The sequence below is a fragment of the Actinia tenebrosa genome, unplaced genomic scaffold, assembly GCF_029948245.1.
Source record: "Actinia tenebrosa isolate PJP-AT-01 unplaced genomic scaffold, QUT_ActTen_1.0 PGA_scaffold10__47_contigs__length_13832649, whole genome shotgun sequence".
Classification (NCBI taxonomy): domain Eukaryota; kingdom Metazoa; phylum Cnidaria; class Anthozoa; order Actiniaria; family Actiniidae; genus Actinia; species Actinia tenebrosa.
Genome location: NW_028292570.1, coordinates 5,189,104 through 5,306,691, shown reverse-complemented (window position 1 = coordinate 5,306,691; position 117,588 = coordinate 5,189,104). Strand labels below are relative to the sequence as shown.

Below are 117,588 nucleotides of genomic sequence, written 5' to 3'. Positions count from 1 at the left end.
CAATTACCTAGTAATAAAAAATGTACTGTAATTTTATCTTTATCGAGCAATGAAGCAACGGAATATTAAATGTAAGATTACGGATGAAACGCGTAGATTTTTTGAGGACATATCAGTACACGCTTCACACATTTCCGTTATCACTCTGATGAAGGCAATTCATTTTCTCAAAAAATTTGAACGTGAAAGCCTTAAAGATACTAATGAAACAACAACCTCTGGGCTGATCAAAGCCAGAGCAGCGCTAATAGATCAAACACTGAAACGAACTCTGGACTGATCCAAGTCAGGGTACGGCTGAACCCACAGATAGAACCTATAATAATAATAATAACAACTTTATTTAATGAGGGTGGCACTAAATAGTGTACTACACTAATAAACTTGTGGCCCTCAAAAACAAAAAACCTTGAAACAATCTGAAACAAAAATTGTCAGTTTTCTCAAACTTTATATTTGACTTTATTTTTTCTTCTTCTAGGATTTTAAACACAAGAACAAATCCATGCTCTGGAGATTTCCAATATGACTGATTTACAGCTTCCAGTACCTCTTTATTCATAGTACCCAAATGATACGATGTCAAATGAGATAATTTAAAGTTTATCTCATACATTATTCGTCTTGTGCAATATTCTCAACTGATTTTCGTTCGGCAAGACTAGCAGATGGAGTTTAGATCTCGAAAACTGCGAGTTTTTTTTTAAAGAAATAGTAATTTTTGTTCAACCATGCATGAACTCCTGATTGTTCACTAAACCTCATAGATCAATGAGCTTTAACGTGTATTTTCATGAAAAGAGAAGAATGATTACCATAGATGGAAAGAGCACGTTAAAATATCAATGCTACAGTGAAGTTTGAAAGAAAGAAGTTCAAACTCACGAGGATATTAATTTTGAAGAATCGAAATTTTCTATGAAAACACTCGTTGGGACCATAGTTAACTACGGTTGGAGGCGTCATCTCTCGCCTCAAAATAATATCTGAACTTACTTGCTTCAAACTTTACCTTTTTACTAATCTCTAATGATAATTATTCTTCTCCTATTCTATTCGCATCATATCATATGACTAAGAATATTGATCCCTGGAAGCCTTTTGACATTATACAAAACAATACTGGGACAGATAATTTGAAATACATTTTGGGCTGTTTTTGCTGTCTATCAAACTTAGAAATTCAGCCATATTGACAAAAGCATCGTTACTTCGCATAAGCACGCAGAGTATTATTTGCAGCAAATCGATTTTGCATCGTAATGCGCATGAGCAGAATAATACTTATAGTTATATATATTATATATTTATAGTTAGATAGATAGATAGTTATTTGCAGTTGTCTCAGCCAATCTAAATGACAGTCAAAAATAATTTGACATATGATAAACATAAATGCCTCCTCATACGTCACGGTCATTATCATGTGGCATGGAAAGAACCATTGTATAACTTCAAGAAGCCGCGCTCAAACTATAACTTTTTTGGAGTCAGTCAACAGCTGACCCCATGTAGAATCAACACTATCAACACTAAGGTTATACTTTAAGCAGGCATTTAGTTCTACCCCAGGTCCTACCCGGCAGTATTATATTCTAAGACACTTATATACATTTTAACATCCAGTATAAGAATAAGAAAATAGATAAAAAAAGAAGTGGGGTAAACTATAGCCTATTATCAAGAGAAAATGAACTAAGAGAAGGAATCCCCGTGCCCCATCATGTGCACACTTTGATGCTATTTTTAGAATCATTGATGCTATTTTAAACTCGTTACCATGCCCGCGCGATAATCATGCTTCCTTTAATGCCTCGTTTTAGGACACGAAAAGCGACAAAACGCAGGCTTTTGTTTACTGCAAGACTAGAAGCCGCCTACAATCAAAAAATTAACTAATCAGGTTCTTCGCTCAAATTATCTCCAAGCTAAAAATAGCATCAAACTGTGCACATGATGGTTACAAGGCTATATAGGTAGGATTCCTTCTCTTAGTTCATATTCTCTTGCTATTATTCTTTAGAATTTGACTACAGTCCGCAGTAATGAAAGAAATTTACACATCAACGAACAATTGAAACACTTAAAGATTTTACAGGTTGTAGGCAATTTCTAAAGAATATATTACACGCTGACGAGGCTGAGGTTGAGCCGCGGGATCTGTGAAATGGTCTATTACCAAAGGAAGACCACTGTTTCACAAAGTGTGTTTTTTTTTTTAATTGTGCTTATTGGGCTTGTTTATTGGTTTGAATTCGTGTAAAAGTCATAAAAAACGAATGAAAGTTCAGTGCTCGAAAGGAAAAATGTTGCTCAAGGAAGTTCAAAGGTTGCTCGAAAGTGCAAAAGTCGCTCGTAATTTGAACTTGTCCAAAATTCTCCGAGCAACTTGTGGACAGCTCTAACCACGTGCACACTTCTGATGTTGAGGTGGGTGCCTGCTATAGAACAAATGCGTGAATACGTGGTGGGTGGGTTGATGGGTTGGTGGGTTGGTGTGTGGGTTGGTGGGTGGGTTGGTGGGTGGGTTGGTGGGTGGGTTGGTGGGTGGGTTGGTGGGTGGGTTGGTGGGTGGGTGGGTGGGTGGGTGGGTGGGTTGGTGGGTTGGTGGGTTGGTGGGTGGGTTGGTTGGTGGGTGGGTGGGTGGGTGGGTGGGTGGGTGGGTGAGTGGGTTGGTGGGTGAGTTGGTGGGTGAGTTGGTGGGTGGGTTGGTGGGTGAGTTGGTGGGTGGGTTGGTGGTTGGGTGGGTTGGTGGGTGGGTTGGTGGGTGGGTTGATTGGTTGATTGGTTATATAGAGATCCAAGTGCAGTAAATGCTCTTGTCAGCAAACTTTTCCAGGAAAGATAGGACAGAATAGCTCTACTTTTCGCGGATAGATATTGCTTATATGACTGATAACGTCTGATCGAACTTATACAGACTTACCGTAAATCCTCTATTTAGCCCCCCCTCTCTAATAAACCCCCCCCCCCTTTTTTAAAGGAAGAAATTTGTTAAGCCACCCCTCTCTTTTTAGCCCCTCCCCCTTTCACAACTAAAGAATCATGTGTGCTGATTAAAGGTGATTTATTAAAGTCTTGGTTGTTCAGAACATTTCTTTTTAGCTTCACAATAATCGTAAATTATACTTGAGAGACTAACACAGGTGAATCAAATAATAAAAATGCCATGTACATCACTACAGATTATGCGAGACGGTCAATAGTAATGCTTCCGTTTAATCCTGAGTTACAATCATATTGCATACTGCGTTTCGACTAAATCAATAAGCCCCCCCTCTCAATTAAGCCCCCTTTCTCCAATAAGCCCTCCCTCAAACGTGCCTGAAATAAATAAGCCCCCCGGGGGGCTAAATAGAGGATTTACGGTATAAGCAACCGACTGGGAATAAATCTTTTTTTGCTAAAAAGATTGTCCTATTAATATTGTTGAAGATTTAAATCTAAAGAAAAATGGATAAAAAATAATAATAAAAATCATATGTGAATAAGATAGGATTCGAACTCACCAAAAGAAATTAAAAAGAAATGCGATTCTAATGTGCCATACCCCCGAGACATCCGCAGAGCTGAGGCGGCGTATGGACTTCGGACCTGACGGCGATTAAATCCTTCTGCCCTTGGGTGTACGAATTGTGCAAGAAAATGTTCTAGCCAAAGCATCAGGGGAGAGACCAGCCGGCCCCCAGACCATATCGGCTGATCCCTTGCATCTCTGCCACGCACGGAATCGGTTGAAAACATAATGTTAAAAAGTCTTGTCTATCCGGTGCATTGTTTGCACGGCTATTGTTATGCTGATTCATCTGGAACCATGGTCCAGTGGATAAATCGTTGTATCGTTCAAGATACTGAGTCAAGCTCGTCTGAGGAGGGTTAGCACTTGGATGGGTGACCTAAACATTATACCTACTCACGCTTTTGTTCCTTTTGATCCCTTTTTCTTTTTTTAACTTGATTTTTAAAATAATATAATACTGTATAGAATAATCAAACTCTTCTATTTTTGAGTAACCTATTCCTTTCTTCCCACATCCGTCGAACTGAAATCTAGCAGAGGAAAAACCCTGGGGAAGAAAATCAAACTGCCGGCCATTTAGTATTTTCACATGTAAAACAAACCAAACTCATAACTCAAACAAACCTTTTTATGCTTTCTATAATCGTTTATAGTACTAGCATTATTGAATCTGTAATAAAAATTTGCCCAAGTAGAAATGACTTAAAGCAAGGTGAAGGCGATCTACCACGGGGAGTTGAAGTTCGCCAACTTTATTAATTAAACATGGATTTGTTCACTCAAGGGAGAATTTGAAATCTTATTTTCCTAGTTTAAGTTAAAGCTAATAGTCAAAAACTCTTGCTGTATAGAGTACTGCTTTGAGAAGCTAAATTAAAATTTTGAGTAGAAAAATAAAAGAGACGTCTTTTCACGGCACCTTGAACTTTTTTGGTCAGTTTGTACACCCGAGTAATTCCTAGTCCTGCATTTAGCCTTGAATTTCAGCAACTAACGAAAAAAGAATATGCGCGTAGACATTAATTTCCGACAAGTGATTCGAAGCCCCACCCTCAATCAATCACTTTGATAAATTAGACATTGATTGGCAACTGTCATTTGAATATAAATCAGACATTACGGTATATGGCATTTTCTGACGCAGGAAAACACGGAGCGTCCATGCATATTTGGACTGGGCTGCCACAGGCAACCCAGTAATCAGGTCCTGTATATTGTGATTTGACTTGGATGTTTTGGTAATACCACATTATAACAAATGTCGCTTGCCATATTGTTTTTAGAGACTTCAACATTCCTAAGTCAAACGAAAAAAAGGAAAACTTATAGGCCAAATTCAAAACTCGCACCGATGTGAGGCTTAAGTTGTGAACAAAGGGTTCTGGCATGATCACGCCAGATTGCGTTGAATCACGCCAGATCACTTTGTTTACAACTTATAAGCCTCACATCGGTGCGAGTATTGAATTTGGTCTATAAAATGAAATAACAACGAATAAAATTTGTGCAAAAATATGGGATCCCTGTGTTTGCAAAAGAGAGAAAGGTCTGGGTCACTCGTTGTTCCCGACATTACGTCATCCTATGGTCACGTGACTGGAATTTCGAAAGACGTTGGAGTTTTGAAGGCAGACGTTTTTATTGCATTCAACTCATCTTGTCTTGACTCAATCACTTTGACAGCCAAAAAATAACTATTATTTCAGACCTTCAGACCCAAAACCCCTCCAAAATGGTCGTCAGTGGTTCGGAGTGTGTCAAACCAGGGATTTCTCGAGCAAAGCAGCTTGCAGAGAGCGATGACATCGCGAGTAGTTTGATTGTCGATAATGTTCTTGGATTTACGACTCACAAAATGGCTGCGCGGTTTAGACCCGTAAAGATCGATCCAAGCATCGTTAAACGAGCTCTACTCAGGTTAAAAGGAGATGGGGACTCAGAACGGGTTTATAATGATATTATCGACAACACTGGCGAATGGAAAATGTTTTATTTCCTGAATAAATCTCGGAGCCAAGTCGCTGCTTTTAAACAACATGTGAGTAGTACCTGTCTTGACAAGACGCTCTTGGATCTAAAATTTTAATAAGAATTAGAACAATTGCTTTTTAAAATCCAAACTTAAAATATCTCTCCATTGCTTTATCTACTTTCTTAACTACTTGTTTCATTATATTCTGTTGTCCGATAAAGGAATCTTTCACTTTTGAAGACCAGTTTCCATAAACTTATCGGTTTGAATTTTTACAAAATTCTTGGAAGCTGTGTTTTTTTTAACTGATTATAAATTTTTCAGCAGTAAAATCTATTGTTTAGATTTGTCTTTGCTCAGAGGAACTGTAGGCCCGAAGACAAGGAAGTAAATATATTTTTTTCGTCTATCAGTTTGCATATCGTAGGCGGTAACGTCCAGTGCCCCAAAGAGGAAGTAAAACCACTTCCGGTTTGAACTGAAATTTAACTTCCTGTTTGACGATAAATTGCGTTTACATTTTGAAAATTAGCATGAAGATCCTTAAAATATGTTATATTTGAATGTTGCATGTTTATAATGCATTAATTTATATAAAAAATAAAAAACATTTTCCTTAGATAAGCTTACCTATTTTTTTTTTTTTTTTTTGCCTGTGTAGAACCTGGACAAATTTGGTATGATTCTTAACTTCTTAACACTTAATCTCTGAAGAATTACTAAGTTTACTTTGCACTCTTAAAGTTTATTTTAATGGTAGTTCAGTTGTTTTTTAACAAAATGCTGGGATAGATGAATAAAAACGTCATAGCATTCCAATACACACACACATATAATCAAACTCTTCTAATATGTTGAACCTGTGTATGTGATCATACTCATATGTTATTGTTATACACCAACTATCAAAGTCCATTTTCCTCATACTCTGATTGAGTGAGAGAATATCACATGAACGTTAACAAGTTTCGATGTTTCCCTGTCAGCAGCTTTCAGCGGGTAACAATATGTTGTTGACCGGTAAGAGCAACACCAGAAGTGATTTTCTCAGAAATGTATGTTTTTCTAAGTTTTTCAAAATCAAATAAACAAAAAATCAAATAACTGTATTTTTTTCTTTGACACTTGCTATATAACAAAATGCTTATTGACTTGAACCTCAGAAAAGCAGTGTGTTTTTTGTCCCTCGATGTCAATGTTTACCTTCATGAAACATTGCTGTCTTGGGCCAGAAAACACAATGTTTCCCTCGGTTAAAGTTAATAAGTGTTCAATGTTGCACAATATGAGCAGTGAAATTATTATTATAATTATAAGATTATTAATATGCTCATTCCCTTTCCTGATGGCCCTGACGACGCCCTTACTAACTTTTTAAACATACGACTCCGCCATAATATTCTAAGTATTTGTATTTATTGCTTGGGTTTCAGATGTCACGGTACATTGGGATATTCCATGCTGAAGCTGGCTTTCAGATTGTACCTTGTAACAGATACTCCAAAGAACAAAATGGTGCGAAAGTAATTGCCACAGACAACTGGTAAATAGATAATATTTAATCATTATGTTTAACAAATAAAACAGCTTTTTCTGTGCTCTGTTCAGTAATGAAGTATCCAGGAATTAGCCTAAGCATGAAAGATTTGTGAGTGCTTACGGCACTTCCCAAGTGCTTTATTACTGAATGGAGCATGGAAAAAGCTGTTTTATTCGTTATGTTATATAATCACTAATTTTATTTCAGTATTGAATTTATTTACTCAAAAAGAAAAACTTTTGCAGGATCTAGCAGCTCTTTGCACTTGTGGATGACATCAGCACTGTGCTCCATTCACTAATAAAGCACAGTTTTTGACCAATCAGCGCACATACTATCCTAACAATATAAAAATGATTTAGATGGCATTGCATTGATCACTGTCTTGATAATAATAATGATTTAATCACTTACTGTGCGCGCATTCCATACAATGATCATGCGCGCATTACAATAATATATATATAACTATATAACTTTATAACTTATAATATAACTATATAACTTTAACTGTCTTCAGTGGTGTGTGCTGAAAGAGGCAACTGGTTTGGAAGGAGCATTAACTCTATCCCCCTTCTCTAGTAATAATGTTCTTCGTGTTCTTTTTGCTCATGCATATTAACTTAAGTGCCATGACATGATAGAGACCCCTTGTAGCACTTCAGAATGCAGCATTATTTGGAGGACTTAAAAAAAAGGTTTCCAGTTCTCATGAGTTTAAAATTCTTTAATTTTGTCATCCAAATTGTGTTGAAGAAATAAAAACTCCTCAATTTGGTTTTATAGACTCTAATCAGGTTTTAAGACTCAAACTCCAAAGAATTGCCCTAATTCACTATGACGTCACTGCTTGTTTATGTGGGGAATAGAATCACCAAATCAAATAGAAAATTCAACAAAATTTGCTCCTTAAGCGAAACAGTTTAATCTAAAATGGCCTGGTTTTCAGATGTAATATGTGTTAATATGTAAAAAAAAAAATATTCTGAGAGTTTGCTGGCTATTCTACTTCTCTTCATGGATTGATACAGGTTTTAGAACAGGTTTCAGTGAATTTGTATTGATTTGACCCCCTCCGCAACCATGATCCTTTGCATTCAAACAATAGAAGATTGTTTTGATGTGACGTCATAGTGAAATAGGGCAATTCCAACGTTGCGCTCGACTCACAAGCAAACTCTCACTCTCTCTCCCAAAATATTTTCTAACATCTTGGACAAAGGAAGCCTTAAGTTCAAAGTCCTAAAATCAAAAATCTTTTAACAACATGCAAGGTGTCTATTGAGTATACAGCAACAATATATTACAAATCCAATAAGTGTTTGTAAGCCGAGTTAAGATTCATGATAGATAGTTATGATTCATCAGCTTTTTAATTATAAATCAAGCCAAGCTTTCGAGCATCTTGCTCTTCATCAGGGCAAATGGTTGTGACAATTTTACAAGAAAACACGCAACATAACAATGTGCGCGTGCTAAAGTTAAATGTATCAGTTGCTAGGAGCGCGCGTGTTCAAAGGGAGAATTAATTGCGCGCGCAATTTTTTTTTTTTTTTTTTTTTGTCTATTAAGATACGCTATATGATCTTAATTGCCTATCAAGCTACGATAGCTATCAGGCAATGTTCTTCCACTGTCTCTATTAAAGAGAGCATGTGATTCATTAACAATCTTCCATGCCTCCAGCCATTTCCTCTGGTGCCATCGTTCTTCTTTATAAACTACAGAGCTACCAAGCCAGTTAATGCTGTGGCCAGTCTTCATGGCGTGCTCTGCTAGCAACTGATACATTTAACTTAAGCACGCGCACATTGTTATGTTGCGTGTTTTCTTGTAAAATTGTCACAACCATTTGCCCTGATGAAGAGCAAGATGCTCGAAAGCTTGGCTTGATTTATAATTAAAAAGCTGATGAATCATAACTATCATGAATATATTACAATTTTCATGTGTATTGTTTTCATTATTCATTGATTAGGTATAAAGGAGACAAGCTACCATATCTGTGTGGATGTATTGCCGAGATGACAGAGGAAGAAGAGAAGAGTATCTTGAGACCAGGAGAGAATGACTTCAGTATTATGTTTTCTATCAGGAAGAACATGTCTCAACTTTGGTTGGGTCCTGCGGCATATATCAACCATGGTATGTACTACTGAAATCACTCAACTGTTAGCACTGCCAAATTATTGATTGATTACATTTTGAATTTCAGTTAATTCATGTAAAATATGGTCCAAACTGTCACGTGAGTTAACTATGTTGCAAGGCCAAGGCCATATTGCCAGACCATGTGTACACATTGAAAAGTTATTAGAAATTCTTGTCACAGGAAAAAAAAACAGATTCCCAAATTGGGAATTTGTTGGGAATTTCCTTGAATTCCCAACGAATTCCCATCCAATTCCCAGAGAGAACGAAATTGGGACCGTGGCACTGATTTCCAATGTTGGTTTGTTGGGAATTTCGTTTTTCTATTGGGTATTAGAGGGAAATTCCCAACAATAAATCCCAACGTTGGTGTTGGAATTGGGAATTCAAGGAAATTCCCAACAATTCCCAATTTGGGAACCCGGTTTTTCCCCCTGTGTGTTTGAGTGGGGAGGGAAAAGAGGTAAAGTGGTAATACCAGGGAGATCAATCGAAATGACTTGGCGTATATTTAAAGAGAAGAATGATTGATTTTATGGATTTTTATTGAAAAAAAAAATCCATAGAAATGTATGATAATTCTTAATGTAAAGCTACTGTTCTGGTATCATGGACCGTCAAGTTCCTTAAATTTGGATGCACGCCCAACCTTGAGAAAATGGTCTGTTGCAGTCTAGTTCATAGTGCAGTGGTGTAGCTAGATTACTGATGTTTTGTTGTTCTGTGTTTCAGATTGCCGGCCAAACTGTAAGGTAATAAAGCGTAAAGGATTTTTTCATTACTGTTTATTGAAATTTAGACACTTCTTTATTGAAGAAATATTTCATGTTCTGAGCCAGCACCTTAGCACTGATGAAAATATATCCTCAAAAATATTTGTGCCCCTACCACGGTCTGCATTTATTTTCTTACCACCCTCCCCTTTGGAAATTCCAGGCCAAAATGCTCTCCCTCTCCTACAGAATTATTGATCCAACCCCTCCCCCCCCCCTCTTTTTCAGATCTCTGAAATGCTGCTAGGGGTAGGGGTACTGTATGAATATGTTCTTAAACTGCCCATTAAGAATATATTCAAGGGATGCATCTATTTTCTTACCACCCTCCCCTTTGGAAATTTCAGACCAAGATGCTCTCCCTCTCCTACGGAATTCTTGATCCAAATTCCCCTCCCTCTCCTTTGAATTTCCAGAATAGCAAATGTGGTAGGTTTATGAATATTTTAGAATATTTTCAAGGGATGCAAAATTTGATGCCTGTTTTATTGAACAAATGTTTTTTCATTGTTTCAGTTTGTGCCGACAGGGCGTGATACTGCATGTGTTAAAGTCTTAAGGGATCTCGAACCAGGAGATGAAATAACTTGTTTTTATGGAGAAAACTTTTTTGGGGATAACAATTGCAAATGTGAATGTCTGACTTGTGAAAGGTTAGTCATAGTTTTTTTTTTCAGCAGGAATTTGTGGATAAATTGAATCACTGCAAAAAAACTTTGTGAAACTGACGTTTCAGGCGTTAGTCCTTCGTTGGAGTAAGTGACTGACTTACTCCAACGAAGGACTTATGTCTGAAACATCAGTTTCACAAAGCTTTTACGGTGATTCAATTTATCCACAAGTTCCTGCTGTTTTATTCAGAAACACCAACGCAGTCCACGCTTGTTATCACCACTTTGTTTGTTTTTTTCAGTGGATTATTAATTAGCCTGCATCACATCCGGAATTTTCTTTGTAAATACCAGGTATTTAGGAAGAAAATTCCGGATGTGACGCAGGCTAATTATCAATTAATAGTTATTGATGAGTGTATGCAGGCTTAGCCTTGAATCCAGGAATGCTTGTTTTGTCATTTTAATTTCTGCTTTTGTTTACTGATGTCAGAAGTAAGGCTAAGCCCACATACAGTATGCTGGAGTTTTAAGAGTCATCAGTTTATTATATGATGTTAAAAATGATATTGTAAATTATCAGGACTAGGGCAGTGTTATCTGCCAATTTGCCAATATTAATAAGAAAAATTTAAAATCTGTCATGACCATGAATGAACTTGACATGATAAATGTATTATCTGATGAAAAAACCTACAGATAATACATTTATCATAATAATAATAATAATATAATTTATTTATATAGCGCTCATCTCCAAAATTGTCCAAGGCGCTTCACAAAAAATTACAATAGAATATTTACAATAGTTACAAAATGCTTACCTATTGATTATGAATAAAATGTAAATATTTAAAAGATAAAACTAATTAATAATTGCAATATATAAAACAAATCTAAGTCACGTAGTCTTAAATATACTCCTTATTATTAAGAAAAAGAGAAAATAAATGTGTCTTAAGTCTATTTTTAAAACTAGCAACTGTTGAACTTAAACGAATCTCTAAGGGAAGCCTATTCCACAGTCTTGGAGCAGAAAAGGAGAAAGATCTGAAACCATAAGTATTAAGCCTAGCTTTAGGCTCAACGAGGAGTTTATTAGAGACAGAGCGTAGAGAATAACTGGAGGAGCGATAGGTCAAAAGATCAGACAAATATGAAGGAGCAAGGCCATTCAAGGCCTTGTAAGTTAAATTTTAAATCATTATCATGGATTTGGGCAATCAGGGGCAAAACTATAGTGAATAAAATGTAGAACAAATATAATATCCTAATGTAATCAGGGAGAAGAGGATACTCCCATGTAAAATGGCCAGGGATAATTCACCTTTTCGGCGCAAGCCCTCACGGGGTATAAATTGTTTTAGATTGTTTTACAGTCACCAAAAAGTTCAGACATTGCTCACGGATTTCCGTACAAATGTACTGACTCTAAATGAACTAAGTAAATAATCATTTTTCTAGCTTGATTGAATTTTTTCTTACAACAGCTTTTGAGATAGCTAACTAAAGAAATCTACCTAAATTTTCTCTTTAAAGTCAGTGAATTTGTATGGAAATCCGAGAACGATGTCCAAACTTTTTGTTGACCGTAACACAATCCAAGCTAGCGCCGAAAAGGTGAATTGTCAACAAAAATAAAATTTAACCCCTAGAAGAGAGATTTTGGGCGTGGCCCTGGTTTTATTTTAGCCCCAAAAGATACCACTTTTTCAACTTTGAAAAAAAAAGATAAATGAAAACTCACTCTAGGACCAATGTGGTGAAGTTAATCTCTCAATCTCATTTGTGTTCAAATTTGCAGGAGAAAGGAAGGTGCCTTCAAGTCAGAGCAGGTTGAAAATAGCCGTAAACAAAAGTATTCCTTCCGGGAGACAGACAAGCGGTTAAGACGGCTGAATTCTGTCAAAGGTATTTTCAACTTTACAATAAAGTTATTTCTTTTCGTCTCCTTTGTTTTATTTCTTCCTATCATAATTATTTTCATATTGATTTTGTATTTTTATACAAACAATATTTTTACAATAACTTATAAATTTCTTGCACACTTTCTTGGCCATGCCTCGTGGATCCAAATTACTTAAACAATTTGACGAGGCAATGTGTCGAGCCAACACAGAATAGTATGGCCACATTTAATTTATTCACATACTTCTATGCACATGCTTTTTCCTGCCAAATGAGTGTTTGCACGCCTTATTTGGCAAAAATACAGCTTTGCATAGAACCCGTGCATAGAAGTATGAGAATACATTAAAAGGGGTGATACCCTCTTGTGTTGGGCTGTAAGCCCGCCTCAAAAATTTCGTTTTAAATAAATTATTTTGCCTTTTAAAGTGGTGTCTTTTAGGGTTAACATTAACTAAACCAAGACCAGCCCAAACTCTCTATTTCAAGGGTTAAATTATTTATTTTGACAAATCTCCACACCTTTTTTTACATTGGAGTTTCCCGCCCTTCCCCCCCCCCCTCCCCCTCCCTTCCCCCCCCTCCCCCCAATGCGACACAATAGATAAGGCAACAAACTGATTACTGCTAACGAACTTGCCATCCCCACTTCTACACAGCCATCATAATATGTTTCTTTTTAACCTCTCCTAGTTGAAGATAACAGTAAATCTGTACTGTCGCCAAATCCAGAAGATGCTTGTTTCAATAATGCGTTACATGGCATGGGTAAGCTGTTCATTTTGGGCACTGACCATCAATTAACTACGGAGTATGGCACGCAGATCACTGCAAGCCTGATGGTCAAAAAATCTAAACCAAGACGACACTCGTCCGGCAATGAAAACCATTCATTGTCTAGATTGGGCGGGGAGGCAGGACAAATAAAGCGGAGAAAAAGGAGAATAAGGTTGTCAATGCAGCCAAAGAGAAGAAGGCGGTCAACTCCTGTACCAGCATCAGAACATATAGTAACAACAGAACAAAGCGAGTTCATTGAACCAGAGATACCAATAGAAATATCGTCTGATGAACTAGACAACGAGATCAGCGAAATGGACAGCGAAATCTCTACCGGGGATGATAACCTCGATATTAAATCGCCTTCTACTAATCCTTCTCCATCGGCATTCAAACCTTCAGAAATTCATATTCCAATCAGGGACTTTTTAAAGGCTGGCTTCAACACAACGAACACTGTGATAACAGACAACCTATCTTGTCATCATGTGAGTGGAATTTCTTCTTGAACTTTATTTATCTGCACTGAATAATGGGAGCACGTCTTCTGGCTCAAATATTGAAATCTTTCTAATTTCTTGATTACGCTAGTGAATTTTGTAAATATAATAGCCTAGGACCAGTTACAGCGCTTTCTAACCACATGCTCGAAATCGTGCAATTGAGCCCTTGAAGTCCGTCAGAATGCAGCTTAATTTGAAGGACATCACTGACATAACAATAGGTTTCCAATTCTGAGGAGATCGAATTTTTTTTGCTTTGTCCTCCAATTGAGGTGCTTAGACGTCACGTGCAAGGAGTCTATTAAGCTGCTTTGACGTCACATGCAAGGGGTATATTGAGCTGCTTTGACATCACATGCAAGGGGTCTATAAGCCTTTTCATAGTTTAAGAATCGATTCCACTGCGCATGCCTTCTTTTGTTCTTAATTAAACAAAAGAAGGTGAGAAATTCGGGATAAAATCGCATGCGCAGTGGAATCGATTCTTAAATTATGAAAAGGCTTATTGAGGTGCTTTGACATCACATGCAAGGGGTCTATTGAGCTGCTTTGACATCACATACAAGGGGTCTATTGAGCTGCTTTGACATCACATACAAGGGGTCTATTGAGCTGCTTAGACGTCACGTGCAAGGGGTCTATTTGCCGTCCTGATAAACTAGTGGACGGTTTTAGTTAACGTTCTTACGATTCTATACTCGTAAAAACTGATGGAATTACCACTCTTTCGCTGCTACGCGCTGAACGAGAAAACAGTCGCAACAGGGAATTTAGCAATACACAGACGCCCATCAGAGAATATAAAGGTAACGACCAATTTATTTGATTGGCGTCAGTGTATTGCCCAATTTCCCTGTTGCGACTGTTGTCTCGATCAGCACGTAGCAAGGAAAAGAGTGGTAACCCTTCTCAAAGCTATCTTGAATGTTAGCCGAACATGGAAATGCTAAAGAAATGCCACAAATTCCACCAGAAAAAGTGTGATCTCTACTGTGTGTCCATGTTAGCCTTGAATTCAAGATAAATTTCTAGAAGGTTCCATCTTGCACAAATTCTGTTTTCATCTTCTGAAAAGAAGAGACAAAAAAAATTTTTTCACTTCTCTCCGTGGTATAATGAGGGCTTAGGTATTATCTTAAGCTAACAGAAATGAATGCAAAATAGCCCCTAAATTATCGGAGTATATAACTTTTTAGTCGGTATAGTTAATAACTAAGAATAGGTCTTTGACGTTATAGCTTCGTACCGTACCAGAATAGCTCACTTCCGAGATAGAGCAGTTTCCGTATGACTGTGAAAAGCTCAAGACACGAGCACGGTCGTGACACGGCATATACCAGAATTTACTCTCCATCCAATCGAAATACCCGAAACACGGTATGAATACGACACGGGCACGGTTAAGCCAAGGTCACGGCACTGCCAGACCAATCACAGAAAAATAAGATAGAAAATCCCCCAATCAAAATATTAGAAAAAATGACGGCCGCGGCAAGGCACGCATACGGCACCAACTTTTCCCCAGTCATGCAAAAATTGCTCTATGCTTCGCTTGTCACGCAAAAAAGTTTCTGTCACGAATTACTCAGCATTATGCACGAAGCCTCACACTGAAACCTGTGTGTGACAAGTGAAGGGTTCAAGGATATTTCGGAAGTGGGGTATTCTTTTAAAAAAAAGGGATCGATGTTTGAATATCATAATTTTGACAGGTAATATCTACCTTGGTGTAGACATCTTATTGCCTCGTCTCAAAAAGGCAACTAAAAAGTCCCAACCAATGGCATGGGCTGAGAGGACCTTTTATCACACGGCGGCCATACTTATTCTAATAAGAATAAAAACTTTTGTTTCACGCTTATAAATTTATTTTCTGCACTTGAATGCGAGGCTACACGTAATGGAATCTATTGTTCAAACCAACACGGCTGCCGCGTGAAAGGGCCCATCTTTGAAAATAAGAACTTTAATTGTAAATAGTAAATACGAATTTCTTCAATGTTATTCTAATTTATAAATGTCCTGTGCTAATAGTCTTACTGCACGTCAGGTGGTCCTTGTGAAGGCGAACATGTTGCATTGTGGTCTAGCTTGGGTGCAAACATCCTTGGTTCATCATGCTGTATATGGTGTTTGTACTGAAGTTAAATCACAACTTAGAAAGGCTTCCGTCGAATATGACATTGCTAGGGGAAAACACAGGAAGCCCAAACAAGCTTCCTGTGCATGGTATCAATAGTGATATAGATCTTAAATAAAGCGTATCACTGAGCAATTTGCTGTAAAACGTTGATTCGTTGATTGGAAGAGGTTCAACCTTGTCCAGTCTCCAGGTAAATTTGAGGCCCACAGGCAGTCCAAGCCATGTATTTGTGGTGTGTATGATAGCATTTACAGTAAATGTATGGGACGAAAAGCCTACCTTGCTTTCTCTTGCTCCTGTGTTGTTGATAATGGTATTTAATTAACGAACCACTCAGAATGAAGTAAGACAAATAGAAGCAAGGTAGTTCCAATAAGCCTGAAGCGAGATGACGTTTTACCCTCGACTCTAGACCATAATCCTTTTCACAGTGCTTTTGTTCTTTAATTATGACTATTGTTCCTGTATTCTCTAAGGAATCAAAAATTTTAATATAAAAGAATTTTAAAAACTATTATGGTCTAGAGACGGGGGTAAAACGTCATCTCGCTTCAGGCTTATTTATCTTGAAAAAATTACAGTTTTTGTTACTCCCATACGTTTACTGTAAATGACACCACAAATGCAATCAGGGTTCCCAGGGGTCAGGGAAAATACAGTCAGAGAAAAGTCGTAGACTTTTATTAAAAGTCAAGACTAGCCGTAGATCTGCATTTTGGGCATGCTTCTTCTCATGCGCAACAGTTAAACAAAGAAATGATACTCAAGGGAATGGTAAGTAGAATGGAATACATTACGCACAAGCTGAAAGGATCTACATGGAGGTCACGTGACAATAAAAAGGTAATATCAGGTGACCATTTGGAACTCTTCACTAAATGGTCGCGTGAGTTAACCGAAATAGATGGTTTTCTCAATGTTGCGTGCGCATCCAACTTGACGGGCCACAAAATTGAAAAACGCAAATTCAGTAAAATTGAGAAAACAGTTTTATATTTAAAGAGAAGAATAATCTGATTTTTGAATTCTTATCTAAAAAAAAATTTCATACCAATGCATGATAATACTGTTGTTCTGATATGTTCTGATATATAAGTTCCTTAAATTTGGATGCGCACGCAACCTTGAGTAAACGGTGTATTCGAACACAATCGTTCACTATTTTGGCGCGGTGCTAACAGTTGAGTGATTCGGCCGGTGGGATGAAGGTCGTCCACATTCTATAAATAGTAGAACAGGCTTTACTTTTTACAAGAAATACTTATATATATATACCGTTTCAAAGGAAATGAACGTCGTTTCCTAAAGAATTATTGATGTTCCCGATTGGAGGAGTGCTAATCCCATTTCCCACCCAAATGTTTTTTAAACATCCCACCTCCCATCATTCAAATTCCAAAGGCTTTTTCTTTCATTATTTTCCTATTCCTCATCGGCCTATTTTTTCCCAACACCAGAAACCTAAGTCCCATTTTCCCCAGGGAAAACAAGGTAAATCCTAGCAGCAATGTTTCCAGAGGCCGGTAAGGCTTGTATTTCAACAGAATTCAATCTTCATCTAATTTTTTTCAAGGGAAGCCGGGGACCTCAGAGGCCACCGCAGTCTAAAGCGGATGATGTCTTTCAAACGTTGTGACTGACGTCCACCAAAACCCTATTTTCGCGACAGAAACTTATGTGATTTCCCGCGGTGATTGGGAAGCACAGTAAAATAAAGCTAAAGAAAGAAAATAAAAATTGAATAATATGAACTTTGATTCGATTTTATCTTTAATTTATCTGAAATGGGCTTCCTGTGATTTAGCTGTACCACAGGGATCCCAGTAATAACGGGAGCAACGCCTGCCGATAATTTCCTTCCGTCCAGACGATTGAGTTCAAAAGAACTCGAGCTAAATTGTAACTTTAATCTTATAGTATATAGCAATGGATCGCATCGTAGAAATAGCAAAGTATTCTCTAGTAGATATAGAGGATCCTGTAAACCTCGTTCCTGTTGTCTTGATATCATTGTGTGTGTTTTGGTCAGGTCGTCCCGTCGGTCTTGCATGGTGGGCGATGTTCAATGGATGCCTTATTCACATCTACATGGATGGGTTAGTAGTCCAGAATACTCTTTAATCTGTCGTTAAATGATAAGCATATGATATGGCAGTTATTCACGACTAGAAACAGACTCTTTGGTAGAATGCAAAGTGCACTTAATTTGTTTTGGACTTCGTCTTTTTCTAGCTGACATGTACCTTGAGAAGTTGTTGATACTTCGCCATTCTCTGCTGAGATCAACTTCAAGAAGTTGTTGATCCTTCGCCATTCTCTGCTGAGATCAACTTCAAGAAGTTGTTGATCCTTTGTAATTATGATATTTATCAATAATCATACGGAACTCAAGCTAAAAGGCAAAATAAAGCTCTCCCCCCTCCCCCCAGGCTCTGCCAATCCCTGTAGATTAGGGAATAAAAGATAGAAAGTATTGTGTCAAATTTATTCTTTTCAATCTCATTTAAACAAATAAATATCAAAAGAATAATTTGCCACAAAATGCAGAAAATAAGGCATGGTGGGGTTTGTTAAAGTGTATATGACACGAAAAAATTTTAATGTTAAGAATGTGTATTTTATTGGCATTAATAAGAATATCACGGTTAAATTTGTTCCAAAAACGCATTTCTCTAGAAATTCAAAAAATTTTAGCACGAGTTGTGACGTCATTTTGTTTACAAGTCTCCAGATTTAGTTGCAAATACATGAAATATGTTTGAATATAGAATCTTAATTTCAAGTAGTACACTTTTCAGTTTCCCAACATTGGAAGAGTACTACGTAAGCTATCAAATGAAGCTGACTAAAATATGTCTTTTGTTGTTAATTCATATGAATTACAATTTATATTTAGTATATTACTACTGAATCTAGAGTACGTGTCAACAAAATGACGTCACAAATTGGGATTAACTTTCGCAAATATCTCAAGAAATAAGCTTTTGAAACAAATTTTGTTACGATATATTTATTATTACTAACAAACTATACATTTTAAATGATGGAATGTTTTCGTGTCATATACACTTTAAAAAGGTCTTACATGTAGATAGGGTTAAAATTTACAATGTTGTGGCTCGATTAACAGGGCATATTTTTTCAAGGTATTCTTGTCTTTATAGATAGGGTCGCGGTTTTTGGATCCCAGCACCACATCCCTAGTCCCCCAACCCCCTCCCCCCCAGCCTAGCAACCTGCTACATGTTATTTAAAAGGTTAGCGAAGTGCACCATCTCCATCCCCAATTCTAGATCTCTTTAACTTATTTGCTCCATACAACGGCATGATAAACATACTTTTATTGATATATAGAATTGTAGGAATATTTGGCAGAGGTCCAAAGTGGCTTGTCGAACAATATGGTAAACTTGATGTACGTTATTGGCAAACACAAGACCCAATGGTGATGACAATATCTGCTGTTGAAATGGTTATAATGACACCTCTCTGCATTATATGGTAAGATGTCAGAGCAGGGTGGAATTATTAGTTAGTTGGTTCAGATTGAAAATTTATCGCAAAGTATTTGATATGATACCTCTGTAGGCAAAACTACATGTAGGCAAAACGATCATAGTGAAGTGTTGGTAGAAAGACGGTCAAGTGTTGGGCAAGTGTTGGTTGACAGTCAGGCGACTGTCGACCAACAGTTGGGCAATAGTCGACTGACACATGTCGGCTGGTCATGAAGTACTTGATTACCATGTCTATGTTATGGATTTAAATTATGAGGTAACATTTGAAAACCCCAATTAAGTAGTGTTGGGTGCAGCTGAATTGACTTTCAGAACAATCTCAAGGTCAACCAATCAGAACTGAGGATTCCACATCATATTTTGATTAGCATTTTCCATGATTCTGCCAAGGGAATCTATTAAATATGAATAGGCCATTTCAAGGATCCCGTTACTCAACCTCTCAGCCTCGTCAGCATAGAATTTGCCTACAGTCCGCAATAATGAAAGGAATTTACACATCAACGAACAATTGAAACACTTAAAAATTTCACAGGTTGTAGGCAATTTCTAAAGAATATGTTACACGCTGACGAGGCTGAGGTTGAGCCGCGGGATCTGTGAAATGGTCTATTCTTTATTCTTTAAATTGATTGTAAATGACACTAATTGAACTCATGGTGGGATTCTAGTTCAATAAACACAATACATCATGAGAAGAGATAACTAGCTAAAAACTAGTGTGAGCTGCGTGGGTGTTTCTAATGAAACAGTAATGATGAACAGGTAAATTATACACCGTGAAAAGATTTTAAAAATTACTGACGTTTCCTGTTGCTAGTCCTTCCTATTTTGCTCTCCATTGTGCGATTGCCACCGACTGATAGAGAACAATTAATTATGCATGTTTATTTACTCGTTATCCTTTTAGATGTAGGCTCGTAGGGATGATTCGATCAACAACAACGTTTAGTCAAAGGACTGTATACCCTAGTTCTACTAGTTATCACCACTTATATGTGTGCATGTTTTACAGGTATCATTCAATTGTCCAGAAGAGATGGTACTGTCATGCCATAGCTATCATGACATCAACTTTCCAGCTAATGGGCTGTATAATGTATGTAGGTGCTGAAATTCTAGATGGCTTTAAACACCTTCCATCAGTAAGTATACAGTAGCAAATCTTTTTATCGCATTAAGAAAAAGGTTTTTGTTTCGTTATTCCTTTGTCAAAGTAAAAATTATATATATAATTATACGATGTGTATAATTTTTTTTCTCTGATGAAAAACTTTTGTATCAGTTTTACTGTGATAACTTATTGTCCAAAACTTCAATATAATTTACAAACTTTTTTACCAGTGAATTTAAGTTTCCATGTTATTTACTCGTGTTATTCAACAAACCAATGCAGTGCCAACCATGCAGTAACCACTAGTCTTTATTTCTCAATTGACACGATTTTTCTTTGTTATTCACAAGGCTTTATTTTTGTTATGACCCTCATTATAAATGCGAGGTCAGTATACAGTTATTAGAAGAGAGTTTTAGATTGACTTTTTTTCTCCCCGCAAACGGCAAGGGTTACCACGTTTTCATTGTTTTCCTTTATTTTACTTTACCTTTTACAAACCTTCTCACCAAGCGCAAATACTCTTTTGTTTTTCTACTACTTAGACTTTTTTGCGATTCTTTTCAGTAATCTAAAAGAATTTTTTACTGGTCAACTTTGCCATGAACGTAAATCTAAAACTCTCTAATAACTATATTTGACCTTGCATTTATTATGAGCAATTCAGTTCAATTCATCAGCCCAGCTCTCTGCAGGTTATTTGTTTAAATCTTTTTTTAATTTTTTAATTTTTGTTATTTTTAAGTCAAATATATAAACATTTGATAGAAAACCTTCTCATTAAATGACAAATAAAATACTTAATTACTGAGAACATAGGCAGTAAGCCTATACTTCCCTCATGTTATTGCCTCTGTTCTCAGTACCTAGCTCATATTTTGGTCACACCATGTTCATCAGCAGTGACTCCCCCATTGACTACCGACAATTTGTTTTAGCTATTTTGCAGCATTGTGTAATTTCAAAAAATATCCATCCCCACATCATGGAGGGAATTTGTAAAAGGTCCCCTATACCCCTAGGAACTTCCAATATTTTTTCCAAACAAATTATTTTTGTTCTTTCTTTGACCTTCCTTCCCTCCAGAATTTCCAGTTGCCTCCATGTTTGGGGTAAGGATATTTTCTGGAACTACACATTTTGTTAATTCTGATACATAGGGTAGTTATTTCCATTCAATCAACCAACCAACTTACCCACACATCTATCCACTCTCCATTCACACTCATCCATCATTTCATGCACTAGCTCACTTCAACCTTTCATAAATCCACTAAAATCTACCCGAACCCCAACCCTCCCATCCATCCAATATTTCATCTTTTTTAGGCTTCTTCTATCTTATTCTCGGTTTCACTTCTTGCTTCCATTTTTTTTCTTTTTTTTTTTTTTTTGTAATATTTGATTTTTTCTTTTAGAACTGGCCTCCAAGGTTTGACAATTTTAATGACCTTTTTTATTTCTGGTTTGTGTTTGTCTGTCTCAATGGAGTTTGGGTTGTCGTACCAGTAAGCATAATAGTCAAATCACTCTATGAAATGCATCACATATGTAGCCAATTACCGCCAATCAAGAAGAAGACATCAAAAAGAGATTAAATGTATAGAATACTATTGTTACCCTGTACTCTTTAAGGCAACTTCATGTAGTTATAGAACTTGTGTCAGTCCTGAGGAAAAAACGACTTCGGGGTCGAAAACGAAAAGCTGTTCAATAAAGATCTTTCTAACCTTTTTTTCCATGACAGAATTTGTTGTCCAAAGTTCTTATTGTTTCAGGGTGTCCCAAAAAAAATTGGGCATGCTAATTGTGGATTCGATAAAAAAAATATATTTTTGCTATTTTTCCACACTCCTTACCTTACCACCTTCCGATAATTATAATAATACCATGGCACTGAGAAGTATTAGTGATTAAATGTTCATGAAGCCAAGGGAAGGTTAATGGAAGTCCCAGGACCTTTACTCACCTTCCTCAGGCTGAGAGACATGGTTTGTAATACAATGATCACTGAGGAAAACGTCAAAAAAGGCTCGAGTTGATTCCTGCCAGACAGAAAAAATTGCACTGTTTTGTGAAAGAGTATTGATTAGACTGTATCATTTTAGTCTTGGATAGGGTTAACGATTCGGTCATTCCCCCCCCCCCCCCCCCCCCCCCCCCCCGTCTTTTATTCTGGAATAGGGTGTACAATTCTTAGTTTTAGTCTGGGGTAGGGTATGCAAAATCAAAATTTTGGGTCTGGGATAGGGTCAGGGTTCTGAGGTCCTGGCGGCACAGCCCTACCCAAGTTGGGGTGGTGTAAGCGAAAGAAAGAGGGTAAAAACCCACTTATTTTGCTGAAGGCTGATCAGACAATGTTGACAATACCTTGTTTGGTATCCAAAGATAAAATTAAGAAGTAAAAAACATGAAAAGATAGAAGCTTGAAGACGTTTAAGGTAAATTTTAAACATTTTTTTGTAAGTCAATACATTTTCTGTAAGACCAAAACTCTATGATCTGTACACGCAAAAATAACTTGGAATAAACTAATAATCAGTATTGTACAGATATAGTATAGGTACAGGTATAGTATAAATTCAATTAAGAAACCTTTCAATTTGGGACAGTTTTTTGATTGGTAACCCACCCCCCCCCCCCCCCCCTCCACCCAAACGCAAGGCATTATGGGGATGTGAAAGTCGAGAATACTGAATAGTGCATTCCAAGATCGAAGTGCAGTGTGGGTCATAGTGACATTATCTAAGCTGGGATTTTTTTTTTTTTTTTTTTTTTTAAATTCTTTTATTTATTTATTTTTTTTCTTTCCCCCATTTGAAACAATATACTAACCACATGCAGAGAGTTAATTGCTGTATATTTACTTTTTATTTCAAATTAACGAGACCAACAATGCCCTTTGGTCTTGGAGTGCACTATTCAGTATGCAGTATTCAATATTCAACCTTTTTTGAAATAGCTGTATTTATATCTTTTCCTCATTGTAATCTATGGTATGAATAAAGCATTCATGAATGATGGATTTTCGTCATTAAGCGTCCCTCTTGAAACAAAGGATTTCAAGGTGATCATGGTATTACTAATAAAAAAGGTCCCTTATTATATGCACTTGTGAAGGCAACTCTCGTTGAAAAATAAATATAAAAATAACTGAATTATGCATTTTTAGCTTTCAATAGTTATTTCTGAAAGTCGTTGCCCTTAAATATAATATTAAATTCATAATTTCTTTTTTTTTTTTTCACAAGGGACCGGTCATAAAGTAAAAAAAGCTGAGTGGGGGAGTGGGTCGCACAACTTTGAACTTCTTAAAAGAGGCCCTCTTAAGAAGTCCAAAGTTGTGCGACCCACTCCCCCACTAGGCTTCCTTTACTTTATGACCGGTCCCTTGTGGAAAAAAATATAAAGAAATTATGAATTTAATATTAAATTTAAGGGGCTGTCTATAAAACTGTACATTAGGGTTGCGTCATTTTTCATTTCCTGCATGGAAACTTGTGGGGTGGGGGCATCATTTTTTCGACCTTATTTTAAGCTGGGCCAGCAAAAGGAAACCTGCTTCAAATCCCCTCCCCCCTTTAACTTTATGACCAGTCCCTAAGAACATAAAATATTCAGGGTATTTAATAAAGCTGTTTGCTAGTATAGTATATATCTTATATAAAACAAACAAATTTTTTCCTGAAAGTACCACATGCAGTTTTCCATAGTTTAGCCATTGCCTTGTTTTTCATTCAAAATATTAAGTAACAAACGTACTTACTTATTTAGTGTTTGCTTTGTCTTTCATTCAAATATTATTTAGTACTCTGATCGATCTAAACACGTGGGATGCAGACAGAGCATAACGAGAGAAACAAGGAACCACTCTGCTTCGCGTCATGGTTTCTTACGCTTCTCTCGTGCTTTTCTCGGCATCCCCAGTGTTTAGATCAGGATTTATAAAATAAATTAAATAGTACGCACGCTGTGATTGGTTGATAGCCATGTTTGCATGAGGATATGTAAACACAGTTGTGACGTCACAACTTTTGTGTTTTCCCGGTACAAGTTCAAAAATTAAAAATTTACAGTTTCTTTCGAGGGAAAAAACGCCCCCAAAAATGTATTTTGAAGACGAAGTTCCAAATTTTGACTTGTGTCAGGGCCACAGGCATAACCCTATGGTCTCATGCAGGTCTTTCTGATCGTAATATCATGACAATCTCTCGTTGGTCACCGCAAAGAGAATTCCCTCAGGAGCTACAACACACGTCCTCCGTCAGAACTGCTGCGGTTGTTCAGCGACGTGCTTTCTCATGATTTAAATGCACCGCTCGATAAAGAATACAAGTATTTCAAGGAAACAGTCAGCAGCTTCAAACTTTTTCCAGCGATAGCTCTTCAGCTCCACAAAATATCTTCTCGAGGCAAGACGAAACAATCAACTTCGCTGCCATGTTTTCTGGCTGTCAAATTGAGCAAAACCACGTTTCTTTCAACCGAGAATTCCATTCACAGTGACACTTGTTATCCACTTTTGATCATTTTCGTAAAGATAATCAATTCTGAAATCTTTTATTAAGATTTCTATTCAATCTTTGGACATTTCTTTGTATTTGTTTTAAACTTTTAGAATGATAAATGTTTAAAATAGCTAGCGATTTTTTCTTGCTTCACATTTGCCTCCTTGGCGTTTATTACACAAAATTTGATTGGCTAACGATCGAAGTTCGTGATGTATGGAGAATTTGTATTTTGATATGAGAATCAAATTCAAATAAAGATTTATTTTCTTGCAAGTGGTAATGTTTTCCCTTAGTATTTATTTTATAAAAGCAATAGAAAACTTTTTTCTCTGTGTTTACATAGCCTGATAGCAACACTCGGGGGGTTGGGAGAATTCTCGACAGTTATGCAAACCCTCGACTACGTCTCGGGTTTGTATAACTGTCTCGAATTCTCCCAACCTCCCCTCGTGTTGCTATCAGGCTATGTAAACACGGAAAAAGTTTTCTATTGCTTAAATCTAAAACGGAAAACTGTTTTATATTTCTTAATTTCGATTTCATGTTTCTTAAGATTGATGAAAACGTTTTTATTCATTATGATTTTAAACACGTGGCCCAAGCATGATTTGCTCAGAAGTAAAATCTAGTTAAACTGTGTTTTTATCACTTATTTACAATAACTATAGTCAGAAGAAGCGGTGAAAAGAAAGTTAAAAAGTACATTAGTTCTGTCTCTAAAATAAAGTTAAAACGTAAGCTTACGTCAGCTTGAATCTACGGTAGAAGTATGCTTGAACTCGTTCGAGTTCTGTTTAAGTTCCTTGCAGTTTTGTACTTTTTTATGGCAACACATTTCGTGTACGATTTCCATTGAGCCTTTTATTCCAGGCGTAATTATATCTCGACAGGAGCTGGTTTTCTTCCTCTTCTGCTCTCCTTTTGCTATCGGTTGACTTGGCGCGAACCCAGAGCTCGTAACCATTCTCCAGTGCTTTATTAATAAGCCTATCCTTATGGGATCCTGTTAGACAGTACTCTTTTATCCTGTCTTCGATTGCCCCAGGTTTCGATCTGCATGTACTTCCTACATACACGACTACTCGAGAAGGCTGCCATTCCCTAGTGCCTCTTGCCTGCCATTCATAAATACCACAATCGTACTCATCGAAGGCTCTATCTATGTTGACACACCAATATCCAGGCCGCTTCGAGGAACGGTCTCTAAAGTAATGCTGATTATGTTGAGGAATAAAGGGAACCATGGCTCTTTTCCATCCTGACCAACCTTCAGTAGGAAGTGCCGAGTTTTCTCTATTTACACGGCTCATGGAGGTAGGATTTATATTGTTGAAACAGCAGTGATTCTTTTCTCCCTTGATTTGAGTTTCAAAGCAGATCAACCAGTGAAATTTCGAACACAATTAGATTTTTGCGCCAATTTTGACCCATGACATCAAAGTAACCAATCGGAGATCGAGATTTAACATAATGAAACTCTTAGAATTAGGGACTTTCCCTTGTTTGTTTTTGTCTGATTTTTGCTTTCATGACGAAAAAATTATCTAATATTTTAGAATTTGTATAAGCATTTCAAAAAAGGATGTCAGACGGAATGGCAAATGTCAAACGGCGAATTGGAAAGAAACGATTAATACGCTTATCAAATATGCAAATCTCGAACTACAACATGGATACACTGAAGTACACTGTGTGCACATTTGTTTCTGTCAAATATCGAAAAAGGTTTTTGGTCGTGCAATCGCCGTTCGATGTTAAAAGTTCTCAGTTCACTCCGACAATTTGTTTTGACTGATGATACGTTGTTGATAATGCTGTAGATATGTAAGGGGCCTTGGGGGAGAACGTCTGCGTAGGAGTCCAAAACTATGATTCTAACTCATTATTTTGTGGATAATGTAATGCATGACTAACTTAATACAGGAATAATTGGGTAATACACCTTTTGCCGTTCGTTAACAGAAAATGTACATTCATTTGTGCCAATAGTTGTATCAATAACGTGTAATGTACTTTCATCAACACCACAAGTAACATCATTAGCGCGGATCAACTTTCAATAACAATAATTGAATATGCGTGTACATTCATAGGCATCAATGGACAATCAATAGCGCGTTTGTACATTCATATGCGCGGAATGTATTTTCTTGTGCGCGAAATTCAACTTCAATAACACCAAAAGATAAACAATTGCATTTATGGACAATCATTTACCCAAAAGTGAAAATTCATTAGTGCTATTAGCATAATCATTGACAATCTATAACGCGCTTGGACAATCATGAGGGTCAACGTTATATTCTATAGCGTGGTTCGACAAACATTTGCATGATTCGAATGAACAATAAGAGAAATAAAACAATCATTAGCGATTTTTAAAAAAAACTATTTTAGCCTTCAATTTCTTCGCCATTTATACATCGTGGTAAATACGTTTGCATATATCTGAACCACTGATCACATTTAGCGATAGTGTTGGTTGCCACATTTCTCTGGAACCCTTCCATTAGCAACTGCTTTCTGTAGTGACCTAGAGCAATCCCTTGTCGTCTTGCCTTAGCCCGATAGTTCGTATGTTGTTGGATCTCTGGACGGCTGATGTCGGCTTTAATTGCTGCTTTAAGTGAGCTAATTGCTATTCTCCTACGCAGCCTCCATCCTGAGTTTTTTATATGTTTTAAAGTGATAAAAAAAAAATCGCTAATGATTGTTTTATTTCTCTTATTGTTCATTCGAATCTTGCAAATGTTTGTCGAACCACGCTATAGAATATAACGTTGACCCTCATGATTGTCCAAGCGCGTTATAGATTGTCAATGATCATGCTAATAGCACTAATGAATTTTCACTTTTGAGTAAATGATTGTCCATAAATGCAATTGTTTGTCATTTTGGTTTAATTGAAGTTGAATTTCGCGCACAAGAAAATACAATTCGCGCATATGAATTAATTATTTCTAGCGGGGTGAGCTCTTTAGGTACACCTCACTTTAAAAAACTTGGAGCCTTTTAGAAGAAAAAGGCGAAAATGTGATTTTTAGCAAAGCTCTCATTTTTGAGGTTTACAACGACAATTAGTAAAAAAACATTTATTCAATGAGTTTTTAAGATTTGATACTGATTTTTCGTAAGGCTCATCCGCGATACTTGGAAATAGATATGTGAAAACGTCAAGGCAATCCATTCAATGGTAATGTTTCTGCAGCGCGATGTTCATATGCTTCAAATTTTGGATCGAATTGTCAAGCGGCGTCATAACTTTTTTTCTGCCCAAGACTTTCCATCCAAATTTATACACAGGCTGTAATAGTACTAGATGATAAGATTCTGAAAATTTCAGAAAAATCGTACCTGGGGATGAGGAGAAAAAAGCCAAAAACTAATAAATGGCACAGTTTGATTTTCGGCCGTAATTGGCTAAACATTTAAAAAATCTTAAAATAAAATACACTGTTAGAATCTAGGATAATCCAAGCACATTATATGAAAAATACAGTTAAATTGACACATTTGTTTTGCGAAGGGAGCGAGAATAAAATTGTCCAAAATTCGCTCTGAATTAGTTTGGTTCCACCTTCGGTTGTTTGTTGGTTCTCTCCTGTGCTTCGAGGGTTTTCTGGGTTCTCCGGATTTCCTCCCTCCAAAAAAAAAAACAACAAATTACTAAATTCTAATTCGATCCTAGGAGATGTTCACGATATGGCCAACCTCAAGATCTTCTTTCGCACTTCCTGATGCGATTAAATTAGTGTTTTAGTGTAGTACTTGAAATTAAAAGAAATATACAGTTCAAGAAAGGTTGGTGAAGGTTTTATTGCATGCTGTATCTTGTCTCTCGTTTTTTCACTTGACTCTGAAAATGACTTCCGCTCAGGTTGTCGAAACGTAAGTCACCACCACCAACTGTTTTTCTCAAGACTACACTCATCCAGACAATCACACGTCACAACAAACTTCAAACCTGAGTTCAAACCATTTACTCTTATACATATCTATACAAAGGGTAAATTGTAGCGCTTACGAAACCCAACGATGATGTGAATTTTGGCACTTCCTAAAAGCGGAGCTCCAATTGTTTTAGCCCAATTTAGATAAAAGGTGAAAGATGAAAAATCGGGGGGAAAAATAAACTATTTTTGCTATTTGTTTGACGGTATGTACTGCATATAGACATTGCTTATGCAATATTCTAGATCTGCTTAAAATTTAGAAGCAAAATGTGAAGATCGACGTTGGAGCCTAGAAGCACTGTGGAAGATTTTAATTGATCAGAAAAGAGTTTTTTACATTTTCTATGAATTTTTTTATATAAAGGATATTTAGTGTATTTGGCAAGTAAATAAACGTCGAACGGTATTCTTTTATCCTCGTTTCGTTATTTAAAAAAAAGTTTTATACTACCGTGATACATTCACTCTACCTTGATTAAGTTTTACACTACCGTAATACTTTCACTCTACCTTGATTATGTTTTATACTACCGTGATACATAATTCAGTTTCATACTACCGTAATACTTTTATATTTACTCTACCTTGATTATGTCACGGTAGAAAGACTGACACCAGTACGGAAGTTGATGCATGGGGGAAAATTTTGAAATGATACACAAACACAGACTCCGTTTTCGACTGCCACACCAAAACGATGTGTATCCGTTTTCATTTGGCTCCACTTTGAACAGCGTTTTCAAATCGATTCGTTTTCGATGGATACGCTCATCGTTTTCGATCGTTGTAGTGTGGACGGAAGGTCAAAACGCATCAAAATGTCTGCGTTTTCAAACAAAAACGCATTAGTGTGTATTGAGTCTCAATGTCGCGACCTACTGAGGCGCATCCAAACAAGCATGATCCTTTGTTTTTCCTTGTCTCAAGAGAATAAAAGAATTACCCCTCGCTGGCGCCAATAATGACACCTTGTCCTAGTGAATTCCCTTGTCTCTTCTGTTTGCTTTTAAAGAAGCAAACAAAAAAGCAGCTTTTACAAATCATGGCACCTAATTTGGGTCAGTCAGGGAAGGTCAGACTTCCGATAACCAACCTCTCAACGTATACAGATAAAGTTTACTAAACTATATACAAAATTATTCTATAATTAAAGTAATAATGCACATACTAACTGATCTAGACAGCTGGTGTTTTTCTAAAAATATACTATTTTTGACTTTACAAATTATATCTCGTTAAAATTTCTTAACAAAGTCTTTTGGCTGAAATTTATACGATGTAAAGTCTTTGTCAACTAATCAACTAAAAGATCGAAAAAGCTGTGTAATAGGGTCATCCTGTAAAACAGCTATTGTACAATTTATATATAGCCTTGGGTTCCCCATTGTAACCATGAAACAACTCTCTCCTACACAAATATTGTTAAACAATAAGCTTCAGTAATCTAATGAAATTTGTGACTATTGTTGTAACTCACTTGGTGCACAGTATAAAATGATAATTTCTTTCTCAACTCAACTGAAACTGATGAACGAGTTTGTTAGGGGAGCGGTTCGATAGCTTGATTATCTGCTGATTGAGCTTCTTCGTATGATGGAGGGTTTACGTTAGTTATTGGCAGATTTTGCTGGATTGGAGGTGTGATCTGAGAAGGATTTATAGAACTTCGAGATGTGTGAACTTCGGGGTATACGGGAGAAGGTGGTTGGTCCATGGCCGCGTGGCCATAATCCTCGTAATTGGAGAGAAGAGGTTCCGCTGTAGTTTCCTCGTATGGAGGAGGCTCCTGAGCGCAGTTGTTGTGTAAGTTGTGGAGTATATTTTCTTCGCTTAGGAAAGGTGGCTCGTCATCTGGAGGACGGTTCTCACGACTAATGTGGTCTTCTTCTCGAGTCATTGCTAGAATGACCATTCTACTCGGTTCCTCATTTTGTTGCGCGACTAAGTTTGTTCGGCTGGTGTTCATCGCTGATGGAGGTTGCACATTACAGTTTTGCCTAAAATGATTTCGGCTCGGCCTGTTTTGAAGCAATCGGCAACCAATGATGAAAATGCTTGAGACGAGAAAAACCATACCAGCACTAGCACCTCCTGTCCAGCGTGAAGAATTGTCGGTGGAATCATAATCATTATAAGAAAACGTCGGCTCATCGATATTTGGCACAGTGAACTCATTGAAGTCGGGAAAATTGAACTTGTCGTAATCAGGATCAGTAAACTTTGGATAGGTAGTAGCCAGCTTGGTGTTATTATTTCCATAGTAGTGGCACAGCACTTTATCCATACATCTTGGTAGGAACATTTTATGGCAGCATTTTCGTCTAACATGTGGTTCAGTTTGAGTATGACAATCCCTGTTCCTCTGACATCCAAGAACAGCCAAGTGATGTAACACTCCGATGCATACCACATATAAAACTTTTTCAAAGGACTTTCCAATCATTTTTACGGCTAAAAAATAGAGGTGTTTCACGGCGAACTCAAATCCGCAAACTCACCCAGTTATCCGCAATTGTCTGTTAGTGGTCCAGAATGACGTCATATCATGCTGCTGTTTCCAGGTTTTGTAACGACAAAAATTCTTTGACCAAACGACAGGGAGCCCAAGCTTGGTTTTTGTGGCAATATACTACAGTAAATGAAAGTGGCTAACAATAAATTTAATTTTTTGAAAATAATTTGGAAAATTGGAGAACTTTTTAATTATCTTCCTTTATTTCTTCTTTTTTTAAGCTAGGACTAGTTTTAGCGGAATTGAAGCTTTTGAACGTAAATATCGAGGAATTTTAAAAGTAATACAATGACGTGACTACCCTGTCACCAAACCAAGTTATTGACATACACACGAAAACAATTTGTTTGTGGATATCAACAAAAACAGGAGAAAGGAAATGTCATTTTCTTCGTAAACTAATGCAAAACCGTCTTGCCAACGAAGAAAATTCCACACGCAGAGAAAAGCGCTTTTGACAGTCAACTCGACCTTTTTGTGCTTATATTGACAGAGGGAAAAAATTGTATTATTCTGATTGGTTGATTAAACAATTATATAAAGAATATAATAATCTTTAGCTGTTGTATCACAGCTTGGGACAATCATAACAGAGCTAAGCTCCAACCACAGGGAGCCCAAAGATCGACTTGGAATTTAAAAGTTGATTTTTAGGCCGGAGCCAAACCGGAGAACCCGGAGAAAACCCCTCGATGCACAGGAGAGAACCAACAAACAACTCTATTCACATACGAAACCGAGACTGGCAGGACTCGAACCCGGTTCGCATTGGTGAGAGACTACGCATTAGCGTAAGCGTCGCCACCCTTGCTTTCCGTGATAATGGAGAGAACCTTGCATTACATTATTTGCGTTAGTTATATACTGAACGTTTTAAATACTTTGTTACAGTTAAATTCCAAGATCTCTACCTGGATTAACCCTATTAATATCACCATTTGCTTTAGTATTGTTATACAGTAGTATGAATCATATGTTAATAGTCCCCTGCACAGTTCCTTGCGCCATCCTGAAAGGTAGCCGTGCCTTTGCATCGAAGCGAGACGAACAGTGAGCTTGCAATGATAGAGACATGTGAATAATTATCCAATGTGTTAAAAAGAGGTGTCTATCATTGCAAGCTCACCGGCTACCTGTGAGCTGTGGGAACTGTGAAGGGGACTATTGGTTACTACTTATATATTATATATGTATATATTTATTTGTTTATTTATTTATTTATAAGCGCATCAACCTGTAATTCAGTTTTTAAACTTTTTCGGAACGGTTCGGTCCGCGAACTTTATGAAAGATCAATTTACGAGCGAAACATTTTGAGTGAACCGTTTTATCGAGAATCATGCTATACTTAAATCAAACATAGCTATGAGCTATGTTATGTTGAATGATCAAAGCATCATCATCGTGTATATAGACGTCATCGTGAACCAAGTAGAATACCAGTACGAACTCTGAAGCGTCTGAGAAACAAGAGCAGAAATTAGCTAAAGGAGTTTGACTGCAAACGTATTCGTCCAGGTATACCGAAGTCCTCCGAGCTGCATTGTTATGTGAAGATTAGAAAACTTACCAAAAATGAATGTAAGGTTATAAAAAAGAGAATGAGCTTGAATAAAATCACGTTACATGAAAAGAAACTTTTGCTCTAAGAGGATTTATCAAGGGAAATTAAAGTTAAAATATAATAATGCGTTTCAGTTGACTTTATACAGTTATTTGAAGTCAGCAATTAAAGATATATATTTGTGTCTCTTGGTTTAAAGTTCTTAGTCCCTACTTGATACGACCACTAAAACAATCTAATGCTTCACAGAAACTTTCAAATATAATATTTCAAGGTAGTAAATGGGTAAATCTTTTGATTTTAAGTCCAACTTCCATGAACTTCCATCATTTCAGAGAAAATTTAAAACTTTTATTACACCATTGTTTTATTTTGGTATTTTTTCGGTTTTACTTCGTATGTTCAAAACCATTTCCACTTGAGAAAAATGTGGCATATAAATCCTCCCGTTTTAAATTTTCCTTATTTTTTTATGGAAAATGAGTTATCTTGAAGGTTGAAGTAAATTGACTACTTCTCACCATATTTATTTTTAAAAATGTTACTATCATGAGAGGATGCCAATTTTTGTTCATTATAAGACAACATGAAAAAGAAACATTGCAATACTAAAAATTGTGAACTTTCATTATTCTATGTTCTTAAAAATAAAAACTTCTCTTTTCGTCAGTTCTTTAAACATAGTCATAGGTTTCCACATGTACAAGCCCGAGTTCACGCAGTTGTGCGTCTAGTTAACTATGAATATCACGCTCACCATCTACTTCGCAGCTTCACAACTGCAGTGAAGTCCTTTCTGAAGCTCTACATGGGAGTGAAAGCCGACAAAGCATACTACCCAGACAAAATGTACAAGAAGCTTTCCATTGCTAAGTCATTGTACGATGATAAACTTGAACATCGTCAACAACAACAAAGACAGCCACTGTGTTTTTCATTGATTTTCTTGGCATTACTAAGATATATCAACATTTGAAATGTACTCCTTACAGTTGAAAATCACTTTCTCCGTAGTTTTGGACGTTTTTGGTTCACTTGTAAGCTACATTTTTGCCACTATTTTAGTCATAACAGTCTTCAGTGTAAAGCTGCCATTTTCAAAACGACTGTTTTTCTGTTTTTGGCGCCTTTGTGCTTTTCATTCACGCAAGGTGCGTAAGGAGAATTTTGGGCATGATCAACAAATAAAGTCAATGTTTCGTATTCATTTCTTGTTTGTTGACTTGACTATATTATAAAAGTTCGCGTCGTGCAACTTTTACGCTTTTCTTCGTGCTTAGCAACCTCCCGCGTGCATCCATAACTCGATGGATGTACGCTACTTATGATCCATTCCTTAATTTTAAAATGAAAACCATTCTCTTTCCACTCAGTCATTATATACCATATTATGCAGCATGTGGACACGTGATCGACTAGCCTGCGTAGCGGCGCATGGGACGGACAAAACAGTTAAAACGCAGTTATGAAGATAATATGTTTACTGTGCTTAGGGCAAGAGTCAAATACCTATATCAGAGTGGCTTTTTATAAACCCGTGAAATACACATTAGCTTGTTACAATCTAATTCTTTTGTTTTCTATTGTGTTTATCCGACTACGTACTACACTTTAATTAGCATACTTTGTTCATGGGTTTATGAAAACCACTGCAAGAGGAAGTCAGAGAGCTTAGGAAACCCAATATTTAACGATAATATGGTATGGTGCTCCTCCCTTCCCTTCTTAAAATTGTCTTGAATAACGAGAAGCTAGCATAAAGATACGAAAGAAATGCCAAAAATTCCATCGAAAAAAAAAAACTAATTTGTTTGTGTTTCAATGTAATGCCTCGTCCACACGTATCCCGAGAATTTTAAATCCGCAACTTTTTTGTACGGGCTTTACGGCGTACGTTAAACCTACACATTTCGATGCGTAGCTAGCTGGTTTTACCAAATAAAGCGCGTAAAAGCTCGTTTGGTAGCCAAAAGCCCATGCATAAAAGTATGAGAATACAATAAATTCGGTCATACATTAGCACGCTGCGATGTTAATATAATTTTGGGAAAGAAAGCACAGGTAACCCAACATAAGAACTTTCTAAAACTTTAATGAAGCCTTAGCAAGACTGAGACCGGTACGAAAGTTGATGGGAAAGAATTGTGAAATCATAAACAACACCAATGGGGAACGTGTCAAGGTCGACCAGTTGAGGCAAATCAAAACAAAATATGAACAAAACCAAAGAATTACCCCTCGCAGGGTCCGGTCTCAATACCTTCTAATGAAATATTAAATCTCAAATTGCGTTGGTTCTTTTGTTTCGTATAGAAGCAAAGGAAAAGGGACTTTCAAAAAGCATGGGATAAAACAGAGGCAATGTCCAACCAACCTCTCGTTCTTATTGCACTAAAGCGTTCCTATGTAAATCCATAAAGTTTACTGAGTCATTAATAATGCGCATACTAAGTGATCGAGGCAGCGGGTGTTTTTTCTAAAAATATGCTATCTTTGTCTTGCAAAATATAATTAAAAGCTTTAAAAAACAAAGTCTTCTGGCTGAAATTTCTACGATTTAAAGTCTTTGTCAACTAATCCACTTTAATATCGAATAAGCTGTGTAATATTGTCATCCTGTAAAACAGCTATTGTACAACTTATATATAATCCTGGGTTCCTCATTGTTACCATGAAACAGCTCTCTCCCTCACAAATAATGTTAAAGCACTTAATCTTCAGTAATCTGTTGAAATTCGTGACTTTTGCTGTAACTCACTTTATGAAATGATATTTGTCATTCTGTCGAATTCAACTGAAAGAGTTTGTTAGGGGAACGAGTCGTTAGTTTGATAAGCTGATGCTTGAGCTTCTTCGTATGATGGAGGGTTTACGTTAGGTATTGGTAGATTCTGCTGGATTAGAGGTATCATCTGAGAAGGATTTATAGAACTTCGGCATGTTGTGTGAACGTCGGGGCATACGGGAGAAGATGGTTGTTCCATGGCCACGTTTACTAAATTCTCGTAGCTGAGGAGATGAGATCTTGCTGTCGTTTCCTCGTAGGGAGGAGGCTCCTGAGCGCAGTTGTTGTGCAAGTTGTTGAGTATATCTTCTTCGCTTAGGAAAGGTGGTTCGCCATCTGGAGGACGGTTATGACGCCTAACGTGGTCTTCATCTCGAGTTGCGGCTATCATGATTATTCTACTCGGTTGCTCATCTTCTTGCGCAACTAAGCTTGTTTGGCTGGCGTTAGTCGCTGATGGAGGTTGCACATTGCAGTTTTGCTGAGAATTATCTCGGCTCGGGCTGCTTCGAACTAATAATCGGCAAACAATAATTAAAATGCTTAGGATGACTAAAGCCAGTATAACAAGAGCAGTAGGAATAGTTCCTGTCGAATGTGAAGGAGTGCTGGTTGAATAATCATCATTGTTATCATTATAAGAAAACTTCGGCACATCGATATGTGGCACAGTGAACTCTTTGAAGTCGGGAAGAGTGAACTTGTTGTAATCAGGATCAGTAAATTTGTCATTATCAGGATCAGTAAATCTGTTGTAGTCAGGATCAGTAAATCTGTTGTAGTCAGTATCAGTAACTCTGGGATATAAGGTAGTAGTCAGCTTGGTGTTATCATTTCCATAGTAGTAGCACATCGCTAAATCCATACATCTTGGTGGGATGGTATATGGGCAGCATTGTGGTTTAGTTTGAGTATGACAATCGCTGTACGTCTGACATCCAAGAACAGCCAAGAGCTGTAACACTCCGATGCCTACTACATATAAAACTTTTTCAAATGACTTTCCAATCATTTTTACGGCTAAATAATCGGGGTTTTTCACAGCGAACTCAAATTTGCAAGCTTGCACTTTGGCAATCGTCTGGCAATGGTTCAGAATGACGTCATATAATGCTGCTGTTTAAAGGTTTCCTAAGGGATAAATTTCTTCGACCAAAACACAGGGAGCCCACGCTTGGTTTTTGCGACGCTCAATTAATAACGACAACAACAACAACATACATGAAAGATTACTCAATTCTGATTGGCTGAGAGCAGTGTTGTTAAAGCGTAAAACAGTACAAAAAAAGTGTAATTCAATGCAAAAAGTGTAATTCAGTGCAGAAAAGTGTAATACAGTGCAAATTACAACCGAATTCTCGCTTTTGACTGGATAATAGAATATGATTTTAGCCAATAAGGTGACAGATTTTTATGACGACAAATTTAAGAAAATTTTGAAGCAAATAGAGGGGGGAAATGCATGGCAGTCATTTTATCTTAGGTGAAAGTAAGCAAAGATTTTACGGATTTTACTATCAAACAATGAAACAACAGTTCAAAAAAAAGTAAAAGTACATCGTTAATGCTGAATACATGGAAGAAATAGTGAGAAGAAAACAAAATATGACATGAATTAAGGGAAATGAGCAACCCGATCTAAAGAAAATACTCGAGCGAGCGATTCTTTGCCGAAGTAAAGCAAAATCTAAAACAGAAACGAAAAAATTTCAGCAAGACCATTAAACACGATGTGGTAAATGCTTACAAAATATTTTGGTCTAAAGATCCCAAAACTGAGCTGCAGAGTTTTCTGAACACGTTCAACAATTGTGAGGTATATATTGTTTCAATATACGTTCAGTACTGATATTTTTCATAAAAATAAAGAAAAATAATTGATCAAGTTTAATGCTTAATAGTGAAACAATAACCCTTGATCAAGTTGATTCCATCAATCTTTTTTAGACCATGTAAGGAATGATAGTCCAACTGAGAATAAATAAATATTAATGTTTTTATTACATCAAACTCTGCTCACTATTTTACAGCGCAAGGTCGAAAAGTATGACCACATTTAATGTATTCGCATACTTCTATGCACGGGCTTTCGTACGTTAAACCGACAAATTTCGATGCGTAGCAAGCTGGTTTTACCAAATAAAGCGCGTAAAAGCTCGTTTGGTAGCCAAAAGCCCATGCATAAAAGTATGAGAATACAATAAATTCGTTCATATTTTTGCACGCTGCGATGTTAATATAATTTTGCGAAAGAAAGCACAGGTAACCCAACATCAAAACTTTATAAAACTTTAAGTTACGAGCTAAACTTCAACTATTGAAGCCGAAGCAAGATTTCAGAGACCACCGGTAATGACGTTGATGGGAGGGAATTTTGAAATAATAAAGAAGACCGATGACGAACGTGTCAATGTCGACCAGTTGAGGAACATCAAAACAAAAAACAAAGTCTTTTTATTTCCCAGTTTCTAAAGAAAACCAAAGAATTAAAACTCGAATTGCGTTGTTTTCTTTCGTTTGCTTGAATAGAAACAAAGAAAAAAAAGGAACTTTCAAAAAGCATGGACTAAAACGGAGTCAGGCAATGTCCAACCAACCTCTCAGTGCCTCCCATTGCACTAAAGCGTGCCTATGTAAATCCATGTAAGTTTACTAAACTATAGAACTATAAAGTCATTAATAATGCACATACTAACTGATCGAAGCAGCTGGTGTTTTTCTAAAAATATACTATCTTTGACTTTGCAAAATATAACTCTAGAAGTTTTGAAAAACTTAAAACAAAGTCTTCTTGCTGAAATTTCTTCCATATTGAAAAGTCTTTATCACTTGCCAAATATGAAATTGAAGAGCCTTGTGCTAGTGTCATCCTGTAAAACAGCTGTTGTACAACGGATATATAGTTCTGGGTTCCTCATTGTTTCCAGCTCTCTCCTTCAAGAATATTGTTAGAGGACTTAATCTTCAGTAATCTTTTGAAATTCGTGACTTTTGATGCAACTCACTTTATGAAATGATATTTGTCATTCTGTCAAATTCAACTGAAAGAGTTTGTTAGGGGAACGGGTCGTTAGTTTGATAAGCTGATGCTTGAGCTTCTTCGTATGATGGAGGGTTTACGTTAGTTATTGGTAGATTCTGCTGGATTGGAGATGTGATCTGAGAAGGATTTATAGAACCTCGAGATGTTGTGTGAACTTCGGGGTAGACCGAATGATATGGTTGTTCCGTTTCCTCGTATGGAGGAGGCTCCTGAGCGCAGCTGTTGTGTAAGTTTTGGAGTAAGTCTTCTTCGCTTAAGAAAGGTGGTTCTCCATCTAGAGGACGGTCCTGACGCCTGACGTGGTCTTCATCTCGAATCACGGCTATTACGAATATTCTACTCGGTTCCTCATTTTGTTGCGCAACTAAGTTTGTTCGGCTGGTGTTAGTCGTTGATGGAGGTTGCACATTACAATTTTGGTGAAAATGATCTCGGCTTGGGCTGCTCCAAACTAATCGGCAACCAATAAAGCAAATGCTTAGGAGGACTAAAGCCAAAATAACAAGAGCAATAGGAGTGGTTCTTGTAGAATTTGAAGGAATGTTGGTTGAATAATCATTACTGTTGTCATTATAAGGAAACGTCGGCACATCGATATGTGACACAGTGAACTCTTTGAAGTCGGGAAGTGTGAATTTGTTGTAATCAGGATCAGTAAATTTGTCATTATCAGGATCAGTTACCCTGGGATAAAAGGTAGTAGCCAGCTTGGTGTTATCATTTACGTAAGTGTAGCACATCACCAAATCCATACATCCTGGTGGGAAAATTTTACGGCAGCAGCGTTGTTTAACCTGTGGTTCAGTTTGATTATGACAATCGCCGTCAGTCTGACATCCAAGAACAGCCAAGTGATGTAACACTCCGATGCCTACTACATATAAAACTTTTTCAAATGACTTTCCAATCATTTTTACGGCTAAAAAATAGAGGTGTTTCACGGCGAACTCAAATCTGCAAGCTTGCACTTTGGCAATCGTCTGGCAATGGTTCAGAATGACGTCATATAATGCTGCTGTTTAAAGGTTTCCTAAGGGATAAATTTCTTCGACCAAAACACAGGGAGCCCACGCTTGGTTTTTGTGACACTAAATTAATAATAATTATAATAACAACAACAACAATAACATACATGAAAAGTTACTCAATTCTGATTGCCTGAGAGCAGTGTTGTTAAAGCGTAAAACAGTGCAAAAAAGTGTAATTCAGTGCAAAACAGTGTAATTCAGTGCAGAAAAGTGTAATACAGTGCAAATTACAACCGAATTCTCGCTTTTGATTGGATAATAAACAATAGAATATAATTTTAGCCAATAAGGTGACAGATTTTTATGACGACAAATTTAAGAAAATTTTGAAGCAAATAGAGGGGGGAAATGCATGGCAGTCATTTTATCTTAGGTGAAAGTAAGCAAAGATTTTACGGATTTTACTATCAAACAATGAAACAACAGTTCAAAAAAAAGTAAAAGTACATCGTTAATGCTGAATACATGGAAGAAATAGTGAGAAGAAAACAAAATATGACATGAATTAAGGGAAATGAGCAACCCGATCTAAAGAAAATACTCGAGCGAGCGATTCTTTGCCGAAGTAAAGCAAAATTTAAAACAGAAACGAAAAAACTATCAGCAAGACCATTAAACACGATGTGGTAAATGCTTACAAAATATTTTGGTCTAAAGATCCCAAAACTGAGCTGCAGAGTTTTCTGAACACGTTCAACAATTGTGAGGTATATATTGTTTCAATTTACGTTCAGTACTGATATTTTTCACAAATAAAGAAAAACACTTGATCAAGTTTAATGCTTAATAGTGAAACAATAACCCTTGATCAAGTTGATTCCATCAATCTTTTTTAGACCATGTAAGGAATGATAGTCCAACTGAGAATAAATAAATATTAATGTTTTTATTACATCAAACTCTGCTCACTATTTTACAGCGCAAGGTCGAAAAGTATGACCACATTTAATGTATTCGCATACTTCTATGCACGGGCTTTCGTACGTTAAACCGACAAATTTCGATGCGTAGCAAGCTGGTTTTACCAAATAAAGCGCGTAAAAGCTCGTTTGGTAGCCAAAAGCCCATGCATAAAAGTATGAGAATACAATAAATTCGTTCATATTTTTGCACGCTGCGATGTTAATATAATTTTGCGAAAGAAAGCACAGGTAACCCAACATCAAAACTTTATAAAACTTTAAGTTATAAGCTAAACTTCAACTATTGAAGCCTAAGCAAGATTTCAGAGACCACCGGTAATGACGTTGATGGGAGAGAATTTTGAAATAATAAAGAAGACCGATGACGAACGTGTCAATGTCGACCAGTTGAGGAACATCAAAACAAAAAACAAAGTCTTTTTGTTTCCCAGTTTCTAAAGAAAACCAAAGAATTAAAACTCGAATTGCGTTGTTTCCTTTCGTTTGCTTGAATAGAAACAAAGAAAAAAAAGGAACTTTCAAAAAGCATGGACTAAAACGGAGTCATGCAATGTCCAACCAACCTCTTAGTGCCTCCCATTGCACTAAAGCGTGCCTATGTAAATCCATAAAGTTTACTGAACTATAGAATTAAAGTCATTAATATTGCACAAGTACTAACTGATCGAAGCAGCTGGTGTTTTTCTAAAAATATACTATCTTTGACTTGCAAAATATAACTCTAGAAGCTTCAAAAAAAACTTAAAACAAAGTCTTCTTGCTGAAATTTCTACCATATTGAAAAGTCTTTATCACTTGTCAAATATAAAATTGAAGAGCTTTGTGCTAGTGTCATCCTGTAAAACAGCTATTGTACAACGGATATATAGTCCTGGGTTCCTCATTGTAACCAGCTCTCTCCTTCACAAATATTGTTGGAGGACTTAATCTTTTGATGCAACTCACTTTATGAAATGATATTTGTCATTCTGTCGAATTCAACTGAAAGAGTTTGTTAGGGGAACGGGTCGTTAGTTTGATAAGCTGATGCTTGAGCTTCTTCGTATGATGGAGGGTTTACATTAGGTATTGGTAGATTCTGTTGGATTAGAGGTATCATCTGAGAAGGATTTATAGAACTTCGGCATGTTGTGTGAACTTCGGGGTAGACCGAATGAGATGGTTGTTCCATGGCCACGTTTACTAAATTCTCGTAGCTGAGGAGATGAGATCTTGCTGTCGTTTCCTCGTATGGAGGAGGCTCCTGAGCGCAGCTGTGGTGTAAGTTTTGGAGTAAGTCTTCTTCGCTTAGGAAAGGTGCTTGGCCATCTAGAGGACGGTTATGACGCCTAACGTGGTCTTCTTCTCGAGTCACGGCTATTACGATTATTCTACTCGGTTCCTCGTTTTGTTGCGCAAGTAAGTTTGTTCGGCTGGTGTTAGTCGTTGATGAAGGTTGCACATTTGGACAGTTTTGGTGAAAATTATCTCGGCTTGGGCTGCTCCAAATTAATCGGCAACCAATAAAGCAAATGCTTAGGAGGACTAAAACCAAAATAACAAGAGCGATAGAGGTAGAAATAGTTCCTGTTGATTGTGAAGGAATGTTGGTTGAATAATCATCACTGTTGTCATTATAAGAAAACTTCGGCACATCGATATGTGGCACAGTGAACTCTTTGAAGTCGGGAAGAGTGAACTTGTTGTAATCAGGATCAGTAAATTTGTCATTATCAGGATCAGTTACCCTGGGATAAAAGGTAGTAGCCAGCTTGGTGTTATCATTTACGTAAGTGTAGCACATCACCAAATCCATACATCTTGGTGGGAAAATTTTACGGCAGCAGCGTTGTTTAACCTGTGGTTCAGTTTGATTATGACAATCGCCGTCAGTCTGACATCCAAGAACAGCCAAGTGATGTAACACTGCGATGCCTACCACATATAAAACTTTTTCAAAGGACTTTCTAATCATTTTTACGGTTAATCTGGGTGTTTAACGGCGAACTGAAACCCGCAAACTCGTCTTTCAATAAACGTCTGTCAGTGGTCCAGAATGACGTCATATAATGCTGCTGTTTCCAGGTTTCATAACGAGAAAATGTCTTCGACCAAAACACAGGGAGCCCAAGCTTGGTTTTTGTGACACTAAATTAGTATAGGAAATCGCACGATCTCGAGTACAATTTGGAAATTAATAGACACGAGTAATGTTTTGAAAGTTCTCGTAATTGCACGAGCCTTTAGGCGAGTACAATTAAAGAACTTTCAAAACATTACGAGTGTCTATTAATTCCAAATTGTACGAGAAGATCGTGCGATTTTTTGTTTATAGTTCACTCAACAAAATTTCAGTAAAAAATGCGAAGCGACGCTCGCCATCTTTGTCTATTTGGCGGCCGATTTCCAGTCCATCGTGCAACTGAAATACATAAAAAAGATTAGTTCTTACGGCTTTAAAATTTTATTTATACTTTTTAAGTACAAAATGATAGAAAATAATTATTTTGACATTGTTTTGGCCGTGTTGCCATAGCGACTTAATTCGGTACTCCTACGGAGTACAATTAACGCTATAATTGTACTCCTCTCGACCAATCAGAGTCGAGAAATTTTGTCGAGTGTACTATAAATAATAATAATAATAATAATAATGATAATAATAATAATGATAATAATAATAATGATAATAATAATAATAATTATAGAAATAGAAACAGAAATAGAAATAAAAAAATGTGGGGTATGGAAACAAAAACTATACCGAAATTTTGCACCTTATTTTTACTTCTGCTTTAGATTCTTCGAGACTCTGATGCTAGTAAACCATCCCATAGCTTTAAAAACTAGCAATAAAACCTTAAAATTATTCGCGCTTGGACTGGTAGCCAATGTAAATCCTATAGCACAGGCATAATGTGAGAATACTTCTCAGTATCCATAACTAGTCTAGCCGCAGCAATTTGTAATTTAGCTATTTGTTCTTTGGGAAGACCATATAAAAGGCCATTGCAATAATCTAGTCTACTAGTGATAAACGTATGTACTAAATTAGTAAACAGTTTTTAGATAAAAACTTCTTAATATCGTCCAATATTGTGTAGATAGAAAAAAATAAGCAGCTTTGCATACATTCGTAATGTGGGTCGAGTCCAGCCGGCAGCCAATATTTTGAACATTAGAACTAGGATTGATATTTTTAATTGCTTACCGAGATATTCAATGATTGCAGTTTACATAATTGCTTCCAATTTTCAATTAAAATAAATTCAGTCTTCTCATCGTTTTTAAAAAGATTATAGTGGATCATCCAACAGCTGATCTTCTCAGTGCAACTCTCTGTTAAGTATACTGACAGGCCGTGTATGCCTCCCGACTGTCGCGCCTTTAGAGACGTGTTCAGTGGACAATAAAGAGAATCGTTTTGCCATTCACTTGTAGTTTCACTCGTTTTCTGGGAACCTATATTATTGTCTTTCTAACAAGACACTCTCCATCGCACGCACAGCTTCTCTTTGTGATGCAGTACTGTTGGGCTTGAAGCTTAGATACAGCTGCGTTTCATCTGCGTAACAGTGCGCCTCTGAAAGTTGATCTTCAATCACTTTGAACAGTTTGGAAGCGTATATAATGAATAAAAGTGGGCCTAAACATTGGCACGTAAGGACGCCGAAGTTTAAATCAAAGCGTTAGACATTGCTCCTTCTATAGAAACTCGCTGACCTCTGTTGTTCAGGTACGACATCAACCAGTCAAGACTCACTGATGCCAGTCTCCTCATAGAGGTGGTTAATTATAGCGCCATGATTAACAGTGTCGAAAGCAGATTAAATCAAGCATAATCAACAATATAACTTCTTCGCGCCATTCGTAAAGTTTCTACTATTGATCGTACCACCGCTCTCACTCCTCACACTCGTCCCTCTAATGACCGCATTCCTTTCACTCTTACGTATCATCCTATTAACATTTCCATTAAACCCATTGTTAACCGCAACTTTTCTCTGCTTGACTCTGATACTCGCACTTCTGCTATTTTCAACAACCGCCCTCTCTTTTCCTATAAACGTGATCGTAATCTCCGTTCTTTCTTGGTCAAGGGAGTTCTTCCCTCTAACAAAGAACCTGGTACTTTTCGCTGTTCTCGTAAACGTTGTTATACTTGTCCTCACATAGTCTCTCACACTTCTGTTGTCGGTCCTAAATCAACTGTTAAAATCACTGACCATTTTGTTTGTACCACTTCTAATGTTGTATATTGTATTAAATGTACCCGCTGTAATCTTTTGTATGTGGGCGAGACTGGCCGCCGTCTTGGTGATCGCATTTGCAATCATCTTTATGATATTCGCAATAACGATCCCACCAAACCAGTTTCCCGCCATTTTAATCTAGCTAACCATTCTCTTTCTGACTTCATTGTTTTCGGTCTTTCTTTGCTTAACGGCAACAATGATTGTCGCAAGACCAAAGAAATGCGGCTTATTCACCTATTGGGCACTCTTAGTCCCAACGGGATTAATGAACGCTTTATTTTCAACTAACCTTTTCTTTTGTCTTTTGATTGTTTGTTTTTGTTTCCTTGCCTACCTTGCTCTCATTGGTTTCTTTTGTCTTATTCTATCATGTATACACTCCTTTCTACCACTTCTTTCTCTTTTACTCCGACGAAGGACTAGCGTCCGAAACGTCAGTAAGTTTTTTCATCTATTCACGGTGTATAATTTACCTTTTCATCATTAATATAACTTCTTGTGAATTCATCTTCATTAAGATGTCGTTCATGACCTTGAGAAGCGCCGTTTCGGTACTATGAAACTTTCTTTAGGGATGACTGTAACTCAGGATATATAGAATTTGCCATCATTTGCTTTCTCAGACATTTTAGAGACAAATTGTAAGCTATTTACAGGTCTTGTCAGGGAGACAAAGTTGTTTTTCATATTAGAAACTAATACCATAGGAGCAGAGATACCATAGCGGGGGACGGACCAAGGAGAAACGGCTTAAAAATACAGGGAGGAAGGAAAAACAATAGAAATATAAAGAAATAATAAAAAGGCACCATAAGGAGGGGAAAAACTTATCATTATCAAATTCAATTAATATTTTATTACAGTCAAACAAGCTCGCGCGTTGACTAGAGTCGATTAATGATTTGAATTTTCGAATTTTGATTTCATTATTCAGTTGAAATTTACAACGTCGAAAAGGAAGATATGAAAATTCCAATCAACTTTAAATTCAATATACGACATTTTGATTGGTTAATCAGTGCTAACACAGCCGGAAGACCAAGAAAACATGTCGGCCAGAAATAGTCTTGTGTGCCGGGAAAGCTTTTACCTGATATTATTTTGAGGGCCACAAGTTTGTAAGCTTTTGCTTTTGGGTGTTACCCTCTTTAAATAAAGTATATTATTATTATTATTATTATTATTATTATTATTATTATTATTAGTATTATTATTAGTATTATTATTATTATTATTATTATTATTCGACAGGAAATTGTTCATCTCAGCAATAGCGGATTGTCCAATAAAGCAATTTCGTGACAACTGAAAATTTCTAGTTGGGGAGTCCAGAAAATACTTCAACATTATCGACGACATGGAACTGTGTCTCCATTTCGCTCAAGGCGGGAGCGTTCCCTACAAAATTACTGATGATGTCTTCCAAGTAATTGAGGCATGGAAATTACAAAACCTAGTGTGTGTGCTTATGAAATAAGATAGCGACCTCTGCTTGAAGGTATCTGTAATTTAGATGATTTACCTTCTTCATCACGAGTCGAATAATGAACTGAATTTTCATTTGAATATTGCAATATTGCATTATTCCAGTTCGTACGTATAAAAGGAATAATTGACTAATGATTTCATTAATCGAATCTAGGGGTCAACGCGTGAGCTTGTTTGACTGTAAGCCTTTTTTTGTTTACTGACGTAGAAGGGGCTGAAAACATTGGGAGAGGGTAAATGGCATGGAAAATAGGTAGGAAGAGTATTTAAATGCTTGTTTCTCTCTGCTCGTACCAAAATATTTACTCTTGAATAGCATATTCCCAATATAAATCAAAGCAAATTCTCACAGTTTAACGAACATAAAGCCACAGGGTTCCCACTAGAACACACATTTATTTCACAGTCTGGTATTGCATGTGTTACTGAAAGCTTACAAAAATCATACTGCTGTTTTCATCTAGCTGACTTATATCTCGGTGATCACGAAAAGTGTTGCAGGGTTAGGATATCGCGACAGTCCTCCTTTAGCCAATGTAACCCTCCCATTCTCGTCTGAAGCCAGATAGAGATCGTTTTTGCCACCGACTCCTGAACAGCGGAATCGAGTAAAGGCGTAGAACACCTCAGGTTCAAACTTGGTACCTGACGTATTAGGCGGTGAGGAAGCATCCACTTTCTAAACAACAATTAATTCAGTTAAGAATGTGAATTTGAAATAAGTTTCCCGTAACGATAACTTTAAGAAATTAAGGTACTAGGACTGGCTCAGAGTGAGAAAAACAAATCTTCAAATTTTTGTCAATCGGAATAGTTATTATATAGTTGTTATCGGAATAGTTTAATACGTTTTTCATGGATTTATGTTCATACTTCAGCGCAATACGAAATAAAAAAGCCAAAAAAACTTTGTATATATGGAAGCCATTTTGATTGAAATTTGAGAGAAATTATTACGACTTGACCTTTCCGAGTATGAATGTTGACAAACACGACTAGCGTTCTCGGAGATCACGCGACACGAATTACATGTGCTTTTTGTGAAAGAGAAAGAGGTGGTTGAAAGGAGTGTTTATATACTGAGAACAAGACAAAAGAAACCAATGAGAACAAGGTGGGCAAGAAAACAAAAGAAACAATCAAAATACAAAAGCGGGGGTTCCTCTTATACTACGACGAATGACTAGCGTCCGAAACGTCAGTAAGTTCTTTCATCTTTTCACGGTGTATAATTTACCCTTTTATCATTACTCTTTCATTAGGAACACCGACGTAGCTCATACTAGTTTTTAGCTAGTTATTTCTCCTTTTGTCTTTTGATTGTTTCTTTCGTTTCCTTGCTCGTTTCCTCTTTATATTTTTCATCAGGTCGGAGTAAGGTGTTCTTTTCTGGCCATTTTCATAGACAGTTCCAAAATGCTCACCTTAACGTTAATATCCTGGTTTTCTCCTATTCCAGTGATAACGTAAATGTTTGAAGGGGTATTGGGAACTTGTAACTCAAGACGAAATAGCCGATGAGTTGGAGCACTGACGTCTTTTACTTTGATATTATCAACTGTATTCGTGCAAATAAAACAAAGAAACTCCTTTAGTTTCAAATATTCCATCTCCTATTTTCTCCTCCTCAGTCCCCTTCTCGGACACACACGCACACTCACACTTTTTCCACACCTCACTTGAACCTAAGCTAATTGAGAATGAAATGGTTACCGTAAAATCCGGGTCATAAGCCCTGGGCTCACTCTTTCGTAATTTGTTTTTAATGGGCTTATAACTGGGCTTAATTATATTTGGGGTGGGGGGTGGGGGAGGGGGGTAGGGGTAGAGATACCAAGAGGTGGACTTATGACCGGGGGGACTTATGCTTGGGATTTTACGGTATGTATCATCCTCCAAGTGGCTCTATTATACAGTACTTACGAAGTACCCCTTGATTCGATGCTACACTTCCATCGCATTTTATCGTCCTATCGTTTTTATTTCTAAGGAGACAGTTCTTTCTGCTGACTAGCGACCAAATACGGTAGGTTGTGTCATGGTAGAGACTGTGAGGAGGAATCGCTATTCTCTGTCGAAATAGTAATTTTATTTAGATACTAAAAATATTTAACTGGGTCCTGGTTGTTTGGGACAACAAGAGAACCAGAAAAACGATACAGCCACCCAATAGACCCCTTGCATGTGATGTCAAAGCAGCTCAATAGACCCCTTGCATATGATGTCAAAGCAGCTCAATAGACCCCTTGCATGTGACGTCAGAGCAGCTCAATAGACCCCTTGCATGCGATGTCAAAACAGCTCAATCGGGAGGACAAAACAAAATGATTTCAATCACCTAAGAATTGGGACCAATTGTTTTGTCCCCCAGATTGAGCTGCATTCCAAAGTGCTGCATTTGGTCTTTAAAACACGTTTTAAAAATTATATGTATGACTCCAGGGGTAGTTCCCTGGGTGATGAAGGAGCTGAGTAGCAGCCCTCTCTTTTGGAATGGCAAAAATATTTCAGTAAAACTAGATTGTGTAAGCATTGTAAGCCAGTGTGCCAAACACTTATTTTATCAATCGAAAGAAGGAAACATTGGGGGAATTAATAAGAATACCATTTGATAATTATAATGAGTCTAAAGAATGATGTTGACGAAAGAAGGGTACCCCAACAAATGTATTGAGCCGTGCATCTATATCAGAACCCAAATGAAAAATATATATGCTAAAGAATAAAAAGTAAAAATATATACTGACGAATAAAGCAACATTGCCGCCCATATGTAGTATGAGAAGGATGATGTCCTCGTCACTGTTTTAACATTCTGAGGTGCCGAATACTTAATTCAGTAATATGCTTAGAAGCCATTCCCCAACCCTTACTCCTTGTAAAATCTTGGATCCGCCTTTGGATTCTATCACATTTCGTTGAGCAAATGATTAAGGTGTCAAAAATCGTTTTTTATCATATCTAAAAACAAAGCTTCAAAGTTTCTCATCGTTAGCCATGTCAACCCACTCGTGAAAGCGAGGGTCATATTTCTGGAAACGTAAGCTAGTTGACTAGACGTCAGGCGAAATGACGTCATCAAACAACTTCGTGAAAGTTTTTCTCAAGGAATCCAGTGTGTCCTCTCGCAAGGTCAGTTTTCGATTGTTGCATTGATACATAGCCAAAACTTCAATTGAAGACATTCCCCTGAAATGAAAGAATAATAATAATAATAAAAATAATAACAATAATAATAATAATGAAAATCGGTTATGCTGCTAAGTGTTGTATTCCTTCTATTGATGATAATGGTTATGAAGACGATATGATGAGGTTGATGATGGTATTGCAATACCATCCTCATATATGGTGGATATGATGGTGGTGAAGACGATGATAATGATGATGGCAATGATGAAGTGGACGATTCACGTTTTGATGATGATGATAGTGCATTATGATGGTCGAAGATAATGATGATAATGGCAAAGGTGATCATGGTGGTGATGATCATGGTTTTCCAAATGTCAATCGATCATGGTTTTTCACTATAAAAAAAATATGGTACGCATTGGCACCTTAGTGCGAATCGATCTGTTCTAGAAAAATGTCATTGCCTTTACACTTTAGTTCGAAAAAGGCGGTGTTTCTAGTACTAAATAGGGCATTTTGGATAAAATGGAAGGCTGAAAAATGGAACAAACTTGGTAAAGGCCCAATGCAAAAATGAAATTGATGATCCCGATGCTTTTAAGAGGCGAGAATCGCCGGATAGCCACGAAAAATTGAATTTCTTCTTATTTCACCAACCAAACCCCTTTGCTGAACTGTTTCAAAAATTGTATTGAAACTTCCCGCAAATTTTTATTTCCTTCGAAATGCCCTAAATTTATTGACAATTAGACAGTCATTGTGACTTAGCAAAAACCTTGCACTTTTGTAGCGATCGTTCAATCAATCAATCAATCAATAAACTTTACTTAAAGAGGTTGAGTAATAAGCCAGTGAGTTATCTAACATACGGCCCTTAAAAACCACACAAAAACCAAAAGAGGGACTGCATTGACATCGGTCCAAGAGCAACTTTGTAATTTCGTCTTTCTAAAGCATGAAAAATAGCACCGATATTTGGGTTTTACTATTTTTTAAGAACCCATTACCGGATGCTGTGGAAGCGTTGCGGCGAAATTTCAAATTTTACCTTTATTAAAGTTTTGCAAAAGAGTTTTTGCACCATCACGTGCGGGCGCCATAATCCGGCTTGGACTGCCTGTGGTTAGATGGCAGAACAATAAAATCCCTTAGCTCTCTGAATTTGAATTCTCATGTAAAACGATTGTATTGTTCCTTTCATCTAACATGGCTGGCGTCACGTGATGGTGCAAACCCTCTTTTCAGCTGGTACAAAGCGTTTTAGCCTTAAACCTCGATTTCCTGAAAAAGCAACTCTTTCTAAATTAACGAGTAACAATAATGGAAGTGCAGCGCTGTGAGCCTTTTTTTCGCCAAGAAGGGACACAGTCATTCTTTATATAACTAACTAAATCAGTAATTAAGAGAATCAAAAATGCTATAAACCTAAGACATTGTTGTCTTTGGCAATTTTTTTGCCATTGTTGGTATCGGCGGGCGTCTTTGCTCGATCTTTGTACCAGCCATTGATATGTGGCTAAGGCTACTTATATTTTCTCCTGGTATACAAAAACTTTCATTTCGGGTTGTCCTTGGCCGTAAAAGCTACTTGATATTTCTTCTGAATTGAGCCGGACTCTGGTGGAAACAAGCCAGTGTAGGAGATATGAATGCAACTTTTTGGGATACCGAAAAAATTTGCAAAGTTTCAAGAGTAAACATGATGCAAGGAAGACTCGGAGAATTCGGTTTTACGAGTGATTGTTAAGATGAAAACTGACAATTAGATTTGGATTAGTCATTCTGTAAGATGCTTTTTGCCATACCTTTGAATGTCTTGCGTTATCTCATTTTTGTCTACCATACATCTGAATTTCCCTTTTGTTAAGTGTACTCGGCATAGTCCACTCAGCAGAATTCCACATAAAAACCAACTACGAAGAAAGAAAAATCGGCCAAGAAACTGAAACATCTTGAAACCTATTGCATCAAGAATAAGATTATCAGTGGAATGACCATGAGTCGAAACTGCAGCGCTATGTAGTAATCTCTTTGATGGACACGTAATGTTAGCAGGTGAACGAATTACGTAGTTACACATTACCCATTAATGGAAAACGTTATGATATCCAACAAACGAGAAAATTAAATGGTGAATGAAAATAATTTACAAGTGGATAAAATATTACGGTAGGATTTTTGACGAAATATCACAGAAAGAATGTATTAGAATGCGAAACGAAATTTCTGTTTTGATAATTCCCGTTCACAAACAAGCCATTATGTAGCCGTAGACATGTTTTTTTTTATTTATCTGCTTGTGTTTTATGTGACTCGAAAATAGGACAAAGGATGGCAGTAATTTTGGTTGGAAATCAAGATTATATCTTTTGTTCAAGTCTACCAACATTTGCCCGGGAGAGGGTACCCCATATTTAGCTTATACTGGGATCTTCCGCTGGATAGGATTTGGGTTTTCATAGACAGGGTACATATTCCCATAATATAATGTGTTAGATAGACTAGCACTATCTAGCATTTTTTGAAGTCTTAGATACGGTATTCAATTTTGACTTTTCGTTGAAAATGATTTTTTTTTTTTTTTGGCCGCTAAACTATTTTACAGCGTAACTTTGAACTGTTTAGGCGCTATACAGGGCATAGAATGACTCTTTGGATAGGGTTTATAGAGATTTCTTAATGGAAAATGCGCGCGTCCGGTTTTTATGCTCGAGTTGAGAAGTATCAGAAAACGAACGAGTGAGTTTTCTGATACGCATTAACGAATGCATAAAAACCGTACAAGCATTTAACATTCTGTAATTTATTTATCTCATAGATACTGAGATTTCAAAGATCAAAACTTCTAACAATAAAACTAATATAGTTGTTGGTCTACAGGCCGGGCGACCATATTGACTGATAAGCTTAGGTTTTAATGAATAAGCTAAATTTAATTTTGTTTTATATTACATATAGTTTACAAATTCAAGTCAAAAAGTGTGACAATTGAAATAAACCTGGTCATTATTTACGACACAAAACAGCATGCATGTTTACAGAATGAGATATAAAAATCTTGAAATGTTTAAGGTATTACGATACGAAAAATGACGATTTGCTCGAAAAAAAATTTTTTTTTGACATTTCGTTTCTTTAAATTTTTGTCTTTCATATGTTTGTGAAACTTCTTGCAATTTCTGATTGGAAAAGCCAAAATTTTGAGACAAATCAAAATCGTGACTTTATAAAGACCGGAAATGTCCCGTCGCTTGCGATAACGTCGAGTCCAAATGCTCCTTTGTCCTTGTAAAAAGATCCTACATTGCGATCGTCCAGAACAACACATAAGTGACAAGTGATGACAAAATGGAAGGTTCCAGGTGTTTTGACCATCACCATGATATGACTTGACACACGAACGAGAATTTACTAAACTAGATTTCCGTGTGTAAATCTCAGTATCTGAGATAAAAAAGGATACCCCCCCAGATGTGTACAAAATCTGAAGCCTGAGAGACGGCTAGTTTCTTTCGTTCATTGGAATTTCTGTGGCTGTAAAAACCGTGCAAAATAAATGGGATTATCATATGACCCGTACGGCCCTGCTCGCGCGCTCTAATAAAACCATTGCAAAAAGTCACGTGATGGGGGCCGGACGGGTTGCCGTAAGCGGGCCGGAAAAACCCGTCCGGCCCTGCTCAAAATCCGTCCGGCCCTCTTCGGATGTAACCATTAAATTTCATTTAAAAAGAAGCTAAAATGACTGACAATTTGAGAGAACACGACGAGAACGAATTCTACTATCCAGACGAGATATTTGACACTGAACTGGCTCAGCAAGCGACATATCTTGAGTCAAATCTGATGAAATACAGAAATACATCCGAGCACAACAGAAAACAAGTACAATCAACAAAACTAAGTATGACATGAACGTACTGAAGCGCTTTTTACAAGAATGTGGTGAAGAAAGAGAAATTGAGAATATCCCTCCGCCTCAACTTGACAGTCTTCTTTCCAACTTTTACATAAAGGCAAAAAAGAAAGACAATACTTTGTACGAACCTGGTACAATGTCGTCCTTCTCAAGAAGTATCCAGCGATACCTCGACGATAAAAATGCAAAAGTAAACATCTTAAAAGATGAAGAGTTTAAGCTTTCCAGACAAGGCTCGATGTCCAGACGACGAGAATTAAGAAAAGATCAGGGCAAAGGAAACAAGTCAAATGCTACTGCTCCTCTGACAAGCAAAGACATTGATGCTATTTTTAATGAAAACGAGTTTGGAGTCCATGATCCAGAGATCCTTTACCGTACTATGTGGTTCTTACTTACTTTGCATTTTGGTCATTGAGCACGACACGAAGCGAGACAGCTTGTGAAGTTTGGAGACGTACTTTTGAAGAAAGATGAAATAAATGGCGAAGAGTATGTAGAGTGGTTCCAAGAAAGAGAAACTAAAACCAGACACGGCGATGAAAATAAACACCAGAGAGCTTTCTGACCAAGAGCTTATGAGAGCGGCGACAAGAAATCTCCTGTGGCCTGCTTTAAGCAGTTTGTTTTCAGGCGTCCCGAAGAATCCAAAAGTCCAGAAAGTCCGTTTTTTCTTGCTATAAATCATAGAAGGAAGCCAAATGATCAAGTGTGGTTCCTAAACAGACCGATGGGAAAGAACAAGATTGGCGAATTCCTGTCTCAAGCAACAAAACATTTGAAGTTCACGAAGTCAAAAGCCGGTAAAATTACCAACCATTCCGTAAGTAAAACTGGTATCACAACACTCCTGGATGCTGGTGTTCCACACAACATTGTCGCTCAACTGAGTGGCCATAAGAGCCTTAAAAGCCTTGACAGTTATGCAGTTGCCTCTGAGAGCCAACAACGAAACATGTCGATAATACTGAGTGGTGTTGAGAACGTCAAGCACGAAGCTAGCAGCAAGCAATCATGTCTCCCAGCGCAACCGACTACAAATTCAACTGCCGCTGCAGGTTCTCTTTTTGGGGAGCAAACATTGGAGTATTGAACATTCAGAACCTTGTTCTTTCAGGCCATGAAGAAAGCCCTAGTTCGTGTTTGGTCAAACCCAAAAAACGTCGTTTTATGATCGAGTCAGATGAAGAAGACTAAAAGTCTAAAAATGTTGAAACTTGTCCATGAAAACACTTAGAGTTGACATAGACATTCTTGAGTTCCCAAGCTGCTATTTTCCCCCGACTTTTGACCAAATAGCTATTTGCGAAGTGTAATAAGAAACTTATTAAAACTTTCAATGGTATTAAAAACAATTTTACTTCTTGAAATGTGCCTCGTGTTTACAATGACTGTTAAATGGCTTTTTTTCAATCAAATAAAAAGGAATTCTCCCATTGGTTCTCGTTTACGCGCGCGGTATTTATCAAGTTTAGCAAGATCTTTCAGCCTTTTTTTACGATAAAAATTGGGTCATATGATAAAATGCTTATTGAATGAGTTGGGTCGGGCCGGACGGGATAATATTTTGCTCTTGGTCAATTGTACGGACCTCGAGCCAAATATTTTCCCGTCCGGCCCTCCCACTCAGTCAATAAGTACATAATATCCAAAACATATCATATAAAAAGTATGGAAATTTCTAGGGAATACTAAAAAAGCATGAAAACTAGAAATAGATGCATACCAAATAAATGCAAACATAAGCTTAAGGTGCCATTGATATCAGGTACATTTCAGGATAGTGCATCCAAGATATTTAATCCCCTTCCAAAACACAAAATAAACTGTATCACCTTAAATCACCATTATGACCCAAGAAATTTTAAGAGTACTCCTTAACTGCAGCCCCCTCCTACCATGGAAATGTACTGTACAACACGTAAATGAATTGGTACTTAGGATGCAGTACTCAGGATACAGCAAAAAGTTCCGGTATGAAGTCGTACACTCAGCTCTGAAAGCGTACAAAAAGATCTTAGCGCTAGATCAATCAGGTGAAAGACCGTTGTACAGACGCAAAGAGTGGATGAAAATGGAAAGAAGGAAAGAAAAGAAATGCAAAGAGAAGACCTGGTATAAGAGAGGAGGCTTTACGAGTGTCATAATGATACCAGCGACACCAAATTCGGAGCTGAAAAGAAAACTTGAAGATGATGTCAGAAAGAGTAGCATTAAGATCAAATTAGTGGAGAAAGCTAGCACGAGCGTTAAGAGTTTGCTACAAAAGTCAAACCCGCTCAGGAAAGACCCTTGTGGACAGGAAGACTGCCTAGTGTGCTAAACAGGAGGTAGGGGAAATTGCAGAGCTACAGATGTAACGTATGAGATCAGTTGTAAATCCTGTGGCGATAAGTATATCGGAGAGACGGCAAGAAACGCGTACACTAGGGGAAGAGAACATTTGATGGCACTGGATTCGAAAGGCGAATCATCAGCACTAAGTAGACATTGCAAAGAGAAACACGAAGGGCTTACTACAGACTTCACCATGAATTTGACAAGATCTTTTCAGGGTGATGCAATGTTGAGACAAATAACTGAGTCTGTTAAAATTAGCAGAGAAGAACAAGATAAAATAATAAATAACAAAACAGAATGGAACTTTATGAAGATCCCTAGAACAGTTATAATGTAAATTTTCTTTCTTCTTATACTTTTACAGCTCGCGCAAGTTTACTGCGCGCGCTCTCGTTCATCACGAGTATAAACACTATATCGCAACGTAATCATTCAGTTAGATTCAGTTAGGTTGAAAAGGTCCTAATAAACGGACGAAACTAGTCCCTAAACTACAATTGTGTTGTTGTTAGTGCGTGGGGGATTATAAAAATCAACAAAGAGTGTGTATAGATATGAAGATAAGCAAGTCCTTCAATGTCTCGATTGAAAAGTTATCAAGAAAAACCTTAAATGATCAATTTAGTCTTAGTAAAAAAATCTATATTGCTCAAGCACATAACAGGTGCTCATAGTTTTTAAATCGCATTCCATTATAATAATAGTAATAATAATAATAATAATAATTATTATTATTATTATTATTATTATTATTATTATTATTATCATCATCTCCATCATCATCATCATTATTATTATCATTATTATCATTATTATCATTATTATTATTTTATCATTACAAGTTTTCTTGTCTTAACATATGTACATAGATATTCAGAATGGAAGAGGAGGAGGAAGAAAAATATTTGCGTGTGTGAGTTTCGGTCGGTGTGTTCTTCGTCCTCTTCTTTTCTTTTTACTTTACTATGACTTAAGCTTGCTAGTTTTTATATAAGTGTGTATATTTGTCTATTACTGTAGATTATTTAGCATTGCAAGAGCCAAATTTGTTGTTTGAATGTTGTTAATAAGCCGTTATTATTATTATTTATTATTATTATTAAACGCACAAAAAATTAAGTTAAGCAAAATTGCAATCGAACTAAATGATTGTTAAAATATATATCTGGTAGTAGTAAAGTATAAAGTATAAAATATAAAATATAAAATATAGATAAAGTGATTTTCATAAACCCGTGAAACAAAATTTAGCTATTAGCTTCTATTAACACATCTATTAATGTGTAATAGCGGTTATTAGTGAGAAACTAAGTATTGCAGTGAAAGTTTGTTGACTGTATTTTATTACTTCGTTGAATAAAGTCTAATGGGTAATAACTCCTACTAGTTTGTATTAATTATTCTTACGCTAATATTTATTTCTCGGGTTTATAAAAGTCACTGTATTATAATGGTAGCATACAAATATCATATAATAATAGTACAATTTAATAATAGTGTTGCAAAATACTAAATGCAAATACTATATGTAAAATTCATGAATGAATAAGTCAAATGTTTCTCAAAAAAAATTGGGTAGCTCTCAAAACCAGCTGATAATGCAAGTCATTAATTCTGTGCAATTCTTTAACTGAATGAATGAATGAATGGCCACAATGGCCAATTTAATCACGTGACCTCTTAGTGCAAGTCGCCTATTTATGCACTGAACAAGACAAACAAGAGCGAATCTTTGAATATTTAATTATTATTCGCACGTGTGTTTTTATTAAAAAGGTATGAATAATGAGCGGTAATTAATTTGAAAACAACACCAAATTAAGTTTTTTCTTACGTTTATTAGGACGAGAATCGTTTTGTTTTGAACAAAATGAATTGGTTTTGACTGACGATAATTCATCTTAAAGCGTGAAACACTTCGTGCCATTGAAAGCAAAATAGAAAAACGTAACAAAATCTTCCCATATCAAAAATAGTTATAAAATTTTAAATGGTTCAAAGATGTGTCATTATCGGAAAATATTTCATTTTTTATTCGAGTGAATTTCATTTATTCTATAGTACACATTTTGAACTGAAACGTTTTTGAATTGATACGCCACATTAAAAATTTGTTCATAATAGTTCTGTCATTTCATCATCTTACTACCATTGTCGTTTGAGTGCGACCCTCGAAGTTTGAAGTTTGTTTTGTTTAATAATTTGAATAAGGTTGTATTGAAACTAATCAATTTTGTCGAAAAAAACTTTAAACATACGATTAACACGATACGATTTTACAGAGCAGTTTTTTAGCGGTGCAAGATAATTAATATTTGCCGGTTTTTAAAATACTTTTATCCAACTTGTGCCATGAATATCCACTACGCTGAACAAAATGGAAATATTTAAAGTAATCTTTACCCTATGCCGTGCTAAGGCACCAGGACATCATTCGGAACCTGCTTTTCGATTGTTCCATTTTTTTATAAAGCACCTATTGTTAGGTTAGTTTTTTTTTTTTTTTGTTTTTGTTTTTGTTTTTGTTTTTTTTTTTTTGTTTTTTTTGTGAACACCAAGATATCATTTCAGTTCTATATATTGCATTTTAAACCAATAATGAAACTTGTTAAAAAATGTCAAGAACGCTGCTCAGGACACGAAAGCGATCTTGTAAGACTTCGAAAAGCGCATTATAGTAAATAAAAATATATGCTACTATATTAATGTGTCATGATTTCGATGTGTCGTATCCATATAAACCGTAAAATCAATGGCTCTTACCTGGGCACCTGCCAAAACACTTAGTCATTCAGGGACTAGAGCAACAGATATCACGCAATTATCGAATATTGTTTGGGGTTGGATGTGGCAAGTTATTGTTTTGTTAATTATTTGCAGTTGAAAGCCAATGCAATAAGTTATGTTTTTTAAATATAGGAAAATATAGGAAAAATGTGCCAATTGCATTGTTTAAATCGTGATTGGGTATATCATACACGACTTTCGAAAATGGCTGCTGCTATCAAAAATCAATGTTCTTGGAGTGAAACTTGACCCTTTTAATTAAATCATTGAACTTGTTGATTTAGGTAAGGCGTGTGAGTTTCTACTTAAAGTAATAAATCCTTTACAAGATGTGAGCATTTGAAGTTTTGAAAATGCACCAAAACGAGGCCACTAAGGCCGGTGATAAATACATACAAAACTCTCTATTTTCGTTCTTTCATAACTTCTTTGGTATCCAGTTAAAAATTACAAAATTTTCTGGAAATGGTCTTCATGAAGTATTTTTCAAATAGCACTGATAGTTTCTGGTAAACAGGCCTTATTTTATCTATCAGAGAAAACTGAATTATGAAAGTCGTCTATATATATCAATTATATTAATCTAAATATTATACCTCGCAGATACATTTTTAAGCTAGAGTGATTTAACTTGGCCCGTGAAAAATAGTCAACTTTTTTTCACGGAAGAAGTGAAATCACTCTTGTTGGAATATTTTCCTAAATTTGGGAGAATATAGAGTAAATGACTACTTGTAAAACGATACCATAAAAAGAAATGATTCATTTTTTGTTAGAAAATAGAAAGTAAAGAGGTAACACTTCATCAAAGCTACTGTGATGACAAGACATTTAAAGTATGAAAAGGATGAAATACATTTAAAATATGCATTTAAAATATGCCATTGTTTTCTTTCGTTTTACTTTGACTGTTAGTCACTAAATAATACAACTGTTTCACGTAAGAAGTCAAATCACTCTGTTTGGAATATTTTCCTAAATTTGGGAGAATATAGAGTAAATGACTACTTGCAAAACGATACCATAAAAAGACATGATTCATTTTTGTTAGAAAATAGAAAGTAAAGAGGTAACACTTCATCAAAGCTACTGTGATGACAAGACATTTAAAGTATGAAAGACATTTGAAATATGCATTTAAAATATGCCATTGTTTTCTTTCGTTTTACTTTGACTGTTAGTCACTAAATAATACAACTGTTTCACGGAAGAAGTCAAATCACTTTTGTTGGAATATTTTCCTAAATTTGGAAAAAAATATACTGTAAATAACTGCTTGCAAAACGATACCATAAAAAGACATGATTCATTTTTGTTAGAAAATAGAAAGTAAAGAGGTAATACTTCATCAAAGCTACTGTGATGACAAGACATTTAAAGTATGAAAAGGATGAAAGATATTTAAAATATGCGTGTATATGGACAGGTGATTCAATATTTCGGCAGGTGAAAAATTAGCAGATTGTTCATATAATAGTAAATCAATAGGGAAAATTGTCACTAGCTCGATAGCATTAGAGCGATAAAGTACATTTCTTTCAGGCAGACAAGACCACAGAAGATAACTGGCAGAGACTGTACTAATACATTTATCATGAGTACGAATACAAGCCATAAAGACTGTGGAAGACAACGAACCCAGGGTATGAGTCGTCCAAGTGTCTTCAGCATTTTGATTTTGATTGCCACGATGAATGTAGCAATTGGCGGAAACGAAAATTCCTTTCTTAAAAGAACAACTCTAATGGATGGTGACATTCATTGGAAGGGAAATGAAGAATTGTTGCAACATCGGACCAATCAAAGCATTCAGGTCTGCAACACATCAAAATGTCAGGAAGCTGCCAGGTATATAAAGAGCTCAATGGATATGAATGTAAACCCTTGTGATGACTTTTATCAGTATGTTTGTGGAGGATGGGAGAGAAACAATCGATACCGTTTTGAAGGTGGAGTCGCATATTATCCAATTCCACATATATTAAGAGACAAGACGAATGATTATCTTAGAACAACCTTGAGTAATGGAATTCATGACAAGGTAGCTGACGAGGAGTTTCTAAGGATGCCAATAGAATTGTACAAGTCGTGCATGAACATTGCTGCAATCACGAAATTAGGCGATGCACCTTTGAGGGAACTAATCAAAAAGATGGGAAATTGGTGCATTGATGGAGTGTGCGCTGGATGGAATGAAAGCAATTGGAACTTTACAAAAGTTCTACTAACCATTCACAAGGACTATAGCCAGGAGGGGCCATTGTTTTCTATATATCTTACTGCAGATATACAGAATAGCAGCAGAAATATGATTGTGGTAAGTAAAATAGCTCTTTGGTTAATAAAGTCTTCGTTCCATTTTGACTTTTTTGATTTCATATTTGACTAGAATTTCTAGGTTGAAATATTTTGAGATGAGAAAAATTTAATCGAGGTTCAATTTTCAAGCAAATGAGGACAAACCTTTATCTGCTGATAAATATATACGTTACTTTAGTGACTTCTATTGGGTTTCTTTCCAGGCGTATTCATGTGTTTGAAAAGTAATTATGACATAATTGGGATACTACGCGCGCTATGATTGGTCGAAAACCATGTTTGATGAGAGTATCAAAACACGCTATCGTCATTTTTAGTCTATCGCGCGCGTTCATTGGTCAGTTTGAATAAGACGGCATGTAGGGAGAATTTATTTAAATTTGCTTTTTTTCGATCTTTTCGCGAGTTTGTTATTTCATAAAACAAGTCGAAAACAGTTTTCTGTGTTTGATACTCTGATCATAACACTTGGGATGGTGGGAGAACACTCGAGAAGCTGGAAACCACTCCGCTACGCGTCGTTTTTTCCTACGCTCCTCTCGTGTTCTCTCCACATCCTGCGTGTTTTGATCAGAGTATCAAACATGGAAAACTGTTTTTGATCTATTAATTAATAAATACCGTTCATACCAGCCCTTTAGACACGTTTAAAAGTTGTTTAGTTTAAGAAGAGGACGTTTACCGCGCGCACGGATAATAAAACAAATTTAAAACCTTGTTTAACCCAAAAACCTCAGGGAGATTGCTTTAAAACTGTTTAAATATGTAAATTTAATAATTAAGCAACTGGTGTGTAATAAGGTATATGGGTCATGTCTGATTTACAGAATTAACAATATTGCTTTATATTATTTTGTAGATTGATCAAGCTGGAATAAAACTGCAAAAGGACCTCTATTCAAACATTCAGGTATTACCTTTCATATATGTCAAGACAGAGAGAATGAATCAACCTTTTTACAATAACTTACAAATTTCTCACGCGCTGATTGGTTATTTTTTATCATCAATAAGAGGACAGACAGATAATGCTGACGTCAACGAGCGCGCGCTCTTTTCGTTGGTTGTTTTGATCGCTAAAAATGAGAAGTTTTTATCGTTTTTGTTATTGTAAAAAAACAAATAGACATCAGTTCTTTATGTGTCTGTCCTCTTATTGACGATAAATTGCGTCATCACATAGTCACACATAGAGTATGGATTCACGAGGCGCTTGTTAACTAGAGTTTGAAAAAAAACCTTTTTCCCCAGATTACTGAAAAGTACAAAAGATTTATAGTCGAAATTGGAAAATTGCTGTTTGGACGTGACAAAGAGGCTTTCATTGCCACCAAAGCCCAAGAAATTATAGACTTCGAAACTGAACTGGGAAATGTGAGTAGCAAGTTAATAACTGTTTATTCAGGAGAACATATATTTTCGAATTAAACTGCTGCTAGTATGAAAGTACAGTACAGTAGTATCGTCATGTACGGGTTTACCAAGTACGTCAAAGGTTTCTGGCAGAACACCAAGGTGTTGGACTTTAGGAACAAAAAAATCGATTTCAGGCAGGGCTCGAACCCCGCACCCTCGGTGCTAAATCATTATTACAATAAAGACCTTTAACAATACGTTCTTGCTAGGTACCGGAAACCTCAAACTGCAGTTTGACGTTGGGCATTTTTACAGGGAGCCCAATTGAGATTAAAAAGTGAATGGTGAAAACAAAATTAGTAAGGCCGAAATTTGTTCTCTGCCGAGTCCTACGTAGGTACGTATGGTAGAACATTTTCTGCAAGCGAATTAAAAATCGAATTAAAAAAGAAATTTAGTTTTTCCGATTTTATTTTCACCATTCACCATTCAGATCCCTACTCAATAACGTTATAACCGAAACTACAGCTCTATTTATATCAATACTTTTGAGATTTAATGCAATTAAAAAATTTTTTTATTGCAAACAGCCTCGATTTAGTGCTAGAAATTAATCTCGAACGTGGCCTTTTGCGTTATACCAACAAAATGCATCCAGCCTGCGTTAACCCTTCACGGCCCAAGTGTAGTTTACATTCAATGGTAACTGAATCATTATAATTTGTGCACTTTTTAGATAACTGTATCAGCCACAGATAAAGAGAACTCCATGTATGAAACGATGTCTTTAAGTGAACTAGAGATAGAGGCACCTGGCGTGAGTAATGAAGTTGATTCAAGAGAATATGAACTAAGAGAAGGAATCCCCGTGCCCCATCATGTGCACACTTTGATGCTATTTTTAGAATCTATTCTAAAAATATCATACAATGATATCATTTATTTGATCGTTTGATTTTCTGCACGCGCATAGTACGCGCGCGCTCTATGCTGTTTGTAACGTTTTCTTGTGCTTTTCTTATGTTCAAATGTTCAAATCTGCCCTCAAGATGAGTTGTAGGTCGAAATCTTTGGAAAATAAATGTAACAATACTCCAGAAAGTTGAACAAATTAGTACTTCAATTTCCTGTCGTATTTGGCAAGCTTCGACGTGCACATTTATATGCAGGGCCGAGTCGAAATAACGGAAAAACCCCAAAAACGTAAGCAAACAGCGTAGAGCGCGCGCAGTAAATGCATGCGCGTGCAGAAAAACAAATGGTTTAAAAATAGCATCAAACTGTGCACATGATGGTTACAAGGCTATATAGGGGGGATTCCTTCTCTTAGTTCATTTTCTTTTGAGATGATTATAATAATGATTTTTTCGACGATAACTTTCCTCCCTCATAGTTTCCATTACCGAGCTATTCTCACCGAATAAGTAATGAACACGGAACACTGCCGATAAACTTCACACGCGCCTTGTTGGATTTATTGCGTAACGTCGTTTGGAGCTTTGGAAGCCGTACTTTGCACTCCTACAGGCCTGGGCCCAGTTGTTCAAAGCCCGATTAGTTCTAATCCTGGGTTAACTCTTAATAAGACCTATAGAGTTAATCCTGGATTAGCGCTAATCCAGCTTTGAACAACCCGGCCCTGGTGGTAGTGGTGTTCGTGTTCCTCTGACGTTCTGGCGGTTTACCTCATTATCAAAAACAAAAGTCGTGGATATCTCACTCATAACATAATGAGTATTCAGTGAGAACATTGAGAGCATTGATAGTTTCTGTTAAAAAGGCATCACTTTCTCTAAGAAACTTATTTGTGAAAGTCGTGTATCAGGTGTTAAAAAACACATATTTAAAATGAAATGGCTAATAATTTGTTTGAGTTATCGTATTATGTTATGGAAAATATTATTTTTTCATTCTTAGTAATCAATGGTGTTCCCCTTTCAAAAGCTTATAAATCTGTCCCTCATAATATATATTTGTATCTTTGTATATAGTTTGCCTGGCTTAACTATCTGAATGAGTTGTTTGCCCCAACTACAATAACTCCAAACGAAACTGTTAAAGCACCGACATTGCCCTATTTAAAGAAGGTTATGAACCTAGTTAACAAGACTAAAAAGAGGTAAGCTAAAGTAATACGCCTTTTTACGGACGTAATAGACTTTCACTTAGGCAAAATTGAAAAACCGACATCATTAATAAATCTTGATGAAATATCAGATTACGGGCTTCCTTAGCACAACGTATGCGGAAAACGTTTTTAACTTGAAAGAATTTCTTATGCTTCGAAATATAAGAAGTATACCTTTTTACCTATATGGGGCCATCTTGAATTCTATTGTTTCAATCAAGGCATTATGGGATCCCTAGGGGGCAAATATTGAAAAAAAAAAAAAAAATTATTATGGCTATAATATGACAGCAAGTAAACCTGGAAAGCCAAAGACTATATATAAACCAAAGATAACAGTAACATGAAAAAATGACTAAGATGTTGCTTAGACAACATCAGAACCCTTGCTATGCCATCAAAAATATTTGTTTAAAAAATCATAACTCAGAAACTAAATGGTGAATATTTCAACTTTGTATAGTAATCTATTTGGCAAGAAAAGAAAAATTCTGTAAGAGGGAATTCGTAGAAATCAATAAAATTTGTTCCAAATAGTTCGCTCTTACAGATTTAAAAAAACATTTCCTTACGTTTTTGGGAACATAAACTAAAGCCCTATGCAAAATTTGAAGAACTTTCACCGCAATTTTTTTTCAGTTTGAATATTAAAATTTATGAGTACGAAAATTTTCCTTTTGCAAGGTCAACGTCATCGGACCTAGAGCGCTCCCGCGCGCGTTTCGGGTCTCCTTAAGTGAAAACGTAACCTCGTCAATCTATGCTTTTTAAACTTGGTTGGCGGTTGCCCCCCCTCCCCGATCATGTAATTTTACTTCAGCAAGGCACCATGTCGTCAAAGGTAAGTCAAACGATTGTGATTAAGGCCATATAATTTCATTCAACAGCACTTTGGCAAATTATCTTGTGTGGCATGGGATTCAGGATACGCTCTTTTATCTGTCCGAGCCTTACAGGAATCTTTCCGTAAACTTCAAAAATATTCGCTATGGTTCAAGTGGAGATAAGCCTCTTTGGGAAAAATGTGTCTCTTATACTACTCTGGCTTTTACAGACGTATTAGGCGCAGTATACATAAATTCTGATCTTACTCAACACCGAAACGCCAAAAATATGGTATGATTTCTTACAATGTATATTATACATATGGTTTTAATAAAGCAACTGGTCATAATGGTAATCTTAATGCTCAAGTTGATAGGTATAGGTCACCTAACATGCCCAAGGGAAGTGGCTAGTTGACCCGACCATAAGATAATATTCAGAATTTTAATAAATAGACACCTAAGTTTTATTCTAGATATCTTCAGTAATGAAAACGATTATTTATCAAAATTCTTGCAGTTTCGACCACTTGGAAAAGATATTAATCGATTTAAAAATAGGGCAACCTTCAAAAGGAGGGGGTTTGGAAATTTATTAAGAATCCTAGTCAACCACAATGAACTGTGTGCTTATATTCGCTATAAGAGGAAGAAAGGAGGGAAGGAAGGAAGAAAAATAAAATAAAATAAAATAAAGGAAAGAAAGGAAGCAATTAACTTAATTTCGTTTCTGATTTATATAGGTTATAAACCTTGTACATGAAGTTCGGCAAGCATTTAAAGATAACCTAGATTTTGTCCCTTGGATTGATAACACAACAAAGAGTAAAATGTTGGAAAAGGTATATCCTTATTTTATTCCCTTCTTTAAACCTGTTGTGTGTAGTATATCAGTTTGTTTTAATCAATTCGTTTGGGCCGACTGAACAATTTATCGATCTTTTTCTTTTTTTTAGGCTGAAGCTATGATTGATCGAATTGGCTTCCCTGAATACCTTGTTGATAAAACACAATTAAATATGAAACTCGAGAAATGGAGAGGAGTAAGTAGACATTTATATAATATATTTAATATATACATTTATCATATAATTATCCATAAAATACCTATATTTATCATATAATTATCCATAAAATACCTATATTTCTCCTTTTCGAAAAACTGTTATTTTCACATGTGAAAATATCGTTACCATGTGTATTTAAGCTATTAGTTAGTTATAATAATAAAAAGCTTATTAAGTTGATTTTATGGATAATTATATAATAAACAGAATATTACATGGGCGCTTGGAGATACGAAATTTATCTGCGAGTGTTGAAAAGATATCTCACAAGTGAGCGCGCTGCGTTCGCTGCGCTCACTTGTGAGAGATCTTTTCAACACTCGAAGATAAATTTCGTATCTCCAAGCGCCCATGTAATGTCCTCTATGTATATACAGTCCTTTCCCTTGACCAAACAGGATCATGGGGATAATTATTTCACAGTTACTAGCTGCCGCATATGTCATCTAACACGTCTTGAGCTCGCTGTTTTCGATCCCATTTAATTTGCTAAAACCATGCCTTAAGCATACGGCGAAGGTCTAAACTGGCAAGCAGTTTGGATGACGCAAGTTCTGGGTAATTTACCCGTTATCCTTTTCGGTCTAGGCGCGTAGGGATGATTCAATCAACGACAACGTTTAGTCAAATGACTATATATGTACACAGCGATATGCAGAAATTATGATCCAACCAAGTATATAGTAAATGACTATATCGGGTGCACTATGGGTAATGGACTCGCGGGATTGAAAGCGGGATTAAAAGTACCAAAGCGTTGGCTGGCGTGTTGTTTAAAGATAAGTTACCTTTCAAAACAAACTCCGCTTGGTCCTACCAGAAAAAGAATTTTCACCCTGCCTAGGACTGATTAATACAAACGGCTTTAATGCAATGATGATTAATATTCAAACTTTCACTCTCGTGAGTGGACTTATTTTGTATAAAACTGCAAAGCTTTTAATAGCTTGAGCCAAAAAAAGAGAGAGAGAGAAATATAAGAAAACAATATAATATAAGTAACAACGGAGAATCACTAAGTTATCAGACGAGAAGTGGAAGAAGATGCCTCTCTTCCGTAAGAATAACCTCCGATTTGACTGAGTTGACGCTCAATAATAATAACATGGTAGACTAAGAATAAAGCAAAATATCCTATCCAGAGTAGCTCATAAACAATTTTTTCACCACCTTTGTCATAAGTATTACCGACTCTTTTGTTTTGCTGTCCTCGGAATGATTGATTCTTTTTGCAGGGGACATATAAATAAGCGAAGAACGAGTTCGGAATATTGAGTTCAGCTCAACCGAAACTTCAAAGAAGGGCGATTTCAAAACTGATTTTAAAGTCAACCAAAAATTTCAATGTTTCACTTTACATCAATAAAACCGTTTACAATGTGAATTTTTTTTTCAATAGTGTAGAGGTATTAAAAAGGGAACACATTCTTGCCTCTTGACTTAAGCACTGTTTATAAACAACACTCACTCGGTAGGCCAGCCAACGCTTTACTACTTTGAATCCCGCGGGTGTATTACCCATAATGCACCCGATATAGTTATATACATAATAACCCCGATATAGCTATATACCATATACTTGGTTGGATCAGAATTTCTGCTTGTGGATGTATATATATACGTATATAATTGCAGAAAAGTTGTAGTATACATTTATACATATACTTAATGAGATGCAAGAGATGCTGTAGATGGGGTCAAACGTCGAACATCATATGAGCCGATCTAAATGCATAAATCATGTTATAATATAGCTAGATTATTACGCGCTCTCTCTCTCTCTCTCTCTATATATATATAATTTCCTTTAATGCAAATTCCACAGCTGATTATCAGAAACAACACCTACTTCAGCAATAGATTAGCTATACGTCACGCAGAACACAAAAACATGATGGAAAACCTCCGAATGCCAATAGATAATGAGAGGTGAGTACCGTCAAGATTAACATTGTTACAATACGATAAAAAGATATATTGTACTTAACACTCAATGTTGAGTGGCCAACAAACCTCAGGTCGTTAATTAATGATCGAATTGAAATTAAGAACTTGATTTTTGCAGAGCGAGTAAGCCGAACAATCTGGAGAAAAACATTAAAGCAATGGAGATAATAAACTAGAAACTCCATTCATATACGACACCAAGTCAGGGAATCCAACCCTGGTTTCAATTGTAAGAGGTGAGCGGTCTCACCAATACAGTGATTCAGTGATTTTGTAATTCATCTACGTTTATATCTTTGCTATGTTTCTGAAAATGAAATAAGAAATAGAATAAACAATAACATCAGGTAATTTATTTTAATTTCAAAACTGCAGGGTTTCTTGTATAAGTGTTCGAAGGTGTCCTTTACGCCCTCAAACTGTCAGTGCTTCTTTTCCGTCATTTCTCAATTGACACAGTTTTCTTTGTTATTCACAAGGCTTTATTTTTGTTATAGCCCTCATTATAAATGCGAGGTCAATATATAATTAGTTCTTAACCCGGTGAAGAACCATATATAGACTTCGCATTTATAATGAGCAACATTTGATAGAAAATCTTCTCAATTGATAAATAAAATACTTAATTACCTCGAACGTCGGCAATAAGCCTATCCATCCCTCGGGATGTATATGGCTTATTGCCTCCGTTCTCGGTAATTAACTCTTACTTCTAAAAATGATTTTAAACGCAAACAGCTGGGCGAGCAGTAACAGAAAACGATTGTTTTTCTTGTTTACCATTGTGTTATTAACGATGTAGGTGGAACAACGCTCCTTATTCAATTGTTGCGCAATATCATCATTCTTTCAACCAGTTGAGTAAGTTGAAATCTTAGTGAGTACGTTTGTCTTAGCAAGTTTAATCTCAATATAATAATTGGATTTTAGTTGTCAGTCTATAAGTATATCCTATCCTTATATCATTCCCATAATTTTTATTTATACACCGACGCAGCTCTGACAAAAAGAAGTATTCTCAATTTTCACATCCCCATAATACTTTGCGTCTCTGTGGGGGGGGGGGGGGGGGGGGGGGGGGGGGGGGGTAACCAGAGGGTAAAAACCCACTTATTTTGCTGAAGGCTGATCAGACAATGTTGACAATACCTTGTTTGGTATCCAAAAATAAAACGAAGTAATAAAAAAAAACAGAAAAATATAGAAGCTTGAAGACGTTTAAGGTAAGTTTTAAACATTTTTTCGTAAGTCAATACATTTTCTGTAAGACCAAAACTCTTGATAATCTGTACACGCAAAAATAACTTAAAATAAACTGATAATCAGTATTGTACAGATAAAAGCAGGTATAGTATATATTCAATTAAGAAACCTTTCGATTTGGGACAGTTTTTTGATTGATTACCCCCCAAAGACGCAAGGCATTATGGGGATGTGAAAGTAGAGAATACAATAAATGCGTACTAACAATTCTTCGGTTTTAGCTTTGTCAGCGATAATTCTTCAGCCACCATTCTTATATCCGGATGAACGCCTTAGGTACGTATTGGCGTACGATGACTAAATATTAATTCCAATACATTAGCATTACTATTTATAAAGTGTCGCATATAACAATGCGATTGGGTCTAAGACTGGTTAACATCGCCAGGGTTCGAAATTTTAAAAACAAATTCTAAAGACCTGTTTTACCCTCTGGTAAAAAACTCAACATGTGTACCTATTCATTAGTCCTCGCGCATCTGTTAATAACTTCACTCCTGGTTTCTATGGAGACTTTTTGAATCTCAATAGAGTTTTCCGATTTAGCGGCTTCGGCACTAATAGTACCACACATTAACTAGCACAAATGTAAGTAGCCTCAGCAATTGCAAGTGGAATTGAGTTTACTCACTAAACGTGAAACGTCAACTGAAAATTTGTGAAAAGCAGAGTCGCAAAAATCTCCAAGTGGTAGATAAACAAATAATATTTGTCTTTAGTGGTGATAAGGGAAAATATAAACGCGGTCATGTTTGCCTTTTATTTCTCAATTTTGCCGTTTATTTTTGTTATAGCCCTCATTATAAATGCGAGGTCAATATATAGTTATTAACCCGGTTAATAACTATATATAGACCGTTCGCATTTATAATCAGCAACATTTGATAGAAAACCTTCTCAATTGATAAATAAAATACTTAATTACCTCGAACGTCGGCAATAAGCCTATCCATCCCTCGGGATGTATATGGCTTATTGCCTCCGTTCTCGGTAATTAACTCTAACTTACAAAAGTCTAAAGCGGGACTATAATATTTTCTAAAAAACGTTTTTCCAGTTTAGTTCAACACCGCATGTCACGTGAGAGCTCTTCCACATCAGATAATTGCAGATATGAATAAATGCACCCTAATACTTTTTATATATAATTGAAGGTCAGTTAACCTAGGAAGCCTTGGCTCAGTTATTGGACATGAGATAATCCATGGTTTTGATAACAAAGGTAAGTTGGTCTGCGCTTTTAAGAGAACTAAAGAACATAGAAGATGTCAAAAAGTGACAAAAAATCGCTTAGCAGATTTAGAAATGTGCTTTTGTACTTTGTAAAAAAATGCCATGCAGCAATTAGTAAAAGTTTAAAACCCATATGCAAAGAGTAATCGATGAAAACGTTTTTTCTAAGCAGATCAAGTTTAAGGTTGGTGCCTGCTAATTGCGAACCATATTTTATTTATTTTTAATTGTGTCAGTATTTAACAACAACCAAGACGTCAAACTAGCTAAATCTAAATGTATCCCGACCAGAAAATAAGCAACTTATGTCCCAGTCAGCAATTGACTAGAATGGTGAAAATAAACACGTGATCATAACGAGAAAAACGCTGGTGGCGTGATATTTTGCACCAATCACAAACAACAAAGCGTGTGCAGATACTTTGCTGGAATTTTCAGTACAAATGGCGCTCGAAGCGAAAAAACAGAAATTTTCCAGTGTTTCTTCAAAGAAATTTCAGCCTTTCATTGAAGAAAAAGATTCGGAAAAGACGACAAAACTAGGGGAGTATATGAGTTGTATTCGTAACGTCATTTGTCAGTCTTTCATGCCCCTTGCTAGATAAAACTCTTATTCCGTAAACTGATATTTTTCAATTACTATATGACAATACGCTCTGGCTACCTGCGCAGCAATATAGTTTGCTGCTATCGTGCAGGATGGAAGAGGATGACACCCGATTTGGATGTGGACTGTAGGAGCTCCACTGCCATGTTGTCGCACACAGATCTACCCCCTAGTGGTGTATGAAAAATACTAGATAGCCTTTTTCCAGCTGAAAAAGTCTTGTTGAAAATCAATCTAAAGTACATCTAAAGCACCGGCCCTTGACGACATCGGCAACTGGATCCTTAAAGAGTATGCTTAAATCCTTTCACCTCCCATCACGCACCTACTCAACACTTCCTATAAAGAACAGAATCTGCCCCAGCTATGGAAACAGTCCAACATTACACCCATCCCAAAGAGAAACCAGTCAAAGATATCAGCAAGCACTTAAGACCAATCTCGCTCACTCCGGCATTGGCTAAACTTGCAAAAGACTTTGAAAAATTATTGAAAAACATATCGCCCCAGCAGTGCTTAAGATAATCAACCTTTGCCAGTTTGGCGGTATCCTCGATGCCCCGCAACCCAAGCGCCAATCTCAATGGTGAGATTGGGCCAAGGCCACCGACGGAACTGGAAGTGCCGTAAGAGTAGTCTTATTTGACTCCCAAAAGACTTTTGACCTTATTGACCATCGTATGCTAGCTGAAAAGGTCATTCATTTATCCGTGTCTCTCTTTGTCAAGCGCTGGGTGATCGACTTTCTTATGCACAGACAACGAATGAAAATGGGTAAAGACTATATGAATGGGCCGATGTCCCATCCGGCGTCCAAGCTGCGTCGGTGGTTGTTCCTTCAGGTGATAAATTATATTTTTCTACCCGACGTCAAATGTTGGAAATATGATGATGACACCACTATATCTGAAATCATTCAAAGGGATTCCCCTTCTAACATCCAAGATGCCAACGTCCAGAACTGGTCAACTACGAACAATTTACAGCTCAATGTTGCTAAGTGTAAGGAGCTTACCATCTGTTTCACAAAAACTGAGAAAAGCTCTCCAAGTTCAAACATTGACTCTGGTCAGCTTGAAGTGGTTAACAGCGCTAGAATATTAGGTCTTACTATAAGTAACGGCCTGAAGTGGAACGAACATGTGACTAACATCATTAAGAATGCTAACAAACGTCTGTATTTTATTGTCTAGCTGATATGTGCTAAAGTTCCAGCAGTAGACATTTTCATCTTCTACGTCACCTGCATAACACCTGTTTTGGAATATAGCTGTCAGGTTTTTCCACGTTGCGCTTCCAAGTTATTTATCAGATGCCAACGAACGTGTTCAGAAGTGCGTTATGACCTTGGTGGCATTACAAAACTAAGCGAAAGACGCTCAGAAGCATGTGCTAAACTATTCAACGATATGATTGCAACTCCTGGTCACAACCCTCCAAACCTTCTACCTTCAAGACACATTCCACGCTATAATCTACGAAGGCCACGTGACTTTGCTCTCCAAAGAATAAAAACTTGTAGATTTAAAAACACTTTTATTCCTTCATCAATTGAAATTCCTTTAAACAAGTCTTATATAGTATACATGTATAGATATTCGTATTATAGTTTGTATTTTCATATATAGTTAGCAATTATTCGCCGAAGGCGAAGTGATTATCGGGGAATATTTACCGTGATGTGAGTCTTCGAGCAGCGAGGTAAATATTCTCCATATTCACTGAGCATGAGGCGTATAATTGTTTTAGTATATACCAACTTGTGTACAGAGTAATTTTTTTTCATATACAATAATTCAAAAAACAAACAAACAAACAAAAAAAACAGAAACTTTTAGTTTGCGTGACAAATTCACGCAAAACTTTTAGCAAAACTTTTAGGCCATACTTCGTTGCCTTTTTAGTATTGATAGGAATGGCATTTACTTTCATTTTTTAGATTTCGTCATCGGAAATTGTAGCAAAACTATTGCCGGCAGATGCCATTTTGTTTGCCGACTCAATATTCTGAGATTCAGAGGTGAATATCGTACGATATTCACCTCCAATTATTCAATGAGGGCGCTCGTTCTTAGGAAGTACACAAGTTGGTATATGCTAATACACAATATTCAGCTTTAAGTGAATGGACCGAAAGAGACTACGAGTATTCATCACTAAAGCAGTAAGTTAAAAAGGTTTTCCTTAAAATGAAGTCCATTATCCCTTTGAGAATAGGTAACAAAAAATTGAACGGCTCTCCCCTAACCACTACCACACACACCCATTGCTGTAAAAAGAATATACAGTACAGTACAATACAATAACTTTATTAGGTTCCCAATATGGGATCTTCATACCTAATTTACAATTACATTATAATTAAATTACAAAAATACATGAATAAAGAAAAAAATTATATATATGTATGTATATATATATATATATATATATATATATATATATATATATATATATATATATATATATATATGTATATATATATATATATATATGTATGTATATATATATATATATGTATGTATATATATATATATGTATGTATATATATATATATATATGTATGTATATATATGTATATATGTATGTATATATATATATATATGTATGTATATATATATATATATGTATGTATATATATATATATATGTATGTATATATATATATATGTATGTATATATGTATATATGTATGTATATATGTATGTATATATGTATATATGTATGTATATATGTATATATGTATGTATATATGTATATATGTATGTATATATGTATATATGTATGTATATATGTATATATGTATGTATATATGTATATATGTATGTATATATGTATATATGTATGTATATATGTATGTATATATGTATATATGTATGTATATATGTATATATGTATGTATATATGTATATATGTATGTATATATGTATATATGTATGTATATATGTATATATGTATGTATATATGTATATATGTATGTATATATGTATATATATATGTATATATATATATATATATATATACACACACAGCCATTTGCAAAAATTATGGCCGCTTCCAATATATATACGAGTATGTCAACAGCATATCAAAAATTATGGGATAGCATCCCTTATATTTTTTTCGAGTTGTCTATCACTAGGGCTTTCTGAAAAAAATATCAAGAAAGATATCCTGCCCTGTATGAGATACTTTCGATATACTTGTATTTATATTTGAAACGACCATAATTTTTGCAAATGGCTGTATATAAATATAATAAGATATATGATGAAAATAAGAAATCTAATCAAAGACGAAGTACAAGGTACATAATCCTAATCTGTGCGCTTTATTGTTCTCTGCATGCACGTTTTCAAGTCCATGTGGTGATAGTCTATGATGAGAAAATATGTTTCACACCTAAATACTATGATAAAGTTGTCCTTTAGTAGCATAGTGAGATATGTGTATATGGCTTCCTTGGTTGATATGTACACATCTACACAATACATACAGGGTTTGTTTGTTTTTGATGTTCATTTTGATGTCCTTTTTGATTTTTGATTTGTTTTACATATTGTTTTAGGCAGAATGTTTGACAAAAATGGAAGGAAGACCGAACAGTGGTGGACAAACAGTTCACTCCAGGCGTTTAAAGAACTATCAAAGTGTTTCGTAAACCAGTACTCAAAGTATATTGTTTCAGGAAAATACCCGGTAAGAACATGAAAAATGAAAATTTAATTGGTTTTATTACTACTTAAAGATTATTCCATTTAACTTTCAGCCAAATGTTTAGTGTTAGTCCGCCTTTAATGACAGATTATTCTAAATGTCTAAATATTCTATGTCCCTAAAAAAATGAGTTTTGATTGGCATCTACACGCGTTCATGGGATAACATATTGCTAAACAAGCAAGTTATGTTTACTGAATTTTTTTTTCAATCTGAAGTCCAAGGGCGATTTATGAATACGTCTGCGCAAAAATAGAGGGAAGGGCAAATTAAATCTAAATCCCTTCCTGATACCTAAATTTAACGAGTTCATTCTGATCGGTATAAATACTAAATAGTAGATTAATTTGAAATAACAGCTAGAAAATTAAATAAACGTAAACAACTAACCGATAAAGTCATTTTTAACAGATCAGCGGCCAGCGAACTCTTCCTGAAAATATTGCAGACAATGGTGGTCTATACCTCGCTTTTAAGGTAAGTGTGAGAATTACAAACATAGCATAAGCTTTTATAAGATTTTTTTTCAAGTGATTTTAGGTAAAATATTCCCAAGTCTTCACTTAATGGAACATTGAAAACCCAAGATTTTATTTTGAAATCCTTACATTTATTCACGCCGTGTGATTATTTGCTTATGGGGGTCAATTAGAGTTTTCAGATTTAGTGATCTTTGATTGCAAATTACCATCGGCAACTCTATTTTAGAAATCGAAAGCAATTAGGATTTAAAATAATCGAAAAACGAGGAATTTAGCAAGAAAAAGAAAAGCATGAAGAAAATGCATGGTTAATCTGAATCTGAACTATCTATTTGCATCCGTCTTCACGGTCCTGCTATGATCTTTGGTTGCAGAGTTTGCATTCTGTATAAGCGCAGGAGCGACTCTAAAGTACTCGATATTTTTGATGTGGCTACCTGTTTTCTCCTGTTAAAATACAAAGTAAAAAGTGTAATTTAACTTTAGCTTTGACATTCGCTATCAGCAATGACAAATAAATAAACGCGACTTTGCATTTGAATCATTTGAAGACCAGCAAAACTTCTACCTACCTTTGGCTTTTTTCCCTCTTCGTTTTTGAACCAGCTAGGTCTCTTGCATCATCATCATCATATCCATTCTTTACAGCATATCCTGTCCGGATTGATTGTTAGATGTTTGTATATCGCGTATCTCTTTTTGAATATCGCTCACGGTGGCTTTCCAAACATTTGAATCGCTTTCACCACATCTACTAGAACTATTGAATTTTTGCTCAGCGCTAGTCTTGACTTTACTAGTGGATGCATCAGTCGAAGCTACTTGTAAATGCCGAGAATCACTAAAGAAAACATAAAAGAACGTTAAGTTTCTAGTTTTTAAAAGAGCCTGTATCTCAAAAGTCGTCTTAAAATCTTTACCTTGACTTGTCTTCTTAGCAATCTTGCGAACTTTCGCCATACCTTTTCTTGGGTTCGGCTGTCAAAAATACACCAATCAAATTGCACTCAAAAATTCAACGGAAGTAAATTTGACTTCCGATATAAACATTCGCCACAGGTGGATTTCTTGCTTATCAAATTCACAAACATGTCTGACTTTTAAAACGTGTTCGATCTTTGTGATCCTCAAAAATATTGTAGATTTTGCCACTGCAATTTTAACGTCAAATTTGGTATATCCGGAAAGAAGGGGTACTTATCATCTGAAAATTTATTCAGACCATCTCAACGTAAATATTCTTTTGGCGTTATTTTGGCAGATATATGTAGAGAGGTCGGAATTTGCATAGTGATATCGGATGGCAAACAATCTGATTAAGTTTGTGATCCTTGTGGAAGGAAATTTAGGATCTTGGTAACCCGTTATCGATTTGTTAAATGTGCTACTGTGAAAACTCCCAAAAACTAGCTGTCTCACAGCATCAAACTTTTGGGGTTTTAGTACCTAATAGCAATCTTAAAACGTATGGAGACAATGCTTTTGTTGTTGCTGCACTAAGACTGTGGAACAATTTACCGATAGAAATACGAAAGTCTCCATCTCTGTCTGTTTTTAAAAATTCGCTGAAGACACATTTATTTAAGTTAGCTTTTAATTTATAATTTTACAATTAGTACTATTTTCATTGTTTTGTTTCACATATTTTTATATCTTAATTTTTATTTAGCTTAGTTAATTATATATTATTTTTATTAGTGAGCGCTCTGAGCAATTAGTGGATTTAGCGCTATATAAATAAACATTATTATTATCATTAGTTCTATTTTAAGTTCACCAGTGATTCCTGTTAAAACGTGCTCGAATATTTCTTCACTGAAGTCCGCCATGATTATTATAATATAGTTACGTCGGTCATATCATATTCTAACTTTTGAAAGATTGCCACGTATCGAACAGAAATAGCCAAGCCGAGCTAATCAGTTACGCCGTACGTCCACGAACGGAGTATTTGAAAATAACAATGAGTGCGGGCAGGCGTTCCCTCCTTTTCTCTCCCCATTTTCTCTAGGCCCCCATCTATCCAGGAATGCCTGCTACGCAGGCTAATCGCGGTATTGATCTTTAAAGCTTTCATTTATTTATTGTGCTCAAACGATGGACAGAAATCCCCCACCTCCATTTCCGTATTTTCAGGTCTGTACCTTAACGTCGAAATTATCTGCACTGGATATCCTTTTTCTCATGACAACAATCAATATCCCCCCACCTTTTCCTCTTTTGATAAACGTTGTTTCTTTACTCATCGCCATTTTGGAAATTCTGTCACTTCCTCCTATAATACGAGTATTGTTTCCAGGGCTATTGCTCAGGAAGAACATTGGAAGAGGCGTATGAAGTATACGTGTAAATTCTCTTATCTAATAGGAGACACCTCTTATGCTACCAAGAACTCCTATCATTAAAAGACAGCGATGCTGTCTATTGGTTGTACGCAACAGAAATAGCCGATGAAATGAACTTTGGTACATCAGGGCCAAAACTTGCATCTGAAATCCCCGAAACAGACTTAAATTCAGAAAAATATATTAAAGGAATAAATGCCACTTTTGAATTTACTCCGGTCACGGAAGAGGAAGTACGCAAGGTTTTGTCAGGATTAAATACTTCAAAATGTAATGGGCTGGATAAGATATCAAGTAAACTTCAGTAAAAATAGCCAGCCCTTGCATTGCGGTATCTATCTGCGAGATAGTAAACCAAATGTTCAAAACTGGCATATTTCCAAACGATTGGAAAAAGCGAAAGTCTGTCCAATTTATTATTCGGACAAACGAAATCTACCTGAAAACTACAGACCTATTTCTATTCTGCCAGCAATATCTAAAGTGGCAGAAAGATTCATGCATATGCAGCTCTCAAAGTTTTTTTTATACAGCATGAAATTTTGTCTAACTCCCAGTTAGGTTTTCGCTCCGGGCATTCAACATGTACGGCACCGCTTTTTACCTTAAATATCTGGCTTAGAAATATGGATAATGGTTTCATTAATGGCAACGTATTCATTGATCTAAAAAAAGCCTTTGACATCGTGGATCATCATATCCTACTAAGAAAATTAAGTAGTTACGTTGCAGAGGCAGAGCTTTACAGTTGTGCAAGTCATATCTGAGTCAACGAACTCAAAAGTGTTATGTAAATGGCGTTTTATCTGGAGAAGAACAAGTAATTCGTGGCATCCCTCAAGGATCAATACCGGTATTAGGCACTTTGTTCTTCATAGTCTATGTTAATGATTTTTCAGAATGTTTAAATCACTCGACGCCGGGGATGTTAGCTGACGATACGTATATAACAACCTCAGACAGTGACATCCGAGGCGTCGAACAAATACTTAACAAAGACCTGAAGGGGGCGGATAACTGGTTAAAGACAACCGAAACTAAGCTGTAACTCCAAAAAACCAGCTATATAAAAATAAATAAATTGACTTTATTTAACGAGGGTGACATACATTACTGGTAACCCAGTAGTTTCCATTATGGCCCTCCTACAATTAATAAACTGAAATGAAATGATCAAAGAAACAGAAATTGTTTTAAAAATGCCAACTGGCAAGGAGGCAAACCAGTTGGCTATTTACAAGCATGGTCGAGAAACTGAATCTGAACTAATCAGTGACCAGGACAAATACAGTCTCAGCTAGTGACCACAGCGGGACTTGAACCCGGCACCACCGGATTGCGAGACCGACGCTACGACCACTCGACCGTGCTGCCTCCATTGCCCCCATATGATAATAGGATCTAGACAAATGTAGAAAAAGGAAATGATATGGCCTTAACTATTGATAATCAAACGATAGAGCAAAAACATTGCACTAAAATTCTGGGATTACATATAGATGAATTTGTGCTTTGGGATGACCACATTAAACATATTACTTCTAAGGCATCAAATGGACTGTGCATGCTATATAAAATTAGAAACATGACGAATGACCTAAATACTTTGAACTCTATCTATAATTCACTGGTGCTGCCATACTTCGATTACTGTGGCATTGTATGGGGCAGTTGCTCTATAAAACACGCATGGATCGCATGCAAAAACTACAAAATAGAGCAGCTCCAATTATAACTACAGCTGATTATTCTGTCATGTCTCATGAACTCCTGAACGAACTGGGTTGGCAAAATTTAAATGGAAGACATAATCTTCAATTATTGCTTACGATGTATAAAATATTTCATAAACAGGCACCAAACCATCTACAAAGCCTGTTTAAAATGACATCTAATATTCATAGCTACAATTTGAGAGGAAGCGAGTTTGATTTTCAGCTTTCCATGCCAAAAAACAATTTTATGAAACGCTCCTTCTCCTACCGTGGCGCTGTTGCCTGGAATTAGTTTCCCAACGAAACGCGCGAGCTCGAAACTTTGAAATCCTTCAAAAGAGCTCTGCAGCGAAAAACATGCAATAGCACCCTTAAAAAATTAGTTCTATAAATGAACATCTTTATTTTGCATTTTTACATGTAATTAGGATAAATTATTAGCATATAGGTGGGAGGAAGAGAGGAGCAACACTAATTTTGACGGGTATCCTGTTAATACACGAACGAGAGGTACTGGACACGTTAGGTAGAAAAAATGTCGATGCGTTTGCGATAATGGATTTTTACGTCATCAGTTCAAAAACATGCACACCCATAGTCATTCTTGCCTGTCTATCTGTCCAACCTTGTTGAGTCTATCCAACGTAAGGCGCTGCACATCATTTTCATTGACACCAACTTTAGTGATGCCCTAAAGTTATCAGGCCTTAAACTCCTAGAAGCCCAGCAAGCAGAAATTTGCAAGCATTTATTAGTATTGTTTAAAATGTTGTCTTTTGGCTGAAATCTTTCTCACACTTTCATTTTGGCTTTCAGTGCGGGTATGTCAACCATTTTGCCGATTTTCACCACCTTTGTTTGCTTTGGTGGTCTTATACTGCGTTTACAGAGTCAATTTTGAATTCACTTTGCGCTTTTCTGAACGATTTTCTGATCTCTGGTGGTGTCACTCCCTAAAATTCTTGAATGTCCTCTACACCCTGAAAAATTTATCTTCTCTAAATTGCATTTCACCCATTTTCAGAATTAAGCGAAACAGACAACTAGCTATAATTTAACTCGTCTAGGTTTTTGGCTTTCTTCAATCAATTTCCAATGGTCTGAGAGTATACGTTTTTTGATCAACGGAAGGCAAAACCCAAACGTCTTGGGCTTAGTTGATCACGTAATTACGAAAATGGTGTGTGAAAGTCTTCTTCAATGTACTTTTGAAAATGATGGCGTATTCCGGCATTTTTAATTTTCGAATCTTTATTGCTAAAAAATATGATTTTTTTCTTGTTTCTTAGTTACATGAGGCAAGGTCGAATGGAACGAATGCCCAAATCTGGAAACTACCAGGACTAACAAATTTCACTGATGATCAGCTCTTTTTCATTAGTTTGGGGCAGGTAAGTATCGATCTTCTATTCATGTCAATTGTAGTTTTTACAATAACTTGCAAATTTCTCGCGCGCTGATTGGTTATTTTTTATCATCAATAAGAGGACAGACAGATAAAGCTGACGTCAACGAGTGAGCGCGCGCTCTTTCCGTTGGTTGTTTTAATCGCTAAAAATGAGAAGTTTTTATCGTTTTTGTTATTGTAAAAAAACAAATAGACATCAGTTCTTTGTGTCTGTCCTCTTATTGACGATAAATTGCGTAATCACATAGTCAAAGTACTGAGTATGGACTCTTGAGGAGCTTGTTAACTAGAGTTTTTTTTAAAAAAAATTAAAATTGTTTTCTTTAATGAAATGAAGACACAATTTGTAGAAACTTTACATACTTGGCCTTCCAGTATTGTTGTAGGACAATCTTTCTATCTCAGGTATCGGTCAAAGCATAAAATGACCTTAAAGGCGGAGGTTCGTATTCATCTCTGTATTTCTTCTTGACTTCAACAAAAAATGCAGAAAACAGCTTGTTCAACTATCTTGGCCGTATTTCATCAAGGTTTTGATGCACATTTCTGGTCTTCGGGTATTCAGTCGACAATGCCAGGTCTCTTTTCGTCTTACTTAAAGTGTGTACAAATTTGCTTTTAACGGGAAGACATCCAAATTTCGAAATTTCTCGTTTTCCTATCGATTGGTTTAGTCAACACACCAGTTTCGCATTCCATGCATACCGCGGTTTTTGAAGACCAAAGACTCATTTGTACAGGCTTAGCCTCGTCTATAAGTCAGCTATTCACAGATACCATGAAAAGTGCCGTGGGATTTCAAAACATTGGTATTGTAGAACTTGCACATTCTTTACATTACAGTTGACTTTTGCAAATGATTTACTTTTAAGCGAGGCTAAATCTGTTTGAGGCCAATTCAGTTTGTAGTCATAGAACACAGCGGTATTTACCGAATGAGAAAGTGGAATATTCTCAATTCTGATTGGATTTATTTTTCACATGTGAAAAATGCTGTGTGCGACGCTGATTAGTCGCATTGGTTTCTTCACATGTGAAATATAAAGCATATATATCTTTATAACACAGATTTACTATATGGAATTCTAGTAATTCTAGCATAATATTGGTTTGCTAGCTACCATGTCTACATTGGAAGACAGAGACATGCTCGCCCAAAGTCGTTAAAAAATATTTTATAAAAGCAATATAAAGCGGCTTATAATGTCTCTGTCCTGCGATATAAACACTCTGGGAGCTGTAGAGCAAACAAAAATCAAGAGAAACACTCTGCTACGCTTCGATGGTCTTCCTAAGCCTTTTCTCTTGCGCTCTACAGCTCCATGCGTATTTATAACACAGTACAGAGACATGTACGCGCGTTTTATAATCTATATACTACGTACATAGGTAGAATTTTTTCTCTTGTACAATTACTAGATGCATCTAATTAAGGTACTGCCCATGTATCATTTCGATCACAGCTTATCTTATGTTTTGAACCCGAATCCACTTGTGATTTGCCTTTTGTTTGCATTTTTTGCCTTTCACAGACCTATTGTAGTATCAGCAATGACTATGCGAAATATTACATTACCGAGTACTTGCAACATCCTTATGATGGATACAGGTTTGTAATTATGTACTTTAACCTCCATCAGGGCGTATCCAGATTAGTATTCCCCATGAGGAAAGGAAGTCACTCCCATTAAACAACCTTAAAACGAAAACGGAAAGGAAAGTCACAAATAACTTCACCCCGCTAAAGGGACACGCCCTTGCCAGCATGCTATAAATACCACTGGAGATATTGAAATTTCGTAGCTGGATTAAATTTTCTCGGAAGTAAAATATGAAAATAATTGGAAACGCAATTAAGAACGTGTTCATATTCATTACCATTTCAGAAAAATAAATAAATGAAAATATAGGATTACTTTTCTTACTCTCTGTCAATTAGTTTTTAAACAGAAATATGATTACATATCTACCAATGACTGCTATGACTGCATTCCTACTTATTTCATTTTCCTATATTTGCAGATTAAATGGAACATTATCAAATTCTTATGATTTTGCTAATGCTTTCAACTGCGCTACAACTAGTAGGATGAATCCCGTTACCAAATGTTCCATGTGGCTTGGTGATGCTGCTTGACAATACGGCACAGTAAAGAATGAGCCATGTTATTAATTAATTGCATTGTTACTTCTATTCAGAAAAGGAAAAGTGTAAAGGTGGAAAAAGAAAAATTCGTTCATTTAACATTAAATATTAAAATAAGGCATGCCTGTCAATCTTAAAAAAACTATGATTAAAGCTAAAAATTGTATCCTACTTATGATGGATTTAGTCTAAAGTATATTATAAAATAGTCACTATGTAATGCGCGCTGATTGTCTAAATAGCGTGCACCAATTTCCCATGGGTGAACGCTGATGTTAAAATGACGCATATAGTTTCGTATCATTTCTAAATTTTAGTTGCTTTTAACACAGGGGGCCCTAAAAGTAAAACGTGAATATAAAAATGAAATACTTGAATGATTGATTATTATTTAAATTCGAGGTCAAGATGATGTGCTCCGTAATTTACGCGCACGCAAATCGTGGGCTCAAATCGAACGTTCAAAAGTAGGCAGCCACTAACCAATTCTTGGAATTTTTTAGGAAAACTAACAAATTTCATAATGTAGCTAAGTCAAATCGCGCGCTCTGATTGGCCCATGGGTAGCACGCTGACGTCAGTATTTTTCTCTTTTTTCTCTAAATGCGCCAAAAAAATCTAAGCTCCCCTCTTTTTTTGGATGATAATTAAAAAGAAATTTTACAAACTATACCGAAGAAATGAGCGAAAACACATGTACACCTCTACAAGGTGGTGAGCAATTTTCAATTACCTAGTAGCTCTGACAAAATACTACAAACTTCACGATTTGCATCTGTCTAGTCAAGAATAAGACAGAATTGTTTCTGAAAGACACCCAAAAGACAAAACAAGCAATAAATTGGTCTTTTTCGACCTCTCAAAGTATGTAGCAATAATTTTACAAAAAGTGCGAACATTTTTGCAATAAAAAAACAAATATACGTAACCGGTAAACCACTAAAATGAGGTAAACATCGCTGAGATTAGCGACAAATTTTTCATATCTTTAAAATATAAATATGATCAGTTTTGGGACCTTTTTTAATTAAACAAATTGTTGTTTATTCAAATTCAGTTTGGTGTAGAGAAAGGAAGATTCAGACTATACTCTAGTCGATGTTAGTAGGGCAGCTAGATGAAAATCTTAGATTTTATGCAGAAGCAACACAAAAAAATGGGGAAAACTACAGCAAATCTAGCTTTCTTGGCTTCCAGCAATCCATCGACCATCACCTCAATGTTCTTCCATACATCAAAAATCAAAGATTTTCACGCTTTAGAAAGAGTGCAAGGCAGAGTTTTTACATTAGAGCTTCGTCAAAGAAAAGGAGAAATGTCCTATGGGGAGAGGTGTAAGGAATTGGGGTGAGCCAAATTATCTCTTAGGAGGGAATATTTATCTTTATAATATAGTCAAGTAAATCCGCGCGATCTAATTGCCTCAAAAGCATGAACCATTTGCCCATGGGTTGCACACGCTCACGTCAGCTTTTTTTGCTTCGGCGAAAAAAAAACTTTTTGTATCTTTTTACTGACAATTTATCTAGAAAAGATAACTGAAAATGACTTAAAAACCAGCGAAAATACTCATTAATCTCCGACATTTAGTATAGAGTTGTCATTTGATCAGCCTAGTAATAAAACGTCAAGATTTGCATCACTTTTAAACAGTGAGCTGGACAAGATTGTGTCAAAGCGTCACTCCAAAAAGACAAAGCAAACCACAAATTGAACGGTGTCTACATTCAAAGGTTTTTAGCAATGATTTAACAAGTACAAAAATATTGTTATCGCGTATTCATTCAACAAAAGTATTTCCAAAGTAATGAACTATAAATATCACGCTCACCATCTACTTCGCAGCTTCACAACTGCAGTGAAGTCCTTTCTGAAGCTCTACATGGTGAAAGCCGACAAAGCATACTACCCAGACAAAATTAATCCAGTTCAGTCAGTTTTGATCCGTGTACAAGATGTTTTCCATTGCTAAGTCATTGTATGATATTAACAAACATGAACATCGTCAACAACGACAAAGACAGCTACTGTGTTTTTCATTGATTTTCTTGGCATTACTGTAATAAGATATGTCAACATTTGAAATGTACTTCTTACAGTTGAAAATCACTTTCTCCGTAGTTTTGAACATTTTTGATTCACTTGTAAGCTAAATTTTTGCCATTATTTTAGTCATAACAGTCTTCAGTGTAAAGCTGCCATTTTCAAAACGATCAAAACGATTTCGAAAAGTCAATATTTTGTATTCATTTCTTGTTTGTTGACTTGACTATATTATAAAAGCAATGGATCATAAGTAGCTGAGCGTCCATCGAGTTATGGATGCACTTGGGAGGTTGCTTAAGCACTCAAAAAAGCTAGAGTTGCACTCCGCTTCTCGTCGTGCAACCCTTACATTTGTCTTCGTGCTTCCCGCGTGCATTCATAACTCGATGATCCATTCCTTAATTATAACATAACTAAGATATAGCGCGCGAAAAAATGTATGGAGCACTCGTGTGGAGCACGCTGGTGACGTCAAGTTGGTGAAAATTCGCTGAAAATTGCAAGCATTCTGATAAAACTAAAAAGACTACTAACTGGTCTACATTTCTGTGAATTTAAAGGTAAAACATAACTACACTGTAAATCGGAAAGAGCTGATTTAGCCCCAGAAAGTCAAATTAGCCCCAAAAATCAAAGGAGCTATTTTGACCCATTTGGGGTCGTTTCGACAAAAAGGGGCTAAAACAGCCCCATGACTAGCCAATCCAGCCCCAAGGAATTATAAAATGGCCCCACCACTTTTCATATTGGCCCCAGGTGTGGTCAATTTGATAGGAAAAGGGACTGTTTTGGCCGCAGAGGAAATCGCATAATAATACCTACAGATCAGCATTAAAGATCAATAAGTAACACCGACTGAAAATACATTTCAGCCCTTTTTGGTCTTATTCTGCTCTCATGTAGTCTCCCCCACAGCCGCTTTCAGTGTCGTCACGCAACGCTTTCTCCCCCGAGTAGCGGCTGCTTACCCGAGCACAACATTCCTTTCCTATTGTCTGCGTTCAACCAATCAGAAAAGTGTCATTGTGTTTCAAGAACCAATCAAAACGTTTCGAATTTGACAACTTGTAAACAATCGCGAGACTAGAGAAATAATTCTAATAAGACGCATTGAGTGGAAGTTGGAGAAAATCTTTGGGAAATTAAAATTGAATTCGTTCTTGTTAAATGTTTAATGCCCAAAAAAAATTTATTGGAGACGGAACTAAGTGTTTTCTTTGTTCATAAAGAAAGAAAAGATTTATATTTTTATAAGTTTAGCTATCGACATTGTTTAATCGGCCGATAGTGAATTCGAGTTTGTACTTGCTATCGAGCTCGTACCAAAATATTAGAAGCAAAAAGAAACTGGAAAACTTTTTTAAAAAGCGTAATCTAGACTCATGGAAGTTAAACGAGACGACTCAAGATTTAAGAGATTGAATTCGAATATAAAGTCTGACAGTATTTTTAATAAACGAAGATGAGCCGCGCAGATCACTTATTTTAAACAACGAATGCAGTGTAAAGCTAAAGAAAATCGCAAAAAGGCTAGATAACTTTTAAGTCTGACACTGTCACACCGTTGACTTCCACGGGTATTAATTGTAAACTTCTGAACGCTCACAGTTCCGGTATTTACTTCACGTATACTGCGAGGATTAGCTCAATTTGATACTGTTAGAAAAGTTGTTTTGTTTTGTTTTGTTCAAACTGTTAGAAAAGTCGTGAAAAGTGAACACGAACCGTTAGCTAAAGCGTTATCTTATGGCCAACCTTCTAACGTCGCGTTAGCAGTTTATATGAAATGCCAAGAACTTCGAACTCGTGTTATTCAAAAAGTCCTCGAGCTTGTCTATTTTATTCCTTTGAGCGATTTCCCATATCCAGTAGGCAGACTTTCAAAGAAATTTTGTTTTTCTTGTAAAATCTTTCGTATTGCGTCTTTCTGATGATCATTAAACTGTTTGATGCGAAATTTCTTAGCTGCTATCTCGAAGCCTCCCTCTAACGACGCATCTTGTTTTCCATATGGCGCGAATGGTTCCTGGTTTTCGAGAACTAAGCCGTGATTGGTTAATTCATAGGAAAGGAATGTTGTGCTCGGGTAAGCAGCCGCTACTCAGGGGAGAAAGCGTTGCGTGACGACACTGAAAGCGGCTGTGGGGAAGACTAGCTCTCATGGGGCTATAATCGCACCTCTGAGAGACCATTTCAGCGCTTCAAAAGATCATTGACTAAGTTATGCGCTGTTTCTAGCATAAAAAACCTTAGCCAATCCTTGAGGGAAGCTGATACTTAAGGCAAGAGTCATCTATTGTGAAAGCAAATTTTTTCTGTGCTATTTTAGTTGCTGACTTAATAGCGCATTATATAAGTGCACATCTTAGACTATGACCTTGGCTTCCTGTGCCATGGAATTCAAATGCAGATCAAATAAATTAAAAAACCTTATTAGCTAACAATCTATTTCAGTCCTTTCTTAGTCCTGCTTTTTTCTTTGGTTCTACATCTCCTCTGAGAATCATTTCAACTCCTTGGGAGTTGAAATAGCCCCATGCAATTACCCACTTATATTTGGCTCACTTTAGATATGCTTGGCATGTATGTGGTGCTCTAACCTAAAGCCAGTAACAATTTACTGCAACTGTTCTGCACCCATGATGCACCATGTACTGATAAAATTAGTTAACAAGCGCATAATTTTTTAGCCCTTGTTGGTACTAAAATGCTCATAAGGGGCCATATTTAACCTATTTAGGAATTAAAGTCCATTCACTTTGAAACATTTGATCAGCACTGCTCGGGGGTGCAGCAAGATGTCAAACAATGGGGGCAATGCACCATTTCCCACCAAATCCACAGGAAGCCCACACGAATTAACTAAATTTTGGTAACCCCTTCTCTATGCCACACTCTGCTCTTTTTAGTACAATTCTGCACATATACAGTAAACCTTATTCTAGCAAAACAACAATAAAAATTTAATTATTCAAATAAATTATTCAAATTTGCTCATTATAAATGTCAACATCCAATTTAGGACAAACACAGTGCATTCCTTCCACTCCAGTTGGTCTATTTATATGCATGGGTCTGTAACTTATCAGACTGCTTTGTCTTATCACCCTTGCAATGTTGGGAATTACATTCCCTACCCTAAAAGCATGGAAATGGGCTTCATAGTTTAAAGTGGGGATGTTTTTTATAACAAAAAGCAAATTGTTATCATTAAGGGGTCTCCCACTTAAAAAACAAATTTTCTCAATAACTGAGAACTCGGGCAGAACTCCATCATAGCCAGTGTGAACAACTGCTCCTTGGCGGTATTTTGTTCCATGCACCTTACACCAAGTTGTCCTGAAGTGGAAAATTTTTATATTTAATTTAATCTTAAAATTTTAATTTTATCAATCCTATATGTATAGTTTAATAAAGGAGTAGGAGTGTGTTATCAGGTTCAAAGGCAAAGCCAATTGTTTCAGACCTGATAAAACATGATCTACGAGTTTATTAAACTACTTTAAAAATTCATGTTGGAATGTGCTCAAATTCATGCTGGGATGGGTACTTTCTTTTGCCTTCAGCTGGTAAGTTGATATCTTTATATAAAGATTTTAAAATCTTTATAAAGGACCAGCTATTAGTTATGAAACTGCATGCACATGATGGAATTCTTTAAGATTATTGTACCTAATGCTTATTATTATTCATAAGTTTTTGAACTTAAAATCAATCAAGTGTAAGTGTAAGAAATATATTTACATACTCATGAACTATTTCATCAAGCCTTAGATTGTGCACTTGTTCTTGAAGGAAATTTAAGTAGCCAGTTGCTTGTGCTTCCTTTTGGGTCCCTAACAATCAAAGCAGAAATTGAGGTTAGGAAAATGTTTCATACATTGTATAATTTCTCATAGCCTTAAGGTTATATGATGTACCTGGTCCTAATTCAATTGGCTTTTCAATCAAAGGTTGACCATGGTTTGATGCAGTGAATTCATAGCACTGTCTCAGTTGGTGTCTATCAGCCATACTCCATGCAATGTTTGTAAAGTTGCCAATACTTGAAGCCAACTTCTTTATGCGACCATGCTTGGCTTCAAACCTCATGCACCAGGTTGTCACCATTGGGCCAAGCCTGAAATTAGTAAAATATGCTAATAGTGTAACATTACATTTACAATTTTTCCTCAGCGTTTATACTCCCAACATTTATAAGTATTCAAGCCATAACCCCAACAAGTTGTGAGCCCAGTCATCATAACTAGTAGTTGCCATAACAAATGCCCTTAGTTTCAACCAAGATAGCAAACGGATAAAGAGCTAATTTCCTTTACCTTAACATTGTTCTTGGATAGTGTATCAAATAGTGCATTTTTGGAATTACTGATGCATTTGGGTACAACTGCACAAACATCAAGTGATGTTCTTCTATTAGGCCTGCAATGTAGCTCGCTTTGTCCACCTCTATGCAAGGTGAAAATATTATGTCCACAATTTCTAAAAGTGTGATGTATAGGTTCCACTTTTCATCTTCACAAGGAAAATGAGCACCAATCAGGAGGGGTAGAAATCGTCCAAGGCACCACATTTGGGAAGCTGTGAGAATGATAATTAAGAAAACATAAAAAAGAAAGATAGAATGAATGAATGCATAAACGAATGAATGGATGGATTTGTAAATAAATAAAAGAAAAAAGAAAGATAGAATGAATGAATGGATTGATGGATTTGTAAATGAATGAAAGAAAAAAGGAAAGAATAGAAAGAAATATTGGAAGAATTAATTACTAAATGAAAAAAGAAAGAAAAAGAAAAAAGAAAGAAAGAAGAAATAAAAGGAAATGAAAAAGAAAGAATGACCAGGCAGAGCAATACCAAAATAGTTTTATATTTACAGTGTAGATTTAATCTTACCCCTTTGTTTAAGAGAATTGGAGTTTGAATTCATGGTGACACTTGAAATTATGGACGGCTTGTTTGAAACATCAGGGTATCCATAATCAAAGTCTTTTATCCACTGGTTTAGCTGATCCAGACTAAAATATTTCATGTCATTGATTACATGCTTGAGAAGCTCCTTGCATTCATACTGTAGGACACCTTCAAGTATATCATGCATTGCATCTCCTGGGAGCCCACCAATGACATGAAAATACCTTGACTGATTGAGGATTGAACGATAATTGATACCATACATTGTGGTTAGGTCAATTTGGGAATCCTCAATTGCAGTGCAGTGGCGGTCATGCTCAGCTGGGGTTCGAAGTGTAAAGTCAGTTTTATGAAACTAGAATTATTTTAAAAAATCATAAATAAGCAATTAAGAAACATATTATCATTACATAATAAATGAAGGGTGTACACTTAGAATTATGTCAGAGCACAAAAAAATATTTTATGTCTTATACATTACAGCAATATTATTTTATACTGCTTACCATAGAAGAAACTTCATCTGCATTCCCCATACATTCTCTGCATTTTAAGTTAGCGCCACTGCCTACTTTGAAGCCCCCAACTTCTTGTGATCCCAAGTTATCACCTGATACAAATGCCACAGTTCCAGCAAATGATCTGCTTTCACCTTTGATCGTGAACTGGTAACCTGCATCCTATGTAAAATTAAATAAAATTGTATAAAATGTGATGTTTATTTAATGAAAACTCATTATCAACATTCTCATCATCAATCCAGCAATAACACAGTCAACAATCATCTTTATGATAATGAAGATTAACTGTACCTTTTCAAGCTCTGTCAGATCTTTCATAAATGCTTCAAGCATTACATTGGTCCCATGTTTCTTGATAACAGGTCTCTTTGCAATGCAAAGTAGCTGCATACATCTTAATTGGGATCGATATTTTGGGTCAATGTTTCCCAATGTGTAATAAAAAACACCTGCCAGTATAAACAAACATGATTTACTTTTAGTCTTTCATGGGACGTTCACAATTTCTTTATAGCTCTGTAATGCACCTATAAAAGTAAACCCCATTGGACGAGAGTGCAGGCAAAATGTGGGCATTTGATAACATGTGCCCTTGAGTCAGGGATTTGATTGGAAATTTTGCCTTTTAGTGGAACATCTCTTCTTTAGCCTTGTATTTTTCATTTTAGTTGATCAAAATCTGCTCCCCCTCCCTGGGGCATTTGAAAAATCTTTAAGTATTTTGTTTGTTTAAATCCCCACCCTTTGCCCGCCACCCCCCCCCCCCCCCCCCCCCCCCCCCCCCCTCACGGGGTTTACTTTGATAGGGGCATAACTTGGGCTACTAGTTGTCATGGTAGCTTTACCAAGCTTGTGAGTGGAAGTTTTGCTTCCCAAGGGGTTTACCACTTCTACTTCATCATAGTACAAAATCAAATGCAAGGCTTGTGGATCTCTCGAAAAAAGAGGATGCATCGAAAACGCTTGCCCATCAGTAGTCGGCTATCAAACCATCATGACGACGATGTGGGTTTACTACCTATATTTTAGATACGAACAATCTGTGAGCTTGTAATTAAGATACAAAGCTAATTTTCAACACTGTCGAGCTGATGTTATACCTTACCTGTCTTAGAATTGAGGAATCGTTTAGTATCTGTTCCAAACTTGCGAGAAAGGGAATGTCGATTACTTCCGCTTCTATGATGACTCTCCTTCTTTTCGTTCCTTGTTGACGGTGTCCGTGGTAGTGCCCTACAACTCGTTTTCTGGGTTTCTAGAAAGCAATCAAATCAAAAATAACATAAAATAGGCGATAGGCTTAGTTAAAGAAATTGCAGCTAGCTATTGCCAGAAAATCGCCTTAAATAACTTCTTCATGGTTTCGTAAAACTATAATAAACGGTTTTCTTTTGCCATACGAGAAAGAATAATGGTGGCTGCTGGCACGAAATAATTTTACCCATGATGCACTGCGAACTAACGCGCGCCAAAAAAAAGCAACAAACAGATAGATAGATAGAGTAGATATAGGAGGCCAACATTTGCCACAATAAAACAGGACATTTTGTCTATTTTGTAATAATATATTTTTGTAAGCTTGCATCTTATAAAGCGTAGAATTTATTATGTCACTGATGCACTAATAAACAAATAATTTCATTTTCACTGTTTGGAATGTAAATGTGTGTTGTTTTTTTTCCCTTGTTATATCTATTATTTAGATGATGAACTGGATTTCAAAGTTTGAGCTTCCAACACGAGTGAGTAAAAAGTTCATTCAGTATAATCAGGGATGCAGGGTTCCTCATTCTATATGTGCTATTATAAAATAAATTAAATAGTACGCACGCTGTGATTGGTTGATAGCCATGTTTGCATGAGGGTATGTAAACACAGTTGTGACGTCACAACTTTCGTGTCTTCCCGGTACAAGTTCAAAAATTAAAAATTTACAGTTTCTTTCGAGGAAAAAAACGCCCCCAAAAATGTATTTTGAAGACGAAGTTCCAAATTTTGACTTGTGTCAGGGCCACAGGCATAACCCTATGGTCTCATGCAGGTCTTTCTGATCGTAATATCATGACAATCTCTCGTTGGTCACCGCAAAGAGAATTACCTCAGGAGCTACAACACACGTCCTTCATCAGGACAGCTTCGGTTGTTCAGCGACGTGCTTTCTCATGATTTAAATGCACAGCCCGATAAAGAATACAAATATTTCAAGGAAACAGTCAGCAGCTTCAAACTTTTTCCAGCGATAGCTCTTCAGCTCCACAAAATATCTTCACGAGGCAAGACGAAACAATCAACTTCGCTGCCATGTTTTCTGGCTGTTAAATTGAGCAAAATCACGTTTCTTTCAACCGAGAATTCCATTCACAGTGACACTTGTTATCTACTTTTGATCACTTTCGTAAAGACAATCAATTCTCCCAACCTCCCCTCGTGTTGCTATCAGGCTATGTAAACACGGAAAAAGTTTTCTATTGCTTAAATGTACTTTAGTATGTTAAGGTGATGTCATTGAAAAATATTGGTATGCTCTCTTTATGCAGTGCACAACTGAACAGCAGGAGATTCCCACTTACACATTTCTAACATTAATTTTCTTTGCCAGTTCTCTGCATCAGTGGAATTGGGTATCAAATCTAGAAGGTTGAGTGCAAATATGGTAAATGAAATGATAAGGGATGTTTGCACCAACCTTCTAAGCCATACAGATCGTGTTAACAAGGCTGAGCGGGTCCAAACAGCAAAGCTGCTTATAGAAAAGTATCCATTCATGGCTGACAAAGCTGTTCTTGATGGTGCAACACCATGGGTAAGTAGCTTTTTTCCAAGAGTGTTTTGTTGGTTTATCTATAAATGCCTATCCAAAGTTGAAATTGATTTCATAGATTTCATGCACATTGAATTTCATATCGCATTGTTTATTAAATTGACAATTACTGTATCAAATTCAGGAAAGGCCTTTTGTATAGAATTAGTATAGTCTATTGTCTATTTGGCAGCCGATTTTCAGTCCATCGCACAAATGAAATGCATAAAAAAGATTAGTTCTTAAGGCTTTAAAATTTTATTTATGTTTTTAAGTACAAAAAGATAGAAAATAATTGTTTTGGCCGTGTTACCATAGCGACTTAATTCGATACTCCTATGGAGTACAATTAACGCTATAATTGTACTCCTCTCGACCAATCAGAGTCGAGTGATTTTGTTGAGTGTACTATAAGAAAAGTAATTGTACAAAATATGAAATTTTAGAATTTTTTCAAAATTGATTTTTTTTACCTTTTTTCACAAACAGGGCTCCCTTGAAATTAAAATTTTCAATCGAATGAAAAAACTACAAAAAACCAAGCGTGTTGCAGAGATTGGAGAGGAGGGCGATGGACCAGCCAAAAAGAAGAAAAAGACAACAAAAGAGGATTTGTGGTGTGTTAAACCACAGATCCCTGAAGGAGAGACGTTAGTAACGTTAAAAAAAGAGGCAGGGATTTTCAGGCAAGAAGTAAAAAAGAGACCAAAGGATGTAAAGCTGAACCAGGATTTCATGAAGAAGACATACTGTGTTTGCCGACATGAAATCCTAGAAAATCCCAGTCCTGTGGAAGAGGTTTTGGAACTCTACCCACCTCTTCAACAGTTTGTTCATGTAAGTTAGCAAATATTTTTTTAGCCTGATAATACTTCAGTTTTGATTTCTGTTGCTCAGCCAACAGTTTGAATTTTCATGCATTCCAGAAAAAATTTTGTGGAAATTTGAATATTTTTAAAGAATGCACAACTTAAACAATGCAAGGACCCCAAATTCCATGGATGTCACTGGACTGCAAGAATACTGAAAGTGATTATATACCAAATCACGGCAAAGGCTGAGCAACAGAGAACTTTAAACTGGAGTATTATGAACGTAATACCATTGTTGTTGATCTTTATAGATAAGAGCCGAGTTTTCCAGGATTTTTGGGGATCAAGAAGTTGCTGAATTCCATGAAAAATTTAGAAGCTGGAAAACAAAGATCCTTGACTATGCTAAGACAAGGAAAGAGCTTTCAAATTTGATGAGGGAGCTTGAAACTGCTCTCACGCAAGAAGACAGTGATACCACAGGTAAATTCTACTTTTCTCAAAAAGTGATCAAATATTTCTTGAAATGAATGGTAACCACTTTCTTTGAAGTGCGCCCCTTGAAGGTTGAAGTCTAGTTCGCCAACTAGCATTTTAATGGCCATCATTCAAAGATCTGAATATTAAATTGAACAATAAATTCTTATTTTAATGGTGATTTTAGAAATTAAATATTTTGTTCTTCTACTTCTCTAAAATGTTTAATTCAGTCTAAAATCTAGATCAAGAAAAGAATTTATAGTTTTCAATTTCAGCTCTTTGATCGACTGGAGTCCAAATGGGTAATACTGACTAATAGCAACCCAAAAGATCAACAGTTGGTCCAAATGCTAGTTGGCAAATTGAGACTAAGCGACAGTGGTTACAGTATCACTGCACACTACCAAGCATCAATGCATGATTGGCAGAGTGGAAACATGACAGTTATTTTTGTTTCTGTTTGCATGCAAAATGGGTAATGATGTTATCTGCTGACTTTCTTACACTGTCATTAAGACTTGATCTCTGCTGACACTCTTATCATGATGTAGTAAAACCATATCATAATAGAACCCAAAGGGCCAAGTTTTACTTAATTTTGCATGTGTTAAATTTGTCAGTGGTAACATCAGTAAACAGTATAGCCAACAGAAATATTGATTCACATACAGGTGAATGTCTGTATGTCTCCCTGTCTAGTTTAGAGTATTTCTAATCCCTTTCTTCATACTATTGTGATTATTAGAGTTTCAGTGCAGAGCTGCATTCATGGCCCTGAATGAGTGCTTAAAGGTTAGAAAGGGAAAGAAGCATCACCAAGACCAAGTATTCACTGTTCTTGAGGTATGTATTATTGCAATGTGAAACTATGGATCTTAAAGAAAACAAGTAGAAAAATTATCGCAATTGTGCATGAATATATTTGTCAAATGTTTTATTTCTGTTAAACCCCATCGCTTTCTTAAGTTTTTTTTGCTGTATCTGAATATATTTCTACCTTTGATCTTTCAGCGAGAAAACCCCATTGATGAGGAGATAAGACGTTATGTACAGCCTCAAGTAGTTGCTGTAGGTGAGTTGTTCGACATGGACAATCTGTACATAGTTTGCGAAGGAATGATTCTTTGTGTAATTCCTCACAAGAGAATCATCGATGCTATCCTGGCATTGCTTGCTTCCTTTTATATTTTTAACATGGAATATAAAGAAGGAAGCAACATTCTGTCTTTCCTGGAGCAAGCTTTGCTAGGAATTAGCAGAGGAAAGCCCCGGATTACTGTTAGTGCATTTTTTAATTCATTAATAAGTGCATGATTAGTATAGGAAATCCCATGATCTCAAGTACAATTTGGAAATTAATAGACACTCGTAATGTTTTGAAAACATTACGAGTGTTTATTAATTCCAAATTGTACGAGAAGATCGTGCAATTTTTTGTTTATAGTTCACTCAACAAAATTTTAGTAGAAAATGCGAATTGACGCCGTTCATCTTTGTCTATTTGGCGGACGATTTTCAGTCCATCGCGCAACTGAAATGCATAAAAAATATTAGTTCTTAAGGCTTTAAAAAATTTTAAATATGTTTTTAAGTACAAAATGATAGAAATTAAATGTTTTGACATTGTTTTGGCTGTGTTGCCATAGCGACTTAACGCTATAATTGTACTCCTCTCGACCAATCAGAGTCGAGTAATTTTGTTGAGTGTACTATAATATGGCTAATAGATCATTTCAGCATTGTCCTTTGTACAATATGGCATTAGAATGAAATTCCTTGGGCAAGCCCTCAAGCAGTGTACATTAGGTCTGAATACGGGTGCAAGTTTGTTTTTTTTAAATATTTTATGTTCTAATGATTAGCATATGTCGTAATGGTGGATGGACGTGTTTAACACGTTCCTCCTAAAAAACGACGCTAAGTGGCCATTATGGCATCTTTGGAAGAGATAAAGGAGTTACTGAAGATTGAACTATCGCCAATTCATTCTACATTAGAAAACTTGAAGGAAACCTTCGATGAAATGAACAAAACTGTTAAATTTCTATCGGCAAAATACGATGAGTTACTTACTCAAGTCAAATCTGTGAACGAGAAAATCTCTACTCACAGTTCGAGTATCAAGTATATGAGGCTTCAAATGGAAAATGTCGAAAAATCTGCCTCAGAAGCAAAGAATCAAATAGAAGAGCTAGCCCAGTACCTAAGAAGGGATTGCCTAGAAATATCTGGGATTGAAGCAACGAGGGATTGTACTGCTGGAGCCATTGCCGGATCGGTTGGTAAAGCCATTGGTGTGCCTATCACACAAGAAGATATTTCTATCGCACATCCTTTACCTTCCTATAACAAAGATGCGCCGCCAAAAATCATCGTCAAATTCACTCGAAGAGATGTTAGGAATAATTTCTATTCGAAGCGCAAGAACCTTGCAAATAAGAAGATCAAAGATCTACCAGATCTTCAATTAACTTCTGACCATCGTGTATTCATATCCGAATCTTTAACCCCGTACAAGAAAAAGCTTTTTGGCGATGTGAATAAGCTGAAAAAACGTTGGCACTGGAAATTTATCTGGACCTGGAATGGAAGAATATTTCTAAAGCAAGCAGAGGGAACTCCAACGTACAGTTTTGACACCGAAGAAGACTTTGAAAACTTTGAATCACGATATGAATAGAAATATACAGTTGCTATCCTTCAAGCTTGAACGCCGATGGGCACCGTACATATGCTGTGAACTTTTATTAAAATTCCAATATCGAGTCAAGTAAGAGTATAAGGTACTATAACTGTTAATATTCTTTCTTTATTATGTTCTTAAAGGTTTATATAACAGGTTTAATTTAATTTAAGATCACTTAATGCCAACGGCGGATAACTTTCTTTCTGAATTGCCTTTCTACGGTTTAGGCTTAGAAGAGTTTCTTAAAGCAACTGGGGCATGGATTTATCATTCCTCTGCCACTTTGCTAGACTCAAAAGATCTTTTCCAAGATGTAATTGAAAGCCCAGATAAAGATCCAGGATTTCAGGATTATGGGAGTAATATCAAATCTAAATATTATACCATTAAACAAATGGGAAATTTTTTCACTGAGACCAGCAGGAAGAATGGATTCTCCATGATACATTGCAATATACGCAGTCTATCTAAAAATATATCTATGCTGCATGATATTCTTTCTATAACAAAAGAGGTTCCAGATGTTATAGCTATTTCTGAAACGAAACTTAACGAAAATAGTCGGCTAAATATTAGCATACCAGGATACGAATTTTTGAATACAAATTCCAAAACTTCGGCTGGAGGTGTTGGCCTTTATTTGTCTAATCAATTGGAATTTGTCCGAAGAAAAGACCTTGAATTATCAACAATTGACGTCGAGTCATGCTGGATTGAAATTATGCGTAAGAAAGAAAAAAACATTATGATTGGTTGTATCTATAGGCATCCCTCTGGTGACCGTGAGCTTTTTAGTGAAACTATGAAGGACCAATTGGAAAAATTTAACAATAAGGGGTATGAGGTATTTATTTTAGGAGATATAAATATCAACTTCTTGAAATATAATGTCGATAATCAAACATCCGAGTTTCTTGATATGTTGTTGAACCTTGGATTTTTTCCTCTTATTACTAAAGCAACAAGAATCACGGATCATACCTCAACTTTAATAGATCACATTTATACGAATGTACCTCATAAAATATTGAAAGCAGGAATTTGTTTAGCTGATATTACCGATCACCTTCCGGTATTTTGTACAGTATCAAACAGGCTCCCTGTGACAGGCGAAAATAAGTATTATAGAGATTATTCGAACTTTGATAATGATGCTTTCTTGAAAGACATAAAAAATGTTGACTTTAAAAGCCTTATTACAAATGATGTTAACGAAAGTATGAATAGACTTGTTGAAACGCTTCAGAAGATATCTGATTGTCACGCTCCAATACGGAAGGTAACTAAGCAAAAAAGAAGACAATTGAAAAGACCATGGATTACCGCTGCTGTACTTAACTCAATTAAGAAAAAACAAAAGCTCTTTAAAACACACTTCTTAAGTAATGACCTGGAAAAAATTAAGTATTATAAAACGTATAACAATAGATTAAATAAAATCAAAGAAGCTGCTAAAACAAATTACTTTAGAGCACAGTTTGATTTAAACAAAGAAAACTTAAAAACTACATGGAAGCTCATTGGTATGATTATCGAAAGGAAAAAAGCATCGTCAGTAACAAGCATCGAAAAGATCATTCATAACAATAAATGTCATACTGATAAAGCTAGCATTTGTCATCAGTTAAATTCATTTTTTATAAATGTTGGCCAAGATCTTGCTGGGAAAATACCGGAGGTTGATGTCAATCCAAGCCAATACATAAAAACATCGACTCCAAGTAGCTTCATGTTTCGTGGGATACTTACAAATGAGGTACACGATGAAATTCTAAACCTGAAATTGAACAAATCATGCATTGGTGTTCCGCAAAAGTGCATAAGAATATCGAGCAACCACCTTAGTGAAGCATTAACAATAATACTTAATCAATCCCTGCTTCAAGGTATTGTTCCCGATGTTCTTAAAATTTCTAAGGTAACACCTGTCGCCAAAGGAGGAGATGCCATGGATCCAGCTAATTATCGCCCAATTTCAACTTACAATTATCAATTACATTGAAAAACACAATTTTTTATTCGAGTTTCAGTTTGGATTTCGAAAAGGCCACTCAACTTCACTAGCCATTACTGAAATAGCGGACAACCTAAGGAAAGCAATAGACAATAAAATGTATACTTGTGGTGCATTTTTAGATTTTTCAAAGGCCTTTGATACTGTTAATCACAAAATTCTAGTAGAAAAGTTAGAACTATATGGAGTCAGATGAATGTGGACGATGAATTGTGGAATTCCTTAGGGTAGCTCTCTTGGACCTCTCTTGTTTTTATTATATATTAATGATTTGCCAAACTGCTCTGATACTCTGAAATTTAGAATATTTGCTGATGACACGAATGTCTTTGCCTCGCACTATGACTTAAGGGAACTTGAAAAACTAATGAACTATGAGCTCCAAAAAGTTAAGACATGGTGTGACGCAAATAAACTATCAATTAATTATACAAAAACAAATTTCATGATCGTGAAATCAAGTAAAAAGAAAGACGCGGTAATTGATCTGAAATTTCAAAACAGAGATGGTTCAAGCAATTCTTTACAAAGAAAAGACCACATAAAATATTTAGGAGTCATAATTGATGACTGCATATCATGGAGATACCATATTTCTTATGTTTGCTCAAAAATTTCACGAAATATTGGAGTGATATCAAAATTACGGCATTATCTCTCCATTCATCAACTGAAACAAATTTATTACAACCTTGTTTATCCCTACATATCATATGCAATATTGGCCTGGGGAAGCGCTTATAAAACGCACATTAAGAAAGTGCAAGTCAAACAGAATATAGTTGTAAGAATAATGTTCTTTGCTGTATCTTTTGGCGAAAACACCGAAAGCGCTCTTCCCTTGCTAAATCTCTTGGAGCTTCTCACAGTAAATAATATTTATCGTCTTCATGCTTTAAAATTTACTCATTTATGGCACAAAGGTAAGCTCCCAGAGACACTTTCCTCTTTTTTCAAATATGCAAAAGATATCCATCCTTACAATACCAGGTACGCAGCAAAGCAAAACTTGCATAAATCACAAGTGCGTACCAATATAGGCAAGCAAATGACGGCTAATATGGCGATTGAACTCTGGGAACAAATTCCTAGCCACTTAAAAAATGTTAATGTATTTTCGTTTGCGAAAAAATTAAAAAGTTATTTACTTGCCGACCAATTACAGATAAAAATTTAGTTCTTCCTTAGATTTTCCTTTTTCTAAATATTCTATTTCTTTCTTCATATATGTTAATATATACCATACATGTCATTACTCTAATTGTGGATTAACAGTTTTATTGTTCAGTTAAATTGTAATTATTTTTTATGTACTTGGTTCTTCTTCAGTTTACTCCAATGTTAAATTTTAAATTGCTGGGGTCTAACTCGAAAACCTTATGGTTAATTTAGACCCCAGGCTCTGAATTATGTTCTTTTGACAATTATCTATTCTTTATTTTCTTAGTTGTTTTCTATAGTTGTTTTTCACATTTCATGTAAATTTTCTTGTATGAGCAAATAAAATTGTATTGTATTGTATTGTATTGTTCTAAAATTATTGTTAATTAATTAAAACTTGAAAGTTTCTGAGGTCATTTGCAGGCTTTTTCTGTTTTTCTACCCCTAAGAGAGAAACTCACTTTCTAAAAATGCCTCCAAAATATATAATATATTTTTCCGAGTTCCCAAGGAATGCCTGCTGCCGCGCATAAAAGAATCATTTCCACAGGGTTACCCACGATTGTATGTGATATATTCATAAGTAATTACCAAAACAGCTCGTGGAAATTCTAAGTAGTTTGGACTAGCAAGGTCGACAATTCTTGATTTCTCGTTGGCATTTATGAATATCTTACTTGCAACTGAGGCTAACCCTGTGCAAATACATCTGCAGTAAAGCAGTCATGTAAAATTTCTGCAGTCATGTTTTGAATTTAAAAAGGGTCTATTGCCATTGTAAAACTTATAAGAGTTTAAGAAGCCTATTCTTTGAGTCAGAAAATCGTGGGGCCCCTGTACTTTACTGCAGGCCAACTGTCTGGCTGCAAAAATATCCCAATATTCTCATAAAGAAAGGAAAATAGATAATGAAAGCAACAGCACAGCAGCTTTATCCCCTGATCTTCTCTGGAGTCAAAGAATATAGACCTGATGGCTTTTCTATGACATTCAACAATGATTGAATTACTTTTTATCCGCATGCCTATGTGTGTTATGACTTTTTGAAAGCATTTAAAAAGTTGTTTTTATGTAGTTAAAGTTATAGTTTACAGTTTAATAGACCCTTTGCCAAAATGTATTATGCTTTTGTTTGAAGTGCAAATTTCTTGCTACTTCTTTCTCTAGAATATTCAATTGATGTAACTGTTTTCTTAAGAGGAAATAACACCTTAGTTTTTGAAGGGTCAATGCAGAATACCACTTCTATCAGATGTCCTCATGGTATTCATACAAACTTTCATGACATGCAGTTGCTGTGGTATTTTTCATTAATTCTTCTCAAACATTGGTATTTCCTATAACAATTTATTTCACACTACAACTTGTCCATGTCAAACAGCTTGCCTACTTCAGCTATGAAAGCTGGAATGTGAAGGTGTAAAAAGCCTAATTTTATTCCTGTTTTAGAAATGTTCTTGAGGCTCTGGTGCAGTCCAAGTTATCCATTGTAGTATACTGTACCGGAAGTCAAAATTACCTGTGTTCTGATTGGTCGACCAATCAGTATGAAGTATAGCTTGACAAATATGTTTAGTTTTTGAATGTGGACATTTTGAATTTTGACTTCCGGTACAAGTCCAAATGGACAACGTGCACAGGGGTGTTTCTCCAGGTAGTGAGGAAGGAGCAACAGAATTCTACCCCTGGGTTCCTGAATATAGTAATGATATTGTTACTTTGAAACTGATTATCAGAAATCAAAGAGTAATTGTATTACTGTGACTACTTAGTTAACCAAACGCAGGTTTGGATTTCCTTAGGGTGCTTTGGCTTTGAAGGTAAGTGTACAATAGCTAGATGTCATGTAACCTTTCTCATTGACAAAGAAACTTCTATTAAAGATGAATTTGAGACTTGACATTATTGGTGTGAAAAGCTGGATCAGAGTTGTCCATTTTATTATTTTATTTCATCAACCCATGTTCTTTGGAGTTAAGTTACCCCTTGAATTTACTCTTAAGTATAACTGTGTCTTCAGGACCCTACTACAGCCACATCCTATGTAAGCATTTTAAAGTGGAAGGGTGAATCAAGCAATTAAATAGGGTCGTATTGGCACCTCCAGAAACCCTAAATCGTCATGCCTTTGGGGCATTTTGACCCCAGTAGAAGGGCTGAATTAAACAATATGAAAGGGTCGTATTGGCACCTCCAGAAACTCTAAACTATCATCCTTTAGGGCATTTTGACCCCAGTAGAAGGCCGAATCAACCAATAATATGGGTCAGTTGCACTTCTCCCAACTATCCGAGTGTACCATCAATAGATTTACACACGCTAAGCATTGACCATTGCTTAATTGGATTTAGATTTCATCTGAATAAACTACTACTGTATTGCATTGCATTGCATTGTAAGGTTTATTTAAAGGAAAAAAGATAGCTGAAAAACCTGAAACAGAAGGCAATTATTTTAATTATCTTTAAAAAAACATGTTTTACGATATGCAAATACTTCTATTGAAACACAATATATAAAACAGCATTTTATTTTGAGGTTATAGTATTAGTTCTCTAACCAATGTTTCAAAATAAAATCCTCATGCACTTTTTTTATTTATCCTATCAATTACAAAAGTATTAATGTTTCACTCTACTCTGACGAATGTCGAGCTAATTTGTAAAACGAAAAAAATAAAAAAAATAAACTTAGCATTTTAGAGACTATATTCCTTGAAGTCTATAAACATGATTGCATGCTACTTATCATGCTCTTTAGGTAAAAAATGTCTTGGCAGAAGTAGAAAGAGAAAGAGTTAAGGAAGATGTAGTGGAATCCTACCAAGCTTAAGCAACATAATTCTGAGCAGTGTGAGGCTCGTAATGCACTAAGATCTATTCAGAGTAGGGAAAAGGAATGGGTGGCGTTCGCGGCTAACGCGTCGTCTTTCACCACTGTGAGTCCAACGGGTTGGGCCGCTGGTTTGAGCCCTGCGGTCGCCACGTGAATTGAGTTTGTTTGATGTGTTGTTCTCTCCTATGCAACAAGGGTTTTCTCCAGGTTCTCCGGTTTCCTTCCTCCGTAAAAATCAACATGTGTGTTGAGCGTTGTGTGCATAGAATATTGAATGTAGTGGAAGTGCGTGTGAGCGAGAAGTGTTCCCAATTAGCGCGAAAGCGCTAGAACGACTAGAGACTTTAAATGATTTTTATTTATTCCTTAATTTTTTTAATACTTGGTCGTTTGCCTCCTTCGGGTGGAATTTCCCGCTTATTTTGTGCACACAAGCGTCTAAAATGTTATCCCGCCAAACCTAGTGGGGCCTCCTATCCAGGACGTTTTGTTTTTGTCTTCTTGGAGCATACGATGGCGACCGTTAAAGAGAGTAAGGTGAGTTGCAACTTTTCCATTTTGGTCACTGTATACAACGTGCGACTTGTAAAATATGGATTTATTATGATAACCTGGTTCCCAAACTATCTATAGCTCAGTTATAAAACCCTCATGCAGAATTCAAAGTCCCTCGACTTCCTCTTTTTAAACACTAATGGGGATCCTTTGTCGTCTTCCAAAGTATGGCGACGCCTTACCACCGTCGTCCAGAGAACGGGCGTAATACAAAGATCCATCTGCCCTTCAGATGTCCGGAAGGGCATCATCACTGGCATATACGAAGACGATGAAGTTGGGGAAAACGAAATGGACGATTTGAGCGTCCTCACGTGCCACAGAAGGGGGTAATCATTTATAGCTTTTTCTCATTCATGCATAGCCACATATTGTAACTCCTTTTCCGTTTGCAATGTTTTATTTCAGTACTGCTGGTCGTCTTTACAATGTACGCAAACGACAGAAAATGGGAGCAAGGGCTGCAGAGTTGCTACTAAGGAAGCGCAAGTCTGTATTGGAGTAAGTAGTGATAGGTAAATGTAGCCTAACTTCCTTTTTCCAACTGAATCTACAAGTTATTTTGCAGGAGCAGCACATCAACCGCTACAGCATCAACTAGCAAGAAAGATGAAAATGAGGACTCTGACGAAGTTGAGGTACCCGTTCCACTTCAAAGGTAGGATATTAATAATACGTCACTATCTGCGATAATGATATGGAGGTAATCCAAAAAAGGGAAATCCTGTAAAGTGATACTTTATATAATTGTTGGAGTGCTCATCGTAAAGCCTACCCTCTGGACAACTCTCCCTAGGAGTTTGAGCGACGACTGTTGAATACTCAATGAGATATAGACGTTATCATAAAAAAAGAGGGAATCCTGTAAAGCGATAGTTGATATAATTGTTTGAGCGGTCATCGTAAAGCCTACCCTCTGGAGAACACTCATACTTACTTGTTTTGTTCTTAAAGGACCAAAGCTCGGGAATGATGGAGCCAAGAGGACACTGGCAGAATCTCCAGGGAGTTGAGGAATATTATCAAATGAAGTCGCTCCCTACTAGAGCCACAATAAAACAACATTTTAGTACAACACTTCCGGCAATATGGAATAGGGAACTAGGGAATGATTAGCAATGCAGATGTGTCGAAAAGGCACAAAGCCTTTGGAAGAGCAACCACGATTAGAAGTCTCACATCAATAGGACATTTTTGAATTGAACTCTTTTTATGGCAGTGATATTTATACAGTAAAGAATGACCTTATTCATAATACATTTTGTCGAAAAGACCTTTAATTATGTAAAAGATAATAAAAAATGTGATTTTTTCCGGTGCTCCATTGTGATTTTGCCTAGGGAAATGTGATTTCTTCCGTAAGAGTGTGTATTTTTCCTCATGACTGTGATTTCTTCCGGGAATTTAGTCCCTAAGGAGAACTACCAAACGGATTGAAAATACGCCACGCATAAAGTCAAAAGGTAAAGATGACGACTTGCAAGACATAATTGACAATATTCTTCAAGAAGCGGAACTCAAGAAGAAAAATCCTCTGCTGACGAGGCCATAACCCAGTGCGAGAAGGGTGTAAGTTATGCTATTGACAATGGAAAAACTCCTTCAATGATAGAACTGGTAACTTTGCAGAAAAAGCTGATTTGGTTGTCAGCTGCAAAGTTTGCTGATTCATTTTACTTCCAATGTACAGCTTTAAAAACATCTAAGACCTTACGAGATAAAATCAAAAGAGAAGAAAAACAAAAGCGTACTCCTGAGAAGATGGCAGAAGACGAAATCCGTCCTACTGAGCAATCTATACGAGACATAGTCCGCTCAGAAGTCCAACGAGCTTCAAAGTCCATTCCACGAAGTCTCTCGAAAACAAAGAAAACCAACCCATCTCTGAGGCTCAGTTTAACGAGCAGTTTCAAGATTTTACTCCTGACAGAGATCTTGAAAGTTTTTTTAATAGAGCTTGCCAAAATGTACATAAACATTGATCAGGTACTTAAAACCATATCACTTCAGGGTAGCAATAGGTGTAGACTGAGCTTCCTTTGGCAAGGATGAAGCTACGGGTTGCCTCCTTTCCTTCTTGAATGTAGGTGAAATGATTGCAAGTGAGGCTGAAAATTACTTGATTGCCTATTCTTCAGTCGTTTCCTACAAGGCTCGTAACTTACCTATTACGCATGGATTTCTCAAGGTCGAAGTGGTGCTTTTAATTATACTCCAGAATAGTCACCTGAAATAACAATGTGTAACCAACTTTATTTTGCTCTGCTCTTACAAATTATAGCGAGTTATAAAAGGATATCTGCATAAATTACCACAACTAAGTGACAATAAATCCCATAACTCCACTAGGGTGTCCTGCTCTCGTCGCCATTTTATTTCACTCTGGGTTCAACACGGATGCTGGAAAACGTGGTTCGGATAATCCTGACGTTTCACCGTCCATCATCGTTTAAAGATAAACTTCTAAAGTAAAAATCAGGTGGTGTTAAGGGCAAAGGTCTTGAGGGTCAGATTTTTCAACGATCCAGAAGCATTAAAGATGCTCCAGGATGCCATTTTACCTAAGGCTTCAAGCCTGATAGCCCGAGCGGTCAAGGCTCCTCTAAAGGCTTCAGATATTCAACCTCCAGCGACTAAAAGGTCTAGAGGGGCAGAGAATTACTCCAGGGAAGTGGAAAATGGGACTCCTGAGCAAGTGAACCAGGAGGTGGACAATCAGTTTCCGCATGATACTAGCGGTGATGATGAGGATGAATTAAATCAGTCTCTGTCGCGGTGGCAGGTGTCAAAGTCGTTAGCGACCTTCCTAGGGACAATACATAATCCTGACAATTTTTGGAAGAAAAGCTATTGGTAGACAATACCCTTGGCATTGGAAAACATTACAGCTTTAAATCAAACAGCTGAGCAACACACCAGAAAAGCAGTTCAGACACACTACCTTACAAGGAACTTTGCCCTGCAGCTCACACAAAAGGTCATATCAGAGAACATACATGAAAAATATGGAAACACTTTTGAATACAGAGATGTATTTATGGGCAAGACAGACATGGGACAGCATGTTACAGTTGAAGAGTTCATACCTGGGGATTTTGAAAAGCACATCAATAATAATATGTGAAATATGTAGTAGTCATACAGAAAGTGAAGAGAGTTTGAAATCCCACTCACTTGTCCACTTTAGTTATGAAAAGTCAAAAGGAAGATTGATGTAAGTAGACATCCAGGGGTCTGGATTGTAATTACATAATTTGCATGATCCAGAGATTGCTTCCAGTGACCATGTCAGTGAAGAAGGAGAACTTAACTTTTGCAATGGCAATTTATCAACAGTAGCAACTGACAACCTTTTTAAGTATCATACCTATAATATCTATTATAAACTTCTAAACATTAAATAGATCCCAGAGTAAGTTATTTCAAACATTCAATAGAGTCGCTTTTGCATGAGTGGGAAATGGTACAGAAACGATACCGCTACCATATGGCATGGCAGACGATTCGACTGTTTTCTTAGAGTACGATACCACATAGTGCTGTTTCCAACTTATTGAAAAGAAATTACGGTACAATACCATACGGTATTTCACTCATTCAACTCTATTACACCTGCATTTCATATTATCATTAGTTTGAAAAAATGAACACAGTTGAAGTTATTGGCCTTGCCTTACCTTAAATTGAAATTGAAAGTTTTTGTCTTAAAAAATGGTACCTATTAATTATTGGCTTTATTTGGTTATCTTTTTCTTTTCAAAGCTATGAAATACCAAATCTAATATCAAATCTCTCATTCTGGCCGAGCGCGGACCGTGGAAGAGTCTGTCAACTTGAAGGGGATCCCTTTGTCATTCGTTCAATATGGTAGATATGTGCATGCACACGTAATTTTTTTGGAATTTTCCAATGAATAGATCTTCAGTACTTTCGTCACAAGTTAATAGTTAACTTAATCCTTCAGCATAAATATGTTTTGGCGCTTAATTTAAATTTTATGCTGGAGGATGAGACAGGGCACTAGTTTAAGTTGATTCGTGTTTTCGGTCCTTCCCTGCATTTCTTGAAAATTTGGTGCGCTATTCCAAACAGCTTGATGCCAAATGGCATAAAAGAAAAAATTTTGAACAGCGACATTGCCAAGTTTTTTCCTGGTGAGATATTGCAAGTGTCCAAAGAAGAAAGACGTAGAGGTAGTTGCTACCTCATTTCGCCTGCTTGCGACAAGCCTTTGATCGAAACTTGAAAAGAACAGTTTTATAAATCAAATGATTTTTAAAGCTCAAAACCCATATAAACTCTTTCGTTTGTGATGATAACATTATGGCGGGGGGAAATGGCGCAATAACATCAGTGTAGATACACCAACAGAAACCCCTCAAGATCAAGGCAGTGGAGCCGTACATTATCTCCTTCTAGAGACTTCTGCTGCAGGACTAAAAATGTTGGAGGTTAGTGAGTTAGGACCACGACTCATGTTATTCTTGATGCATTGTTGGCTTTGCAACGATGCCTCCTTATCATCAAGCCTAAATGAAAACCGTATTAGCAGATCTTCACCCGGGTGATGCTGTACGACATGCATGTCTGCAGATCTTCTTGAACGAAATGATTTAGGGCTGATTGAATAATGAACAAGGAAAGTTGAAGCCTTCTTTTTGTAAGTCGCAAACAACACATTACGGAAACAATAACGAGTGTTGAGAATATCGTGAAGATCAGAGGTAAATAAATTGATCGATGTATGTTTTCTCCTTACTGTCGGTCTCTGAAACGACAGAATTAATAATGGTTGGGTATATTAAGGTGCCAGTATAAGTAAGAAGTATTCAGTATCAGTTTTATGTATCTATTTATTTATTTGTTTATTTGTCTATCGCTTTTAAATACTCCAAACAAGCTATTACTATCATTATTAGCCATTCATCTTTAAAACTGCTGTGCGTGTTCAACTACTTCACGAATCATGAACCTTGACTACTTTTCCGAAGTTAAACAGAGATCGAAAAGAAATGTTATCCACTGGTTACAGAGAAGAGCTCTTCTTCCTGATCCTCTTTTTCGTGGTGAGTGTAATTAACCCAATGCCAGTTTAGGTTGGCAAACTGTAAGTTTTGTAATGTTGGCTGCCAGGTAAAGGTGCAGAGAAGGAAGGCAGCAAGGCACGAGCAAGATTGCCCATACAGACCTGCAACTTGCACTTGGTGCCAACTTGAAATTCCTAGAATTTCGATCATCACACACAAAGCCACAGAGTGCAAGAAGCGGAAGGTCCTATGTCCCTATTTCAAGGAGCCAAATGACAGCCACAAGGTTGATATGTGATTCTTTGTGATGGCCTTTTTAAATGTTTTTGCTAAAACATTAAATTGGAATTCCAATTCTCTGTCAAGTCTAGAACTATTAAGACATTATTTCAATTATTGTTTGTGGTCACAGATGCGACGCCACGCAGCACATGTTTACATGCCCTAACCGAATACAGAAATGCGGGGTTCGTGGTTGCGATTTTAGTGGCAACCAAGAAAACATGTTGCTCCACAAGAGCATGAACGTGGCGAAGCACAATGAGCTACTCATACACGAACACCGCGATATGATGGTTTTATTAAAGACCAAGGTACATTCCAGTCTTTTATAAGTGTAGACTATAATTAAGGAATATAAAAATAAGAATGGATTTTCGTTTAAAAACAACGTTAGTAATATAGGCCGGCTATGTATGTCTAGTCATGCAAATCTCTATTTTCAGGAATGCTTACGGTTGCTTATATTATTGAATTTCAGCCTACCTCATCGATGACCAGGTACCAAGAGGAAGTACTCGGTGCCTGGTCATACACCTGGTCTATTGGCGAGGAAGCCGCAGATGACATGATTTCTTCCAAGGCAAGAGGGGTTCCAAATACTGAATTTTCAGGGCTTGTAAATGGCACGCAACTAAAATGAAGGCTCTTGCTCTACCTGAGCACAGGAGAGATCTCTGTTCAAATGAAGAAAGGGGAGCAAGGGCCATACACCTTTAAGATGCTGTAAGTTAATGCAGAACCATAATTAGTATATCCAAAATAATGTGTCACTTGTAGATGTACTATAAAATCACTAAAATGCTGCAATTCATTGATTTGTTTGTGCGTTGTCCAAATGTATGTTTGCCGTAGAAGATGCACAAAATACCTCGACAATGACAGTCTTACTGAGAAGAGGAGAGATGGCTGGCTGGCAATCTCGACTCTGGCTAAGAAATCGCAACGTCCTGCCACTAGTCATACGTGCAACGTTAACCTTGGTACGTTACACGTAAATTGGTTAAAGTCGTACTTGGATGAAAATGTCCCAAATTTTTGGAAAGTCCGAGTAATTCAAATATTTCAGTGAAAATAATATGACTCGATTATTATTGTAAAGGCCAGGCTGGCGAAACATTTTTGTTTGTGAACCATGCAGCAGTTGGCCGTTAGTTGGCCAAAGTTGAGAATACATGACGTCATATATATATATATATATATATAGAAGAAAAACTACAGGACCCACACACCCTATACATACGGCACTCTTCAAACAAGTCACAAACAATTGATTGGCATGCACTACAATCCAAAAAATGGTTAATGGTTCTTTCTGATCCATACAGAAACGTTGGTTCGATTCCAACAAGCCATCATATAAGGAGTGCTGAAACGGATCAAAACTTGCAGACAATTCACATCCACCATACAACAAATGTTCAGGTATGCACAGATTGATATACATTACAAACTGCAGTACTGAAGGACTGAAATCCATGGTAAAATAATGTGAGCGATCGCGAGTATTCCTAGCACGTTGCCGTCAAGTTAGAAAATGATGCTCAAGGATCGAATTGTTTTTTTTTTTTTTTTTTGTACTATTGAATGACATGATCAAAAAGTATGCAAAGCATGTGTAACTAAAGGGTGCAGCATAGTGAATTGTCTTTTAGCTAGCCACTATGATTCAAATTCCCGGTGCATATAGCATACATTTTTTGATACTTCGGATACATTTAGTTGTAATTGTTTTAAGATAGCCAAAAAACGTTTTTGGTATTTTATATATATCTGAAATATACCAATTACTGTTTATTTATTAGGTTGGACTTTAGACTTAACTTTACTTTTCGAAAATTGATTGACAAGATGCGCGCGGCCGTAAATGAGAGAATACGAAAAACGATGGTGGTGACGAGTTTGGATTACTCGCTCTTTTTTTTTTTTTGCATAGAATTTTTATACCTTGACAGGAAATGAATAAATTTTACATGGAATAAATATTTTCTGTAATTTTAATTGGAATGGAAGTATTTATTTTTTGATTCTCCCACCCCCTACTCATAGATTTGTCATAGTCACTTGACTGTCATTTGCGACTATAAATAAATATTCATTTTCCTAATTCGATACTAGTGGTAAGTACAATGAAAAAAAGAAATGTGTGAACATTTTTTTCAGCCTCAAAGTTCTAAGAAAGTCCTCTAGAACATGAACCACATTTAATTAGTAAAAACCTATTTACATACTATCACCAATCCAGCCCTCTGATTGGCTGAGCTACTAGTGGTCTATAAGTGATTGTAGCGAAAAGTGTCGATTTTGAGACCAAAATTTCAACGTTTTTTGCATCTTTTATTGGACGGATTACTAGGTTTTAGGATTACTAGACCTCTCGCCTTCGTGTTGTACGAGTCAAGACTGGTAGAACATGTGGACTCGAGGACTAATTGTTAAATAGATGTATTTGACAGTCCCCAGTACAAAGGTCAAACATAACCTGGTCATTGGGTATCCAGCATACCACAGCACATATGTGACAACTCAACTGATCGAAGACTCATTGCAGTTATATATTGGTTTACGTTCTCGATTCTATCTATTCTATTCCTACATTCTGTGTTAATAATGTATTCAGGCAATGAAAGCAACTGGACTGTGGGAGAGTGCCTGGTGATGGAAAGGAGCCACACGGTGGTTATTTGCGATGTCTGGTAAGAGTTCAATGATTATTTGTTACTGTTGTTAGTATATTTGATGAATTTTAGCACCTCCGTCGTGCCAGGTGCCTTAATGATGGATGTTCGTGGGCGGGAAGATTGGATGAACACGACTTCCACTTAACCCAATGCCAGTTTAGGTTGGCAGACTGCAGGTTTTATAATGTTGGCTGCCAGGTGAAGGTGCAGAAGAGGAAGGCAGCAAGGCACGAACAAGAATGCCCATACAGACCTGCAACTTGCATTTGGTGCCAACTTGAAATTCCTAGAATTTCAATGAACAACCACAACGGCACCGAGTGCAAGAAGCGGAAGGTCCTTTGTCCCTATTTCAAGGGGCCAAAGGACAGTCACAAGGTTGATATAAGAGTATTTGTGATGTCCTTTTCAAATGTTTTGTCTTTTCAAGACATTAAATTGGAATTCCAATTCTCTGTCAAGTCTAAAACTATTAAAACATTCATTTCAATTATTGTTTGTGGTCACAGATGCGACGCCACGCAGCACATGTTCACGTGTCTTAACAGAGTACAGAAGTGCGAGGATCATGGTTGCGGTTTTCGTGGCAACCAATAACATATGCTGCTCTACAAGAGCATGAACGTGGCGAAGCAGGAGAAGAAGATTCAGATATTGATCTTAAAGGCATTGAACTTCTACAAAGTGGCAAATGAGGCTTCGGACAGTGAGGCGGAAGAAGGAAGCGATAGCGATGATGAAGATGAAGAATAATGGACACAAAACCTAAACGGACTTGATGATTCCCGAATTCTCTGTTCCTTCAGGAATGCAGATTGCCATCCCAAATAACTCCAATTCAATTTAGTTCCTTTCTGAAAAATTTAGAGAAGATATTCGACCATACCGTTGAAGAAATCAACAGATATACCAGACAAAAGTCGTCAAATTGTGCCAACCGTTTGGCTAAGTGGAAAGAAGTCACAAAAAACGAACTCAAAGCGTACTTTGGTTTGTGCATCGTTATGGGAGTAAATAAGCTCCCAAAAGTTGCAGACTACTGGTCGAATGATCGTTTTTGGGTAATGAAGCTGTGAAAGAAGTAATGGCAAGAAACAGATTCAATGAAATCACACAATTTATACACTTCGCAGACCAAACGAAGGAACCTGCACGAGGTGAACCTGGCTACAATCGTCTTTACATTGTACGACCGATTTTAACTGCTATTCTAAACAACATTCAACAAGGTTATTCCCCAACTAAGAACATTGCAGTAAATGAAGGAATGATAGCTTATAAAGGAAGGCTATCTTTTCTTCAGTATATGCCTGCAAAGCCCACGAAGTATGGCATAAGAGTGTGGATGGCAGCAGACTCCATGGCACAGAATAGGCAGACACATCTGGGACATTTCCATTGTTTTGGCGGGCGGTTCAAATAATGTTCACTTGACTGTGACTCGTTTACAGAGTAAAATTACAAGAGAGTTGACTAAAAATGGCTCAAGTAGACTAGTAACTAGTAATTTTGTATCTTCTTATAGGGACTCTTAGAAGCATCAAAAAACATACACCTCTTTTGTCTCCAAATTGAATGAATAAACACTGTCTTGTGTTTTTTTTTTTTTTTCATTGGACAAACCTCCTAGTTCATTTAAACTTTGACTTTTGTCGCGTACTGAGCATTTTCCTATCTAGAGAGATTTTATCGGTTTTCGAAAAAAAAAATGGATTGCTATGTTGCTGAAAATGACAGGAAGCTCTTTTCAGACCTCGTATAACCTCCTGTTAAACCAGTGCATCCTTTCCTTTTACACCTAAAACCTCCACGTATGGGTAGTGAAGACTTAACGTTTTCCCTTCAAATCAATGGCGAAGCATTGTGGCAGTGGAGTGCAAACAGAAGCACAATAACCCTTTTCAAGGCCTTGAATACCAGTCTCCGCCAGTTTGGATATGTCCTGAAGCAGTCATCTCTTCAAGAATTAGGAAGGTACTGCAGACTCAAATCAGGGTTTTTGATGCTAGGGTGTCGCGTGTAAGGAACGGAAAACACTGAATGCTCCGTACTTAGTTCACAAATACATGTCAGATAACAACGTACCAAAAACGCCACCACTTGAGAAGAAGGCAAGCGTTAAAGAAGCTGGACAGTCTAGTTGTGAGATATCACACAAACTTAAGAGGGATTTGAGTTTTGCTCCAGGCCTCGTGAGGCAAAACGCCTTACGAGGCGACTCACTACGGGAGTTTATGTGAAGTAAAAACAAACTAATTTTTTTTTAAACAAACAACAGCTCTTTTAGGAGCCACCAAATGAGTAATTGTCATGACTCATATGCCATATATGTTATCAAATCTACTTATAGCTTTTCATATCGCTCATTCAAGAAAGGTGAAGATCAGCAGCTCTATAAAGGATAACTGCGTAACCATCTCCTAGACTTTTAATTTGTAAAAGAAAAGCTTTGGATTGAGAACAGGAATAAAAATTTGCCGGTAACAAGAAGTACATGAAACTTTCTGTTTATAACCGTTGTACTCAAACAGTTTTTTATTTTCACTAAACGGTCTTTGATAGCAAAATTTTTTTTAAAATAAATGACGAGAGAAAACAGAGTTTACCCCGCTTTAGGTTTTAAACCCTTCCTTTAAACTAGCATATGAGTTACTGTATTGAGTTTTATTTGTCGGTGAGCTTGCAAAAGAGCCGTGAGTTTCAATTTGTAAACTAAATTCCTAGACTAGATATTAGTTTGTTTACATGAGCGGAGATCACTTGTCAAACACGGATTATAAAGACAATAGAGATGCTTGTCAGTCTCACACTTTGTTGGAGGGGTACGCTTCGCAGCTTCCGCTCCCCGCTTTGCTCAGATGCATTCACCAATCAGAACTTGAGGAATTCTATTATTATTCAAATTTATGCCCACCCAATGAAATGTACGTGAGAATCTGAACTGTAAGTACATGTCCCTAAAACAATAGGCATTCTGTGCCATGTCGTTACAGTGTTTACGTTGGGGACGATTTCATGAAGAAAACACATGGACTTGCCTATAATGTTGTGATGAATATGGTCAAGCCATTCCTTAATAGGAAACAGCATGTTTATTTTGACAATTTATTCTCAGGTTGTCGACTTCTAGAACATTTAGAAGCGCAGAACACCTATCCTCGTTCTATGATTCATTGTAATCGTTAAGGTCTGCCGGCATGTGCTATCAACAAGCTAAGCCAACTTGGGGAGCTTGTTCAGGTCAAAAAAGGGAAAATGGCATGACAACAGAGATGTTGCTTTTTTATCTACTAATGTTTCCCCACAAGAGCCATCACGCACCGTCCAACATAAGAAAAAGGGTAGAAACTTTGATATTCCAAAGCCGCGAGTATCTGACGTGTACACAGCGAACATGGGTGGCATGGATTATGCAGATCAGCTTCGTGTGTACTATTATGTGGGCAGGTAGTCAAGAAAGTGGTACAGATATATTTTCTGGCTTGTGTTTAATTAGTGTGCCACCAATGCCTACGTTCTAGAGCGAATTAACAGCGGGAATAAGCAACCACAGCAAGATTTCAGTCTTGATCTAGCCAAGCAACTCATCAATGGATACTCGCCTTTGGTAGCTAATGTCCGAGATCAATCACGCCACAGCGTCAGTTGAAGGCCGAAAGAAGCAATGTGTTTATTGCAAGACAGTGCCAAAGAAGACTCCAAAAGACTATCCAGTTGAGATAAAATTCAAGTGTGCACAGTGTGGTGTCTCTCTGTGCAAGTACCCATGTTTGAGAGCTTACCACACAGATTCTTAATTTCCATTAAATTTGCTGCAAATTTACGTATTCTGCTCATGTGTAAGTTGCAAATGATGCAACATAAGTTGCTAAGAATACTTTTATCATTTTTCTAGATATAATTTTATAAGTTATTATTGCAGTACTGAAGACACGTCTAAGTACCACGCACCTCTTTCCTATCATTCTCATCATTCTCGAGCAAGATCACTGTGAAAATTCAAGTTCATTTTACTTTTACACCCTGACCATGTTAGTTATGGCTAAACAGTGCATTCTTATCCTGGGTCATTTCTGCACAACTCCCTCAAGACGTAATTCCGACCTTAGCCTTGATTTTCACTGCGAGGATAATGAAGTTTTAAGGTGGTACAGCATTGGGAGCAAAACTCTTAAAACGCTTGTGAAATATGATCTACATGTGGTAGAGTCTTTTTGTCCCCACATTGTTATCCTACAAATTGGAACAAACGTCCTAACTCCTGCAAATCTTACTCCTGGTCTTGGGGGGTCTGGTATTGAGGACCTATTCCGTTTATTACATGACCAATATGGGGTTAAGAACGTTTATGTTGGTCAACTTTCTAAAGGGAGGCATCACCAGCTTTTAACCACAAAGTTGACCTCTTTGCTTTGCCTTCCATCCAGAACCTAATTCTAGCCTATTATCATCCGTCATGAAGAGGCTAGGTGTTTAAAAAAAAATGAGCCTGAGCTCATTTTAGGTGACAAGAAATGTTATTGATACAGGTGTTAATCTAGTAATTGTTGAAAAAAGTGTTTCCATCAACATCGCCACGAAATAAACAACGTGGAATAGATCGACTATAGAATAGATTAATATATAAAACAATGTTATGTTTTCTTTCTTTACAATTTGCTGAATGACATTTTTTAAACTGGCGCCATTTTACTATTAAAAATATTCTGAAAGTGTACATTGACAGATGTCTCCCGAACCAATTGCATTCCCTCTTTTCTTTCTATTCGACAATGAAATCAAATCAACTAAAGACAATGGCCCACATTGACGAAGTTACTGAACCAAGACCGAATTTTGAAGACCCTAAAACAAAGACCCCCTTCAAAATCTAGAGGAAAAGTATAGCCAACTTGGTTTGCATCCTTGCAACTTTATGTTTCTTTGATTATTTCCTTATTTCAGTGTAATTTCAGTTTAATTTCAGTTTCCCCAATTAGTTGCATAAACTAAATACATTGACACTTGAACATTTGAAGATTTCTTGGGCTGCTCTTAAACCATTCTTTTGGAACGCCTGGATTCCTTTGGTTTCATGGTCCATTTGTCCGATACATTCAAGACATTGTATTATTTAAACATTTATTATTTATATTGGTAGGCCCAGAAAAAAGGCTAAATTATTGGATTGGCCCCAAATCGCGTACAGAGACAAAGAACAGCAGCAAGAACACACAAAACAAAATTGCTAAGCAAACCACAAATATTACTATAGATATTCTTACGATATATACAGATGCATTCCTTCGTAATACAGTACAATCACTTTCTTACTATGCTTCGCTAAGCAGCTTTTAATCATCAAACAATTATATTTGTAATTTCTCACACTGAAGATACGTTGTATTTTAGTGTCATTGCGAAACAAAACAGATTTGAAAGCCTTTTTAAAGAACAATGTAGACAGCCGACCAACAATTTCA

At 36.4% G+C, this 117,588-nt stretch overlaps 8 protein-coding genes across 10 annotated transcripts; 6 read left to right on the top strand and 2 right to left on the bottom strand.

Annotated features, from left to right (window-relative positions):
* The first annotated feature begins 5,122 nt into the window (after positions 1–5,122).
* LOC116291058 (histone-lysine N-methyltransferase KMT5B) lies at positions 5,123–16,033 on the top strand. Its single transcript, XM_031698181.2, has 7 exons — positions 5,123–5,558; positions 6,926–7,035; positions 9,011–9,177; positions 9,916–9,935; positions 10,473–10,609; positions 12,372–12,478; positions 13,169–16,033. The coding sequence occupies exons 1-7, from the start codon at positions 5,253–5,255 to the stop codon at positions 13,762–13,764; spliced, it is 1,443 nt and encodes a 480-aa protein (XP_031554041.2). The 5' UTR covers positions 5,123–5,252; the 3' UTR covers positions 13,765–16,033.
* Positions 16,034–17,746: 1,713 nt separating this feature from the next.
* On the top strand, positions 17,747–22,267 carry LOC116291044 (emopamil-binding protein-like). Its single transcript, XM_031698166.2, has 4 exons — positions 17,747–17,997; positions 19,256–19,402; positions 20,435–20,564; positions 21,952–22,267. The coding sequence occupies exons 1-4, from the start codon at positions 17,828–17,830 to the stop codon at positions 22,129–22,131; spliced, it is 627 nt and encodes a 208-aa protein (XP_031554026.1). The 5' UTR covers positions 17,747–17,827; the 3' UTR covers positions 22,132–22,267.
* Positions 22,268–46,951: 24,684 nt separating this feature from the next.
* LOC116291045 (uncharacterized) lies at positions 46,952–51,680 on the bottom strand. The gene is made up of 5 exons (XM_031698168.2): positions 51,516–51,680; positions 49,323–49,764; positions 48,499–48,646; positions 48,000–48,133; positions 46,952–47,254 (listed from the first exon to the last, which is right to left on the bottom strand). Exons 2-5 carry the CDS (start codon positions 49,344–49,346, stop codon positions 47,045–47,047), a joined length of 516 nt encoding a protein of 171 aa, XP_031554028.1. The 5' UTR covers positions 49,347–49,764; positions 51,516–51,680; the 3' UTR covers positions 46,952–47,044.
* An 8,592-nt stretch (positions 51,681–60,272) lies between these two features.
* On the top strand, positions 60,273–83,483 carry LOC116291050 (endothelin-converting enzyme 1-like). Of its 2 annotated transcripts, XM_089026284.1 has the most exons (17): positions 60,273–61,073; positions 61,935–61,985; positions 62,327–62,449; positions 63,168–63,248; positions 64,423–64,550; positions 65,447–65,675; positions 66,127–66,225; positions 66,340–66,426; positions 68,276–68,379; positions 69,200–69,258; positions 69,882–69,936; positions 70,815–70,882; positions 75,068–75,198; positions 75,628–75,693; positions 81,048–81,149; positions 82,699–82,775; positions 83,189–83,483. In XM_089026284.1, exons 1-17 carry the CDS (start codon positions 60,351–60,353, stop codon positions 83,301–83,303), a joined length of 2,298 nt encoding a protein of 765 aa, XP_088882410.1. In that variant the 5' UTR covers positions 60,273–60,350; the 3' UTR covers positions 83,304–83,483. The 2 variants fall into 2 exon arrangements, with proteins under 2 accessions (XP_088882410.1, XP_088882411.1); XM_089026285.1 differs by lacking the exon at positions 75,628–75,693.
* Positions 83,484–88,320: 4,837 nt separating this feature from the next.
* Positions 88,321–110,153, bottom strand: LOC116291051 (uncharacterized). Of its 2 annotated transcripts, XM_089026623.1 has the most exons (10): positions 109,932–110,153; positions 91,902–92,051; positions 91,642–91,814; positions 91,088–91,245; positions 90,782–90,955; positions 90,258–90,630; positions 89,678–89,939; positions 89,279–89,478; positions 89,107–89,194; positions 88,321–88,697 (listed from the first exon to the last, which is right to left on the bottom strand). In XM_089026623.1, the coding sequence occupies exons 3-10, from the start codon at positions 91,748–91,750 to the stop codon at positions 88,343–88,345; spliced, it is 1,719 nt and encodes a 572-aa protein (XP_088882749.1). In that variant the 5' UTR covers positions 91,751–91,814; positions 91,902–92,051; positions 109,932–110,153; the 3' UTR covers positions 88,321–88,342. The 2 variants fall into 2 exon arrangements, with proteins under 2 accessions (XP_088882749.1, XP_088882750.1); XM_089026624.1 differs by lacking the exon at positions 109,932–110,153 and having other exon boundaries at positions 91,902–92,076.
* On the top strand, positions 92,402–95,603 carry LOC148912837 (uncharacterized). The gene is made up of 5 exons (XM_089026315.1): positions 92,402–92,538; positions 93,396–93,599; positions 94,086–94,433; positions 94,720–94,891; positions 95,509–95,603. The coding sequence occupies exons 1-5, from the start codon at positions 92,500–92,502 to the stop codon at positions 95,601–95,603; spliced, it is 858 nt and encodes a 285-aa protein (XP_088882441.1). The 5' UTR covers positions 92,402–92,499.
* On the top strand, positions 95,578–96,202 carry LOC148912836 (uncharacterized). The gene is made up of 2 exons (XM_089026314.1): positions 95,578–95,731; positions 95,900–96,202. Exons 1-2 carry the CDS (start codon positions 95,657–95,659, stop codon positions 96,200–96,202), a joined length of 378 nt encoding a protein of 125 aa, XP_088882440.1. The 5' UTR covers positions 95,578–95,656.
* LOC148912835 (uncharacterized) lies at positions 97,753–99,576 on the top strand. Its single transcript, XM_089026313.1, has one exon. It carries the CDS (start codon positions 97,753–97,755, stop codon positions 99,574–99,576), a length of 1,824 nt encoding a protein of 607 aa, XP_088882439.1.
* Positions 110,154–117,588: the final 7,435 nt, after the last annotated feature.

Coding starts and splice junctions, on each gene's coding strand:
- LOC116291050 (XM_089026284.1), top strand. CDS start 60,351: ATGAGTACGAATACAAGCCATAAAGACTGTGGAAGACAACGAACCCAG. Junction 63,249..64,422: donor TAGAGATAGAGGCACCTGGC/GTGAGTAATGAA, acceptor CTTTGTATATAG/TTTGCCTGGCTTAACTATCT. Junction 68,380..69,199: donor ATGCCAATAGATAATGAGAG/GTGAGTACCGTC, acceptor TTAACGATGTAG/GTGGAACAACGCTCCTTATT.
- LOC148912835 (XM_089026313.1), top strand. CDS start 97,753: ATGCCAACGGCGGATAACTTTCTTTCTGAATTGCCTTTCTACGGTTTA.
- LOC148912837 (XM_089026315.1), top strand. CDS start 92,500: ATGATGAACTGGATTTCAAAGTTTGAGCTTCCAACACGA. Junction 94,434..94,719: donor CTCTTCAACAGTTTGTTCAT/GTAAGTTAGCAA, acceptor TGATCTTTATAG/ATAAGAGCCGAGTTTTCCAG. Junction 94,892..95,508: donor AGAAGACAGTGATACCACAG/GTAAATTCTACT, acceptor TAAATTTGTCAG/TGGTAACATCAGTAAACAGT.
- LOC116291045 (XM_031698168.2), bottom strand. CDS start 49,346: ATGGGCGGCAATGTTGCTTTATTC. Junction 48,134..48,498: donor ATCGAATCAAGGGGTACTTC/GTAAGTACTGTA, acceptor GCACGAATACAG/TTGATAATATCAAAGTAAAA. Junction 47,255..47,999: donor ACCAGGATATTAACGTTAAG/GTGAGCATTTTG, acceptor ATTGTTGTTTAG/AAAGTGGATGCTTCCTCACC.
- LOC148912836 (XM_089026314.1), top strand. CDS start 95,657: ATGGCCCTGAATGAGTGCTTAAAGGTTAGAAAGGGAAAGAAGCATCAC. Junction 95,732..95,899: donor AAGTATTCACTGTTCTTGAG/GTATGTATTATT, acceptor TTGATCTTTCAG/CGAGAAAACCCCATTGATGA.
- LOC116291044 (XM_031698166.2), top strand. CDS start 17,828: ATGGATCGCATCGTAGAAATAGCAAAGTATTCTCTAGTAGATATAGAG. Junction 19,403..20,434: donor ACACCTCTCTGCATTATATG/GTAAGATGTCAG, acceptor CATGTTTTACAG/GTATCATTCAATTGTCCAGA. Junction 20,565..21,951: donor GCTTTAAACACCTTCCATCA/GTAAGTATACAG, acceptor TTTTTCTTTTAG/AACTGGCCTCCAAGGTTTGA.
- LOC116291051 (XM_089026623.1), bottom strand. CDS start 91,750: ATGCATCCTCTTTTTTCGAGAGATCCACAAGCCTTGCATTTGATTTTG. Junction 89,940..90,257: donor CAATTCTCTTAAACAAAGGG/GTAAGATTAAAT, acceptor TCATTCTCACAG/CTTCCCAAATGTGGTGCCTT. Junction 89,479..89,677: donor TATCCAAGAACAATGTTAAG/GTAAAGGAAATT, acceptor TACTAATTTCAG/GCTTGGCCCAATGGTGACAA.
- LOC116291058 (XM_031698181.2), top strand. CDS start 5,253: ATGGTCGTCAGTGGTTCGGAGTGTGTCAAACCAGGGATTTCTCGAGCA. Junction 5,559..6,925: donor TCGCTGCTTTTAAACAACAT/GTGAGTAGTACC, acceptor CTTGGGTTTCAG/ATGTCACGGTACATTGGGAT. Junction 7,036..9,010: donor GTAATTGCCACAGACAACTG/GTAAATAGATAA, acceptor TTCATTGATTAG/GTATAAAGGAGACAAGCTAC.